The 141,314-nt window shown below is 45.7% G+C and overlaps 8 protein-coding genes across 13 annotated transcripts in view; 5 read left to right on the plus strand and 3 right to left on the minus strand.

Annotated features, from left to right (window-relative positions):
* The first annotated feature begins 1,187 nt into the window (after positions 1-1,187).
* On the plus strand, positions 1,188-12,372 carry TARS2 (threonyl-tRNA synthetase 2, mitochondrial). 3 transcript variants are annotated; one of them, XM_065898190.1, is made up of 18 exons: positions 1,188-1,292; positions 1,620-1,816; positions 2,131-2,254; positions 2,932-3,056; positions 3,838-3,955; positions 4,074-4,138; positions 4,393-4,471; positions 5,653-5,799; positions 5,991-6,089; positions 6,396-6,613; positions 7,092-7,254; positions 7,472-7,609; positions 7,792-7,869; positions 9,777-9,877; positions 10,090-10,191; positions 10,366-10,438; positions 10,920-11,034; positions 12,011-12,372. In XM_065898190.1, exons 1-18 carry the CDS (start codon positions 1,227-1,229, stop codon positions 12,157-12,159), a joined length of 2,157 nt encoding a protein of 718 aa, XP_065754262.1. In that variant the 5' UTR covers positions 1,188-1,226; the 3' UTR covers positions 12,160-12,372. The 3 variants fall into 3 exon arrangements, with proteins under 3 accessions (XP_065754262.1, XP_065754263.1, XP_065754264.1); XM_065898191.1 differs by lacking the exons at positions 5,653-5,799; positions 5,991-6,089 and having other exon boundaries at positions 1,227-1,292; positions 12,011-12,159; XM_065898192.1 differs by lacking the exons at positions 4,074-4,138; positions 4,393-4,471; positions 5,653-5,799; positions 5,991-6,089 and having other exon boundaries at positions 1,227-1,292; positions 12,011-12,159.
* A 469-nt stretch (positions 12,373-12,841) lies between these two features.
* Positions 12,842-18,711, plus strand: ECM1 (extracellular matrix protein 1). Of its 3 annotated transcripts, XM_065877236.1 has the most exons (11): positions 12,842-13,027; positions 13,773-13,780; positions 14,300-14,354; positions 14,434-14,535; positions 14,642-14,719; positions 14,814-14,894; positions 16,013-16,335; positions 16,604-16,978; positions 17,493-17,713; positions 17,883-17,970; positions 18,398-18,711. In XM_065877236.1, the coding sequence occupies exons 1-11, from the start codon at positions 12,958-12,960 to the stop codon at positions 18,626-18,628; spliced, it is 1,632 nt and encodes a 543-aa protein (XP_065733308.1). In that variant the 5' UTR covers positions 12,842-12,957; the 3' UTR covers positions 18,629-18,711. The 3 variants fall into 3 exon arrangements, with proteins under 3 accessions (XP_065733308.1, XP_065733301.1, XP_065733309.1); XM_065877229.1 differs by lacking the exon at positions 13,773-13,780 and having other exon boundaries at positions 12,958-13,027; positions 14,292-14,354; XM_065877237.1 differs by lacking the exons at positions 13,773-13,780; positions 16,604-16,978 and having other exon boundaries at positions 12,958-13,027; positions 14,292-14,354.
* Positions 18,712-21,782: 3,071 nt separating this feature from the next.
* Positions 21,783-48,383, plus strand: LOC136136162 (serine/threonine-protein phosphatase 6 regulatory subunit 2-like). The gene is given in 6 exon segments (XM_065894184.1): positions 21,783-21,815; positions 24,849-25,035; positions 25,038-25,575; positions 25,614-26,113; positions 26,173-26,553; positions 47,707-48,383. Coding segments are annotated over 6 exon segments (2,316 nt in total).
* On the plus strand, positions 48,121-58,979 carry ADAMTSL4 (ADAMTS like 4). The gene is made up of 18 exons (XM_065878406.1): positions 48,121-48,194; positions 50,516-50,750; positions 50,969-51,026; positions 51,351-51,706; positions 51,891-52,572; positions 52,814-52,916; positions 53,688-53,824; positions 54,199-54,403; positions 54,631-54,803; positions 54,957-55,068; positions 55,173-55,358; positions 55,554-55,683; positions 56,021-56,225; positions 56,559-56,735; positions 57,053-57,259; positions 57,352-57,531; positions 57,805-57,949; positions 58,100-58,979. Exons 2-18 carry the CDS (start codon positions 50,731-50,733, stop codon positions 58,234-58,236), a joined length of 3,213 nt encoding a protein of 1,070 aa, XP_065734478.1. The 5' UTR covers positions 48,121-48,194; positions 50,516-50,730; the 3' UTR covers positions 58,237-58,979.
* On the plus strand, positions 49,010-49,776 carry LOC136136398 (uncharacterized). Its single transcript, XM_065894592.1, is given in 4 exon segments — positions 49,010-49,127; positions 49,130-49,545; positions 49,548-49,651; positions 49,653-49,776. Coding segments are annotated over 4 exon segments (762 nt in total).
* Positions 58,980-70,969: 11,990 nt separating the features above from the next.
* MCL1 (MCL1 apoptosis regulator, BCL2 family member) lies at positions 70,970-73,334 on the minus strand. Of its 2 annotated transcripts, XM_065884324.1 has the most exons (4): positions 73,158-73,268; positions 72,578-72,698; positions 71,971-72,218; positions 71,167-71,283 (listed from the first exon to the last, which is right to left on the minus strand). In XM_065884324.1, the coding sequence occupies exons 1-4, from the start codon at positions 73,266-73,268 to the stop codon at positions 71,167-71,169; spliced, it is 597 nt and encodes a 198-aa protein (XP_065740396.1). The 2 variants fall into 2 exon arrangements, with proteins under 2 accessions (XP_065740395.1, XP_065740396.1); XM_065884323.1 differs by having other exon boundaries at positions 70,970-71,283; positions 72,578-73,334.
* A 21,998-nt stretch (positions 73,335-95,332) lies between these two features.
* On the minus strand, positions 95,333-102,284 carry ENSA (endosulfine alpha). Its single transcript, XM_065873676.1, has 4 exons — positions 102,087-102,284; positions 100,295-100,420; positions 98,818-98,984; positions 95,333-96,071 (listed from the first exon to the last, which is right to left on the minus strand). Exons 1-4 carry the CDS (start codon positions 102,141-102,143, stop codon positions 96,056-96,058), a joined length of 366 nt encoding a protein of 121 aa, XP_065729748.1. The 5' UTR covers positions 102,144-102,284; the 3' UTR covers positions 95,333-96,055.
* Positions 102,285-116,710: 14,426 nt separating this feature from the next.
* GOLPH3L (golgi phosphoprotein 3 like) overlaps positions 116,711-141,314 on the minus strand; it is a 33,979-nt gene continuing 9,375 nt past the window's right edge. The window contains exons 2-4 of the mRNA XM_065888332.1: positions 128,735-128,866; positions 127,166-127,280; positions 116,711-117,649 (exon numbers count right to left, since the gene is read on the minus strand). Coding sequence (XP_065744404.1) covers positions 117,222-117,649; positions 127,166-127,280; positions 128,735-128,866 — 675 coding nt within the window. The 3' untranslated portion in view covers positions 116,711-117,221. The remainder of the gene's footprint in view (positions 117,650-127,165; positions 127,281-128,734; positions 128,867-141,314) is intronic.

Raw genomic sequence — 141,314 nt, forward strand, 5'->3', positions numbered from 1 at the left:
CTTTTCCTCCACAATCCTTGATAACATCACCATTGGAAACTTGAGAACCAACTCCATCCAGCCCCACCCCCAGGTGAGGGGACTAATGGGAATTACTGAGAACCTCACAGCTGTCCCCAAATCCATTTCCCCTCATACTTTACTACATATCTGGTTGTGTTTCAATTTTTATTGTGTAAAACAAATCAAATATACCTAGTACTGTGTTCTGGATATAGCAGGGAGAGGGAAGAGAAGGGATAAAGGAAGTTGAGAGCTAGGATGGGAATGAGTGGCAAAGGTCTTGTGTAGGAAGCAGAGAGCTAAGATTCTAGGGTCAGGCACTTCTTTCTGAAGTGAAGAGGGAGTTGCATTGGAGTAAACTCTATTACCAGAGAAAGTCTGGTGTGGTAGAAGAATACAAGATGTGGATTCAGAATCCAGTGTCAGAGCTTACTGTTTGGCCTTAAACCACTTACCTTCTCTGACCTTAAATTCCTCATCTTTAAGATTAAGAGGTTTCTAAGGTCCCTATTTAAGCACGATGAGTATGAAGGGACTCCAAGGAGTGCCCTCTGCAGAGTTTTCGCTCTAGCCCCAAAGCGGTTATATTCATTTGTTCTCATAGCTTGTAGCTATTGTTGCCCATTACTGTGTACCATGCAGTATATTAGGCGAGTTACATAAAATTAACCTCAACAATTCAGAATGATAACTATTATTATTCCCATTTTATAGATAAGAAAATGGAAGCTTATTAGAAATTAATTTATCCAAAATTACACAGCGATCCAGGATTTACACTAGGTCTGCCTTGTCCCAAAGTCTATGCTTTTACCTGTTACCTACCTGCCAGTGGAGACTACGTAAAAGAAAACTTAGTGGTTAAAAGAAAATAACTATCCTTTCTAATCTGTTTTTCTCCCGCTCGCACTCTGGAGAATTTTCCTGCCTCTGCCCTCAAAGCCGCAGGATATCTTATTGCTACTTTGGTCTGAAACTGCAGGTCTCTGGAATTGCCCATATGTGTAACAGTTTAGGTCTTCCGGTCAGCCGGAACCAGCCGCAACTCTGCTCTCGCTGTGTGGGGTGTACCTCTTCGGAGTTCCTGGAGGTGGTCCCAGACTGGAGTGGCAGCTGTAATAACCAATAGGCATGGACATTGTTGGGCCGGAAGCCAATGAGGAATCTGGCGATGGAGAAGCGGCGATCATTTATTTGAGGATGTAGGACGGGTCTGAAGGAAAATGGGGCTGTGTCAGACGTGGCGGCGGCTTCGGATCCCAGGGTTACAAGCCTGCGGGCTGCACATGGTGCGTGAGGTACCCAAAGATTCCGAACCACATTGGACCCAGCCCAGCGGAACCCCAAAGTGTAGGCTCTCAACCCAGCCTGACCCCCTCTACGTCCCGCCCTGCGTCTCCAGACCCGGCTACTCTAGCCCTTAGATGCGCCATCTTTTTCCTAGGGTCAGCAGCCTGCGGGGCCTAGGGCTCCCAGCCTAGGACCCGTTATCACCCAGTCCTTTTAAAGACTAGGGATTAGGACCACGGCCACATAAATGTTCTAATTTCCCACTGTCCCCAATCCCAAGAAGGAATGGTGGGACATGTGTTACCTCCTAACATCTTTCCCTCCAGGCAGCTGTGCCGACCCCTCCACACTGGTTGGTAGAGCGGCTTGGCCTTTTTGAGGAGCTATGGACTGCTCAGGTAAAGAGGTTAGCAAGCCTGGCACAGAAGGAACACCGGACTATCAAGATATCACTTCCTGGAGGCCAGAAAGTGGATGCTGTGGCATGGAACACAACCCCTTACCAACTAGCCCAGCAGATCAGGTATCAGGCCCATTCTGTACCTACCAGGATAATCCTTCTATCTCTGTACTTTCTCGATTTGAGCAGGGAAAGAGCTCTGTATGCTTATTCCATTCCCATCAAGACAGCTTTTCCTGCTGATCCCTTTTTATCTGCATTAGTTTCATAGTCTCTGCCCTTACTCTATCATGCTTGTGGGAAAACAACGATAGGTTCTGTTGCTCTGGTAACACATTTCCCCTTTCAAGTTTGGAGTTGCTAAGAGATTAGTCCCTCTCTACCCCTTTGGATGGTAACCTTGTTTTTCTCTTTTTCCCCATCCCCCACTGCTGAAGTTCTAAACTGGCCGATACTGCAGTGGCTGCTCAAGTGAATGGAGAACCTTATGATCTGGAGCGGCCCTTAGAGACAGATTCTGACCTCAGATTTCTGACATTCGATTCTGCAGAGGGGAAAGCAGTAAGTTTCTTCCTTATCAGGGATACAGTGGCTACTAAACGAAGAGATGTTTAAGTGGGCACTTCTAGCATTTATTTCTTTTGCCTCAGTTTCTCCATTTGCAGTTGGGAGGGAGGCCTACCGCAGATTGCTTGTCTTGAGTATTCCTGACTAAGCTGGAAACTTAGGGTGAAAGTTTTTTCTTAGCCTGGGTCTGTTAAGCAGTGATCATTGTGCTAGTGAAAGGGAGAGATATAAAGTTGAAAATAGAGGATAATATGCCACGTTAGCCCTCCAACTCTTGAGACATGCATTATAAGTCATCTCTAGCATGTATTTAATTTTAATGTGGCTTGCACAACCGAGCACATCACCTGGCCTCCTCTCCACCTTTTCATGTCAGCTTGGATGGCATGAAAACTGACTAGCCTCCTACTGCGCTCTAGAACCGGAAGCACTGAGGAGGGAGGCTTACTCTCTTCTGTGTGTTGCCTCTAGTGGCCTTCTTTCTTTTCTATTCAGTTGTTTTTGTTTTCATTTTACTTTTTACTATTTAGTGGTCACCCCAAAGTCAGGTTCCCCATTTTGTGATAGTTATTCATACTAGTTTCATGCCAGCTTCTCTGAGGAGAGGATCCGAGAGCTAGGGGCTAAAGGAGAAGGTTATGAACTCATGAACTCCTTTCTTGTGAACCCAGGTATTCTGGCACTCCAGTACCCATGTCCTGGGGGCAGCAGCTGAACAACTTCTAGGTGCTGTCCTCTGTCAAGGTCCAAGCACAGGATGTGGCTTTTACCATGATTTCTTCCTTGGAAAGGAACGGTGAGTAGTGCAAGGAAGGAGGAGAGTGATTCTGGGGTGGTTTCTTTTTCAAAGATTTCACCATATTTTACTTTATTTTTCTGTTTTTTTGAGCTATAGTTGATAAATAAAATTGTAATATAAAGTGTACACATGGTGATTTGATGCATGTATACATTGTGAAAGGATTCCCACATCGAGTTAATTATCGCATGCTTTTTTGTGTGTGTGTGAGAATGCTTAAGATGGGCTCTTAGCAAATTTGACTTATGCAATACAGAATTTATCGACTATAGTCACCATGCTATACATTAGTTTTTCAGACCTTATTCATCTTATAACTGAAAGTTTGTACCTCTTTCCTGGGGTGTTTTCTGAGGCCTTTTTCTGGGGCCTCAGGCATGTTCAGTTTGGAGGAGAAAGAAAGCTAGGGGCAGGTCCCTCCATGCCTCAGTTGTGACATAGGTACCACTTTCTCCACTAGTCCATGTCTTTCCTTTTCTAAATCTGCTTGAAACTTACCTTCTCTAGCTTTTATGAATTCTTCAACTTTTACTTCATCCCTCATTACTGTTGCTCTAGTTTTCTTTATCCAGATTGCCTGCACACAACATTTAATTTCGTACAGAGAGCTTTTGCTCCAGCTGTAAACTTTGTACCTGATTTCCTATTTGTTTTCCCCTAGTCTGTTTGTCTTTGCCAATAATTTTAGATGTTTTTGGAAGGCAGGATTTCATCCCATGGCCAACACCCAGGTGATGCTCCTTAGAGGATGGAAGCCAACCAACCCTCATCTTTCCAGGACAATCAAGGGCTCAGAGCTGCCTGCTTTGGAACGGATTTGTCAGGAACTTGCAGCTGCTGCTCAACCCTTCCGGAGACTAGAGGCTTCCCAGGATCAGCTTCGGCAGCTCTTCAAGGTGGAGTGGAGACACACAAGTTTAGGAGGATAATCTAGAGACGTGAGGGAAGGAGTGGCTCTCTCTCAGGACTTATTCGTGGGAATAATGACTTGTCTTCACTCTTCCCTTCTTCCAGGATAACCCCTTTAAGCTTCACCTGATCGAGGAGAAAGTGACAGGTCCAACGGCAACAGTATATGGGTGAGAGCTGTCAAGATTGAGGAAAACAGGGAGAGGTGGGGATGCACTAAAGAAGGCCAGAAATGGGATAAGGGAAAGAAGATAGAAGGTAATCTGTTGCTCCCAAAAAAGAAATGGGAATTGATTTTTATCTCCCATTGCTTTCTCTGTGGAATAGTTCTTTATGTCTCTTTCTGTCAGCTAAACACCCTAGAGGGAGAATCCTAGAAGCTCAAGAATCTGGAAATCACTAACTGGCCCCTTCTTTCTCCCAGGTGTGGTATGTTGGTTGATCTGTGCAGAGGCCCCCACCTTCGTCATACTGGACAGATTGGAGGCCTGAAGCTGCTATCGGTCAGTTGTGAGGGCTGGGTTAGGTTGAGATTACTGTTTTCCCTGGAGTGAGCTGGGGAATGGGAAGGTGATCCTCTCTGTCAGCCCCTTTTCTGCTCTGATAGCTAAGGGGGGCAATCCAGAAATAGAAACTTTGTCCCTGCCTTTTAGAAATCCCCATCTGATGACAGATACTGGACACCCTGTCAGGGCCCAGAAGCCGATTCCGAGTCCATAGTCAGACATTAGCACTAAGGGAGATGGCGAGGGAGGGCATGAACAGGCTGGACACGGTCATGTAGGGAAGGCTCCTGTGGAGAGAGCCAGTGTGGAACACCATTTGACAGGCACAGAGAGAATACTCTTAAGTCAAAGGCCTGCCCTTTCTGAAAATATTGCTCCTGGGCAAGGTGAGCTATTAGTTGGAATAGGAGCAGAGGGAGAGGGGAGAGGCAGTTGTGCAGAGCAAAAAGCCCTGGACTGAAAACCTAGGCATCTGCTCTTAGTCCTGTCTCTGCCACTGATGAAGTATACGGCCTTGGGTAAATCTCCTTACCTGTTTTCCCCATCTATAAAATGAAGCTGTTGATTCCTGTCCTACCAGTAAATCCACATCATAGAGACAAAACCAACTAACGCAAGAGAAAGTGTTTGAGGAAAAGTTAAAAGTGCTATAAAATGCAGGCTGTTTCTTATTAGTACTATACAATTGTTCAAGGAAAGAACAAGCAGAGGCATTTGAATTTCATGGATCCAGGAACAGGACCTAGTGTGGGAGACTGAGTTTTCTAGCAGCTGTATGGGAGATTGATAAGGGGATGGATAGACTAATATTTGACCAGAACTTAGGGTTACTTTCCTGAGCAGTCATTGATTAGAAGGGAAATGAACAAAGTACACGGGTGCTGGTAGGGCAGTGGTAGTGAGAATGGGGACAAAAAGAGGTGGCAGGGTAGGGTTAGAATTCAGCAGGACATATGTAGAAATCAAGGCTCAGGCACCTCCGGGGTGGTATACGTGGCAGGGGGTGTCTGGAGGATGGCGGGGGCCATCCTCCTGGTGGTGATGGTGGGAAAAGTAGACAGAGAGAGATGAGATGGGATCGTTGTCATACCTGTGATGCTTATGCTCAGAGTATCATATGAGGATTGAAAGAGGGGTTGTCCTCATCTTTCCCTTTGACTCCCTTTGTCCTCCCACAGAACTCATCATCCTTATGGAGGTTTTCTGGCACCCCAGAGACACTGCAGAGAGTGTCAGGGATTTCCTTCCCCACTGCAGAGGAGCTGAGGGCCTGGGAAGAGTGGAGGGAGGAAGCAGAGTTACGGGACCACCGGCGCATTGGGAAGGTACAGAGACTGGGAAAATGGGGGCGGGGGTGGTGGTGATGATGAGGGTTGGAGAGAGATGAAGGAACCTGACTGTGAAGTTGAGAGCAGCTTCGGAATCCCGCAGACTGAGCAGCTTGGTCAATTATCTCTTCTGGGTTCCCAAGCCCCCGCTTCCCCGTTGAAGTGACCGTTGGTGTTCCCGACTCCAGGAACAGGAGCTCTTCTTCTTCCATGAACTGAGCCCCGGGAGCTGCTTCTTCCTGCCTCGAGGGACAAGGGTGTATAATGTACTCGTGGCTTTTATCAGGGTAAGGAGGACCCATGTTCAGGGGAAGGAAGACTGGGAAGGGACTGAGGGCCTAGAAGAAGCCATGTGTTAAAAGAGGGGGATTAGATAGAAGTTTAAACATAAATATTGTAAAGTGCTAGTGACTTTTATCAAGGGCCTAGAAATGTGTGGTCTACAGTGAGGAGCATAGTGAGGGAGGATGGTGCTTACTAGGTTGTAGCTGTGTTCAGCATGACCTGAGAGCCCAGAAGAATCACACAGCTGCCATCCTGCTTCCTCTCCCCCTAGTCACTCTGGCCTTCCATGTCTGTACCCTCCTCTCTAGGCCGAGTACACCCGCCGTGGTTTCTCAGAAGTGAAAACCCCCACGTTGTTTTCTACGAAACTCTGGGAACTGTCAGGGCACTGGGAGCATTACCGGGAAGACATGTTTGCCCTGCAGCCCCCAGGCTCTGACAGCCATGCCGGCTCCCAGAGTGACCACTCTACCAGCCATCCCACAGGCACGCTTGCCCTCAAGCCCATGAACTGCCCTGCGCACTGGTGAGCTGGGATCCAGGAGACCTGGGTCCTCCCAGGGCTAGGGCTAGGCACCTGGTTACTAAGTACTAAGTTGTAGAAAACTTGGAATCGTATTGGAACACTTGATTTGAGTCTTGAATCTGCCCTCTAGCTCCCTGTGTGAATTTGGAAAAATCATTGCACCTCCCTAAGCCTCAGTCTCCTCATGTGTAATATCAAGGGTTTGGAGTTGCTGTCTAAGGTTCTTCTTTCAGTTCAGTGCCTGTCACGGAACAGGGGCACAGTAAGTGATGTCTGTTATTGTTGTTACTGAGATTCACTTTTGAACCAGGCAGGGCCCAGATTGTGATGAGTGGGATTGACAGGACTCAGGCATGCTGAGGCTGGAGAGCGCGTTAGCTGATGGTGCAGAGAAGGGAAGCAAGCAGCCTGGGTGGAGGAGAAGGCTTCAGGGGCTAGTTTTCCCTGTGGCCCTGACTCCTCCCCACCCCAACCTCAGCCTGATGTTCGCCCACCGGCCCAGATCCTGGCGAGAGCTGCCCCTGCGACTAGCCGACTTCGGGGCCTTGCACCGGGCCGAGGCCTCTGGCAGTCTGGGGGGACTGACCCGGCTGCGGCGCTTCCAGCAAGATGACGCTCACATCTTCTGTGCACCCGATCAGGTGGCTCTTCCCCAGCTCCACCAAAGCATTTCTAAGCCGCCTTTCATTCTCCTTGTGAACTGCCAACATTCCTGACTCTCAGTTGCCCTCTTTATATACGATAATTTAGCTACATTCTATCGCAACCTTTCCTTTATGTTTTTGCCCTCTTTTCCCCAAACTGCCACCACCCCAGAGCTCTAGCTAACACACAGCTCATCTGCCCTTATTCCCCCAGCTGGAAGCAGAGATCCGAGGCTGTCTTGATTTCCTCCGCTCTGTCTACACTGTCCTTGGGTTCTCCTTTAGCTTGGCACTGTCTACCCGGCCATCTGGCTTCCTGGGAGAGCCTTGCCTTTGGGACCAGGCTGAGCAGGTGAGCAGGTGGTAGGGAAGCAGAGGCAGATAAACCAGTCTCTGATGGAAGGAGAGGGGAGATGGGAATCAGGGTCCCTGGTAGAGACGTATGCTGAGAGGGTCACTGTTGGGGACTAGAGGGATCTGTTGCTCATAAAGTTTAAGATGACATATTCCTCTCTTGTATCCTTTCCTCTAAAGGTCCTTCAACAGGCCCTAGAAGAATTTGGAGAACCCTGGGACCTCAACCCTGGAGATGGTGCCTTCTATGGGCCTAAGGTAAGCTGGGGACCATGGTTAGAGTCTTATTTATTCCTTTTTTTGTTTTGTTTTATTAACTGTTTAATAGATACGAAGGAATGTTTTTAAATTTGTGTAAGATATAAAGAAGGGCAGTACATCTCCTGCTCTCATGGAACTTAGGTCTGGTGAAGGCTCTGAGAGGTAAATAGGGTGTTTCAGCACCGTGGGATCAGTGCTGTGTAGGTACTAAGGGGGCACGTTACTCAGGAGGGTCAGGAAAGGCTTCCCATAGGAATCTCTTTCCAATCTGAAAGGTAATCGTTGGCCAAGTAAAAAGGTGCTTCAGGAGGGAATGTTGGGGGCTTCCCTGGTGGCGCAGTGGTTGAGAGTCCGCCTGCTGATGCAGGGGACACGGGTTCGTGCCCCGGTCCAGGAAGATCCCACATGCCGCGGAGCGGCTGGGCCCGTGAGCCACAGCCACTGGGCCTGCGCGTCCAGAGCCTGTGCTCCGCAACGGGAGAGGCCACAACAGTGAGAGGCCCGCGTACAGAAAAAAAAAAAGGAGGGAACGTTGTAGGCAGAGGCTGGGGCGAAGAGTAAAAATTCACATGGCAAGTTGGAAGAGGTGAAAGAAGTCGGGGAAAAAGGACTGTAAAGTGTCTGCTGGATTTAGTGAAAAGGCTGTTAGGTTTTGAGGGTCCATTTTTCAGTAAAGTGGGGACTAGACGTGGAGTCAGAAGTGAATGAATGAACCTAACACTTCCAAGAACATTGGCTCTTATAAAGGCAAAGGAGAGTAGCTGGCAGATCCAAAGAGATGTTGATGAAGGGAGAGACTTGAGAATTTTTAAATGCCGTGATGAGAGGGAGCCTGTTTGGGTCAGGGAGAAGTTGAAGTTGTAGAAGGGGTTTCAGTAGAGGAAAGTTTCTGGGGAGTCTTGAGGGTTGGGATCCAGAACGCTTCACAGAAAGAAGCACCTGTGCTGTTGTTTAGGGGGTAGAAGGAGAGGCTTGGGGGTAGGTGCCAGGATATTTATAGGTGTGGTGACAGAAGTTGAGACATTTTCCCATCTCATGATACCAACTATCAGAATTCTCCATGAGATGGGAGGCAGGATCATTTGCTGAGATAGGAGTGGAGAATAGGAGAGTTGTCAGTGCGGGGGTTGAAGATGGGAAGAGAGGAGAAAGCTTGAAAATCCTTGAGGAGAGCAGGATGCAGAGCTGATTAGGGCAGCCAGAGGATTGCAGGCAGCAGCACGGGTTCAATTGAGGTTCACAACAGCGACTTGCATCAGTTGCTGTGCTTGCTTCTGTGTTGTGTGTGGCGTGTTGGGCAGCACTGGGCACTTCTGTTCCAGGGCCAAGGAGGTGGGATGCTAGGGTGCCACCAGGGTGGGGTGTTGTCATGTGGATGTGACAGAAGAACAGTGATACCAGGGAACCAGGGAGAGTGGTTACAGCTGCATGGGGAAAGAAACGGGTGGGAGAGGCTGAGAGGCCTGTGAATGGGAAGAAAAATGAAGAGTTAAGGAGCCGAGAGATTGAAGAGCCATTAATAGGAATAATTGTCAGAGCTGGAAGGACAAGAGATAGTAATCAGAGCAGGTGTCTGATGGACTGTTTCAGAGGTGCAGCCATTCTGGGCGATGACAACATGAAGGATGTAGCCATAGTGTGGGCACGGATGAAGGTCTCTGAGATGAGGAACTCAGGGAATTGAGAGGCCAGGGTGAGGATGGGCCGTTCATGTGAATGTTGATGCTCCCTGATAATACACCACTATTAAGTGGAAAGAGCCACCGCCAGAGTCTGCAGCACGATGCAGCTGGGTGACACGTCTCTCCACACAACCTGGGATGTGGCTAGGTAGAAGGGGGGGCACGCATAATGGAGGATACTGGTTCTGGTTTCTTTCATGTCCTCCCTTCTGTCTCCTCCAGATTGACGTGCACCTCCGCGATGCCCTGGGTCGGCCCCATCAGTGTGGGACAGTCCAGCTTGACTTCCAGCTGCCCCTGAGATTTGACCTCCAGTACAAGGGGTACAGAACCTTGTCCTGTCCCCTTTTCCCTTGGCCCGTGGAATAGGTGGAGAACAACTTCCCTTTCTGCCTTTGACCCTAAAAACTAAACCACATCCTCCACACCCTCCCTTGCCAGGGCTGAAGATTCTTGGAAACTGGAAGGTGATCTTGGGTGCACATTGTGTGACACTTTTCCATTCCATCCACCCCCCCTCCCCTTTCCCTCCAAGGCAGGCGGGGGCCCTGGAGCGTCCAGTCCTCATTCATCGAGCAGTGCTAGGTTCTGTGGAAAGGATGTTGGGAGTGCTGGCGGAAAGCTGCGGGGGAAAATGGTGAGACCTCTGACTCCCGATTCCTGTTCTGGCCCTCAAGCCAGGTAGTGCGTGCTCCACATCCTGGCTCCCTTCCGACTCCACTTCTGTTTCCTTCTAGAATCTGCTCCCTGCATCCACACTTGGGGTCTGAGCCAGGATAAATAATTTGCCTTCCTCTGTTCTCTCAATCAGGCCACTATGGCTGTCACCATTCCAGGTGGTGGTCATACCTGTGGGAACTGAGCAAGAGGAATATGCCAGGGAGGTGAGGAGTTGGGGGTGAGGATGGGGACGAGCAGTGGGTAGCAGAGGCCACATGGGGTAATGAAAGGGGCACGGCACTTGGAATCACAAGACTGCACTCAAATTAATAAATGTTGAATGCTGACAACAGAGCACTTGGCACAAAAGGGGGCTTGGAGAAATGTTTGTTTTATTTTTCCTTTCTAGAGAGAAGTAAGGATATGGACAGTACTAGAGTCGAGCAGCTGGTTGGGTAGAGTGGTGTCTAGAAACAGGCAGAGTCCAGGGAGGCCTGGCTCCAGGAGGAGGCCGACAAGGAGGCTGTGGGGCTGGGGAGAGGCCTCAGTGTAGAGAGTGAGGAGAGTTTGTCCCTGAGAACTGGAGAGCCTTGAGGCAAAGGAAGGAGGGGCAGATGGGGGAGCTTGGGGAAAACTGGCATCAGACTGTTCTAGCTCCTCAGCCTTCTGTTAAATCAGGTTCCTGTCAATGATCCTCTACCCCAGGCACAGCGGAGCCTGCAAGCTGCAGGACTGGTTGGCGACCTGGATGCTGACTCCGGACTGACCCTCGGCCGGAGGATCCGCCGGGCTCAGCTTGCCCACTACAATTTTCAGTTCGGTGAGACCGGGTTAGCACAGCCCTCAGAGCCTTGCACTCTTCCACTCGGCCTGTATGTTGTTCTTCCCTGTCTACTACGTTTGGTCATCCGCGTATTTGGGTAAATTGCAGCTCATTACCTGAGCTGGGCAGGAGCCAGGATTCAGAACTCCTGAGCCATTTGGACTCCAGGCTCCTTCACCCCCTGACCAGCACCTCTGACCCTCAGAACAGTTTTCTTCTGACCCCCGCCCTAGCTCTTGGTGTCTGTTAGTAATTAGCCAAGGGAGCATCAGAAAGGAACAGGAAGGGTTAATAAGGCGTTAATTAGTTAGCTTTGCTTATTCTAGACCTAGATAGAGTCAGCCCTAAGGGATGAGGAGAAAGGCCTTAAGAAAAATAGTCTAGGCCTACCTTGCTCCTTTTTTTCATTTTCCAAGGTTCAGAGCTCTGTCTTGAAGGCAAGGAGTAGGTACGTCTCAGCCAGATTACCTGGTTCTCTAGTTTTACACATCCACTCATCCTGCCAGCCTTGGAGCAAGCTGCCCATGATCCCTTGGACTTGCACGTGTGTCATCCACCCTGCCACCCTCCCCTTTCTCTAAAGTACACACACACACACACACACACACACACACACACACACACACACGCCTGCGTGTGTGTGTGCGCGCGCGCTGTCTCTCTCTCTCTCTCTCTCTCTGGATCTGCTTCTTGATCTGTTTGTCTTTCTTTGGCTGACCCTACTATCTCTGACCCCTGGGATCCTGAGTGGAAGTGATAAGGCATGTAAGAGAACGTCTGGAATATTTCTGTATCTCCTCAGGATGACCAGGGAACTGGAGAGCAAGAGATAGCTAAATATATCCTTTCCCGGAACCATGTCTGAGCTCTGCTCTTCCTAAAGATTTCGGTCTCTTAAATTGCTGCATAGCAAAAGGAGATATCCTCTGGATAAATTTGCCCTGAGATTCGCAAACCTCCCCTCTTTCTGCAGTGGTTGGCCAGAAAGAGCAGAGTAAGAGAACAGTGAACGTTCGGACTCGAGATAATCGTCGACTTGGGGAACGAGACTTGGTCGAGGCTATACAGCGGCTACTGGAGCTACAGAACACCAGGGTCCCAAATGCTGAAGAAATTTTCTGAGCTTTTGTGTACAGATGTGGCAAAGACCTGTAGGAGCTATCAGGCCCCCTTAACACAGAGGGGCCCAACCTAACTGACAAGAGTCTGAAGTCCCCCAGACCCCTCAGAACTCGTGTGGAGGCATGAATCTGCTCTCATGAAAAGAGATTTGGTCTGGGGGAAGCTGTAGCTGTTTGGATGTGAGGAGAGTGAAACTAAAAATAATAAACTTGAAGCTACTGGGAATGTGTCTTCATCTCTGACTCCTGGTGGGGACATAAAAGGGAGTTTGACTCTGTCTCCCACTCTTTTGTCCTAGGGGGTTGGGGTAATTGAAAAGGGGCTCTCACTGGTCGGGGAGCTCCCTGGGATAGCTGTCCTGTTCCCCTGTCTAAACTCCTCAGTGCCCTGTTTCCCCAGCCCCAATTCAGCAGGTTGTCAGATCCATTCTCCAAAGAAGGCCAAATGGAGAAATTGAGGCACAAAACAAAGTCTCAGACCTCTCCTGCTCCAGGATTCTCAGAATCAGTTTCTCTTGGGGTTGGGTTCACCATTGTTCTCAATCCTGTCAGGAGCCTTCAGGGTGTGTGGGAGGAGTGTCTGCCAGAGGAGGAGCAGCTGGGACTGAGTCATGGCCGGATGCTGAGGAGGGCGGTAGCTATCCCCAGATAGACTATAAAGAGGAGAAGGAACCAGCCCTGAAGTTCACAACAGCAGTAACAGCAACTGGAGAAGCAGGTTTCCAGAAGCCCGGCTCTTCAAATCAGATCTGCCTGAGAGGACCTACGTGGGTGGCCGCTGACCAGTCCTTGCCCCAGGATGGGGACCACGTCCGGAGCAGCCTTGGTCTTGGCCTGTTTAGCTGTTGCTTCTGTAGCCTCTAAGAGAGGTGAGTTGGGGTCAGAGCCAGCACTTGGAAAGGGGGCCTGGCCAGCATGGGCCTGGGGCCTGGGTCCGGCCATCCCAGATGGCTCATCACCAGCAAAAGGATGCCCCATTTGGCTGCCTTTTTCTGAGCAGGCCTGTGGTGAGCCTAGGCACTGGAGCCTTTAACCAGGGAGGGGAGCAGGGGTACAGAAAGAAAGGAGTTCCTAGAGATTGCTGCCAAGAAACACATATTGGAGTCAAATGGACAACTGCGGGGGTGGATGGATTCACAGAGTGAGGGGCCTGATGTATATGTGGCACCTATTAGCCAGAAGTGAGAAGAAGAGGAGCTCCCAGGCTGCTCAAAACCAGTCTACTGACCCAGAGAGCCTTGACTGGCTCCCTACCTGGTTAGGAGAAGAGAGGGCATCATCCATCTACAGGGGACCAGGCACAGCCACTCTCTAGCTCACACACACGTTATCTGCTTGGATGCCAAACAAAACGTTACTGTGGGAAACTATTGCATGTGTGTCATAGATCTAATCTATCTGGAAGGCCCTGTCTTGTCCTTCCCAGGTCCTGGTCTTTTGTGACTGCAGATCAGCTACAGGTGATTACTTTCCCTGTGGCTTTCTCTTACATGCCTTTCTCTTTTCTAGTTGTGGCACGTAGGCTCCAGGGCACATGGGCTCTGTAGTTGTGGTGTGCAGGTTTCAGAATGCGTGGGCTCTCCATATTGCCTCAGGAGTCCTGAACCATCCCAGTTTCCCAGGTCCTAAATTGAGACCTGAACTAAGGGGGATCTGAGACTAGCTGAAGGGGAGGTACTTCAACTTCTGCGTGGGCTCCTTCCCAGAAGGCCCAAAGATGTTTAAAGGGCCTGTGGTAGGCAGGAGGGTGGAGGAGATGGGCAGGTGAGGCTCCAGCCAGTTCAAGGTCTGGACTGTGGAGAGAGCCCAGAAGCTGTAAGGGAAAGACACTGACACAAGATTAAGGCCTTCCTCCCCAGCCCCATGTGTCACACTCCCTTTAGGCCTGGACTTGGGAGACAGAAGGCTTTGAGCATGGTAGAGGTGAGGCTGTCAGATTATCACACCCAATCGGCCTTGACCAGGTGTGTTTGGGGGGTGGCTTAGGGGACATGGGGCAGGAGCAGTACAGGGAGGCTTCTGGTGTCTTGGTCATCTTTTCTAAGCTCTTAACCTCTACTGCCTCCCCTTCCCATGCTCAGGGCCAGGAAAGGGCCCCTCAAAACCACCCCTGACTTACCCTTCCTCTTCCAGGCATCAAGGCTTCAGGGCAGAGGGAGCTGGGGCCAGTGCACCTCACCCACCCACTTCAAGAAGGTAAGAGTTTGGGGGAGTGGCATGGGATTGGGGTTCCAGGAGGAATGTAGGCTCTGACCATCTCCCTTCTTGCCAGTAGTTGGCTATGCTGCACCCCCTTCCCCACCTCTGACCAGAGCTCTCGCCGTGGATCACCCCGACACCTCTCAGCATAGCCCTCACTTTGAAGGACAGAGTGAAGGTAAGTCTCAGTTGCACCTCTAGGTTTCTAGTCTGACTTACTTCCTGATCTTCAGAATGGGAGGGGAAGAAGGAGTGGGCTACTTAACACACTCCGCTTTCTGTAGTACAGCCATCTCCATCTCAGAAAGCCATCCCTGTCCAAGAGGAGCTGCCCCCTCCCCGACTCCCTGTGGAAAAGAAAGGTGAGTGCCTGCCCTTTCCCTCACTTCCACCCACTACATCTTGCTGACATCAGCCTGAGCCTTGCTCTTTTGTGTCCTCATCCCTATCTTGCAGAGGATCTGCCTCTCCCTCAAGAGGCCGTCACCCTACAAGAAGAGCTGTCCCCTCCCCAGGTCCCTATTGAACAGAAGGAAGGTAAGTGACTCCTTCCCCTCTTTACCCTCCTGCCTACCCGTGGCTGACAGCATGGGCTTTGGGGCTTCTGCCACTTACTAGCTGTGTAATAACCTTGGGTAAGTTACCTCTCTAAGCCTTAGTTCATTTGTAAAATTGGGGAAATAATACCTATTTTATAAAATTATAAGATTACATGACACAAAAGTAGCATTTACTTTCACTTCTCTATTGAGTTACTTTTTTTTTTTAAAGCATATGCTATTTCTTTTTTTTTAAATTTTATTTATTGATTGATTTTGGGCTGTGTTGGGTCTTTGTTGCGGCACGCAGGATCTCTGTTGAGGCATGCGGGATCTTTCGTTGCAGCATGCAGGTTTCTCTCTAGCTGTGGCGTGCGGGTTTTTTTCTCTTTTCTAGCTGTGGCGTATAGGCTCCAGGGCACATGGGCTCTGTAGTTGTGGTGCGCAGGTTCCAGAATGCGTGGGCTCTCTAGTTGAGGCGTGCGAGCTCAGTAGTTGTGGCATGCAGGTTTAGTTGCCGTGTGGCATGTAGGATCTTAGTTCCCTGACCGGGGATCGAACCCGCGTCCCCTGCATTGGAAGGCGGATTCTTTACCACTGGACCACCAGGAAAGTCCCTCTATTGAGTTACTTTTTATGAATGGGAACTGGCCTGTCTTCTAGAGATGCCCGTCCCAACATGAATGTTGTTTTACGCATCTCCTTCTACCCCAGTAGACCCATCTTTCCTTTATCAAGAGGAGATGACCTTCCAATCTAAACACAGAGAGAGTGAGTGACAGCTTTAGTCTGTCCATCCCCCAGCTTTAATGCTCAGACCCTGGTCGGGGTAGTGGGGTGGGGGAGCAGGTATTCTGAGCCTTGGGAAGCAGCAAAGGGAGCAGGCGTGATTCAGGGTCAGGGAGCTATAAGGGTGACACCTTTCATGACTCAGGTCTCTTCCTTTTGGTCAGTCATTCTGAAGTTAAGAGCCACGAATTCATTTGTCCCCTTTTCCTCTATATCCTCCCAACACTTTCTCCTCAACCCCAACTTCTTTCAATCCTCCCAACTCAATCCAGCCTTTCTCTATCCCTCTGCATGTTCCCCCTTCCCACTCTGTTCTCCCCATTCTAGAAAAGCTGGCTCCCTTCATGGACCACAGCCCCCCAGAGCCTGAGTCTTCGAATCCAGCCCAGCACTGCCAACAGGGCGGACACCAAGGTGGCTGGGGCCACCGGCTGGATGGCTTCCCCCCTGGGCGGCCTTCTCCGGACAATCTGGACCAGATCTGCCTTCCTAATCGTCAGCATGTGGTGTACGGCCCTTGGAACCTGCCACAGACTGGCTTTTCCCACCTTGTTCGTCAGGGTGAGACCCTCAATTTGCTGGAGACTGGATATTCCCGCTGCTGCCGCTGTCACAGCTACACAAACCGCTTGGACTGTGCGAAAGTCACGGTAAGGGTTGGGCTCTTGATCCTGGGGATGTCCTTTAACCCCCAGACAGTATGTGTGTGTTTCGAGGACTAGAGGCCTAGGCCTGGGTATGCAGGAACCTCAGGTCCCTTTCATTGGCCCTACCTTGGGCCTCCTCATTGTGCCAGAAGAGCAGAGGACAGCCTCTGCCTCTTTATTATCTGCATACCCAGGGTCCTTTTTGGAGCCTGGGAGGAAAACAGGTATGTGGAGAGTGGGCTACCAGGCTGATCTACTCCTCTTGCTCTAGTGGGAAGACGCAATGACCCGGTTCTGTGAGGCTGAGTTTTCTGTTAAGACCCGACCCCATTGGTGCTGCAAACGTCAGGGGGAGGCTCGATTCTCCTGCTTCCAAGATGAAGCTCCCTGGCCACACTACCAGCTCCAGGCCTGCCCCAGCCACCAGCCTGGTATTTCCTCGGGTCCTGAGCTGCCTTTTCCCCCTGGGCTACCCACACTGGACAATATCAAGAACATCTGCCACCTAAGACGCTTCTGCTCTGTGCCACGCAACCTCCCAGCTACTGACCCCATCCAGAGGCAGCTGCAGGCTCTGACCCAGCTGGAGGGGGAGCTCCAGCACTGCTGCCGGCAGGGGAACAACCACACCTGTACATGGAAGGCCGTAAGTGGGCATCCCAGCATCCTGAGAGCCTGTCTGCCTGCCCTCCTGTCTCTGACCTCTGATCCCACCAGCCTATTTATCATCCATGTACCTACCCCCTGTGAGCATGTCTGCCCATTCATCTGCTTGTGAATGTCCGTGCATCCACTGTGTTCTTTGTCTGAGTTTGTTCATCGTGCACTTTCATCCTGCACTCCTGGCCTCGTCCACCCAATACCCTACACATGTACCTGTCTGCCATCTATCTGTCCAGCTCTGGCCTCACCTGACCCTCTCTGTCTACCGTTCCAGCACATCTCCTGTGGCCAGCTCCGAACCTCATCTGTTCTTCTACCCTTCCACCTTCCCAATCCCATACATCCACAGCTGCTTCCTTGCCCTCTGGTTCTTTGCCCTTTCCTTTTGGCACCTGGGGCTGAAAGTCCCTCATCTCATAGCGTAGGGCAGTGAGGGAAGCAGTGGGTCAGGAGGGCCAAGTGTCCAGGCTTCTGATTTTCCTTTCTCTGGCCCACAGTGGAAGGATACCCTTGATGGCTACTGTGATCAGGAAAAGGCTACAAATACCCACCACTACTCATGTTGCCACTACCCTCCTAGTCCTGCCCGAGATGAGTGCTTTGCCCGGCAGGCTCCCTATCCCAACTATGACCGGGACATCTTGACCCTGGACCTCAGCCGAATCACCCCCAACTTCATGAGTCATCTCTGTGGACATCAAAGAGTTTTCACCAAGCAGTGAGTCTTGCCCAGTTCTTTCCCAACTCTTTTCCCTTCTCCAAAACGTCCCTTTTGGGGCACCCTCTGGGGCACTCTTGGGAAGAGCAAAATCATGGTCTGCAAGCACCATTTTGATGCCTGGAGACACCCAAAGACCCTGACCCCTACCTGTTTCCCACCAACATAGTAAGCAGATTCCTGGGCTGATCCAGAACGTGACTGCCCGCTGCTGTGACCTGCCGTTTCCAGAGCAGGCCTGCTGTGCTGAGGAGGAGGTGAGTGTGAGGGCAGGGGGTCATAGTCTCCAGAGGAACGCAGAGGAGGGGAGAGAGAGGGCTGGAACTGCAGGATACCCCTTCTTTTAGTACCTCAAACCAGCCCATAGAAATAATGAGGACTACTGGGGAGATCTTTTTTCTTGGTTCCAGGAGTCTTCACTTCTGACCTGACCTGCTCGCCATCTCTAAGTGCCTATTATGTCTTCTCTGGGCCTCTAGCTTCTGGCATTTCCAGATGTTCACATCTGTCCATCACAAGGAGTCTAGCTGTGGAAGGCAGCCTGGTACTCTCTCTGAGCCCCAGAAGGGATCTAGGGAGAGAGCAGTAGAAACTGAGGGAAGGGGGACTTTGGACATCCAAGTAACCAGGCCTGACCTCTGACAACCTTCCTCCCCTATCATGTCCGCTTTACTCCTTCATCAGAAATCATCCTTTATTGATAACCTGTGTGGTCCCCGACGTAACTTCTGGCGAGACTCTGCCTTCTGCTGTAAACTGAGTCCTGGGGATGAACAGATCAACTGCTTCAACACTAATTATCTGAGGAATGTGGCTCTAGTGGCTGGAGACATTAGGGATGCCAAGGACCAGAGGGAGCAGGGCCCAACTTGGGGAACAAATATCAGCCCCACCCCTGAGCCCAAGGAAGAGTGAGTCACCCCAGAGCCTTGGAGGATCAGATTGGGGGACCCCATCCCACCCTCCTGGAATACTCATTACAGTAAACACCTCTTGGATTTGGCCTCATTGTGTCTGTTGTCTCACACAAACACACCCTCCTAAGCCTGCCCGATTTTCTTCAGTGTCTGGCCCCTGAGGCCCACTGCCCCACCCCCACTAACTGAGCTGAAGTCTTTCCACAGGCTTTGTTGGGACCAAAACTAAATGGTTTAACTTCAGTGTTTGTCATCTTGAATTTATTCACACATTTAAAAGGAATGTCACTTTGTTAGCTGGCTATCAGGATTCAGAAGTGAAAAAGATATGATTCATGTCTTTGGTGAGCCCCCGAAATGCACAGTCCTGCCTGACATTTTTTAATCTTCCCTTCTGATCCTTGGAGTCCATGTGTTTATTCATTCAGTATACATTGATTGAACTGTCGATGTGCACTGTGCTAGACTGCAGGATACACATTCGGAAAACATACAGTTCCTTCCTTCAGGTTGCTCACATTCCAGGAACCCAGCAGGTGTGATTAGTGTTGTGGTACAGGGCTGCCAGAGTGCCAGTATGCTCAGAGCACTTGATAACCGGGCCAGAGCTGGGAGTAGGGGCTGGGGGCAGTAGGGGTGCACCAGGGAAGGCCTCTGCAGGGGTGAGGTCGGAGCTTCTCCAGGAGAAGTAGAGGGTACGAGAGGCAGGTACGGACCAGGCGAAGGGGCAACTCATGCAGAAGCACAAAGGCTGAAAGGACCTGACGGTGGTTGTTCCTCCCAGATGAGTCTGGAAAGATGAGCAGGAGCTCATCACGAATGACTCATCTGCCCGGCTTAAAGGGCCTCTTGGCACCTCTGCCCGCTAGGGCACCGGTGGTTTCAAGCAGAATATGTGTTCACATTTGCCTTTTAGGATGTCTAGTCGGCAGCCAGCCAGGCAGGTACCTGGGAGGCCAGTTCGGACAGTGTCGTGCCAATGCCTGAGGGGAGGGCGCCGTAGCACCCAGACCGGAGCTAGACCACAGGGTGGCGGGACCCTGCGGCCCTTCGAGGTTGACCACAGGAAACCGGAGCCTCCAGGCTGGAGCTGAAAGAACTGGAATGAAGGCTTAGTACTGTGGGGACTCGTCCTCTGTGATTCTGCTGCCTGGACAACTTTCCAGAAAGCAGGACGTCCCCTGCTTATGGAGGAAGAGGGTGAAACAGGGACTGCCGTCCTTCCCCAGCCGGGGACTAGATAAGCCCCAGCAGCTCTAAAACTGACACCCGCCATTCCCTCCGCTCCTCCACCGCCTTTTATTTATTTACTTACACTTTGCCCGCATAGCAGTTTTTAACCCATCAGCGTCTTAGCAGCTCCTTCGCCTGTCCGTCAGCACGAGGGCCAATGAGCGGGCGAGAGACACTCCGTGCCCCGCCCCTGCGACTGCAACCCGGCCAGCGCGGGCCTGCTCTACCCCGGCCGCGCGCTCGCGCTCGGGTAGCGCTCTCGTAGGGCGTCAGCTTCTGTGTGCAGACGTCTGGGCCCATTTTTTTTTTTTTTTTTTTTCTCGGTAGGCGGGTCTCTCACTGTTGTGGCCTCTCCCGTTGCGGAGCACAGGCTCCGGACGCGCAGGCTCAGCGGCCATGGCTCACGGGCCTAGCGGCTCACGGGCCTAGCCGCTCCGCGGCATGTGGGATACTTCCGGACCGGGTCACGAACCTGTGTCCCCTGCATCGGCAGGCGGACTCTCAACCACTGCGCCATCAGGGAAGCCCTGGGCCCATTCTGATCGACTCTGGGCGTCAGAGACCGGGCTGGCAGAGGCAGGGCGCACTCCTTCCCCGACCCCGTGCGTCCGTCCGCCCTCGGTGTACTGGTCCAAACCAGCTCGCGGGGCAGAGCCCCGGCCGGTGGACGGACGGGCGGGCAGCTCCGCCGGCAGAGGCACCACTAACGGGCTCTGTCCCTCCAGGAGCTTCCCGGAGATGCTTTCGTACGGCATTTGCAAAGCGCCCCGCCAAGTCTGGAGAGGGAGTCCGAGACGAGTTGGACCAGGGTCCCAGCCCCGAGGAGTTGACAGTCTACCGGGGAGGAGAGGAAGGAAACCAGGAAAGCAATAGTAAGCAGCTATCATGAAAGAATATCAAGTGCTAAATAGATATAAGCATCAAGAACTGAGAGTTAAAAGAAGTAATTATCTGTAGGAATCGGGGTACTGTTAAATGGAGGAGGTGGCTTTCCACAGAGCCCCGAAGCATGAATAGGATTGCTGTTAGTTACCATATGGTGAACCTGTTAACACTTATGGCAATTCGTTGTATAGAAAAACTTAAAATATATTAAATTCAATACAGTGTTGGATGTCAATTATATCTCAATAAAACTGGAAGAAAAAAATAAGTAAAATAAAATGTACTAAGTTCAGATAAAGGAGTCAGAGACCCTAACTACTTGGAGGGGCCGGGGAAAGCTTTATGGAGGAATGCAAGCTTGAGTAGGATTTTGCTGGAAGGGAAAGGGAGGATGAACAAAGCACTGGGTGTATGCAAAGTTCAGCTAAAGTAAACAGAGTGTATGTTTGTGTTAAACAGAGTGCTAAGTATTCTGGCTATAAAGAATATTAAAAAATCGTCCTCAAGGGTTTTTAGCTCTATGGAGACCTGAATATCTAATGATAGATATTCTCAGGATTCTTTGGGAGCCACCTAGCCTGGCTTTCAGGTAGGTCTTCTGGAGGAGGAAATAAAGCAGGAAGTGTGGTTGGTATATTTGAAGAGCCGCTAAGTAGTAAAAATACTGTGGGGGAGTAGCTAGGCATGAGGTTGGAAATTTCAGGCTTTCTGGAAGATCTTGAAGCACTATAGAAGTCACGCCAACTTGAGGATAAGCACCTATAAAGGGTTGTAAAAGAAAAGTGATGTGAACAAATTTATTTTTAAAAAAAGATAAATTAGATGGACAGACAAGTGGGTAGGAGTAGATGAGCTGGAGAGAGGGTAGAGACCCGAACCTGTTCAGAGGTTGAAATTGTAATTCTTCAATATCAATAAAACTGAGAAACTCTGATATCCAGAACTTTGTTAATGGTAGAGAGGAGTAAAAGGGAAGGGACATCTTTTAAAGACATTTAGGAGGTGGGATTGACAGAAGCTGTTTGCTACAGGAGATGTCTAGGAAGACTCCCAAGTTTGAGGTTTGGGTAAGGATATGCAGGATGAGGAGCAAGTTTTACAGGACGATGATGAGCGTTCAGTTTTGGAGTCCTCTGTAGTCAGTGTCCTTAGTGAAAAGCACCTTCAGGAGGAAGATGTCAAAAGCCAAATTCTAGGGAATTGATTGTGAATGGGAGGTGAAAAAGAGGAGGCAGCATGTGTAGCCTGCTCTTTGAATGTCCTTCTAAACACGACACTTGGAAGTCCCTTAGGTAGCACAGGTTCAGCTTGTTCAAAAATGAATTCCTCTGGATATATGGGGAGATGTGAAAAAGAAAATGTAGCAATAAGTGACCTGTAGAATCTGGATGGTGGGCATATGGGTGTTCACTATTCAATCTGTCAACCTTTTTCTTCATTTTTGACATGAGCTTATCATCTCTACCCTCCAACTATCCCTACCCCTGTGAACCCCATCTCAATAAACAGAACCACCATCTACTCAGTTATTTAGGCAACAGACCTGGGAGTGTCATTTAATTAGTCCCTCTCCTTCTCCCTTCTATTCCAATCAGTCACCAAATCTCCTAAATATCTCTTACATCCAGCAACAATGGAGTTGCACCTCATACCAAGGTTAGGTTCTAAAGTCAGTACATAAGGCAAAAGTTACATAGTCAACATAACTTTTGGAAATCCCTTAAATCACTCATAAAATACAGCAGTCATGGGACTTCCCTGGCGGTCCAGTGGTTAAGACTTGGCACTTCCACTGCAGGGGGCACAGGTTGAATCCCTGGTTGGGGAACTAAGATCCCTCATGCCACACCGTGGGGCCAAAAGTTAAAAAAAAAAAAAAATACAGCAGCCATGGTTTTGTGTCCACAACTCTGTAAACAAAATGTATGTGCAAGTATGTATGTATAAGCCAGTGTATAGTAATGTACAGTATATAATAGGGTATACAATATAACATTAAAGTATTTTCAACTACATACAAAAATGAGATAGCGCTCTCTCCAGCTGCAGGACACGTGGAAGCTCAGAGCCTGAGGCCAACACTGCCAGGACCTCAGGGGAAGAGGAGGGTCTCTGCTCTTGTATTTCAATAAACCTGTTGATCTTAAAAAAAAAAAAAAAGTTAAATGTACACAGGGCACAAGGATGCTGCATTTCTCACCTCTTCACTGCCTCTACCCTAGTCCAAGCTTCCATCAACCCTCAGGATTATTGAAACAGCTTCCCAACTAGTCTCCTGGCTCCTTCCCCAGAGCCTGTCCAATCCATGCCCTACACTCCAGGCAGATTGACCTAATGACTGATTTGAGCAGGTCACTTTGCTGCTTTAAAACCCCTCAATGACATCCCACTGGTCCCTTAGGACAATGTTTAAAACACCCCCATATGGCTGCCCCAGCCTTCTGCCATCTGGCCTCTGCCCAGTCTCTGGACTTCATGTCACACACACCTCTTTCCTCTTGTTCTCTAAGCCCTGTCAGAATTGGGCTTTCTGTTCCTCAGGTTCACCATACTCTTTTGTGCTTCAGGGACTTTCCCATGCTGCTCTGTCCGCATAGAACTCTCTTACCCCCTCTGCTCAACTGGTTAACAAACACTTCTATCTACTCAACGAACCATCCACCTCAATCCCCCAATACTTTGTACTTGCTAAATTTTATTATTTTAAACTTTTTTATTTTTTGGCCGCGCAGCATGCGGATCCCCGACCAGGGATCAGACTCGTGTCCCCTGCATTGGAAGCATGGAGTCTTAACTGCTGGACTGCCAGGGAAATCCCCTTACCGAATTTTAAATTTAGAAAAGAAACATTGTGAAAAATAATCCACATATTTAAAATGCACTAAACATAAATGTATATTTCAATGGACTATTATAAAATGAAACCCCCCTGCAACAGCAACCCAGTTCAAGAAAAAGGACATTGCCTTCACCCCAGAAATCCCCCATAATACTGCTTGCTGGTCATAGACTCCTTCAACCCTCCCAAAGTAACCACTGTCCTACTGTCCTGATATTTATCGTAACCATTTACTTGCTTTTTCTTTATTGTTTTACCACCTAAATATGAATCCTAAAAACAATCATTTAGGTTTTCAAAAAACCGTTATTGGGATATAATTCACATACCATACAATTCACCCATTTAAAGTGTACAATGCAATGGTTTTCAATATATTCCATTATTAACTTTTTAAGATTGTGGTAAAATATATAAACATGAAATTTGTCATTTTAACCATTTTTGAGTGTACAATTCAGTGCCATTAATTACATTCACAATGTTGTGCAAACATCACTGCCATATAATTTCCAAAACATTTTTATCACCCCAAATAGAAACTCTATGACCATTAAGCAATTATGCCCCATTTCTACTTCTCCGCAGCCCCTGGTAACTTTTTTTTTTAATTAATTAATTAATTTGTGGCTGCGTTGGGTCTTCATTGCTGTGCGCGGGCTTTCTCTAGTTGCGGTGAGTGGGGGCTACTCTTCATTGCACTGCACGGGCTTCTCATTGCGGTGACTTCTCTTGTTGTGGAGCATGGGCTTTAGGTGTGCAGGCTTCAGTAGTTGTGGCATGCAGGCTCAGTAGTTGTGGCACACGGGCTTAGTTGCTCCACGGCATGTGGGATCTTCACGGACCAGGGCTTGAACCCATGTCCCCTACATTGGCAGGCAGATTCTTAACCACTGCCCCACCAGGGAAGTCCCCCATTCATCTGTTGATGGACACTTCAGTTGTTTCCATCTTTTGGCTGTTGTGAATAATGCACAATCATTTAATTTGCCCATTTTTTAATTTTATGAGAATGGAACGGGACAGAATATATTCTTTGTTATGTCTGGCTTTTAAAGCATGCATTCGGGGCTTCCCTGGTGGCGCAGTGGTTGTCGCCTGCCAAAGCAGGGGACACGGGTTCGATCCCTGGTCCGGGAAGATCCCACATGTCGTGGAGCAACTAAGCCTGAGCACCACAACTACTGAGCCTGCTCTCTAGAGCCCGCGTGCCACAACTGCTGAAGCCCCTGCACCTAGAGGCCGTGATCCGCAACAACAGAAGCCACCGCACGGGCTTAGTTGCTCTGCGACCCCCCAGCCTGCCACCAGCCGCCCCGAGAGCACGATGGTGGCGGCCCACCTGTTCCAGAAGTGTTGCCTGGTCCAGAGGATCCTGGAGGCCTGGGAAGCCAGTGACCACACACAGGCAGCGGGTGGCATGAGGCACAGGAACATGGGACACCTCACCCAATCGCCAACACGGTGGTGCAGAACCTGGAGGGGGGCCCCATGCAGACCCAGCTCAGCGAGGTCATCCGAGGGCTCCCCTGGGACTGCCGCGGGCGCTGGGAGAGCTTTGTGGAGGAGACGCTGATGGAGGCCAACCACAGGAACGCGGTGGACCTGGTTAGTACCCGCCATCTTCACCCCTCAAGTGAGGAAGAGGACGTGGAGGGCATTTTCCCTAATGAGCTGGCCCTTCAGCAGGCTTTCTCCGGGTACCAGGTCCAGCAGATGACAGCCACCTTCGTGGACCAGTTTGGCTTCAGCAACGAGGAGTTTGCTGAGCAGGACAACAGCGTCAACGCCCCATTTGACAGGATCTTGGAGATCAACTTCAGCGTCGACAGCCCCGGTGCCGCTCTGTTTGAGGCCTGCTGCAGTGACCACATCCAGCCCTTCGACAAGGAAGACGACCTCTGGGAGGACGTCCGTGTGGCCCAAGTGACCAGAGCCAGGTTTGGGGGCCCTCATGCTTCAGAGAGCTGCCGGAAGGATGGCCCGGAGCGCCGAGGCCAGGGCAGGGAGGAGAGCTCGAGAGCAGACGGGGACACGGCTCGGGCGGGCGGGCGGGCGCCCCTTGGGCTGCCGCCCAGAAGGAGGGTCCTCGTGTTGAGGGTGGCTCAGAAGCAGGTGCCCTGTGGACGGTGTTTGATGAGCCGGAGAATTCCATGGCCTCGGGCCCGGCCCCGGCGGTGGTGATGGGCGTGGGTTCCAGTGTGTGGGTGGCCAGCTCCCCCAGTGCCTTGGCTCCAGAGGAGAAAGGCTGGGGCAAGTTCACTGGCTTCCAGCCTTTCTGCTGCTCTGAGTCAGGGCCCAGGTGCAGCTCCCCAGTGGACAGAGGTCATGGCGATGCCCAGGGTGGCCTGAACCAGGGCCCAGAGAGAACCCTTGGCCCGGCCACTCCGGGTGCCTGGAACGCATGTGTTACCAGGAAGGCGCCCCTGGTGGCCTCCAAGAGCCGTGAGGACAAGCTGATGGCGGCTGTTGCCTCGGAGGCTGTTAGTGTGGGTCCCGGTCAGGAGGCCGCCCCCCGCCGCCCGTGTCAGTCCCCAGATGTGGGCGGAAGTGTTGTGGACAGACGTGGCCTGCAAGGTGTCCAGGGAAGGGCCCTGGGCCCGTGTGGCCCACAGAGTGGGCTGAGTGCGCCACTAGCACGCCTCCAGACCTGGCCTCCCTTGCACCTGTGGAAGTGACCTCTGCCCCGGTCGTGACCGTCCTTCCCAAGGCTGCCATGACGGCCACCACAGTACTGAGCAACGCCGGCCCCTCCCTGGCCACCCTGGCAGTCTCTCCAGTGCTGGCCGTGGCCGTCACCACTGCAGCCCCAGCTGGCCCAGCTGTCTCCATGGCGGCCGCCCTAGGGACGGTGACAAAGGACAGGCAGACAGATGGGCCGCCGCCTGCAGGAGCTGCCTTAAGTGGCCTCACGTGGTGCTGCTGCTGCCACCCAGCTTTGGCGCCCCAGCCAAGAAAACTACCTGGTGACGCATTTCGTGTTTTTAAATTAAATTAAATTTAATTTAAAATAAATGCTGCATTGGTAAAGCTGGCAGTTGGAACCAGTCGGACAGCCCAGCCTGCATTTCTCCTGCCTGACTCCGGGTGGGCCTCGAGGGTCCAGCCCCACACACAGCAATAAGGCCTCAGACGGGGGCTCTGCCTGCGGGGGCTGTGACTCCAGACGCCGCAAGGACCGAGGTCTGGGCTGGGCGCCACAGGCTCTGAGCCTGTTTTTAATCCATTATTTAACAAACGCAGATAGAGCCACATGTTTGCACTTTTTATCCAGCGCAGGAGAGGGTCTCCGAGGCTCTGGGGACAAATGTGGGTCTGGAGCTGGGTTGGCCAGACAGGGTTTTAGCTGCCTGGTGGCCCTGGGAGCTGGCCTTGAGCCAGGCTGCAAACTTGACTGACTTAAAAATAAAACGAGCCCCCCGCAGCCTGGCAGGGTGTCCCAGGCTTCCCGCCGCAGTGGGCAGTGGGGCGCCTGGCAGGAGCTGGCCACGGGCTGCAGGACGGGGTGCGGAGGGCCCAGCAGTGCCCAGGGGTGGGGGGCTAACCCTGCAACTGCTGTGGAGGGTGGGGACGAGCTGTCCTGGGGGTGTGCAGAGTTATCTCATGTTACTGTTCTGATAATCTGACAGGGCACCCAGATCCCACAACTCCCAATAAAAGTTGTTATTCTCACCGAAAAAAATAATAATTAAAAAAAAAAAAGAACAGCATGGTGTATATCCAGAAGAGAATAGCCAAATTCTTACACCTCAGTACTAAGAAAACAAACAATCCAATAAAACTATGGGCAAAAGATTTGAATAGACATTTTGCATAGGAAGATACAAAAATTGTTAATAAGCATATGACAAGATGCTCAATATCATTCTTGATTAGGGACATGCAAATCAGAACCACAGTGAGGTATCATTTCACACCCACTAAAATGGCTGTAATCAAAAATACAGAGACTTCCCTGGTGGTGCAGTGGTTAAGAATCTGCCTGCAGGGGCTTCCCTGGTGGCGCAGTGGTTGAGAGTCCACCTGCCAATGCAGGGGACACGGGTTCGTGCCCTGGTCCGGGAGGATCCCACATGCCGTGGAGCAGCTGGGCCCGTGAGCCATGGCCCCTGAGCCTGCGCGTCCGGAGCCTGTGCTCCACAACGGGAGAGGCCACAACAGTGAGAGGCCCGCGTACTGCAAAAAAAAAAAAAAAAAAAAAGAATCTGCCTGCCATTGCAGGGGACACTGGTTCGATCCCTGGTTCAGGAATATCCCACATAGCAACTAAGCCCATGCGCCACAACTACTGAGCCTGCGCTCTAGAGTCCGTAAGCCACAACAACTGAAGCCCTTGTGCCTAGAGCCCGTGCTCTGCAACAAGAGAAGCCACCGCAATGAGAAGCCCTTGCACCGCAACGAAGAGTAATCCCTGCTTGCTGCACCTAGAGAAAGCCGACACACAGCAACGAAGACCCAACACAGCCATAAATAAATAAATAATAAATAAATAAATTCATTAATTGCCATTGATTTATGCTTTGTATTTCACCAAGATGTATTTATCCACTATAGAAACTACTTCCCTTCCCTGCCTATGGAATGTTAAGTTTGCACTCAAGGTGATATGTCTCCCTTAATTTGATATGCCACTAATTTATGGTTGTGCAGAAATATCAACAGCCTCATTTAAAACACGCACACATGCATTTACATTTACCTAAATTTGTAAAAAATAATGAGATGAGGTAGAATTTCCTCTCTCCTGAAAATTTGTTTTTAGCTACTAAAAAACCTAATGTTTCCAGGGCTACTGAAAATATACATTTACAAAGTCATTTACAAACTATTTTGAGGGTTAGTATTGATACAAGGACCACTGATAAACCTGATGTAAAATGTCCCAGACGTGACTTCCTATCTCCTGTGCACCCAAGGCTGCACCAAAACCCTCCTCGTTTTCTCTAGTAAGTCTTCCTCTCTTCCTCCTCCTTCTCCCTTTTCTTTAAGGTATTCTTTACATACCATTCTTGTTTTTTTTTTGAAATATCATATACAGCTTTATTATTACCATGTCATTTTTTTTACATCTTTATTGGACTATAATTGCTTTACAATGGTGTGTTAGTTTCTGCTTTATAACAAAGTGAATCAGTTATACATATACATATGTTCCCATATTTCTTCCCTCTTGTGTCTCCCTCCCTCCCACCCTCCCTATCCCACCCCTCTAGGTGGTCACAAACCACCGAGCTGATCTCCCTGTGCTATGCGGCCACTTCCCACTAGCTATCTATTTTACGTTTGGTAGTGTATATATGTCCATGCCACTCTCTCACTTTGTCACAGCTTACCCTTCCCCCTCCCTCTGTCCTCAAGTCCATTCTCTAGTAGGTTTGTGGCTTTATTCCTGTCTTACCCCTAGGTTCTTCATGACATTTTTTTTTCTTAAATTCCATATATATGTGTTAGCATACGGTATTTGTCTTTCTCTTTCTGACTTACTTCACTCTGTAGTTTTTTTTTCTTATTTAACTCTCTCTTTTGCTTTTCCTCATTTTTTATATTGTTTAGACTTTTAAAAAAAAGAAATCTGGAGATTTATCCTTTCCTGTCTCTTTTGATTGGCTTCAACTTTTTCAGGTCAACCTTGTATATCTGCTGTGGATTCTAACTCCCCTTCAGTGGAACTGGCAGTGGAACTGGCTTGTGAACTGCAGGATGTGGTCTTAGGCGCTGGCATCCCAGAGGTGACCGTGGGAGGGAAAGATGTGCCTTAACTGTAGAGTCTTTGGGATTTTCTATGCACGCAATCACAACCACTATGAGTATCAATAGTTTTGTTTCTTCCTTCTAATCCTCTTGTCTTTTATTTCTTTTTCTTTTTTACTCCCCTGGATAGACTTCGAAAGAACACTGATGGGAAGCAGAGATTGAGGATATCCTTACCCTGTGTGGTTCTTGATTGTGGCAGGCAGCCTCCAGGATGGTCCCCGCTGACCCTTGCCTACTGGTGTTCGCACCCTTGTGTAGTCCCTCTCTCATGTTGTTTATGTGACCAATCAAACATGGCAGAAGTGATGGTATGTCACTTCTGAGGCTAGGCAGTGAAAGATATAGTGGCATCTGCCTCTCTATTATCTATGGTACCTATTGTTCTATTTTTTTTTTTAGATTTTATTTATTATTTATTTATTTTATTTATTTTTGGCTGTGTCAGGTCTTAGTTGCAGTGCACAGGCTCTTCATTGTGACGCGTGGGCTTCTCTCTAGTTATGGCATGCGGGTTTTTCTCTTCTTTAGTTGTGGCACACAGGTTCCAGGCGTTGTGGCGCGTGGGCTCTGTAGTTTGCGGCACACGGGCTCTAGTTGTGGTGCGTGAGCTCAATAGTTGCGGCACGCAGGCTTAGTTGCCCCGCAGCATGTGGAATCTTAGTTCCCTAGCCAGGGATGGAACCCACGTCCCCTGCATTGTAAGGCAGATTCTTTACCACTGGACAACCAGGGAAGTCCCCCTGTTGTTCTTATTTATGCTGTTTTATACCCTTGGGTTATATCTGTGTGCTGGACACTGTTTTTGATAAATTATTTATAGAAATTCCTTGAGGCTCAAGATAATATCTCCACTAAACAGATCTTATTTTGCCAGCTCCTGAGGGCACTAGCAATCTGGAGCCACATAAGTCTGAAATTTTCACCCTAGCCCCTTGAGGCTGCCAGTATTGCAGCTCAGCCTTTTCCAAAACAAGAACCCCAAGGCATAAGCAGCCTTTAGGGAAGGTTTCATTTCACTTTCTCATGCTCTTCAGTATCTCAGCATCTCAATTCAGCAATTCTTCAAATCTCCTTATTTCTCCGATGCTTTTAAGATGACTTTTTAAAGTTTTTGTTTTGCTTTGGTTTGGTTTTATTGGTATGAGGGTTTGTCTGAACTATCTAGGCTTCCATGTCCAGAACTGTTGGTCCCTTTGACCCTCATTTGAGGGATCCAATAGGCAGCAATATCTTCACTGTGCTGTAGGATGAATCATAATTGGGCTAGGTCAATCATGGTAACCCCCTTCTTCTATGCCTGAGGTGGGCATATGACACACTTCTGAGGGAAAAAAAAGACACAAGAGGAAAATTCCTGAGAACTTGTGGATGAATTTTTGTGCCCTTTTAAAAGAGAGCTGATCGGGAACCAGAGCCTTTTCTCTTTATTGTGCTTTGGGGTGATGTTATGGAAGGAAGTCACACTTGAGTCTGTGGCACCCCTCTTATAACTGAGGGAAAAGCCAAGAAAATTGCAGAAGTGTCAACTCATGGTTTTTTATATTGTGGAGCCACTTAAAAATCCTGGAACCCTTTGCTTCCAAGCTTCTGAAATATTCTTATGGTTTCACTGTTAGTCAGGTTTTCTGTTATGGGCAGTCCAAAGTGTTCCTAATTGACAAATCATCCTTCAAGACTCAGCTTTAAATAACATTTCCTCAGGGAAGCCTTTCTGAAACCTCCAGATCAATACATTGAATAATACACTCTACTTTCCCTTTAGTGCCCCTCATCATATTTCTAATATCTGTTGAATGATAGTCTCTCTCTGGGCTGTAAGCTCTATGAGAACAGAGACCATGGTAGGTATCCTAGAGTCCAGCCCAGTGCCAGCCTCTTATAAATAAATAACTATCCAAATAGACAAATAAAAGCATCAAGAGCAACAAATGGAGGGAGAAACTAGATAAAACTAGATAAAAACCCTGGAGGATGTGGATTTAAATTTGTGCAACTGTTCTTCTTCTAACAGACGAAAACTCTTAAAGCTCAAAGAATCAATACAGGGCTTCCCTGGTGGCGCAGTGGTTAAGAATCCGCCTGCCAATGCACGGGACACGGGTTCAAGCCCTGGCCCGGGAAGATGCCGCAGAGCAACTAAGCCCGTGCGCCACAGCTACTGAGCCTGCGCTCTAGAGCCTGCAAGCCACAACTACTGAGCCCGCATCCTGCAACTACTGAGCCCGCATCCTGCAACTACTGAAGCCCGCATGCCTACAGCCTGTGCTCCGCAACAAGAGAAGCCACCGCTATGAGAAGCCCACACACTGCCATGAAGAGTAGCCCCTGCTCACCGCAACTAGAGAAAGCCCACGACACAGCCAGGAATAAAAAATAAAAAAAAAAATCATTACACAAGGTTTGGAATGACCATCGTGAGAACTGGGTATGAATGTTCATCTGGGAAAAGTAAGAGTTGCCAAGTAGTGTTAAAGACCCAGCTGGGATTAGAAACCATGTATGTGCATTGGCATCAGTCGGCAGAATTATGAGATTTCTTCCAGCAGTGGTCAGCTGTCTGGGTGTGGGAAAGAAGTTGGGTAATTAGATTGATCCAAAGATGGGGGCTCTCAGGACAGGCTGCCTTCTGTTCTGGTCTCTGGTAAAGTAAGTAAAAGTAGATATGGAATTTTATTTAATTTATTTAATCTCTCAATAGATTAAACCTTGTAGAACTCAAAAGGCCTGCCCTTTCATTCCAGACCGGAGAATATCCCTTGGCTGAAGCACTCACTGCCCCCATCTCCCACTTGCCATGGAAAGGCTTATGAGGGGGATGTGTGAATTTCCTAAAGTGTGTGTGTGTGTGTGTGTGTGCGCTTGTGCATTTTTCTGGGGTGAGTGTCTATAGTTTCCACCAGATTCTCAAAAGGGTCTGTGATCCAGAAAGGCAAGAAGCACTGACTTGGGGTTAGCTCCTAGCCGTGAGCCACTGTGTGGATCCACTGTGACAATCAGGGCTTGACTGATGGGTGGTCACAGCCCTGCTTATTAACGAGAGGTGGCATGGCACAGTGGTAGATGTGTAGACTCCAGGGTCAGAGGCCTGGGCTATGCCACTTAGCTCCTCAGTTTCTTATCAAATGGGAATGATAATCACAGTTCCTTATCTCAGAGAGCTGTTCCAAAGATTAAATGAGTTAGTACATGTAAGTGCTTAGGACCATGCCTGGCACTTAGTAAGAGCTGGTTTTTTTTTTTTTTTTTTTTTTTTTGCGGTATGCGGGCCTCTCACTGTTGTGGCCTCTCCCGTTGCGGAGCACAGGCGCTCCGGATGCGCAGGCTCAGCGGCCATGGCTCACGGGCCCAGCCGCTCCGCGGCATGTGGAATCTTCCCGGACCGGGGCACGAACCCGTGTCCCCTGCATCGGCAGGCGGACTCTCAACCACTGCGCCACCAGGGAAGCCCCAAGAGCTGGTTTTTATTATACCTAATGGTTAGTGATGCGTCAGGACCCACATTCAGGACAAAGAGGTTGAATCAGGAGGCATCGTTTGGGGGAGCAGTCTCTTCTCCCTGATACTTATTGTGTGATCTGGGGCAAGTTCCTTAACTGGTCTGTGCCTCAGTTGTCTCATCTGTAATATGGGGTTAGTAATAGTAACTACCTCATAACATTGTTGTAGGTCTTCTATATGAGCTCAGAGCAGTGAGTCCAACTCACTAAATGTTGGTATTATTATTAGTAGTAGTAGTAGTATTACTGCCTTGGTATATTCAGGCTCCTCATTTTGATGAGAGCAGCTCTTTGCAGCTGGCCCCCAAGCCTTCCCTCACACTGAAACCTTCACAACTCACAAAGCACCTCACACGTACTGTGTCTACCTCACAGCAGCTCATTGAGGTGAAGACTTGAGACCCAAAGAGAGTAAGGGACTAAACCTAAGGCCCCTCTACCTGCCCCCTTCCTCATGGCATCCCTTCCTCTCCCTGGTTTCCATCTACAGCAATCCCACTTGTGAAATCCCACACCGACTACAAAGCCTTTCTGGTTCCCCTAATCAGAATCCCTGTTTGGAACCAACTTCATGGCCTGCTCACAGTTCTGCACTGACCTCACGGCTCGCCTCCCCACTAAGCTGCAGACTCCCAGGCCCAGTCCTACTCCTTTTATTGCACCTATCACCGCTCTTTGGACAGAAAATGCCTTCTCTAGAGAGCTGCTGAGTGAAGGAAGTTAAATCTTGATGATTCTACTATTCCAAGGTATTCACATGTCTAAGGGAAGGGAGGAAGAGACACTGAAATGCTGATCTTCCCTGTAGACCAAGAAACTGAGCACATAAACAGTGGCCAGAGCGTATGGAAAAAGAGAACTCACCCACAGCCTTCTGAAAGCTGCCCAGGAAACCAACCCCTTATCTACAGTAAACCACCCAGGAAGTCTATAAATCAGATTTGTAGGAAGTTAGACTATCTCTAGCAACAATCCGGGAAGATAAACAATAACTTCTAGGGACTTCCCTGGTGGCGCAGTGGTAAAGAATCCACCTTACAGTGCAGGGGACGCGGGTTCTATCCCTGGTCAAGGGAACTAAGATCCCACATGCCACGGGGCAACTAAGCCTGCCTGCATACCACAACTATTGAGCTCGCACGCCTCAACGAGAGAGAAGGCCATGCCCTGCAACTAGAGAGAAACCTGAACAGACAGCGTGCCCTAACGAAAAAGATCCTGCATACCTCAACAAAGATCCCATGTGCCTCTACTAAGACCCGATGCGGCCAAAAACAAACAAAAAAACCAATAACTTCTATAACAATTGGATCAAAAAGGCCAGGACTTGATTAATAACTGACAACTTGCCTAATTTTGGTCCCCACTTCCAATGTGGGAGCAACCATAGAAAGCCAAATATGTACGTACCCCTAACCAGTCGTGCCCCAGGATGCCCCATTTCTAGTTAGTCCGCCTACAAGCTTCCCCATGCCAACAGCCTCAATCAGGGCACACCTGAAACCTTCCCTTTTATCCACTATGAAGCTTTCCCATTCCTCTGCCTGCCTTTGATTCTCTCCTAAAACACAAGTGACCTCGGCTGACTCCCTTGCTATCGCAAGGACAGAATACAGAGCCTGCCTTTGCTTTTCTCATTTGGCTGGTTATTTCCATGAGACCCCGGAATGAAAGCGCAGGGAGCAGAGACCCAGACCTCTGTCAGTTCCCTGGTTTCCCCTGGGGTGGAGCTCTGAGCCCTCAAACAGCAGAGATGCTGGCTGATCCACTGGAAATGCTGAGCAGACCTTTGGACTCAACTGAGGGAGAGATGGGGAGGCCAAATTGACTCAGATTAAATCCCCCAGGCATAAAAATCACAAAAGAGTTTTTGTTAGATGCTGATTGGGAGGGAGAGGCTCCAAAGATCTGGGAAAAGGATAGGACAACTGGGAATAGAGAAATGAGGGAAAGGCAGGAATCTTGCCTAGAACCAGAGCAGGGATTGCCTGGAACTGCTTGGGTGGGATGGAGAGTTGAGTCAAAATTCTTTTCTAACCTCCACCAAAATCCTTTATCCAAAACACTGATATTTGCTGAGTGCGTAGCGTGTACCAGGCACGGCCACTGACTTCATGGAGTTCACACCCTAGTGGGGGAAGACAGACAATAAATGACTAATATATATATATATATATAATTTTTTAATATATATATAATTTCAGAAGTGGTAAGTGCCCTGAGGAAAATAAAATAGGATGTTGGACAGAGAGAAGGGGTGCTGGGGTTGGCAGTGCAGCGTACGGAAATGTGGTTGGGGAAGACTTCTCTGAGAAATGACATTTGCACTGACACCAGAAGGAACCAGCAGTAATTCTCCCAGGGGAAGTCGTTTTCCAGGCAGAGGGAGCAGCTTAAGCAAAGGCCCTGAAGTGGGACTGGGTTTGATACGTTCAATATGGAACAGAAAGAAGGTGGAACAGAAGGAAGGTGGGTTTGGCTAGAGCAGCGTGAGGGGAGGGTACTAGTGGTGGGATGAGACCAGGAAAGGAAGCTCAAGTCAGACCAGGCATGAAAGGAGGGCTTTCGAGGCCATGTTAAGAGTTTAGATTTTATTTTATTCTAAATATAATAGGAAGCTATTGCGAGAAGGCACTAAACTCCTTGCCTGCCTCAGCCGTTTTGTCAAAGCCTTAGAAGAGCTCCCTTGTTGAGATTTTGTCAAGATCCTGGTAGTCGGGGGATGTGTGTATGTGGGGGGATGGCACTGAGGAGATAGGAGGTGGCTCAGGCCCAGTTGCTTTACATCACAGCCAGAATCTTGTTCAGGAGGACAAAATGGGCCACAGAGAGTGTGTGAACCCCTGAAGTTGTACACTAATTTTGTGCATGTGTGTACCCTATTTTAGGGAAGAATCCAGGCTTTGTCAGATTCTCAGAGGAGTCTCTGTAACCAAAAGAAGATAGAAAAGGAGGCTACTGACTTGTATGCTTGCGTACGCGTATGCCATCTTAGTAAGGACCCGCGGATGTGGCCAGCGAGGGGCAGGGGTAGGGGGGGAAAGCAGGGAGATGCGTTGTACTGTGCACCATGTGCTTTACCTATTTTTATTTTTTTTAAATGAAGTATAATTGACTTAAAATGTTATATTAGTTTCAGGCGTACAACATAGTGATTCAATATTTTTATAGATTACAAAATGATCACCACTGCTTTACCTATTTTTAAAAATCCGCTTCAGTGTAAAGGACTGAAGCCAGAGGAGAATGGATAGGGTGAGGAGGAAGGTGCAAAAGTCTTGGTTGTGGCCAGGGCAGGGCGGTGACATGCCTGCTGGTCCTAACTTGACCCACCCCACTGCTAACCTGTGCTCACAGCCCTCAACTCTGAAGAGCTTGTCCCAGAGATGTGGGTCTGTGCAGGAGGGCTCGGCTGCCCAGTGAGCACCCACTGCACTGCTTTGGGAGAGTGGTCGTGATCTTGGGTGGCCTCGGCCTGCAGCGGCTTGAAGCAGGGTTTCAGTTCCCGGCCGGTGATTGAGGTCGGGTCGCGGCGGTGAGAGCACCGAATCCTAGGCACTAGATCAGTGGTCAGTGACAAGACCCGGGCCCTACGGCTTTGCAGAAAAAGAATTCCCACAGAGATGGAAAGTGGTGAAACAAGTATTTATTAGGAGAAAAAAGTACAGTACGTGTGGATAGACACACGGGCGGGTGCAGAAAGAGTCGCGCCCTCGTGACAGTTTGAATCACTTATATGGGGCAATTTTTCCAGGTTTCCTTTGGCCAATCATTTTGATTTGCCTGGTTCAAAGTCTGAATTTGGTATAGCTCAGGATTTTCCCACGTGTACACTCACATCTCTTAGCCAAGATGGATTCTACCGAAGAGGCCTATAGGTAAGTGAGCATTAGTTGGCATCACACCCCTTTTGACCTCCAAGGAGCCTTTCTGCGCATGTGTAGTCGGGGAGGTCTCCTGACTTCAAGAATGAGGAATATGTGCTCTCTTATCTTCTATCTGGGCAGGGCCCAGCCTCCTCTCTCAATTGTCCTGTTATTCCCGTCTCCACGGAGTATCGGTCCACAAGGAACGAACTCAAACTGTTTGCCCCGGGGGCCCATCTGTCTCCTGCCTCAGTCAGAATAGATCCCCTGGAGATGTCCTTGCTCAGGACCTGAGGCCAATGTCCTCTGCCTGAGCCCCAGGCTCCTCTGAGCCCTGCAACTTCACCAAGAGAAGCCGGGGCTTCCGGAGCACGGCACACTGCCGACCCCACCAGGAGCCTTGGGCTCAGATCTGAATGCATCTCTCAGCTGCTTTTATGAGGGGTCCATCCCCAACAAATGATCTTTGTTGGTCATTTTGCTTTGAGTAAAAGTTCCCTTGCTCTGCCTGACATCCATGCCAGCCCTAGCCAGGCAGATGGAGGCTGAGACGGGAGTGTTTTCTCTTAATTCTCTCCAGAACCTTGTGCTTTGCCTCCCCACAAATAGGTCTGGCCCGACCTTCATCACCCACCTGTTCTCAGTGATCAGTAAGTGGGCAGGGACTTGCCTCCCTAGGGTGTTCAGATCCACAGCAATCCTGGTCCACGAGCTGGGGAGTGGAATCAGCTGCTGATGACAGGTTCCTGGCAGGGTGCAGAGCAGGCCAGGGCCTCCTTGTCCACACTGGGGGAGGGGATCAGGGTGGCTTTGTGCAGGCCAATTAAACCGCAGAGCTGCTCTCCTGCTGGGGAGAAATTCAGACCTTTCAATAGCTTCCTCCTGGGGCCACCTCTGTGGTGTCAGCACAGGCATTTATAATTGTGTAGCCTAATAGAATTTTACCACTCAGTCTTCTAACTCTAAATTAAATAATAATACCATCCAATATTTACTTACTTACTATGGATCAGGTGCTATTTAGTTAAAGACTACATGTATCATCCCATTTAAACCCCACTGAGGGACTTCCCTGGTGGCGCAGTGGTTAAGAATCCGCCTACCAGTTCAGGGGACACGGGTTTGAGCCCTGCTCCGGGAAGATCCCACATGCCGCGGAGCAACTAAGCCTGTGCGCCACAAGTACTGAGGCTGCGCTCTGGAGCCCGCGAGCCACAACTACTGAAGCCTGCATGCCACAACTACTGAAGCCCAAGTGCCTAGAGCCTAAGCCACCGCAATGAGAAGCTGACACACCGCAACAAAGAGTACCCCAGCTCACCACAACTAGAGAAAGCCCGTGCACAGCAATGAAGGCCCAATGCAGCCAAAAATTTAAAAACACACACACACACAAAAACCCACTGAGCCCCGAGGTAGTGGCGTGGTCACGTCCCGCTGTCACGCAGCTAGTTGGTCAAGGAGGTGGCATGTGAACCCAGGCAGCCTGGGAACACTGTGCCTATAGCTGCATCAATAAAAATAAAGCGGTTCGCAGAAGGGCCCCACAGTCTTGCATCAAATGGGATGCAATCCGGGCCCAGTAATCAGAGAACAAACTTGAGCGTCCTGACTGTTGCACACAAGCACGCAGCTGGCCTGGAGTCAGGGGCCCCAGGCTGCCGTTTCCTCTGTAAAATAAGGGGACAGCCTGTACTGCTCCAGTGCTCCCAGCTCTGAAAGGCTGCAGGTTACTTCCCAGAAAAGTGTGAGCTCCTCCTGCTGGGAAAACCACTACCAGGCCTGCCAACACTTCTCCTTGCCCCAGCGGCTCAGAACGGTGCCGGGAAGCTGCTGGGCCGGGGGTGGGGAGACCTGGGTTCTGGCTCCAGTTCTGCTTCCTAAGTCAAGCGCTTGGCATCCTCTCCTGCCTCATTTTTCTCATCTGATGAATGGAAGTAATGTCCACAGGCCCACCCCCACTTTATAAGGTTTGGGGAGAAGATAAAATGAGATGATGAATCTAAAAAAGCCCTTGGGGGCTTCCCTGGTGGCGCAGTTGGTGAGAGTCTGCCTGCCAATGCAGGGGACATGGGTTCCTGCCCCGGTCCGGGAAGATCCCACATGCCGTGGAGCAGCTAGGCCCGTGAGCCATGGCCGCTGAGCCTGCGCGTCCGGAGCCTGTGCTCCGCAACGGGAGAGGCCACAACAGTGAGAGGCCCACGTACCACAAAAAAAATAAAAAAATAAAAAAGCCCTTGGAGGGAATTCCCTGGTGGTCCAGTGGTTAGGACTCTGTGCTTCCACTGCAGGGGACACGGGTTTGATCCCTGGTCAGGAACTAAGATCCCGAAAACTGCATGGCATGGCCAAAAAAGAAAAAAAAAAAAAAAAAAAGCCCTTGGAGACTGGAGGTTCTGTGCACAGTGAAGAATTGGGGCCAAGGCAGGTCTCTTACCCTCTGCATCCTGGAGTTTCTGAGATGAGGACAGGCCCTGAAGTGAGAGACAGGCAGGCAGTGCTGGGTATAACTGCCCCTCACCCTCCACCAAGGTCGCCCTGCCTGCCAGGCGCCCTCTCCTGGGGCAGCAGCCCCTCCCCATTGTGAGAGGACAGCCAGACAGCAGGGGGCTGAGGTGAGGAGAAGACACAAGGACTCAGAAACAGGGATTTTCTTTCTGATGCTGACCCTGGGCTGACTGTCAGGGCTTCAAAGGGGAGGCTCAGGGAGCTGAACCCCAGAATGATGACTCACTCGTTAAACAATGTAATTGAGCACCTACCGGGTACCAGACACTGGAAAACAGTGAGCTCCCAAGTGCCCCAGGTGGATGCCCTGCGGGTGAGTCTCGGAGTCTCCTGCGCACTGACTGAGCCAGCAGAGCTGAGGGACCACGTGGGGCCTGTCCGGGAGCGTGGACTGAAGAGAATCAAGTGAGAGCTGCGGCTGAAGCCAAACTAGGGAAGCTGGGGAACCAGGCTGCAGTCCCAGACTGAATGTGAGACCACAGAGCAGGGACCCTTACGCTTCTCGGCCCCAGGAAGAGCAGTGGTCACCTTAGAGCCCCAGAAGTCCAGCTGGGGCCAGTGGCTCAGCCAGAGTCCAGGCACATCTGTGCATCTGGGGGCAGGTGACCCTGGACCTGTGGTCTGAGTGGCAAGCTGGTTACCTCCTGCCTCCACCTGCACCTCCCCCGCGTCCCCCCCTGCAGCAAGCCTCCACCCTCCCATTTCTGACGTCAGGTCCTTGGTATGTAGAGCCTTTCCTCTTGTCCTGGAAGAAGACGCCGGCTGGACTGTATCAGTTCTTTCCGTCACCCTCAGCCACTCTTGGAGCTTGCTTACCCCAGAAATTAAACATTTCCTTCTCAGTTTGTGTTCCCAGTTCACTTGGGCCAGCGGCTTAGTGGCCACCTCTAAGCATTTTGCTAAAGTTTCCCCTCTTAGCATACACCACACAAGCAGCAACTGAATTTTTATCATGTAGTCCTCGATGCCAGGCCCTGTAGGGGAAACCAAGAAGTGTAAGGCAAGTCCCTGCTCTTAGGAATTTCTCATCTAATTACGGAAAACTGAATAGCGTACGGGTGCAGCCTGCCTACCGTCTCACCTGCCGGGAGCCATTGGGGCGCGGTGCTAAATGCAGCTGGAGGGGAAGAGGACACGTCGGGCCAACACCTGATTTTGGAAGAGGTGGCATCTGAGCTGACCTTGGAGGATGAGTAGGATGTAAGGGATGGGAAGGAGAGAAGGCATTCCATGGATGCCAGGAGCCAAGTGTCACACATTAGTATTGGTCACTGTCACCGTGATCCACGCAGGAGGTGAGGAGAGCTTTGTCGGGTGGTGGCCACAGAAGGGATGAGGACACATAACTATGTGAAGGACAGGAAGTCTTTGGGCTAAGAGGACTGGACTTCATGTCCATGACAGGATCTGGGATCTAATTCTGGGTTTGCCAGAAATTGCCACAATCTCTTCACCTGGAAAATGGAGAGACTGGGCAAAATAACCTCTAAATTTCCGTACTATTCTGGAATTAAAGGAGAGAAAGGAGTAAAGATGACTCTAGGATTTTGAAAAACAGTCCCCAAAACAGGAGGTCAGGAGAAGTAAGGAGAGGAAGCACGGTTTGGGGAGAGGATGTCAGTTTTACATGAATTTGAGTGTACCCCTCCGTGACCCTTCCTTCCACTGGGTTCTGGTCCCCACTGCCACAGGCAGATCTGTTCTTAGTCTTGCCTGGCATCCGCCGCTTCCCTCCCCTGGGAGAGCGTGACCCTGCTGCATCAAGGCCAGAGTAAGGAAGAGGACCTGGCCTTTGCTCCAGGAGATTTGTCAGCTTCTCCTCTGTGAATAAACACCTTCTCCATCACCAACACAATCTTGCTAGGAAATGTGTGGCTGCCCAGGGCCCACAGGTGAGAGTGGGAAGCCCCTAAACTGACAATTAAGTTTCCATCCCCTCCGGGGGAAGGGGGGCTTGAAACAGAAATGAGGCTGTTATTGAGAAATGAAGTGTGGTTCCTGCATACCTGGGTTGGAGGACCCAAATGGGTACCTGGTTCACAGGCAAACTTCCCAAGGAGTGGCTTAGACCAGTGGACCTCCCCCGTGGGTGTGCACAGGACCCCCGTAGAGCTCAGGAACGAGATCACCCAGATTGGGGACCAGGCAGCTGTATTTTAATATCCTCGCAGGCAACTGTCAGACACATCTAAGTGAGAGACTCCTGGGCCTAGAGAGCTGCCAGGGCCAGGGCTTTGGGCCAAGGAGAGAGAGGGACAGAGGTGGTCCTGGGAGGTGAGGGGCTCACCGATAGAGAGAATGTGCTGGGGCATGGAAGGTTCCAACCTCAGAGGAGACGGATGGGGGTGGGCATTTCAGGCAAGGAGGCACACAGGCCCTGGCTGGGGGCTCTGCCTGTTTGGGGTGGTGAAGCCAGAGGGGCAGGCTGTGGCCAGGAGGGCAAGGCTTTGAATGCCACACTAAGAGCTGGACTAGATCCTGAAGCTGCCAGGAGCAGGGAAGGCTGTGAGCAAGAGAAGGGAGACCTTTCCAGCACCAGGAGCAGATGTGGCCCCCTGCTTGTCTACACAGGGCCCTCAAGGTCTCTGAGATGAGCCTGGGCCTGTGGTCAGGGGGGCAAGCCCACACTACCTCCTGCCTTGACTCATTTCCTTCAGAGCAAGCTCTGAGTCTTCCATTTCTGACTTCAAGTCCTTGGTATGTACAAAATTCTTGCCTCTCCTTTGGCTGCCCTGCCCGCCTCTCTGGCTGCAGTTTTGAGTTTTGTACCCTGATTCCTACCCTTTTATGTCTGCCTTTCTTAGGCCTTCAGCACAATTTGTCAAAATTAATTTGACACCAAGCTGGCTTTCTCTAGAAAGTCAGGGAAACTTCTAGGCACGAGAGCAAGATTCATGTGGGGAGAATTACCATGGCCCTTTCCTTAGGGCAGTCCTGAGGTTAGAATCCTCTGTCTCCAGCGGCAATCCAGTAAAGAAAGAAGCCATTTCTTGAGGCTCAAGTGGTGGAAATAGCTTGCTCAGATTCTGTCCCATGGAGTCCAGCACATCAGCTGATCTCCCCACTCTGCTCCATAACTGAAAGGGGTGCCCTGTTCAAACCACAAACAGGGCCCACATCACCTCCAGAGCCTGCCTCTCTGTACACCTCTGCTCTGCTTGGAGAAATTCTTAATTTACTTCTGGAATTAAGTGAGGGGTTGGACACTGGGCCCAGTTATCACCAGACATTTATTCTCTCTGTAGGAGCCCCTTTGGAGAGGAAAGATGGGTTTCTGCCACCTTCCTTACTTGGGATAAAACGCACTGTTTCCTGCTCTTAATTCACATCTGCAGTTGATCTTGGAATGTGTCACAGTACTATGTGTGGCCAGTACATTAAGTGCAATTCCAGACTCAAGAACAAAACAATAAGTTTCTCTGTTTTCTCAAAATGCTTGGAGGCCTCAACCCTCGCCCTACCTCCACCAAGCAGGGCCTGCCCTTTTTTCTGTGACTCTGGGACAATGTCTTCCCAGTGCATCTTTGCCCTCAGCAGCTGCTGAACCTGTGCCAGCCCAGAGCACCTCACCTTCTGGCCCATGAACCCCAAGGCACAAGGAGCCTGCCAAGCTGGGAAGACATCACAGAACTCAGTCCTGGTGGCCAATCTGCTGCCAGATTTCTTAGTAAGGAAGATAGCTTCTACCCAGACAGCAACATAACTTTTTTCCCCAACCCCTGGCACAGAGGCTGGGCCACCGTTGTCAACCTGCTGTGAGAACACATTTAATATGTGCTCTGTCACTGGCAAATCCTTGTTGAGTCTTGCTGGGCTGTGAGAGAGGATTCTCAGCACAGAACGTGGGCATCGCGATGGGGCAGGTCTAAGTCTTTACACAGTGCAGAGTTTTGATCTACGCGGCACGTCAACTAAGATAAAATTTTAAGTGCATCATTAATCATAACGCTGACTGACTTTTCTCTATGACTCTACAGCTTCACACACCTGCTCTTATTTTTATTTTGGCTTTTGCAATAATCCATGAAGTAGATAAACTGAGAACTGTTGTTACTCCAATTTTAGAGATGAGAAGCCTGAAGCTTAGCATGCCCAAGGTCACACAGCCCCTGAATGGCAAAGTTGGGATGGAATCTGGATCAGTGCTTAATCTCTTTAGGACCCAGGGCTGGATCTTGCAGCAGCAGCAGTAGCAGCAGTGGCAGCATGGGACGGTCGACTGCTTTGGGCTCCCCAGGCCCTAGTAGCCAAGGGGAGTGTGGCTACTTGAGAATGTTCTCCAAGATCCTAAGGACAGGACTCAGTGGAGGCTTGTGTCAGAGGAATGGGTCCTGGCTAATTGTTCCCCATGCCTGGTGATGGGTACCATTTTATTAAATCTGTACATCGGTTATATTGAGACTATAACAGAAGAAGAATATCATCTGAAAATCTTCCCAATTTAGCAAACAATGAACATTCTGGAGGCCTAATCCAGAAGCTCTAGCTTATGGCCATGTTTCCCAAACACATATGTAAGAAGATGTGCACATGAGTTCAAACCACTTAACATAGTTGTCAAAGTACTGACGATTTTGTAAACTTAATGGCTGCCAAGGTTATGTTTGATCAATTCATTCAATTCCATAAACATTTACTGAGCACTTCCTGTTTTTCGAATGCCGATGGACAGACAGACACATGGCTCAGGGCGGTACTGAGGCAAAGTCTGTCACCAAGGACCCCAGGACCTGCCTGAGAGGACCTGGAAGATTGAAATATGGTAATCAATTTAAAAAGAATCCCGGGACTTCCCTGGTGGCGCAGTGGTTAAGAATCCGCCTGCCAATGCAGGGGGCACGGGTTGGAGCCCTGGTCCGGGAAGATCCCACATGCCGCAGAGCAACTAAGCCCGTGTGCCACAACTACTGAGCCTGCGCTCTAGAGCCTGCGAGCCACAACTACTGAAGCCCGTGCGCCTAGAGCCTGTGCTCCGCAACAAGAGAAGCCACTGCAATGAGAAGCCCACGCACCGCTCACTGCAACTAGAGAAAGCCTATGGGCAGCAACAAAGACCCAAGGCAGCCAAAAAAAAAAAAGGTTCTGACCAAATTTAACGTCTCTAGAGCAGTGACTGGGAGACCAGAAAAATCCCATCCTCGTTTTGCACCTCATCTTACCAAACGGGTCACATCCTGTTTCTCCATGATTTCATCATCCTAGAACCAGCTCAGCCAAAATGGGTTGACACAACAACAAGAAAGTGCTGGAATGTGGCCATAGCTGAGGCAAGGATCACCATTTCTCGTTCATGGCTTATCCCACAAGCATTTATTAAATGCCAGGCGAGGTGGAGGACACAAAGGTAAACATGGCCGGGTGGCCCCCACCCTCCAGGTTCCTTGCAGAGAACAGGTCACAGAGGCTGTTCTCATAACTGTTGTGGGGAGTAAGCTAACTAGGCCAATGGTCAGCAGAATGGCATCAGTGACAGAAAGTGCGGAACAACGTGACAGACAGGACACTGAGAATCAATGGCTGGAGACCAGGCTAGTGTGTAGCAACTGGGAATAGAGTGGCTCTTCTGGAACAAAGGAGTTGAGCAAACCACGATTCCCATAGGCAGGAAGGCAAACACTGGGCTTTCTGAAAATGGGTGCTATGGCCACAAACCAAAAGACACACAGTTAGACACTAGTTTCCGGGCCCCACCTGTGCACACTGGTATCGGCATCAGCATTATGTTGGAGTAGGGACAACGTCTCACAGGAAACATGAGTTTAAAATGTTATTCGATTCAACACAAATAAAACTTCCTTATTCTACTACCAGAAAAAAGAATTATTAAGTGAACTTAGCTAAATTTCTCAAACATTTCATTTGCACCCAACATACACAGGTAATAGCTTCTCACTGTGAGGTTTGGGGCAAATTACCGAATTTTTCTTTGTGTCTTTGTTTCTTTCTTTCTTTTTTTTTTTTTTTTGGCCACCCCGTGAGGCTTGCTGGATCTTAGTTTCCTGACCAGGGATCAAACCCAGACCCCTGGAATTCCCTGTGTCTGTTTCCAAATCCGTTACAATGAGGTCTGCACACAGAGTAAGTGCTATATACATGTTAGCTATATTATTATTATTATTATTAAATCACTATGTTAAGCTCAAAGTCAGCCGAACACTTAGCCTGTTCCCTTTTTGTCCTTCATTTGTCCTAGCCCTACAGGTACTTTTGGGTGAACATCTACTTATTGCATAATCTTTTAAGAAATTTCTTTTTATCCTTGAGACAGTGTCCACAAATTTCATCTGGCCTTTTGCACACTGCCAAGGCATAGGAAATTCCTTTCCTTATACAATCTTTTCAGACCACCAAGTCATGGGAGGTGATAGCTGTAATAAATCTCGTGAGCTCTTTGGCTCACAGCCACTTCTTAATGGAAAGGACTATATCTGACCCTCAGTTCACAGCATTACAAATGTCAAAGGCGGACCTTTCCCTCCGGCCAGGCTTCCTTCCCACTCTGCTGTCTTTGGTCACACCTTCTGGTCCTGCAGCTTGCCTCCTGGTAGATTAGTGAATGCTGCTGGGGTGTGACTTGGGGGCACTGAAAGGCCCCTGACCTAAAATATCTTCCTCTATCCCTGTGGACTGGGCATCTCATCGTCAGCATTGTACTCTGAGGTCTGAGCAAAGGGGCTTCCCACTCCAAATCCAGGACTATAAATATGCCTCTGGGTTAGGACTGCATGTCACCAACAGTCCCAAGATAAACCACCCCTACCGGGAGGGGGCCTTAACCCATTATCTTCCCAAGCTCTTTAGGAGTATGAGACCAAGACTGAGGACGTTTTCAGAAGAGGCACAGACTTAAGGCCTGCAGACAAATCTGAGCAACAGTCATGTTTTGGAGGTTGTACTTGATGTCTTAAAGTTGTTTTTTTAGTGACTTGTCAATATTTTAAAACTAGGATGCTTTATAATGTCTCTTAAAAAATAAAAACTTAATAACAAAGCTCTAGCAACATTGTCCTGCACCCGCACAAAGTAACAGGGGTCTTAGGGGTTCCCAGCCAGCTCACCCACCATCCTGTGGGCCTGAGCTTGGGTAAAAAAGTTGGAAAGCAGGCCTGGGCACCTGGGACTCATTTGTCTGTTGTACATCATTCCAATTCAAATATTTCTTTTAACTCTAAAAAAAAAACCAAAAAAAACCCATAAAAAATATAGATGATACAAAGTAGCCTAAAGTTCTTTCCTTGTGTTGAAAAAACTTATGGATTTACTGAGAAAACAAAATATGGATGTTAAACTTCAAATAAGGGTATACCTGTTACACATCAAAGCATTTTAGGGCTTCCCTGGTGGCGCAGTGGTTAAGAATCCGCCTGCTAATGCAGGGGATACAGGTTCAAACCCTGGTCCGGGAAGATCCCACATACCGCGGAGCAACTAAGCCCGCGAGCCTAGAACCCGTGCTCCGCAGTAAGAGAAGCCACCGCAATGAGAAGCCCGCGCACCGCAACAAAGGGCAGCCCCCGCCTGCAGCAACTAGAGAAAGCCTGCGCGCAGCAACGAAGACACAACACAGCCAAATATTAAATAAATTTATATTAAAAAAATATATTGACAAGGGACTTCCCTGGTGGTCCAGTGGTTAAGACTCTGCACTTCCACGGCGCGGGGCGTGGCTTGGATCCCTGGTTGGGGAACTAAGATCCTGCATGCCGGGCGGTGGCGCCAAAAAGTTAAAATAAAATAAAATATTGACAAGTTACTGAAAAAAAGCCAAAACCTTTCAAATACTGAGTAGACCCAGCAATACAGGACCGTGGTTCATGAATAAATGGCAAATAAAACTTTAAAAATAGTAGTGACCATTTATTATCTACTTTGTCATACACTTTCATGTATATTATTTATTTCTTTAACATAACTAAAAACATAGATAACGCTTGTGGTTAAAAATTCAACAACATATAAGCATGTAGAGTAAAAAGTGAAAGCTGTTTTTTTTTTCCTCTCCCAACCCCACAGCCCCTGCCCAGGTGTGGCCCCCAGTTCCGAGTTTGGGGTATATTCTTCCAGATATAAATGAATAGACAGACATATCTCCAAGCTTATTCGTATATATCAGATTAGCCCCATTTTACAGATGAGGAAAGCGCAGCACAGAAAAGTTGTAGTATTCATCCAAGACCACAGAGCTGATAAGTACTCGAGCTGAGATTCAAATCCACCTCGTCTGATTCCTAAATCAGCGCATGCCTTCCGCTATGCCCCGTGTGTAAAATTTTATGGATGAAGAAACCGAGGCCCATAAAGGTAGGTCCCTGTGCAGTCAGAACCACATGGTTCACAGCCCACCTCGGGAGAGGCAGGGGTGACTGGGCTTGCACGGGAGGCTGCGTGGAGGAGAGGGCCTTGACCAACGCGGATCTGGGGTCGGGTGGGACCATCTCGGCCCAGCAACGCCCAGATCTGGGGCCCGGGGCTTGTCCACGCCGCTCGGGTACAGGCACCACCCAGCCCCTTGGCGCCACTCGCGGCCGCCTGGCCTGGGCAGGCGCAGCGCTCGCACCGCCCACTCGGAGCCGGTCTGATGGCCGGGGTCCGGGAGTCCCGAGCCCCAGCCGGGCCTTGGGACAGCCCGGGAGCGATGGCTCCCTCCGAACCGGGCTGGGACCCCCCTCGGCTTCGCCCCCTCGAGCCGTTGGCGGGTGCCGGGCTGGGGTGGCCAAGGCCCAAAGCCCGGGGTGGGTGGCCCTGGCGGGCAAGGGGTTCGGGGTGGGCCGCCGGGACCCGGGGGCCGGCTCGGGACGCGGGCTGGGCGCGTGGCGGGCGGTCGGGCGGAGCGGGGGGCGGGGCGAGGGCGGAGCCGCGGACGGAGGCGGCAGTGTCCGGAGCCGGGCTCAGGGGCAGCCGTGGCCGCCGCGGAGCAAGGCTGCCTGGAGAGAGCGCCCGGGCGCAGAGGGGTTAACGGGCCGCCGGGGCCGAGCAGAGCAGGTACAGATCTTCCCTGGGACCCCTGGCCCCGGCCGCCCTCTCTCCCCGGTCCCGTTAGACCCCCCGCCCTGCGCGCACGCGCCGTCCCTGTTCCCTGCGCCCCGCGGTCGCGCCCCAGCCACGACCCCAGCCCCAGCTCTTATAGCCTCGAAAGTCCCTGGGGTCGAATTCCTGGGGAGGGGGTTCTGATTCCTTGGAACTCTGGCCCCCATCACTTGGGCGGAGAATCAGCCAAAATTCCTACGAAGTCACAGAGTAAAATTGGAAAACGTAGCCAGGACCTCCTGGCACACGCCCGGCGCCTCCTGCCCTCCTCCTCTAGATGGGTGCTCCTGGAGGATGTGTTTCCCCCATCCCCCAACCCCGCCACTCTCTTCTGTCCTGGAGTTGAGGGACAGGGACACTATGAGGGACGCATGTGGGTGCCCTTGATCCAGCTCAGCCTGACGACTAGAAAGGAAAGATGCCTGTTGGGATGGGCCTCCAGGACCCAGGAGCGGAGGGCACAAGGAGGACCAAGTTCTCATCCAAGATAGGGACTCTCTAGCCAGCCCTGGAGCCTGCTGTGGGGCGCCCTGCCCTGCAGCACCACCCATTTCCCAGAGGTGGGTCCCCTGGGGGTGAAGGGGTTAGTTCTGCCCAGGTCTCTCTTCCTTGATCTTCACTGGCCAGTGTGGAGGTGTGGCCAGGAGGAGCCCAGGTTTGTCTAGACCAGAGTCTGCCTGGCCAGAGTGACCACTTCTGACCTCTCCTTTCTTCATCCTGGGCAGTCAGACACACCAGATGAGGAACATGAGAAGGGGTGAAAACCACAAATGTGTATCTGTTTCTGTAGGGGTGGAGGGGGAGTGTCGGCCCCCTGCCCAGCTATGCAGGGGGTGGGGTAGGACTTTTCCAGAGAGGGAGCCAGGCCTGGCCCTGGCCCCAAGAGCTCATGCCACCCCACCCCTTACTTCTCCAGGGAACTGCCAAAGCCAAACCCAGCTCAGGACAGGATTATGTGTACTGGGTAGACCCATGGAGAAAGAGGTAGCAGAGAGAAGCAGAGGCAGAGAGGGAGTAGAGAGGGGACCCGGACCCGGCAGCAAGAAGTGGCAGTGATCATCACCCCATCTCTCCTTTCCTTCAACCTCCAGTAACAGAGTCAGGCAGAGAGCTGAAGTTTTGGGTGGAACGTTGGCCCTTCTCTGGAGCCCCTACCCGCCCCCCCCCCATCAGGGTGGAGTTGCTGACCTCAGTGGTCAGCCCAGCCAAGGGAAGGAGCTGCCATCAGCAACCCCCTTCCCAACCCCAAGCAGCTGAGGAGACCCTGCAGCTCAGGCTCAACCACTGTGATCCCTCCCTTAACTTCCCAAGTCCTGGGGTCTCAGGGAGGGAAGTGGGGCTGAGAGTTGCTACCCCCAAGCACATTCCTGCCCTTCTCTCTGTCATTTTCCTGCCCCTGAGCTGGCCCACCTCGGCATTAGCTCCTTGGATTCCTCTCCCGGGTGCCTTTCAGATCCAACAGAAACATTTTTTTTTTTTCCTGGAAAGCAGAACTCTGAGCAGCATGAGGAGTGGGGGTGGGAAGGGCTCATTGTGAGCAGGAAGGGGCTGGAGGGCAAGGGGAGCGATGGGAGAGTCAGGCTTAGACCAAGGGAGGGTTCCAAGCTCCACTTCCCCAAGGATCAACTTTAGCCTTCAGGAGGACTTCCTAGCTCTTCAGAAGATAGACCGTGCATGATTGGGGAGCAACGGCATCTCTAGCTGCATATCCCCTTCCCAGGTTTCCCTAGCCCATCAGAGTCTTGCCTGAAGTAAGGCCTCATTGATCTAATGCTGGACGCTGGCCCCTAGAGAGAGGTTAAATCTCAGTGGGAAAAATCACCTGCTTCTCTAGAGATTAAACCATCAGCCCATTTAGTTTATCCCTTGACTGGGAAGTGTTTGAGGCAGGCAGAGATGTGCCTGAGTGTTCCAGAAGGAGCTTTATTAGCTAAAAGGGGAAGAAAAAGCTGGGAGTCAGGTAGGAAACGGAAAGCCCAAGGGGGTTCCAGTCAGCAGCTCAGAGGGGGTGTCTGGTAAGTCCTCACTGAGCCTCCCTCCTCAGCTTTCCAGGACCTCTGGGAGGGCAGGAGGGAGAGCCAGATGAAAACCATCTTAAGAAAGATGCGTGTGCCTGAGCTGGCCTAGAGACAGTTCCTAGTTAGGACAGGGAGCTGAGAAGTTCCTGCAGTTGAGGAGGGGGACTGAGCCTGAGTTGGGAGGCTGAAGGCAGACCACCACCCCTCCAGCCTGGGCGGATGGACAAGGGCAGTGTGCCTTCTCCCTCCCTCCCTCAGGATCATAAAGGGGTGGGCCAGTCTTCACCCATCCATTCTCACTCTGAGATGTCCTTCTGAGGAGTCATCCCTCCCGACCCCCAGCTTTCTGGAGACTGGACCAGGCTTCGGTCCCTGCAGAGCGCATCCCCCACCCCACGCACGCCCAGATGCCGGAGTAGAGTTGACTTCCGGTCCCCTCCTCCCTGGCCCCGGGGGCCATCAAGGGAGGAGAGATGGAGAAGTGGGCGGGCAGGTAAGAGGTGGGGCGGCCCTGGAGGAGGGATGGCTGGGTGTCCGGTCTCTGGAAGGGGGAGAAAGGAGCTCTGGGGGAGGCTGGGGGAAGTGATGAGTAACTTCTGATCTCTGAGCAGCTGGCATCAGGATGTGCGGAGCCTCCTCGGGGTGAGGGCTGTGTCGTAACAACTCTTCCGGCTCCTGTCTGACACCTTCACTCCTGCCTTTGGTTTGCAGGCCCCGGATGTGTCTGATGCTGCTTCTGTTCCTCCCTCAGCTCTGCCTGGATCAGGAGGTGAGCCAGGGACTAGAGACTACGATCCTTTCCTCTCCCTGCCTCCCGGCTTCCCACACTCTCCAGGCCGCTTCCCACAATCTCCAGGCTGCGTCTACATTTTCCACAGCCTCTGATAAGCCGCAGCCCCTTTCTCTCACACTTGGCCCTCCCAGCCTCCCTAACTCCCTAACTCCTTGCCAAATCACTTCAAGTCCCACCTCTGCTACTGAATGTGACCTTGGGCCAGTCACTACTGCCCCAAGCCTCCAGTGTTGGACTAGATATTCTGTATAGTTCCGTCGAAAATCATTCTAATTTTGGCTGAACTTTTTGTCTACACAGGTGTTGTCTGGGCACTCTCTTCAGACACCTCCCGAGGAGAACCAGGGCCCTGAGGGTGTCTGGGGTCCTTGGGACCAGTGGGCCTCTTGCTCCCAGCCCTGCGGGGTTGGGGTGCAGCGCAGGAGCCGGGCGTGTCAGCTCCCTACAGCTCAACTCCACCAGGGCCTGCCCCTCCCACCCCGGCCCCCAAGACATCCAGAAGCCCTGCTCCCCCGGGGTCAAGGCACCAGACCTTATACTTCCCGAGAAACTCTTCCGCTGTACAGGCCACCACCTCGGGGAAGAGGTGGCCCCCTTCGAGGTCCTGCTTCTCATTTAGGGAGAGAGGAGGCCCAGGAGATTCAAGGAGCCAGGAGGTGAGGGGTGGGGCTTTGAGGGAAGAGGCGGGGCCTTGGGCAAGGGGCGGAGCTAGGGATGAAGGAAAGGGGAGCAAAGGATCCAGGGTTTATAAAGGCTTATCTTTGGTGCTAGGGAGTCGCCCGGGGAGCCAGGCTCCGAGGTAGCCAGCACTGTGACCCCACGTCTGCAACACTTTCTCAGGTCCCGGGTTCGAGACCCCATCAAGCCAGGAATGTTTGGTTATGGGAGAGTGCCCTTTGCTTTGCCGCTCCATCGGAACCGCAGGCACCCCAGGAGACCACCCAGCTCTGAGCTCTCGCAGACCTCAGATCTTCCATCCCTAACTCCAAGAACAGAGCCATCTTCTGCAAACCACACCCCGCAAACTGAACTCCCTCCTACTGAACCGTCTGCCCACACCCCGTCCCCCCCAGGAGAACCCCCAAGCCCCGAAGCTGCTCAGACAGAGGTGCCCTCTAGAACCAGGCCTGCCCTCACATGGCCCCAACCCAGAGCCCAGGCCTCTGGCACAGAGCCCTCCTTGTTCCCTCCATCCCCAGGAGAAGGTAGCTCCTTTCACATGTCCCCTCAGCCAAGAAGGCCAAGTTCCCAGGGTTGGGCCGGTCCCCGGCTGGCAGACAGACACCCTAATCCTTTCCTTTCTGTCCCTCGGAGCCGAGGCCAGCAGAGCCAGGAGCACTGGAGACCTGGGGGGAATCTTCACAGGTCCCTCACGGAGTCTGCCCCTCACTACCCAGATGGCTGGTTGCCTCTGCTGAGTGCTGGCCCCCATTCCAGCCCCCTCTGGAGTGTCTTTGCTCCCAGTAGCCCTGTCCCAAGATGTTCTGGGGAGAGTGAGCAGCTGAGAGCCTGCAGCCAAGCGGTGAGTTCCTTCTTGGACCCCTCCCCAGACTTCCAATTCTGCTTCCCTGACCCTGAGCCTGGGTCCTCAGCCTGTCAGATCTGGACCTGAGGGAGAAGGGCCTTGGCATCTGACCTCTTCAGGGTAGGGACCTTGGAGCTCTTCCATAGACCTGACCTGCCTCCTTATCCCCCCAATCCAGCCCTGACCCACACCCCCATTTTCCTCCCCAGCTTTGACTCCTCTGTATCCCCCACCTCAGCCCTGCCCCCCTGAGCAGCCAGACCCCCGGGCCCTGCAGTGTGCAGCCTTTGACTCCCAGGAGTTCATGGGTCAGCTGTACCAGTGGGAGCCCTTCACAGAAGGTGAGGTTACTAGCCCACTCCCTGGACAGGGTGGCTGGAGATTGGGCGATGATGGGGAGGGAGACACTCAGCCCCTCTTTTTCTTCTCTGTAGGCTCTTGTATTTCTTCTGTGTCATATTGTCTTCCTTATTTCCCAGGGCTGGGGAGAAGAGACAGAACAGGCCCAGAAAGGGCTGGGGGTTTCGGACAGAGCCCTAGCTGTCAGATGGCGGTGTATGGGTCAGCAGAGGGGTCAGGCTAGGAGAAGGGATGTGTCCAGAGGTGCCCTTTGGCTGGTCTCCTCTGGGAAGAAGCCCAACCCAGGAGGTGGGATGGATGTGACATGAGCAGGGCATGGTCAGAGAGATCCTGCCCAGTGGTGACAGCTCAGTGGAGGTGCCCCATGGATCCTGGACAGTGTTGTATCACTTTCTCCCAAGTTACCATCCGTTTGATTTTCAGCCTGTGTCACCTTGATACCAAGACAAGCCCTCGTGAGCTCTGAACTCACATAATCATAGTTTCAAGTATCTGTCCTCTCTCAGAGCTCACAACCCCTTTTCTGGTCTTAGTGACCTCAATTGATCTGACCCAACTTTTGTGTGACCCTCAAACTGACCTTTCAGAGTACAGAACTGTCATGTTCCCTTCATCCACAGTGACCTCGGCAACCGCAGGATGCCCTGTTGCTAACATAAGGCAAGCCAAGCCGCTCTCAGGGCCCTGGGTTCTTTCTCAGTTAACCGCCTGCCAGGGACCCCAGCTAACCACCCTTCTACGCTGTCTCTTAGTTCAGGGTTCCCAGCGCTGTGAACTGAACTGCCGTCCCCGTGGCTTCCGCTTCTATGTCCGTCACACCGAAAAGGTCCAGGACGGGACCCTGTGTCAGCCTGGAGCCCCAGACATCTGTGTGGCCGGACGCTGTCTGGTGAGGGAGGACGGGGTGTGCACAGGGGGAGAGAGGCAATGTAAATAACTGCCACAGGCACACACACAGAGTCTCCTTGCTCATCATCACAATGGCAAAACACCAGACTCAGGTTGCAGAGAGGAAAGTTCTTACCTGCCAAGCAGGGCTGAGCATCAGAGTCAAGAGTCGAACTGCAAGAAATACCCCCTTAAGCCCATCCAAGCTTCCCGGAGGCTGGCTGGGGATGGTGGGGCTGACAGAGAAACTACAAGTCTCACTTGTAGTGCAATGGTCAAGACACGTTGGGAGCCGAAGGCTCCAAGATGACCAGGCCAGGGTTGGAGGTGGTGTCTGGCTTCTGGCAGCCCCTGCCTCACTCCGCTTTCCCCTAGAGCCCTGGCTGTGATGGGATCCTCGGCTCGGGCAGGCGTCCAGATGGCTGTGGAGTCTGTGGGGGTGATGATTCTACCTGTCGCCTCGTCTCGGGGAACCTCACTGACCGGGGGGGCCCTCTGGGCTATCAGAAAATCCTGTTGATTCCTGCTGGAGCCTCCCGGCTCTGGATCGCCCAGCTCCGGCCCAGCTCCAACTACCTTGGTGAGTCCCTGGGTTCCCCGAGTCTTGGTCCCCCGTTCCATTCCTGGCCTATTGGTTCTGCCCTTCACGCCCCCATTCAGCACGGCAAGTGAGCCACCCGGGAAGTCAGGGCTTCCTTCCCCCCTCCCGCGTGGGCACGGGCTATGTGGGGTTCTGTGCTGTCAGGGAAGTGGTGGGAGAGGGGAACACTATGACTAACCTCACATGTCCTGATCTGCCACGTCCAGCACTTCGTGGCCCTGGGGGCCGGTCCATCATTAATGGAAACTGGGCTGTGGATCCCCCTGGGTCCTACGCTGCTGGCGGGACTGTCTTCCGGTACAGCCGTCCTCCTCGAGAGGAGGGCGTGGGGGAGAGTCTGTCTGCGGAAGGCCCCACCACCCAGCCTGTGGATGTCTACGTGAGTGAGGGGCCTGCACCTGGGCCGGAGGTGGAGGCTGCCCCACTGCCTCTCCTCTGAGGGGAAAGCTGTGGGTCTCAAAATGGGCAGAAGGCTAGTGGATGCCCCCCTGGCCACCCCCAAACATTCATTACCTTCTCTTTTTCTCCCCAGATGATCTTTCAGGAGGAAAACCCAGGTGTTTTCTACCAGTATGTCATCTCTTCACCTCCTCCAAACCTTGAGTACCCCACCCCAGAGCCCCGGCTCCCCCAACTCCAGCCTGGTAAGACTTTGATCTCCAGACCTAAAAGGAGGTGGGGAGAGGCTGAGGGGAGCTCGAGGCAATGGGGATGCATCTAATTTGTCTACCCGACTCTCCCTGCACAGAGGTTTTGAGGGGAGAACCCCCACCTGCTTCAGTACCCCGCCCTGCCCGCACCCCAGGCACCCTCCAGCGTCAGGTGCGGATCCCCCAGATGCCCGCCCCGCCCCATCCCAGGACACCCCTGGGGTCTCTAGCCGGATACTGGAAACGGGTGGGACACTCTGAGTGCTCGGCATCCTGTGGAAAAGGTGAGACTTCACCCACCAGCCTGTATTCCTGGCACTCTCAGCCCAGATGCCCAGCTTGGCACTCCTGACCCCATACCCTGGATTGTGGGTCCACACCTTGACTCTGTGCTGAATCGGACTTCAGTGCCTGGGACCCCACTGACACTGGATGCCGAGCTATCCTGCCTCCCCTGGCTTCCCTTTTATCCCTTTCAGGTGTCTGGCGCCCTGTCTTCCTCTGCATTTCTCGTGAGTCAGGAGAGGAACTGGATGAACGCAGCTGTGCCGTGGGCACCAGGCCCCCAGCCTCCCAGGAACCCTGCCACGGCCCCCCGTGCCCACCGTAGTGAGTGCGCCCCACGGGAGGGTTAGGGTCCTGGGGACACGACGGTTGCCCCGGGGAAACACATCCTCGCCCCCATAGGATCTCACCTAGACTCTGCACTCAACACAAGATCTCCTGGCTTGAGAGAGACGTTATTCAGTGAGAAAGGCTGACATTCCATAGACAACAAGGAAACCCTGAGCCCCACAAGGGATCCCAGACTCCAAATATGCCCACTCTCCTCTGAGAGGTCCCCACCCCCAGTCTGTTGTCCCCTTCCCCAAACATGGCAGTCCCACACATCTCTGTTTTTGCCCTCTGTGTCTCTGCCCCTTCCCCTCCCTGCCCACGCCCATAGCTGGGAGGCCGGCGAGTGGACGTCCTGCAGCCGCTCCTGTGGCCCCGGCACCCAGCACCGTCAGCTGCGCTGCCGGCAGGAGTTTGGGGGCGGCGGCTCGTCGGTGCCCCTGGAACGCTGCGGACATCTGCCCCGGCCCAACATCACCCAGCCGTGCCAGCTGCGCCTCTGTGGCCGCTGGGAGGTCCGCTCCCCCTGGAGCCAGGTGAGTGGTCCCAGGCAAGGAAGCTCTTGGAACGGGAAGATCCTGGAGGCATGGGCACCAGTGAGCTAGAGCAGTGGTTTTTCCAACTCCGTTCTAATCAGCAGAAACTTTTACAAATGAGATCTCACGTAGAAGCTCCATCTGTAAGTCTGCGAAGAGACGGAACCGGGGCTTGGGGGCCCAGAGCCCCATACTCAGCCTGCTCCTCAGCCCACGAAGCCCTGTAACCGCTGAGCCAGGCATCAAAGGCACATCCTGGTTCAGAGGCCCCAGAGCTGGAGGCTGGTGAGGCAGTGGGGGAAGCCCAGGCCTGAATGCCCCTCGTCCCCTCAGTGCTCTGTGCGGTGTGGGCGCGGCCAGAGGAGCCGACAGGTCCGCTGCGTCGGCAGCAACGGTGATGAAGTGAGCGAGCAGGAGTGCGTCTCAGGCCCCCCGCGGCCCCCCAGCAGAGAGGCCTGTGACATGGGGCCCTGCACCACAGCCTGGTTCCACAGCGACTGGAGCTCCAAGGTGGGCCCCACACCCCCTCAGCCGAGCCCCACGCCCCTGGTACCCCCCACCAAGGACACCCTCCCGGGGCCTTTCCAGCACAGTTGCATAACGTTGACTGGGCAAGCACCTGCCGTCTGCTAGACACTGCTGATGCTGGGGACTCAGAGAAAAACTTACGCTGACATCCTGACCCCTGCCTGGCAAAGTTTCCCCATATCTGGCTGGTACCCCTGGGGCATTCCCTAACTCCCGGATCCGGGATGTGTCTGTCCTCAGCCCCCTCCCCTTCCTCTACTTGTCACTCCAGCCTCCCTTCACACTCTGCTTCCCAACAGTGCTCTGCTGAGTGTGGGACGGGAATCCAGCGACGTTCTGTCGTCTGCCTCGGGAGTGGGGAGACCCATGGGGAGGGCCAGGAGGAAGCAGGGGCAGGAGCCACTGAGCAGACCTGTGCTCCAGGAAGCCGCCCCCCTGACATGCGTGCCTGCAGCTTGGGGCCCTGTGAGGTGACGTGGTGCTGGTACACGGGGCCCTGGGCAGAGGTGAGCTGAGAGCCTGGGAGGGGGCCCGTCGGTGGGATTCCCTGGGGGGAGGTCGGAGTAATCCTGCTCTCCCTTCCCGTCTTCTCCATCAGTGCTCCTCAGAATGTGGCTCTGGCACACAGCGTAGAGACATCATCTGTGTGTCCAAACTGGGGACTGAGTTCAATGTGACTTCTCCTAGCAACTGTTCCCACCTGCCCAGGCCCCCTGCCCTGCAGCCCTGTCAGGGGCAGGACTGCCAAGACCGATGGTTTTCTACACCCTGGAGTCCGGTGAGTGCCTGGCACCCTTGCCCGCTCAGCATGGACTTCCAGGGGAGGGGAGGCTTCCCTCCTTGTATCTCCCTCTGTGCCCCAGGCTAAAGCCAGCGGCAGTTTAACTTGTCTCATTTCCTAGACCAGGAGGACAGGTGGGCCCCCTCCACGTGGGGTTTCATAATGCTCCAGGAGAGCCCCCCAACTCTTTTCAGAGGAGGAGGAGGCCTGGGGTTCAGGAGGAGCCTGGGGCACAGCAAAGGTCTGATTTGATAGCTGGGGTCTCCCCAGTGTTCTCGCTCCTGCCAGGGGGGCATGCAGACAAGGGAGGTCCAGTGCCTGACTGCCAACCAGACCCTCAGCGTCCGATGTCCTCCTCACCTGCGGCCCTCCAGGAAACGATCCTGTAACAACCAACCCTGCAGCCAACGCCCTGGTAAAGTGCTCCCTCTCCCCAGTCCCCAGCAGAGCGGAGTTAGCTGAAGTGTGGGTGGAGATTAGGAAGGACGAGTGGGAGTGGGCAACACACCTCCAGCGGGATGGATCTTGGTGACTTCTTGTGCCCAATGGCCTCCTCTGTCCCCAGATGATCAATGCAAGGACAGCTCTCCACATTGCCCCCTGGTGGTGCAGGCCCGGCTCTGCGTCTATCCCTACTACACAGCTACCTGTTGCCGCTCTTGCGCCCATGTCCTGGAGCGGTCTCCCCCGGAGCCCGCCTGAAATGGGTCCAGGAGACCCTCTCCTCGTGGTTTTTTCATGCCAACATCAGTCACCTGTCAATCAGCCCACTCTGTACCCTCTGGCTCTCTAGCCTGTCCTGGTCTCACTAGGGACGTCCCCCAGGGTGGTCGAAGGTGGCAAGATGATGGACAGTAACTGTCAAGACGTGTGGTTGGGTCTGTGCGGTGGTGTGATGGTGTGTGTGCACATATGCCCCAAGATGTGTATATGGGCCTGTGTGGATGTGTGTGCGCCCATAAACCTGTATCACTTCTCAAAAAGAAGTTACACAGACTGAGAAGGAACCGGGAGAGGGGACGATGCCTGTTTCTGTCAGAGTTTTCTAGGCTGAAAGGAAAGCAAGTTTGCAACTCTTTGGGAATCCGAGCTACTTAGAGTCTGGCCTTCCCATTAATCCCAACTTTGTGTCCTTAACCTCATTTCTTCTGTTCAGGCCACACATCATCTAAACCATCCTTTTGTCCTCTGACCCTTTCTCCCCTTACTTGGTCTCTCTATTCCTCCCTCTCATAGTTAGCTAGGGATGGGGTGAGCCATTGCCAATCCTGCTTTTCCCCAGGAAGAGAGACTATCTCCCCAGAGCAGGGACCAGCTGGGCAGAAGATGGCAAAGAGAAAGGTTAGAATAAGACACCCGAGCCCCTGCTCCCGCTCCCCACCTCCTAAAACGGTTCCCACCCCAGAACTAATTTATTTTTTATTAAAGATGATTATGACAAATGAGAAACAGGCTCTTCATTGTCCTCGTGGGAACCCAGCCATACAGGCCACCTAAGCAAGCAGTGTGAGATCAGAATGAAGGGTGGGAAGGGGAATAGTACTTGGAGCCCAGGTGGAGAGAGTTTGGGCCCAGAAAGGCTAATGAATGAGCCCCAGTCACCTGAGACCAGGAGCCTTGGTCAGAGAGAGAGGATCCTGGCCGACCTCAGGCCCTGCAGGTTGGTCATTGACCACTAGAGGTCACCACTTCTCCCAGTTTAGGTATGGAGTTGGGCACTTGGGTCCAGAGCTGAAGAAGAAACTGTTTGGCCTATGGTGGGTTTCTTGGTAGGCTGTCTTTCTGTAAAGTCTCTTGGAGTCTAGTAGCACTTTTTTCCCATCTGGGGCTGAGCTGAATGGCGGCTGCCTTTTCAGGGGTCTTTTTTCCTGTTCCCTTTCTTTGGCCCTGTCTTCCTGCCCCTCTCATCCTTTCTGCTATTACCCATTTCCCTATTAAGCTCTTGGTTTATTGCTTTTTATAGGGTGGGAGGAAAGGAAATGATTCACATCCCACACCCCACACCCCTCTCCCTCAGCAGAAACGGCCGGAGGAGGAGCCTGTCCCGGCTCTAGGGGACTTGGGGGTGGAGTCGAGGGTGGAGTCGAGGGTGGAGTCAAGGCAGTACTGGATGTCCTGCCAAAGACACATTCTTCAGAGATGTCTCACCCTAGTCTCCTCCCTCCTCCCTCCCCCACCCCTGTCCACTCTCAAGGTAAATAGCTTGCTAGAGGTGGTGTGAGAGTGGGCGGCCTTTTCCATAACACAGATCCTCTCCCTGACCCCTACAATTCTGAGGTCTGAGTCCAGATCTCCACTTGTGGAAGCCAGACTTCCCAGGGGGTCCCCATGCCTAGGAAGAGGGGAAGTGCAATAGAATTGAGCTCTCCCCATTAGAAGCATCCCTCTCCCATCCCTGCACCTCTACAAGTCTGGCCGAGTAAGACCGTAAATAAAGGCCTGCAGAAACAGCTGAACTCAGTGACTACTGTTTCCTGAGCATGCACACCCAGACACCCAGACACTGGGGAGGACCCCAGAGTTGCCTGAGGAGACAGGACTTCTCTGCTCTGGCAGCTCCCTCACATCATACTGTTGCCTTGGGAAGCAGGCTTTCCCTGGGTTGGAAGTGGCTGAGAAGGAAGACTCCGGACAACATCTTGGGAGGACAGTGCATGAGGAAGGAGGCAAAAGAAAATGGGGGTAAAGGAAAGAAACTGACTTTAGTCCAGGGCAAGGAGTGAGGAAGGGGGTACAAGGAAAGCCCAGTCTTAGTGTCTCTGCTCAGTGTAAAGAGAAGGCATCAGATGTGTTCCTCTCTTTGGTGAACCCCTAAGGGGATCAAAGACGCGGGGGGGGGGGGGAATCAGGGAAGTGGGACCTGAGCTCGCCCTGTAGATACTGAGGGCTTAAGGCGGAGCCCTGAGACCGAGGGAGGGGTGTGGTGAATAGCTGGGGCCCTCCCAGTGATTCCTGGAAGCTGAAGGCTGGGCGGTGGCCCCAGCTCAGCTGACTTCCCCGAAGTTCCTCCTCCCTCTTTGGGCCTCTGGGCTGTTGCCGGGCAGGTTTGGAGTTTGGCCTGAGCCTGAGAACCAATCACAGGTGGGGAATGCAGCCACAGCCCCTCTAAGGGCTCCCCCAGCTTCAGTAACTCCCTTCTCTTTCTTTTTTTTTTTTTTAAGATACATTTTAACATTTAAAAATTTTTTAAACATCTTTATTGGAGTATAATTGCTTTACAATGGTGTGTTAGTTTCTGCTTCACAACAAACCCTTCCCTTTCTGATAGCCCCCAGCTCCCTCATAGCCTCCAGCCTCTGACTGCTCAGGATGTGTGGGCTTTCATCTGGGGAGTTGCCCCCTTTCACCTCATTTTAAAGCTAGGATTCAGTGCAGCCCCTAAGGATTCTTTTCTCTGGTCACTGAGGGCAGTATTGGGGAGGGGGGTGTCAATGTGAAAGTCTTCAGGAAGGGAAACCTGACCCCAAGCACCCCTTTTCCTGGCCCATTAGAGGCGAGTAGTGTGGCCAGATGCCTCTTTGATGACCTCCGAAACCCTCTGGAGGGCTGGGAGAGAGGAAGCTGCAACCCAAGGTCAGGGAGATGTGCTGGAGGGGCCCTTAGGTTTGGTGCCTTGGGTGGAATTTAGGGAAGAACTCAGAGGAACTGGACCCCTGAGAATTGAGGTGGGGGTGGGGTGGTGATAGGAACAATCTTGATGTGCACAAGAGAGATCAAGCATGCAGAAGGCCAGCAAATTGCTAGGGCTTCTCGTTTCTCGGTGTTTGCTGGGGGAAGGGGATTGTGGTTCTGTGTCAGTGGACTTAGGGGTGAACTTGTGAGGTCTCAGTTCAGCTGGGTCAGAATTCCTCTCCCCTCCCCCCTCCCAGTTTCCCCAGGGTAATTACCCACCCAATTAAGCTTCAGCCTTCAGACTAAATTTAGCTTCTATACTTCCCCAACCAGGGGCCTCCCTGCAAGCAGGTGCTCACAGCTGCAGGGGTGAGTCTGAGGAGACCAGACCCACACTCTTCACTCATCCAGATTCAACCTCTGTGGTTAACTAGGAGTGAAGCAGAGCACAGGGCCCCAGTTGCTGACCTACAGCATGAGTGTCTCAACCTGAAGATACCCTCCCTCAGGAGCCCTTTAGGGGAGGATCTAGATAGACCTGGAGGGCGGCAGGAGGGCAGAGGGATGAGAGTGAGAACAAAATGCAAGGAGAAGGTCCCTTCCAGATTCTCTCCAACCAGATCCTCTTTCATTTCCTGTTTCCCCTTCTCCCCAGTTTTACAGAGACTTCATTTGAACTTAACACCCTTCCCCCACCAGAGCAAACTGAATCAGAGACCTCTCCTCTCCTTGAAGCATGGGGAATCATGCTAAAGAGTACCTCAATAGTTTGGAGGTGGAGTGGGGGCATGGGTTCCTGCATTCCCACCCTCTCTCCGACCAGCATCCCTCAAATCCATCATCTCTGGTTCTGGGAGTCAGGTGGGTGGGGAAGTTAGAGCAGAGGGGGCTTATCTGTCACAGGCAGATGATGAAGATATGTCTGCTTTAAAGGGTGAGAGGCACCTTCTACAGGAAGTAGAAAGCCTCTGGAAAGTACCTAAGACTAAGTCAGTCAACAAGAGAGAGAAACAGTTTGGGTTAACCAAACTAGACAGCGCAAATCTTCAATCTGACTTTGGGCTCCTTGACCCTGGAGATTGGGGGATGCTCTAGAGGGGGGTGTTTCATGGCTGAGGTCAGAAGGTAGAAAGGATTGGAGGGAGGAATGTGCAAAATTAGTCCAAAACAAGGTATCCATGAGCCATAGCAGTCAGATGCTAGGAAACCAATCAGCCACACCAGCTGAAGGGGAGGTGCAGGGATGGCTAGGAACCAGATCAGAGCACTTTCTCAGCGAGCACCAGACAGCTGTCTTTGAATGTCCTGGGAAAGAACTTCAGTATTAGAGGAGAGATGGGTTCAATTTCAGCAATGTCCCAGGTTGGGGTTAGGATGTATGTGTGTGTGTTGTACCCCTCTGAGCCTTGCCTGAATCTTTTTAAGAGACAGCTCTACAGAACTTTGAGTGAGGAGGAAAAGAAACTAGGGGTGAGAGGGTGGGGTTGCTCATAAAAAGAAGACTGTGTGTGTCCCTGGGATCCCTAGGCTAAAAGGCAAGAGGCCCTGCCCTTGATGGGAGGGGCAGAGTTAATCTGCTCTGGAACCAGACCCCCTCTTTCATCTCTTCCTCCCTCCCCTCACCTACTACTGATTCTTGGTTGCCTGCCTCTTTCATGACATCATAAGACGCTTTTTTAGCTCTAGCAGAGGAGTGCGCAACCTTTTTCTCTTAAGGACCAGCCGTAAATATTTTCGGCTTTGCAGGGCATAGAATCTCTGTTGCAACTACTTGACTACTGCTGTAGCACAGAAGCAGCCCTACACAATTTGTAAACAAATGGGCATGGCTGTGTTCCAACCAAACTTTATTTATGACACTGAAATCTTAATTTCACATAACTTTAACGTGTCACCAAATATCTTTTTTCAACCATTTAAAAATGCAAAAACCATTCTTAGCTTTTGAGCCATACAGAAACAGGCAATAGGGCAGATTTGGCTGGCAGGGAGTTTACTTACCCCTGGGATTTCTTCCATCTGGTTAACTCCCACAATGCCCAGCCGTGGAAAGTCCTGTTGTGTCCCCTCTGCCTCAAATACAGCTGTAGACCCTTTTAATTCAACATCCTATCTATTGACATCGGCTTCTTAGTGGTTTCTCCCTGGGAATTCAATGACTTGGACATGGCTGATAGAGTAAATCCTTAAGGGACGTTTCCCGAAATTCCTTAAAGCACTTTGTTTAGTGCTTTAAGGTAAAGCATTTGTATATATTCTCTCTTTGAATCTTCTCAATAATAAGATGGGGGAAGACAATTAAATCCAGTTTACAGGGGAGAAAATTAAGTCTAGTCTTTTAACTTTTTAAATTCTAATTCCTTTGATCTGCTATTCCATTTCATTCCCACAGAGCACCCTTTATCAAAATACTGAGTTCTTTGGGCCACAGTGATCTGGAAGTTGGATGGGATCAAGTGTTTTTGTTGTTTTCAAACGTCTTTCATGACTTCTCTGCATTTTAGGAAAATCCTGTCTAAATTTCATTTTTCAACTCACAGTTTCAAGGAATTAAAAATCCTTTCAAATATATTCAGTGTTTAGGCCCCAGGAAATAATTAGAATAAATATACATGGTCTTTGTGTAAGGTACATACACTGTCATACAAACATAAGCTTATATATTACTAATTGAGTCACAGTTTTTTTCCCTAGAACAAACTTTATCAAAGTTGTGTATTAATATGTTCTGGACTTCAAAGCAATGCAGCTGCATTTCTTTTTAAAATAACCTATTTCTGGGACTGCTTATCAAATCCTTCTTTTGTATTAGAGGTTTTCTTTCACTCAATAGTACCGTGATGGATTGACATATCTATCCATCATGCTTCATGAGGGGGGAAAGGAAGATACAGAACCTCTATCCTGTTTCAGACCTGACCCCAACTATCAAACTTTGAAGGGAGAGAAAGAGGCAAAGAAGCAGGTAACCAACTACTCCCCCACCATTACCAAGCTCCTCTGTACAGCTGTTGTTCCTTAAAGCTGAAAACAAGCCACCTCATTTCAAAACACACACACAGACAACCTCATTTCATTTCGACACGAAGTTGTTTCCCTCTTTCTGTTTCTCTACTTTGCCTCACGGAGGATTTCTGAGAAATGAAAAAATCACCTCCCACAGTCACAGTCTGCAGTTTCGTTTTTTGGGTTTTTTTTTTTTTTTTTTGTATGATGAAGAGGAGAGACAGGAAAGGCGTACACTGGGCATACAGTATTAACCCAAAGCTTTACAAAGTAAGCAAAATGCCCTTCCCATAGCGCTTCGGCCAAAGTGGGCCCCACCTTACCTTAGATCTGGTCGTTCAGGGTCTAGAGATGGGTGGGAACCACTCCAGGCAACCTCAGGAATAGAGGTGTGAACTGAGGATGGAATGCATGAAATATCTGGGCATAGAGATTCAGGAATAAAATGTTTATGAAACCAATGTTTCTTAGGGAAAACCCCTACCTCCCCCCGACCCCAAATCTGAACACCTGAGTCATACCAGCCCTGTAGGGGTGTCTACGAAATGTGTAGTAAAATTTCTGAAACCAGCTCCTCCTATTAGACTAGAAAACGAACTGTTTTTAGGGGCACAGAATTGAAGGCGTTTCTTAATCAAAATAAAGTAGAAAACTCATCTAATTCAGGTAGAAACCCAACAGTTAAATACTCTTTGCTTCCTTGGCTCTTTCCCGCCGCCCCTGTCCCCCCTGTCCCGCACACCTTGTTCCAGAATAAGGTCAATAAACATACACATGTGACCGCAGAGGGTGGGGGGAGGGGAGACCAAGTGGGGGTGGTGAAATTCTGAATGGAATGCAGCCCCAGCTAGCTAGGGGGCTGGGACTGAGACTTCGGGCCCTGTCTGTGGACTTATACAGGCAGAGAAGCCAAAACAATGAGCTCATGGGCAAGAATGCAGCCTGTGGGGAAGTCTGGGCAGTCAGAGCAAACTAGTTTTTTGAACCAGGATGCGAATAGCTGTAACTGAGTCTCCCACGGGAACAGGATTAGGGAGAGTGGAGCCATCATTCAGTATCTTAGGGTCCAGTTAAATAACTTTTGGGGGCTGTTCTTTATTAAATTCTGTTCTGCAGAGAGCATAGCAGTCTCGGGTCCATGTTCAAAAACCTGGTTCCTTTCCCTGACTATGTGAACTTGGGTGGGTGAAGACGGCTGGTGAGATGTGTGAGCGAACTTAGGTGATGCTCTTAAGACATCTTTATTCAAAGCAGGTCTGCCAATGCCAGCTCCTACACCAGGATCCAGTGATGGCTATGATCCTTAAGTTGTGTGTGTTCAGGGCTACCACTTTAACAAGACAGAGGAAACGGCCAATACAGTCTATCTTCTTTACTTCCCAAATAAACACAGTCCACCCAGCTGTATTTATACCAAATTCAGACTTCTACGACCAAAGAGACATCTTTTTTTCCTACCAGTGTTTTCCAATACTTTTATATAAGGCCCTAAATGGAATAAACTGAAGAGATACTACCTTCACTGGCCATGTATGGTGAAGGGGAAGGAAGGCAGGGAGGGAAGATGAAATGAGAAGAAAAAAGATTATCTACACATCTCCCCCTTCTCCTACCCCACCACCAGAGGTTCTTTCTCAGCTCCATGCTTTTGTGCATGTTTCCTACTCATGTTAAGGTCCAACCTCAAATGTTTATTTTGAAGCCTTCTTGACCACCTTCTACTTCCAGAAGTTGTCACCCTGCTTTGTCCCACCCCTTGTCCTATAATATCTTTATTATTTTGTGTACTGTATCCTAATTATTTTTGTCTGTTATCACTCCTACTAGACTGTGAGCTTTAACTTTGTGCTACAATTGCTTTCTTTCCATGGATTTGTTATGCATAAATTCTTCAGATGTATTTCCTAAAAACGAGGACATTTTCTTATATAACCACAATATAATTAACACACTCAAGAAATTTAACATTGATAGAGTACTAACATATTGCCCATATTAAAATTTTCCCAATTGTTCCCAAGTCCTTTATAGCTTTTTTCATCCAGAATCCAATCAAAGATCACCCTGCATTTAGTTGTCATGTTTGAGTGTTCCCTGGTGGTTGTTTTTTTCCATTCTATACATAAAAGCTTACATCTGCTAACCCCAACCTCCCACTCCACCCTAGTCTTTTTTGATTGCATTGAGGGTAAGAATTAGTCTTTTCATAACTCCAGCATCCAAAAGTGCATGGTGCATAGTAAGCAGTCATCTGCCGGGTAATGGACAAATGAAGAAACTCAACCAACATTTGGCTGCCTTGAGCTCATTAAATGTCCCAGTTCATTGAAGTATTGAAACATTCTTAATAAAGTAACCCCTGAACAGGGGAAGAGAAGAGAAGAGAAGGCAAAGTGGGTAAGAATACAGAAACCCAATGGCAGAGACAAGCCATGGAAATGGATACTTGGAAGGGGTAAAATCGAGAGTAGTATTCTTGGCCCAAACCCATTTCCCAACAGTCAAGAACTATTATTCTATGCAGGTAAAGAAAGGAACTGCAAAAGAAAGACCAGGTATAGCGTGGGAACAAAAGCCTGCCCTATTTTTTTTTTTTAACCTCACAAGAATCATTAGTAAAGAACACAGAATTCCCTGAGAGGTCTGTTACATCTGCCTGCAGGCAGATTCCCAACTCCCAACTTTCCACATGCTTCACATAACTAAGATAACACTGTAACAACTTTGAAACTAAAGAGGGACAGAGTTAAGCTTTCAAATCTTGAAACTGAGAAGCCTTTAAAGAGTGTGGGAGGGTTCCAGAAGACAAAGCTCTGTAATCATTGAAAAAGTGGGGCCAAAAAGAACTAGGATAAATTAAGACAGACTTAGCTGATCATCTTGAACTCCAGGAATTAATGGCCTGTGCTCTGGGCATCTGGCTGGAGCGTGCTACACACCAGTTGTACAAATTATTTCACTTTAACTTTTGTAAAACCCTCCAGCTGTCACAACTGCTTTAAGAAAAATGTTCTGAAACAGTCTGAAGCAAGAGCTAGCACTAAAGTAGCAAAACAGGAACTGAAAGAAAAAGTCTGGTTGTGTCAAATGAGGGGAAGTGTTGATTATTTTGACTCCCTCAGTGACTCATGTTACTGGTTACCATTTGACCCAAGTTTTTAAGGTATTAAACTAAGGAATATTGCCTCAGAAATAGCTTCACATCACAACAGAGCAAGGGGAGCAATAGTATTTGCACAGCAGAACTTGACTCTGACCACGATTTGGGCGCTCATGTCCTGTGCTACTCTCCCTGCACACCTGTTCGGGAGTTCATTTGTACAAAACAGCTTTCTTTGTAATGAGAAAAAACTGCCATCTTCTGGTAGTTAGGCTCCAGAAAAAGAGGGGCTGCCAAACAGAAATGCACAAAACCTGAAGGGGGAAAAGCACAGAATCCTGTTTGCATGATCAGCATTTGGTGCTCAGGGCTTAAAACCAATATGCAAACCTCATATTTGCACATTTCCATGGTGATTCCACTCCCTTTCAAGGTAGCTGAAAATAAAGACAGGATAGGGCTTCTGAAATTGACTTGCTTATTCTCACCTCCTTTTTGGGAGGAAAGGGGAAAGGCACTTAAAGATTAGTACCAACAACCTTATGGAAACTTAACTTTGGGTGTTAATACTGCTGTAGTGAACCCTCTTACCCCCAAGTTATACCAACATTTGGTGACTAAAAGAAATGGGGATGGGGATTATGATTTTTGTATTAAAATATACTGCTGTACTTTTGAACTACTCCAAAGTACAACAGTAATACATGTAATTAAAAGCCCGGGACTTCCCTGCTGGTCCAGTGAAGACTGCGCTTCCAATGCAGGGGGTGCGGGTTTGATTCCTGGTCAGGGAACTAAGTTCCCACATGCCGTGCGGCGTGGCCAAAAAAATATTTTTAAAAAAGCCCAATAGCTCTAATTTGAATGAAAGAAGGGGTTATTCTGAATGGAACTGACCTTTGCTCTAAGGCAAATCAGTTTTATGGGGCTTTTGCTGGTTAATTCACCTATACCTGTTTGTTCAGCTGACTTCCCTCAGATGCTTGCCTAAGAGGGGGAAGGAAAACAGGCATTGATTAGAAAACACCCGTACCACACCTTGCATTTGAATAAAAGATTTATTATTTTCGTCTCAGGAAAAACAGGAAGTTAGGGGAACACACTACATTTTACAGCCCACAGTAGTTTGTAGTTGGTCCTAACCCTTCCTGGCACAGATGTCAACAGCATTAGCTGTTTTAACCAGAACCAAGGTGTTCACCCCCAACAGAATGTACATAGACGACACTAGAGGACTGCAGGGTTTTCCCTGAGAGAAGCATCAGACAGACAGAAGTTGCTGAAAGAGCCATCTTTCCAGGCAGCCCCTCCCTTTCCATTTTGGAAGATTTGCCTGAACTATGCAGCTAGTCAGCACTTAAAACATGTGCCTCTTCTCCCTACAGAATCACCCACCCTGCCCCGAAGCACTTGGGCTCCCTAAGCCCTCACAGCCTCTGACCCAAAATAGCAACTGAAAATTCTCATCTACATTTCAGCAGTCACACCTAGTAAATTGGGAAGTGGGGTCCCTAAACTCCATCAATCTACAGCTCTGTGCTTATTTCCACAACTGGCTATGGGGAGACAGGCCTTTTTAGTCACCTTAACTAGATCTTAAGATTAATTAACTATATAAAGTGCTTTTAGGTCCTTAGAGATAGACATGATATAAATAAGTGGTTTATGATCAAGAATGATAAATACACAGATAAAAATAGCTCTAGCTAGATGACCTTAAGGCTTGGAGATGGGCGGGCAGGGCAATTGTTCCCTAATTACATTCTTAGTCATTTTATTCATGCCTATTTTTGTCTGGAGTCCACATACTAAAGGTCACATTCAGAAGCTGAAGGTTTCAAAATGACCCTGGTTCCACTATAAAAGTTTTCTCCAGTTTACTAGTAGCTTTTATATAACTCTGAGCTTTAACAGAGCCCATCAATTTCTGTAATTTTAAGTGAGCATATTCAAATGCAAAAGAACCTAGAGAAAGTCACCTAAGATATCATCCCCTCCTCTGAAAATCCCTAAGGGGATTTTGAAAATTTCTCCCCAAAGACAGGATTAAGCAACAACCAATAAGATACTAGTCCAAGGAAAAGGGACTCTTCTCACCTCATCACTGTTACTGTCAGCACCCATTGTACTGCCACCTCCTAAGGATAAAATTCAAGAAGGATGAAGGTCTGTGGACTCCTTGGGCGGTCACTTAGTTTCCTAGTGCCAAAAACTAAAAGGGCTAGTAAGAGTTCAGGGATGGCAAGGTAAATTTGTAGGAACTATAAATATCTGTAGAGGGAGCCGAACAAGCAGCAAATATTTCAAGGAAGGATACGAAATAAACAGTAAGTCTGATAAAACATCAAGTCTGAAGTCCATAGAGATGCCAATGCAAAAATTTGAAACAAAGTTTGAGAATCATTAATAGAAATGAAATAAGTATTCGTTTTATTAACTCACTAGGCTTAGACCTGTGTTTAACAAGCAAGCCTAGTAATAGCACCATGGTTAGACTATAGCCTGCTTTTCCAAGCCATCATTGTACAATTTATTAACAAGGGATCAAATGTCTCTCATCCACCCAATGTGCTTTTTATACATACTCCTAATAAGTCCCATTTGGAACAGCTGAAAATCTTTCAGCAAAAGCTTTGAAGATGAGCTCATGAACTCAGTTAAAATTTCACCAGTTAAATTAAGACAAATGGAAGGAACTCAAATGAGTAGTTGCCCAATCAGAGCCCATTATTTCTAAGTCATCAGCCTGTGTGCCCCGCCCCCCCAATAAATCCTTAAAACCTTGACTCAATTATTGAAAACCCACATGTAACAAAGTGAAAGGATTAATTTCCATTCCTCAATTTCTCAGCCCCAGGTTAAAAACAAAAAACAAAAAACCCCCAAACAGGTATTTAAAAAATACTTACCAAAATCAGATAGGAAAATTAAAGCCTGCATAGTTATGAATCAGAATTGTTGTACTACAACCAGGTTGCATACAATTACATCAGCTGGTTCTGTATACAATCTAGAACTGACTAGCACAAAATTTAGAATAGAAAAAGCTATAAGAAACAGGTTCCTAACTACAGAAGTTGTAAATCTCAAAAGGGTATGAAAAAACTAATGTAATTTCAGACTTTTCTCCCTTTACATTTCCAACAGATGTTCTGTAAAAATATATACAATTTTTACAGACGATTACAAGTTTTTGTCTTAAAAACAGAATATTCCAGATTTGTAATTGAGCCTTAAGTCAAGTATTCTTGGCCATGACACTAGGCTAATAAACTAGGAATCACTCAAACCAAGCCAAAGTAGAACAGGTATAAACATCCTGAGCATTGGACTTTCTATTCAAGAAGCACATCTAGGAAAGCTAATTATAGAGGATAAAGCTTCCCTTCACACTCTGTTGTACAGTGTTGAGGCTTCTAGTCATAGGTTCTATTACTTGTAGCTTAAAATCCATTTTACACATGACGCTGGCATTGTTAGTGCTTCTATTTTAACACTATAGAAGTTAATGGATTCAGTGGGCATATTTAATGAACTCTATGACTAGCCTGGCTACTGGCCACTTTCCTGTTCTAGGCAAGGTAATTAAAGTCTCTCCACCCTACCGTCTTCACTAAATCTAAAAGTCCTCCTCCGTGGCCTCCCAAAGTTTGCCTATTGCTGAAACTGAATTCTGCTTCTTTCACTTCTTTCAGACAGTGACTCTTCAAGAGGGACTACTTTTCCCATGTATTTATTCCTGTTAGCCATAAGCCTCCTGCCGCTTGCTTTTCTCCGTTGCTAGAGTAGAACTCCTGGAGGTTATGGCCTGCACAGCTTGAAGTCCAACTTCATAAATACATCTGATTTCACAGCAAGCATATGTGGTTTTGGTGGCTGGAGTTGGTTAAGAGTCAATTATTGCACTTAAAAGGCTATCTTATTAGATACGCCAAACCAGCTCCTACTCCGGCAACACCTGCAAAAGCCAGCAGCACATTTCTGATGCCGCCTTCTAGGTCCTCTACATGGAAGAAGTCCACAAACCCATCCTAGAAAACAAACAAAAAGCACAGTTTCAAGTATGGGCTTCTACTGGCTTAAAAACACTATTTACAAAGAAAAGATAAATTAAAATATCTAAGGTTTCCCCCCCAAACGCAATGACGAACCAATTATTATTTACCCCCAGACTGCAAAGGAGACACATTATGCAATTAAAAGGGAGGTGGGGCACGCTCAAAAATGTATTTGCTATCACGCCCAGGTGATTCTTATTTCTTAACCAGTAAAACAGCCTACAGAAAACCAAGATTTTTTTTTTTTTTTTTTTGCAGTACACGGGCCTCTCACTGTTGTGGTTTCTCCCGTTGCGCAGCACAGGCTCTGGACGCGCAGGCTCAGCGGCCATGGCTCACGGTCCCAGCCACTCCGTGGCATGTGGATCTTCCCGGACCGGGGCACGAACCCGCATCCCCTGCATCGCCAGGTGGACTCTCAACCACTGCGCCACCAGGGAAGCCCCAAACCCAGGATTTTTGATACAACAATTCAAGACAGTCATACCATCTCTAAGGACCAACTACTTAAATCAACATCAAGCAACCAGAGGTCCAAAGTTAGAGCCTTGAAAACCGAGTTGTGCATCTTAAAAACCTTTAGCTATCCCCTCTTTCTCTATAAAATCCTCCGTTTCATTTCCACTCCAAGTCCCCTCCTCAACCTTAAAACAAACTTACCCAGCCTCTTTGTTTGACTAGCCAGTCTCGTTTTGTCCTTACGAGAACATCTGTGATGCTTTCTGCTAATGGTTCGATGCAGCTTTCTTGGTTTATACTCTTCAAGTGTTTGGCCACAAAGGCACCAAAAGAAATGAGAGTCACAATCCTGCCCCAGTTTGTTACTCCGTCACTGAAAACATGGACCATCACTCGAGACAAAGATTTGACATCGTCTTCGTTTTTGATGTCCAGTTTCCGAAGCATGCCTGAGAGGAAGAAAAGCATGCAGGTTCTCACGGCCTCTTTGTCTAAACCAGGACACGATTCGCCTGCCCACCCACGGCGGGGGAAATCGCTATTCGGGCTCTATAGAACTCAGGCTGATCCCACTTGAAAATTGACATCCCACCCTTTCCGGGCTTTGAGCAGAGCTGCCATTTCCAAAAGAATCAAGTGGGTGGAAACAATGACTCACGGCCAGAATATCCTGGTTTCAGAAATAGGATGAGAGTCGTTTCAACTCTGACTCGTTTCAACACTGACTCATTTCGGTTTCCACCCACCAAAGGTGGGTGAGTCCAGAGACCTGAAAAAAGAGCGCGGCCTTCGCGAATAACCCCCTTACCTTGGAAGGCCGTCTCGTGGTTCCGTTGCACACCGTCCCCGACCCGTCGCAGGGTCTCTAACGCTTTCCGGCTGGCGGCCCCAGACCCGCCCAGTGGCTTCGCGTCCTTGGTGCCGGTTGCCTGCTCCCGGAGGTATCGAGAGATAATCTCCAGGGACTGCCGGTACAACTCGTCCTCCTCCTCCTCTGCTGGGGGCGGCGTCGAGGGGAGTGAGCCGTCCTTGCCCGGGCTGTTACTGGCCTCGCCGACCAATTCCAGCAAAGGCAGGACGGACGGCCGCTTCCCTAGAGGCTCCGGCTCGCACCCGTCCAGCTCCTCTTCGGGCGACATGATGGCGTCGGAGACCGAGGATTCCATCTCTTCGGGCGGCGAGGCGCGGCGGGTGGGCGCGAAGAACAGCAGCCTGGCGGGGGTCGCGGTGACGTCGGGGCCCTCGGCGCCAATGGGCGAGGGCCGCGCGACCCTCCGGGCGTCGGGCGCGAGAGTGGCTGGGGGGCTCGGGCCGGCGCTTCCGCCAATCACCTCGCCGGCTTCCCCTCCCCCTACCTCTCGCCCGGCCGTGGCCTCCTTTCCTGCAGCCAAAAGTCGCCTTCCCGGAGCGGAGGCGCCGCTGCCGCTATCCGGTCCCAATCCGGCCCCCCCACAGTAGAGGTTGAGTCCGATCACTGCGTTTCTCTTGAGGCCGAACATCTCAAACCGCCGCCGCCGCCTACTGAGAAAAATGGGGAAGACCCCTGCAGCTATCTTGAAGAGCGGAAGTAACGACTGGGAGAGAGCTCCTAGATCACGGTTTTAGGGCCCAGTCCTACGCAATGGCGTCAGCAACTCTTAAAAAAAAATTGTATCCTTAATTGGTGAAAAGGGCGGAATCTTCCGGAGGGTTGCGCACGACACCTAACCAGCGGGTTAGGGCAGGGGCGGGGCCTGGGGCAGGGCGGGGCTTCCGGCTCTCCGGAGCCTCTCGCGGCCGGTTACGTGACGGCGGCTCAGGCGCTTGGGCTGGTGGGTACTCTCTCTTGCCGCGCGCTCACCTGGGCCTGCTAGTAATGGCTCTCTCTGGGCTTCCCTGAACCCTGATTTGCGAGCCCCTGCTGTTGTTTTTGTGCCAGAGGTTTTTTTCCCACACCAAAGTCTTAACCATCTAGTCTCTTAGACTTTGAGGAAAGGGAATGAGTAAATTCTGCCACGGATGGGGAACAACAGTCTTAGATAATACGGATAAATAAGAGGGCACTGTTTGGGACCTGTAGTTATTTTGCATATCTTCAGCTCTTTGGAAATGGGGACGCTCCATGGACTGCCCTATAGAATCATTTTATGTAAGTTGAAAAAACGAAACTGTTCTACTCCACCTAAATTTTATTCCTGTCTCCCTGTTTGCTTTCTCCCATTCCCCATCTCTACCCTCTGGTGCTATTTAATACAAGCCTTGCTCTGTCAGCACCTCTTCTGAGACATTTGACTCTAGCGGTCAACCCCTTGAGGACAAGGATCCTGGTATATACCGTATATATGAATTAACATTAATTGAAGCAACCTCTTTTTGTTAAAAGACCTGTAAAAATAATAATAGCTAAAATTCAAGAGCAAAATATTTGAGGGACATAAGCAGGAAAGGTGAGCAAGGTTTCTATTCCTGAAAATATCAATTTAGTAAGGAAACAGGGCATCCATACCACACAATTATGTATTTGGGCAAGACCTAGAACCATGGAGATTTATATGTGGCAGAGAGGATGGAGAGAAACATCTTGTGGCTGTAGTGAATAAGAAATGGTTTCTCTATTTAAGGAACTTCCAGTCTTGCACAGCAACTAACCATAATGTGAGATGGAATTTATGCTCTATAGGAGGCATCAACAACTTAATATTGGAGTTGAGAGGTTGGAAAATTCACTTTGGGCTAGGAGAGCTAGAGGAAGAAGACTTTATGGAAGAGGTAGCTTTTTCTGCTTTGCTTTCTAGAATGCGATTTTATCAAGGGGAGAGAGGTTGAGCAAATTTGCATGCAAAAGCATTTTCTTCTTCAGAGGCTGAAAAAAGAAATGCGTTGCAGGTTTCACCTTAATTATAGCCAGAAATCTCAAGTGCTCAGTAATCCTAGTGCATTTCCTTAATCAACTCACTCTTCTGTGATCCAAGATGACTAGTGCACATCATCTCTTCCATCCTGAAGCCTCCATAATTCCCTCCTCCCTTCCTCACTCTCAGCTGTTAACTTACTTCACTGAGAAAATGGAAGCAATCAGAAGAGAAAAACTTCATTTCTCACCACCAAATCTAATTTACTCCTTCTGTTTCCATCCTTTCTGCTATTCCTGCAGTTAAAATGATTGAACCTTCTCTGCTATCTCAGATCAACCTCTTGTGCACTGGATCCCATCTTCTTTGCCTACTCAAGTACTTGCAGTTATCCCTTGCATCATCACTTTCTCTCTCCCTATGAAATCATTTCATCAATCAGCATACAAACTTGATATTCTCTTTCACATCTTTAGAAAGCCTTCCCTAGAACCTAAATTCTTTTTTTTCTTTCTGGCCGCACTGCACGGCATGTGGGACCTTAGTTCCCCAACCAGGGATCGAACCTGTGCCCCCTGCAGTGGAAGCGCAGATTCTTAACCCCTGGACCTCCAGGAAAGTCCCTAGAACCTAAATTCTTGATGTTCCCCTTTGTAGCAAAAATCTTCAGCCTCCTTACTTTCTTTTCTCTCTTGAACCCACCCCAATCAAGCTTTCATTCCCCCCACTCCACTGAAACCATTCTTGTCAGTGTCAGCAATGACCTCCACATGACTAAACTCCAGTGGTTAATTTGCAGTCCTCATTTTACTTGACCTCTCAGCAGTATTTAACATGTATTTAATCATTCCCTTCTTGAAACACTTTCTTCATGTGCCTTTTAGGGAGCAATACTCTCCTGGTTTTCCTTCTTCCACGTGGGCTTCTCTTCAGTTTTATTCTTTTCCACTGGCTGTCCACTTGATGAGGACACTTACCGTGTTTCCCTTTGTAATCCTAGCTATGCCTGACCCATGGCAAACACTCCATTGTTGAATGGATAAATCTGAATATTTACTAATATGGGATATACAAAAGCTAGAAAAGCGGGATGGGGTCATATTATTGAGGGCTTTGAAAGCCAGTTGAAGAGCTTAGAACTTTTCTAGGCAGTTGGGAACCTCTAAGAACTAGAGTACCATGATATATGCTCTAATTTAGGTTCATTACTCTAATTGTTTTAGAATGGATCAAGAGAGAAAGGATTGGAAGTAAATAAATTAGGAGGCTACTGCAATGTGATAGGCAAGAATTAGGGACTTCCCTGGTGGCGCAGTGGATAAGACTCCACTCCCAATGCAGGAGGCCTGGGTTCATCCCTGGTCAGGGAACTAGATCCCACACGCATGCCGCAACTAAGAGTTAGCATGTCACAACTAAGGAACCCGCCTGCTGCAACTAAGATCTGGTGCAACCAAATAAATAAATAAATATTTTTTAAAAAAAGAATTAGTGGTGACCTGAACTCAGGTGGTGGTAGTGGAAATGGAAAAAATAACATGACACTGTGGAGGCAGAGTCTACAGGGCTTGATGACTAAGAGGATGAAAGAACAGAGTGTGACATTATCATAAAACAGGCATCCATATTATACACGATCAACAGGTAGACCACCTTCTAGACTACTATGGACTGCCCTAGAAAGCCACTACTCTTACTAGTGGGGGAAAGGATATATGCAGCTTAGAGGCAAGGAGTCAGCATGTTTTCAGGATGTCTGGGAGGTCCTGTCCTCAGCAAATTTTACTTCACTTAGAAGGTCTTCTGATCTGTAACATTATTCAGAGTCACAGGAGCCTCTGGATTTGTACACACTGCATATCAAGAATGGCTCTTGTTCTTAGGATAACTATATTGGCCACAATCCTGAACCGGAAAAGAAAAGAATTGTTGACATCTTGATTATGTCATTCTTTTTTGTAGGCATGAATCCTTTGAAATGTCCCCAAATTGTGAGCACATTTCCTCCTTAAAATGTGCCTTTGTTTCAGAGAATTCATGTACATAATTTCTTTCAAAATAGACAAAGAAAAGATCTTAATATAGGATCTAAGATGTACTCCAATAGTCTTTTTTTTTTTTGCCGCACCATGAGGTATGTGGGATCGATTATTTATTTATTTATTTATGTATTTTTGGCTGCGTTGGGTCTTCGTTGCTGCACATGGGCTCTCTCTAATTGTGGCAAGTGGGGGGCTACTCTTTGTTGCAGTGCGCGGGCTTCTCATTGCAGTGGCTTCTCTTGTTGCGGAGCACGGGCTTAGTTGCTCTGTGGCATGTGGGATCTTCCAGGACCAGGGATCCAACCTATGTCCCCTGCATTGGCAGGCGGATTCTTAACCACTGTGCCACCAGGGAAGTCCCGGCATGTGAGATCTTAGTTCTCCGATCAGGGATCAAACCTGCCCCCTGCAGTGGAAGCACGGAGTCTTAACCACTGGACAGCCAGGGAAGTCCACTCTAATAGTCTTGTTCTCCACTCTTTGGGGCCTGAAATTGGGCATACTTAATATCTCATGTTGCCTTCCCTACTAATTAAAAATCTCTTGCTGTTGGGCTTCCCTGGTGGTGCAGTGGTTAAGAATCTGCCTGCCAATGCAGGGCACACGGGTTCGAGTCCTGGTCCCGGAAGATCCCACATGCCGCGGAGCAACTAAGCCTGCGAGCCACAACTACTGAGCCCATGTGCCACAACTAGTGAAGCCCACGCGCTTAGAGCCTGTGCTCTGCAATAAGAGAAGCCGCTGCAATGAGAAGCCTGTGCACTGCAACGAAGAGTAGCCCCTGCTCACTGCAGCTAAAGAAAGACCATGCCTGGCAACGAAGACCCAATGCAGCCAAAAATAAATGATAATAAATAAAATAAATATTTAAAAATCTTAAAAAAAAATCTCTTGCTCTTATCCTTACCGTCTCTCTTAATTACTCAACCCTTTTATTTCTCAGCCTAATAGAGCAGCGTTTTTGTTTTTCTTTTGTTTTGTTTTGAGGCCGTATATGTAACCCAAGTTTGGGGAGACTCTCTACTCGACTGATAGAAATTTCCAGAACTACTGGAGCACCTTGTTCTCTTTCTCTAAATTGAGGCTTATAAACTATTTTGCTTATAAACTATTTCTAAGGCTTCTTCATACCATACTCAATCACATTATCCTCTAATTTTTGAGGGTTGTAAAACTCCTGGGTGCTAATCAAATAAAATCACATTCACCAAGGTAATCTAGTAACCCTCAGGTGGACTTATTTGAAAATGCTCTAACATGATGTTAAAAGATCATGTAGTCATCTTTTTGCCTTATTTCTAAAATGTACATAATTTTTTCCCAAACGTTCCTCCCTGTGACCATAAATAATTTCTAAAGATTATTCTTGATCACACACTAAAAAGTTGATCTCATGTTTTTATGTCAAAATCATTAATTGAACTTCTTGCTTAGTTGGACATTTCTTACACTTCTTACTGAATACCATACTCTTTCATACTGTGCCTTCAGTATCAGTATCTTCCTACCTTGTCATCACAACGCTGTAATCTATCATCTTTGCCAATAAGATTATAATTTCGGGCCCTAGTCTCCACAGGTAACACTAGCGTAAAACTAGGGTTCAGTAGCCTTTCATAAGGTGTGACAGACATTGCTAGTTGCCTTAACCAATATTCATTCTTATTCCTTTCTGACAAACCCAGAGTTGGCATAGTGGTTCCATAATGATCGGGAACTCATACTTCCTTCTGTTGTGTTGTTCTGCTATCCTCATACATACTTTGCTACCTCATGGTCCAAGACGGCTAGCTTTACCCATCTTATCTGCATTCCAACCAGCAGGAAATACAATAGAAAAGGGAAGGCAAAGGGTATCTAGCTTTCTTTCTTTATTTTTTTATTTTTATTTTTTTTGCGGTACGTGGGCCTCTCACTGTTGTAGCATCTCCTGTTGCGGAGCACAGGCTCCAGACGCGCAGGCTCAGCGGCCATGACTCACAGGCCCAGCCCCTCCGCGGCTTGTGGGATCTACCGGGAGCACGAACCCGTGTCCTCTGCATCGGCAGGCGGACTCTCAACCACTGTGCCACCAGGGAAGCCCTAGCTTTCTTTATTGACACTTCCCTGAAGTTGCATACCTTTTTTTGTTAATATCCTGTGAGCTAGAAATTAGTTACATGGTCTTCTACCTGCAAGGGAGTCTTTATCCTAAGAATACAGTCTTTATTCTGAGTGTCTGTGTGCCCAGCTAAAAACTGAGGATTCTGTTACTATAGAAGAAAGGAAGCATAACCAACAGTCTCTACCACTATGTGTAAAGATATATGGAGAATGTTATAAAATTCTATTGAAATACATTAAGCAAAACCCAATAGAGACACAAACCATATTCACATATAGGAAGACTCAATTGTAAAAATGTCAGTTCTCCTTCAAAATGATGTATAGACGAAATGCAATTCTAGATAAGGAAATTGATAAGTTGATCCTAAAACTTACATGTAAGACCAAAGGGCCAAGACTAGCCAAGAGGCTCTTGAAAGAAAGAAAAAAAAAAAAAAAAAAGAACAACAACGAGGGGACTAGCCGTGAAAGGGGTAGTAAACTTGGTTTACTACTCAATTTTAATTTTTCTCCTCTTGGCCTGGGATATGTAACTCAGACTTCTCCTCTGTGAAGTCTGACAGTGGAGCCTGCAATTGTTCAATTCAATTTTCTGTGAAACATTGTAATAGCAAAAAACTGGAAACAATCTATATGTCCAACAACAGAATGGTTAGATAAACTGTGATACATTCATACTATGGGATCCTTACTATAGCAGCTACAAAGAGTGAGATAGCTTTATATGTGCAGATATGAAAAGGTCTCTGAATCATGTTAAGTGAAAAAAGAAGACGTAGAATAACACAAACCATCTGATATCATTTATGTTTTAAAAATCCTGTACAACTACGTATTTCTACATGTAACTGTACATCCATGTAAATACATAGAAAAAAGTCTGGAAGGGTACATAACTAGAGGACCAGGATTTGGGGTAATGATCAAGGAAGACTTTGCCTTTGTCTGTAGTTTTTTTGAATGAAGATTTTAATCTCTTTTATTTACAAGTTTTATAAAGGAATTGTATTCATATATTATTTATAAAATCAAAATAAATCAAAACAACCCTATCTCATCCCCAAAATTATGTCTCTAGGTTTTAGTTAGTTTTAATGAGTCAATAGTGTGATAGGGTTAGTACTGAACAAAATCTAAGGGGACCTAAGGCTCTCTCACAGTCCAAGTCTACAACCAGGAGGTGATGATTTATTTCTACTTGATTCAGGTCACATCTGGACCAGACTTAGAGAGGTACATTGACACAATTTGAGCTCATCTAGAAAATAGGGAGATGCCAGGAGTCCATACCATGTCAAGGAGCAATAACTGAAGGAAGGGAGAATGTTTAGACTAGTGAAATGAGATGTAGAGAGAAGTGGTCCTCAAATGAAGAGTGTTTTGTTTTTTTTTTTTGCCAGGGTGGGGCTTTCTGTAGTTGCTGCTGCTTTCTAGTGGGGGCTACTCTTTGTTGCAGTGCATGGGCGTCTCATTGCGATGGCTTCTCTTGTGCAGAGCATGGGCTCTAGGCGCACGGGCCTCAGTAGTTGCAGCACACGGGCCCTAGAGCGTGCGGGCTTCAGTAGTTGTGGAGCGCAGGCTCAGTAGTTGTGGCGCACGGGCTTAGATGCTCCACAGCATGTGGGATCTTCCCGGACCAGGGCTCGAACTCGTGTCCCCTGCATTGGCAGGCAGATTCTTAACCACTGCACCACCAGGGAAGTCCCTGTTTTGTTTTTTATAATGAGGGTTGATTGATGTATTCTTTTATTTTTTAAAATTATTTGGCTGTGCTGGGTCTTAGTTGCAGCATGTGGGATCTTCTTTGTGGCATGTGGGATCTAGTTCCCTGACCAAGGATGGAACCTCGGGCCCCTGCATCGGGAGCGCGGAGACTTAGCCACTGGACCACCAGGGAAGTCCCTCGAAGAGTTTTAATGAGGGTGAAGATAGTAGTAAATTCTAAGACACTGGAGTTATTCAAGAAAAAACTAAATGATCACTTGTCAGGGATGCTCTGGAAAAGATTAATTCAGGAGGAATTAGAACTAGATGATCTTCAAGGTTCCAACTAACTCTAAGAGTCTACTTTAAATTCCCTTGTTCTCAGCCAGATTTACCAAACCCCAAATCCCTAAAACTCCCTTGTTTTGAGTTGTTTTTTTTTTTTTTGCGGTACGCGGGCCTCTCACTGTTGTGGCCTCTCCCGTTGCGGAGCACAGGCTCCGGACGCGCAGACTCAGCGGCCATGGCTCACGGGCCCAGCCGCTCCGCGGCATGTGGGATCTTCCCGGACCGGGGCACGAACCCGTGTCCGCTGCATCGGCAGGCGGACTCTCAACCACTGTGCCACCAGGGAAGCCCTGAGTTGTTTTATGGTGGAGAGCATCTTAGCCTTTCAAAGGCTCTTTGGACTACAAACTGGAAATCTTATTCCATGAGTGCCAATTAAATGCCTCAGAGAATATAAAGATGATAGTTGGAATGTTTAACAAGTACCAATTGAAGGGATGTAGTAAAAATTAAAGTTTAATTTTGTCTCCTGCCACTGAAAAATTTATTTCAGTAGGAGATGTTTCCCTCTGATCTGGACGAAAATTCCAGCATCCCCCCCTAACATTTCTTCACCTTTGGGTAACAGTCTTGCGATCACTTTAAGTAGCAGAACAGACTCTTCACCCCACAGCTAGGATCGGTATAGCCTGCAAGCTTGCCTTTGTGGAATAGTGGTAGTTGGCTTCTCCTCTACTTCCTAGATGCTGACACTGACACCTAGAATGGGGCAGAAGGAAGAGGGAGAAATATTCTTGGTGGCTTCATGCTCTCCTCATGCTGATGTTGAAAGCTGTCTGTCTCATGGGCATTTGTGTGGATCCATCAGAGGCTTCCCTGCTGGGCCTTTCAATGGCAATATCAGCTTCCCTTAAGTGACATGATGCATTGTATTTCTATGGCCACCACTACCCCCTCATCTTTCTGTTTTCCAGAGGTCCATTCTACATGGAATCTTTTGTAAAGAGTCCCACTATGTGTCCAGGAAGTTCTCTTGAGCAGGATTTACCCTGGCTTCATACTTGGTTCCCAGGATTCATGTATATTTGACCCTTTGTCAGAAGGAAGTGCAGTTGATTCCAAGATGTAGCTGTCCCATAAGGCCCCTCCTTCTAGGCTTGAGAAGAGGGAAGTACTCCCCACACCCTCTCCTCCAGATTGGATGTGGGTCACAACACAGTAGTAGCTCTCTCCAAAGAAATCTCATTTGTAAACCCTATCCCCACTTTTTATACTCTTGAAATGAAGGATTCAAGACTTGTGGAACTGGTCCTTGTTAATTTCCTTTAAACCTTTGCATTTCTGTCTGGTATCTCCCTTTGGAATTTCATATCTATTATATCTTGGTACCCCAGCTGAAACATCCAGTTAAAATCTTAAGTGTAAAACATAATCTCCTTTATCAACCTGCTTTACATCCTTCCCCATTCCCTACCTTCGAGTCTATGTGATTTAGTCATACTTCACAGGCCAAGTCACAGGGTAGTCATCAAGTTGGTCAGACATGGTTTGGTTACGCCTCCCTTTAGTGATAAAGCTAATGTCTAGGGCCCACTACAATGATCCCACTGCCCATGAGAGGGAAAGCTCAGGACTCCCTCTTGGCTCCAAACCTGGTTCTCCATGAGGGTGTATCTAGGACATTGTTGTTTGGGGGGGCAGCCATGGACCCTGGAGTCTGTCAATTACCAAATGACCTTAGATAAATTACCTTTTCTGAGCTTCATTAAACGTCTGTAAAATAGTCTTACCTTCTAATTCAAAATTTAATTTTAATCACATAATTAATGCATAAATACTCTCCTTATAAAAAAAGCAAACCATTAAGATGAGACTAACTTTCCTTTGGTTATCACCTTCAATCCCATTCTCCTAACTCCCTTCCAGATGTAACCACAATTCTTAGTTTATAAATTGTCTTTCCTTTTTCAGTCAAATCTGTTTTAACCTGTAAAAATAGGATAGTGATATCTATTCTGTGAAATAGGACAGAGGTGAAAATGCAAGGCGCATAATGTTTTCTTCTATTTTCTCAGTGTGTTGGGAGGAACTGAGACCTCCTGCAGGAACATAGCTGTACACTAAATTCAAGCTGAAGAAGAGGAATCTTACCTATTTTCAGGGTTGGAAATACCTGCCCTTTATCTGATATTAGAAAGTTCCAGGTTTTTTTGTTTATTTTTTTTTTTCGAAAAAAATTCAATAGACGTCATGCACAGAATCTACAGTAGGAATAAGCCCCAGCCTGTTACACCAACACAGGCAGCCTGCTCTTGGATAGGGGTCTGCTGGAGAAGGGTAGCCAGGGCCAAAGGCCCAGAGAGCACTCTGCCTCCATTATACTCTTCCATTTCAGCCAGGCAATGATTTTGTGTATTGTGTCTTTTCTTTCATTTCAAACTACAGAAAGGAAGAGATCATATACCCAGATTTTCCTTCCCAAAACAGCTTTCCATCTGAGTACAACAAAGGCAAAACACAAAGCAATCTTCCCACACAATTCTGCTCTTCCATCATTCTACAGGACAAGGGACACTCCCACAATAGCTTTTTTCTACTATCAGAGAGGACACACAAGCCAAGATTTCCAAAGGCACCTGTGGTTTGTTCCCAGGTGCCCCCGAGCAGGCTTTTATTTTAGCATAAGAACAAATTCCATTTATTGAGCACGTACTTTGCCAGCCATGATACAAATTTCTTTACATATATCCAATTTAATTCTAACAAAATCCATATAAGGTTTGTATTATAATTATCCTCATATTACAGATTAAGGGACTGAAGTTCAAAAAGGTTAAGTAATTCTGTTTTTAAACTGTGACTTCCTGAGGCAAGGGAGATGTTTAAGAACAGTACTCGTCCGTGGGAAGTGTCATCTGGGAGCAGGAATGAGAAGCATGAAAATGTGGGGAGAAAGGAAGAGGTAGGACAATAGCAAATTAAGAGAAAGAAAAAATGCATGTCCCAGTAAGAAGTGCCATTCATCTCCACTGCTCAGCCTGGGCCGTACCCTAGGGTGTGTGTTTGTGTGTAAACCTTCATAGCAACCAGCTGGTTTATGTCTCTCTATGACAACATAGGTTTGCAGTGTGTACATATGGGCACTGGTGAGGATGAGTGTGGGCTGGGGAGGGGAAGTAGGACCGCTGAGTCAAGGGGAAATTGTGCAGAAAGGGCAGATTCCTTTATGCTCTCATCTCTCCCTCCCAGCCCACCCTCAAGATAGGAAAGGGGCTTAAAGCCCTGCTCTCTCCTTGATTCACAGCAGTTACAGGTAAGAGCTAAGCCTTGCATACATGTTGTCTTATTTTAACCAATTATGTAAATTCCTATCCAGCGAGGGGGATCCCCTTGGTGCAAGAGGGGAAGGGTAGAAACTTTTGTTTCCCATTTTCACCCCAGGTGCCACTTTCAGGGCCACTGAGGGTAGAGAGAGGTCGGAGGATCCCATCTGATGAAGGCATGGTGGCCCCAGAGGGAAAGGTGAGGGAGAAACCAGGCAAAAGGGTGTAGGAATAAGAATAGGCACTGCTGAGAGGATTACATAGCCCCAGGCTTGAGTTACAAGAACCTCTTCCTTTAGTCAGAACAGTGGTTCCCAACCACGGGATCCCAGGGAACATGTGGCAATGTCTGGGGACTTTTTTGATTGTCCTGACTCAACATCTAGTGGGTAGAGCACAGAGATGCTGTTAACATCCTAAAATACACAGGACACCTCCCATAACAAAATATCTAGTTCAAAATGTCAATAGTCCCAAGGTTGAAAGTTAGAATATTCTGGTCCTACATGAGTCCTCTCCTCGGTCCATTGCAGGAGCACCAGTGATAGGTCAAATTACTTGAAGGGAATACCATGGGATGCCAGCTTGTTACCCTGGGCCCTGAGTTCCTCTCAAACTTCCAACTCAAGTATTTTGTTTGTTTACTCCTAACAAAAACAAATTTAAGCTGGAGTCCCAAATTAGCTGTAAAGTCAGCTTCTAGAGAAGAGGGCCTTGGGTATCGGAAAAGCTGCCTGACAGAGGCTGTGCAACTGGACAAAAGGCATGATCTCTTGGCCAGTGTTTCACTGAACTCAATGATCTCAAATGTTTCTTTAGTTCTAAACTCTGTACTTTTGGATAATTCTTGCATGTAGCTGTACACAATTTGGGTCAATGGACAAGGAAATGACTCAGAAATGCAATGGAGAGAAGTCTGTGGGTGTTTTCAGACTTTCCTAATCATAAAAGTTGCTTCAGACATGGACTTTACCAGTTTTTTTTTTTTTTTTAATCTATTTCGGCTGCGTTGGGTCTTCGTTGCTGCACACGGGCTTTCTCTAGTTGCTGGGAGCGGAGGCTACTCTTCGTTGCAGTGCGCGGGCCTCTCATTGCAGTGGCTTCTCTTGTTGCAGAGCACGGGCTCTAGGCACGCAGGCTTCAGTAGTTGCAGCATGCGGGCTCAGTAGTTGTGGCTTGCGGGCTCTAGAGCGCATGCTTAGTAGTTGTGGTGCACGGGCTTAGTTGCTCTGCGGCATGTGGGGTCTTCCCGGACCAGGGCTCGAACCCATGTCCCCTGCATTGGCAGGCGGATTCTTAACCACTGCACCACTGGGGAAGTCCCAGACCTGGACTTTAGTGTCAAACCAGGACTCATGATCGCTGAATGATTCCAGGTCTTTCCTTTGTATATTTGAGTAGGTGGTATCTACGTGGGGTGATTAATGGTGCTGGTGAAAGACAGTTCAAGGAATCCACCTGATTCAGACTGGGTAAGAAGATAGATTAAGTTGTCTCTACCCGCCCCCCAACCTCCCCCGCACAAAATTTCCCCCATAGGTCTGATTATGTTCAAATTTCTACCATGAGAGTTTTATATGCAGTTAAAAATATAAATATTTTAGCGTAAGTATCAGTTTGACGTTACTAATTGGGTTTGGGACTGTAAGGTAGGTAGGTGGCTGGCACTTGATCAAGAATGATGCTTCTTGGGGCTTCCCTGGTGGCACAGTGGTTGAGAGTCCGCCTGCCAGTGCAGGGGACACGGGTTCGTGCCCCGGTCCGGGAAGATCCCACATGCTGCGAAGCGGCTGAGCCCGTGAGCCATGGCCGCTGAGCCTGTGTGTCCGGAGCCTGTGCTCCGCAACAGGAGAGGCCACAACAGTGAGAGGCCCGCGTACCACAAAAAAAACAAAAAAACAAAAAAAACAAAAACAAAAACAAGAATGATGCTTCTTGATGGGTATGTAGCTCTAGCAGTTAATGAATAACTTGAGAAAAGTTCTTGTACTGTGTAAATTCTATTCAGTTCAATCTTTTCAATCTAAATATAATAATAAAGATTTAATAACTAAGAGTTCATATTTTACATTAATCTCTAATATCCACCCATGATAAATATATGTCAAAAGAAGGTTCAAAAAAAGTCCATCTAAAAACACTAAGTGCCTCTGTCACTAAACTTCCGTTTATACCAGAACTTTTCTTTTACCTGAAGAGGCCACTTTACCACAATGTGGTTATTAGTATTTAGTGCTCTCTTCCTGTCATAAGTTAGTGTTTTACATAAAAGCTATCCTTGGTTGACCTTCTGAGCACTCGGCCTTTGCCTGTTCTTTCTTAGTCATGTGGCTCATCTAGAAGTTTTCCAAAAGAGAGACCCAGCTTTGTGTGGGGAGTACCCTTCCAACATTGTTCTCTCATTTACAAGTCTCATTTCCCTGCTTATCCACTACTGCTGCCATTCAGAGACTGCTGAAAGAGGTCAAACTCTTTTTATTGTTTTCTGAATACTTATAGATTAATCTGAACATGTTAGTGAACAATTTATTCCTTCAACAAATGCTTATTGAACACATATGTGCCAAACACTTGATGCTGGGGATATAGCAATGAACAAGACAAAGCCCTGGTAGGAGTTCAATAAATACTTGATAAAGGTGTGAATGAAGGACCCTCCTCCAGTTTTTCACTTTAGTCTAGCTTCTTGTTCCTCTTTGTAATCATTGTTCAAGCTACTGTTCCATTCTCTTTCTCCTAGAATGTCTTCTCAGAGGTGGAATGCTTGATCTTCCCCTCAGAACCCTGAGAGGGAGGCCTGAGGAGACTGGATTCCATAGCCCTGTGGGGCCTTCAGTCAAGACTGGTACCAAACAACTTTTGAACCAAAATTGGGAACCTCAGGCTAATTCACTGCACAAGTGGTTCCCATCTCTATAATCTTTGGACCCTGCCCCAAATACAGATCTCTCCTACTTATACTTTCATCCCTGGTCCCCTCATTTCTCTGATGCCTCACACAGAAACTCCTCTTTAGAGAATTTCCCTCAACCCACTCATTCAAATTACACTGAGGTTATCCCCAAACACAGCTTTATTTGCAGACCTAGAGGGTTTTTCCCTCCTATATCAGAAAGTGGGGGAACAGAGATACTCCTTGTTCCCTAATGTCATTTTCAGGCCCTTATTTTTCCAAGATTATTTGCATGCTACCCCTCCTGCTTTGGAGTTCATCCCATCAAGCTAAACTCTCCTTCATATTCTCTGCTGTTCCTGGTCTCTCCTACACCAGGACTGGCAGCTGGCTTCATCTTCTCCTCCCCAGGCTTGCATAATTCTGGATTCATTTAAACACCTTGATTTACTGACCCAACACTCTAAGCCCATAATTCTTTTATTGTTGCTGTTGTCATTTACTAAGCTAGACACTTCCATTTTCCTTTTATTAAAAAAAAATACAGTTGGGTCTAATAAGAGATAACAGTACAAAATCTCAAACACATGAGCCACCTACCCTGGCAGTTGGATATGGAAACTCCCTTAGTTCTTTAACTCTCCAATGATCTTTATCTTTACTCCACTTAAAACACCCATTCCTATTGCCCTTGCATTATATGGAAGAGTTCCAACTCTGAAATCTTAAACTCCAACATCATTCTGACACCATGTCCTGCCTGGGCTTCCAGTTTTACCACTTTCACTTCTAAATCACCTGCTCTTTGACCTTATCAAGACTTCTCTTGACCAGAGTTTAACATACCTCGCCAGTCTGAATTGGGTGGCTTCCATCTTTCACCAGCACCTTCAATCCCCTTGTTCCTTTGTCAATCCTCTTCATCTGTCTACAAATCATGATCCAGGATCTATACAAATATGTCTTCTCTGCTCTTGTACCCAGGCAGCTGGGTGTTGCTAGAGAAGACAGCAGAAATATATGGATTGATACCATTCCAATGGATGATGCATTCCAAGGATGACACATTCATGGTTTCTGTTATACCCTCAACATTGTTTCCTAACTCTTTTAGTTTTTTCTTTTTAAAATTATTTTATTTTTGGCTGTGTTGTATCTTCGTTACTGCACGCGGGCTTTTCTCTGGATGCGGTGAGCGGGGTCTACTGTTCGTTGTGGTGCACGGGCTTCTCATAATACTAAATACTTAGTATTTTTTATCATCGCTCTTTTATCCTCCTCCCTTTCATCCTCTCCCCAACACTATGGCCACTCTTCTTAAGCCCCCTAACTCCCACTTCCCTCTCAAGTATCAACCTCACATCCTATTTCACAAAGAACAAGGAAGCTGTCAGACGAGGACTCCCATCAATTACCTACCCCTATTCACAAACAGCTGTGAGTTTACCCTTTGTTACATCTTCACCTTGAGTCTCATGCAGGATAAGGTATATATCCTCCTGCTTTAGACCAATTCCTAACTCAGCTGACTTGCTAACTCAGCACCTCACCTTGTACAGTGGCTGGCACATAGTAAGTGCTCAATAAATGTTTGCTGAACTATTAATTTTTTTTAAAATTAATTAATTAATTAATTTATGGCTGTGTCGGGTCTTTGTTTCTGTGCGAGGGCTTTCTCTAGTTGTGGCAAGCGGGGGCCACTCTTCATCGCGGTGCGCGGACCTCTCACTATCGCAGCCTCTCTTGCTGCGGAGCACAGGCTCCAGACGCGCAGGCTCAGTAATTGTGGCTCACGGGCCCAGTTGCTCCGCGGCATGTGGGATCTTCCCAGACCAGGGCTCGAACCCGCATCCCCTGCATTGGCAGGCAGATTCCCAACCACTGCGCCACCAGGGAAGCCCCGATCTATTGTTTAATTAACCACATCCACCTGAGCTCCTTCTTGCCCCCCAACTCCCCGTTTCTTTTTGGAACCCTGCTTTTTGGTTATCATCATTCTCTATTGAGCTTCTACTTTTACTTGTTCCTTTCACTTGGTAAATATACATGCCTATAATTACCATCCTAAAATAACAACAGCAAGCAACAAAACCTTCGCACACCACTCAGTTTTACAAGCAAGATTCTACCTCTACCAATCCATGGAAACTGGTTTCAAAAAGGTTACTAACTGGCAAATCAAATGGACACCCTTTAGTTGATTTTTTTTTTTTTTTGGCTGTGTTGGGTCTTCGTTGCTGCGCGCAGGCTTCTCATTGCGGTGGATTCTCTTGTTGCAGAGCATGGGCTCTAGGCGTGCGGGCTTCAGTAGTTGCGGCACACGGGCTCAGTAGTTGTGGCGTACAGGCTTAGTTGCTCCGTGGCATGTGGGATCCTGCCGGACCAGGGCTCGAACCCGTGTCCCCTGCATTGGCAGGCGGATTCTTAACCACGGCACCACCAGGGAAGCCCCTTTTAGTCCATTTAAAAGAAACATTTTGTGATTTTATTCTTGTGATTTTATTTTTATTCTAGAATTAAAATAGAATTAAAATTACCTCTAGTGATCAAATACATGCTCACTGCCAAAACCCTGAAAAGTACAGATAGTGGACACGCACACATACACACCTTAGACCATAATCCTGGCAAACAGTTATTCACGATTTTGGCACACTGCTTTCCTGAAATTTGGGGGCACTTTTTATTACATAGGTGAGATAGTCTCGTTTTTAAACTTAACTTCTAATAGCATTTTACACTATTGACTGATTGAGTTTCTCCATTAAACTCTGTCCTTGGGCACAACATCTTCCTGATTCTCCTATTTTGTTGGGCCCTTTTCTCTATTCCTTTCAGATGTCAGCCTTCATCAGGATCAGTTCTTCAGTCTTTCTGCTCTCTATATTTTCACGGCCATGGCTTTACTAGTACATCTTAAAGTCTACAGAATCTGTATCTCCTATTCTGACTTTTTTTCCAACCTCTAGACTCATAAATCCAGTAACTTTCTAGTCATCTACTCTCGGATGTTCTATAGGCACCTCATATCAACTCTTCGGCAAAACTGAACTCATTATCTTCCTTGCTAAACTTGCTCTTCCAGCTGTATTCTCTCTCTGGATTATGGCATCATCATTTACCCAGCAACTCAGGCCGGAAAACTCGGAATTTTTTATTGGAGTCCTGTCTCTTCCCGAGTCCCACCCCCATGAAGTTCTGTTGATTGTACTTCTCATATAGCTCTTGAATCTGTTCACTCTTCTTCATCCTCACTATCATTACCTTCTTTATTTCCCAGTCATATCTAACCTACAGTACTGTAGCAACATACAGTCTGTCTCACTCATAACTCAACTAACCCATGGTAACAGTTTACTAAGTGTAGTACAGAATTCTCCACTTAGATGTTTCATTGTTACTTTAAACTTATTATGTCTCAAATTGAATTCATCATCTTCCTCTTCACAATAGCCTTAACCCTTCCCAACTTTTCCATCCCCTTAATAGCGTCTCTAATACATCCATTATACCCTCTCCGATCTCTTCCTGACACTGCAATCAGAAAGATTATTCTAAGGAGCCAATCTGATCATGTCATTTCCTTGCTCAAAACCTTTATTCAGCAGCTTCACATTGCCTCCAGAATAAAGCCTAAAGGGCCCTTTGGGATCTAACCCTTGCTTCCCTCCACCGACATCTGGCCTCATTCCTTGCATGCTATGCTACAGCTACTCTCAATTATTTTAAGTTTCCAGAATGTAATACCTCTACATCTTTTCACATACTGTTTCTTCCACCTGGAAGACCTTTCCCAATCTAATCCCTTTACCTAAGTCCTACTACTCCATCATATTTCAGCTTAGAAGCTACCTTCTGTGAAGGGATTTTTCCTGACTGTTCTTCTCCCACCTGCCCAAATTAGGTGTGTATTCTGTGCTTCCAGAGCATTTTGTGCTTATCCCTATCTTAGCACCGAATCCTTGTATTCTAATAATTGTCAGTCTACCTGTCTTTATTATATCCCCCAGTAGTCTTTAAGCTCCCTGGGGGCAGGAACCATATCTTAGGCACTGTTGTAGTCCCTGAAGTAAGGGCTTTTCATGCTTTATCTTGTTTAATCATCACAACAGTCATTTGTGGTGGGTACTACATCATTCCTATTTTACAAAATAAGTAAACTGAAGCAAAGAGAGTTTAAGAAACTTGTCCCAAATTATCAAAACCAGGAAACCTGACACTACAACCAGTCCATCACTAAATCTATTACCTTTAAATCCCTTCTCCACACAATTTTGCAGTGACCTGTCTAAAACATAGAACTGACAAGATTTCTTCTTTGTAATCCCCTCAGTGGTTCCTATGCCTGCCTGCAAGTCATATCCTTGTCTACCTTCCTGGCCTGGTCTCCAGTGACTCCTCAGGACTCACTTGATACTGCTACTGCAGAATCACCAGATTCCACAGTTTCATCCTTCTCTAAGTGTTGGTCCCTGTACAAAAATGCCCTTGCTCACCTTACCTTTCTGGAGAAATCCTGTTCCTCCTTCAGAATTTGCTCCATGAAATCTTTCCTGATCACTTTTTCTTTAAAAAGATTTATTAATTCATTTATTTATTTTTGGCTGCATCGGGTCTTCGTTGTGGTGCGCGGGCTCTTCGTTGTGGTATGACGGCTTCTCTCTAGTTGTGGCATGCGAGCTCAGTGGTTGTGGCACACAGGCTTAGTTGCTCCGCAGCATATGGGATCTTAGTTCCCTGACCAGGGATCGAACCCATGTCCCCTGCATCCACTGGACCACCAGGGAAGTCCCCAGATCGCTCTTTTTTTGTTTTTATGGCTGCACTATGCAGCCTGTGAGATCTTAGTTCCCCGACCAGGGATTGATCAGTGCTTCCTGATCACTCTTTTCCCCATCCCATTGCAGGCAGTGGAATCCTGCCTCCACTCTCGGAAGCTATGTGACTTGGCCAAGTTACTGATTTAGTTTTCTCATTTGTATAATGGCAAGACTAAGACTACCTACTTTGTAGAATTGTTGTGAGGACTAAATGAGATGATGTCAATTGAGTACTTAGCAATGGTCTAGGTGCAATTACTATTAAATACTTGTTCCTATTCCTCTATGTAGCTGGGCTTCTACTGCTGCAAGTTTAACACTGCATATAATTTCCTCATGTGTGGTTTCCCCACCAGAGTGGAATCGCCTTGAAAGAAGCACCCACATATCATTTATATTTTAGCACAATGCCTGGCATATTTCAGGCACTTATTAACTGATAATTGAACTAGACAATTTAATACTACCCATCTTTCAAGGCCCAGTTCAATCTCCATTTCTTCCACTAATATTTACCTAATGATTCCAGCCCTCTGAATTACCCCTTCTCAGAATTCTTTTACCACTGACATGTATTATACGTAGAAGTGTTGTCTCAATGAGGATTCAAGTTCTTTCAGGGCAGACACCATTTCTTATACTGTTTATCTGGCCAACAACTGCTAATATTTCCAATCGCAAAGTTAGAGTTCAACAATTATTGGGGTTGGCCAAAAAGTTCGTTTGGGTTTTTCCAAAAGAGCTTATGGGAAACCCGAACGAACTTTTTGGCCAACCCAATACTTGTGAATTAAAATATTGCTGCCCAAGCATGGGCAGCCTCATCTTATCTTTATTAGTAAGTCACGCATCTCTAAGAAGATTCAGCTAACAACTCATCTCCTGACCCTCCTTCTCTTAGCTTGTGGGAATTCTGCTTAGAACTGCATTAATTTGGAGACTTCCCTGGAGGTCCAGTGGTTAAGATTCTGTGCTTCCGCTGCAGGGGACATGGGTTCAATCCTTGGTCAGGGAACTAAGATGCTGCATGCCACGCGGGATCTTATTTATTTAGTTGCACCGGGTCTTAGTTGCCGGAGGCAGGCTCCTTAGTTGCGGCTCGCTGGCTCCTTAGTTGCGGCAATGCAAACTCTTATTGTGGGCATGCGAGTTGCGGCATGCAATGTGGGATCTAGTTTCCTGACCAGGAATCGAACCTGGGCCCCCTGCCTTGGGAGCACGGAGTCTCAACCACTGCGCCACCAGGGAAACTCCCGCCACTCGGGATCTTACATTAATTTGCTTTTATTTGTATGCCACTGTCAGGTCTTAGCTTCCAAGGGAAGAGATCTTCCCTTTCCTTGTTAACCTCCCTCAAGGCCCAGTAGAGGGCACTATACACACAAGGGCTGCTAGTGTGGGTGCCACTGGCTGACTGTAGATATCGTCAATGGCAATTCTCCGGGCTATTTTTCTTTTGCCTGTGTTTTCCATGCTAGGGCCACAACAGCTTAAAATAAATGCTGCTGGACAATAAAAATGGTGACTTCATCCCTGCCACCCTGCATATCAGATGGCTCAACTGAGAGGCTTGTCAGCACAATTATCACTCAACCATGTTGGAGGAGTAGAAGAACCCTTGAATCCACTCTCTGGAATAAAGATTTTAGAAAACACCAAGCTAAAATAATGGGCAGGAACAGCTATTTGAAGCACTGCAGAATCAATCTTCCCTGACTGCCTAGCCCTATAGTATGGGAGTGAAGGAAAAGAAATGGCACGTTTTAAACTGAAACAGAAATAGGAACAAACATTTCTTGGCACCCCAGGATCCCTAATGCTATGCTTAAACCTAAGGGCCAGGGAAGCCAAGAATGGAAAAATCATATAAAAGCCTAGATATTAAAAAAAAAAAAAAAAAAAAAAAGCCTAGATATTAACTCAAGCTCTTCAGTAAACTAGCGCTGCCACCTTGTAAGTAACTTATTTCTGTATGTTAACTTCCATTACCTGTATATTAACTTCTGTTACCTGTATATTAAATGAAACTGCACTAACTAGATGATTCCACATCTTGAGACTTGCTGGCCTCATTCCCCAGCTGTAGCCACCTGGCAAACATAAAACTAGGGACAACATGCTCAAAGAGAAGTCATGGGACTGGTTTAAGGGGAATAAGGATGAAAAGGCTCAGAAACCCCACCACAATAAACATTCATGTATCTCCTAGCTTTAAGATACAAAGTTTAGGGAAGCCCCTGGCAGTCCAGTGGTTAAGACTCCGTGTTTCCAATGCAGGGGGCGTGGGTTTGATCCCTGGTCGGGGAACTAAGATCCCATGTGCCGCATGACCAAAAAAAAAAAAAAAAAGGAAGAAATGAAGAAGTATCTACAAACAACCCCAAAACGTGGAGACCAGAGAAAAATGGCTCTAATCGCTAAGTAAAAATTTTAAATGTTCTCTGTATAAAAAAAAAGATACAAAGTTTATACCTTTTGAAGTATATGAACTCTTTCATATGTTTTCTTCCAGTTAGACAATAAACCCCACAAAGGTAGGGAATGCCTTTAATATATTTCTCCAAACCACCTGGCTCACTTAGTGTCTAGCATGCTGTTCAGAAAGGCTGATGGTTAGGAGCTTCACAATCCGCTGGCTAAATCAGGAGAGAGCAAGTCAGTATAACATCCCGAGTAGCTGAAAACTTATTTGGAAAGTTTCTGATTAAGAAGAATGAGTTAGATACTGAGAACAACATTCCTTCTCTAGTTTAGAAGTACTCCTCCCCCTCAATATGATAGACATTTCTCTGGAATATCTATGTCTCCTGGACCCTGTTTATCTTCCTTGATGCACACTCATTTGAGAAGCCAATCACATTTGGGAAAATACCTTGATAAATTCTCCTAATCAAACTTGGGCAAATGGGCAAGTTTCAATCTTCACACATGGTAGATTGGTGTGAGAGGAGACAAGTGAGTTTGTTTCTCCTTGGGTAACATTTCTTTTGTATATTACACTCACAAGTAGTTTTAAACTTTTTTCAGTGGCAGGATTCCAGTGATGGTTAGGACATCATGAGGAAAGAAGTGACTCTGCCCCCTGCTGGCCACTAGCAGAAAGGCTTGAATTCCTTTTGGCTTATTACTAGAGGTCACATTTCTCCTTCAGACATGAGAGCTTGTGAAGGAATGGAAGACTGGAAGGGAAAAGGAAAAGCAGGCTTCCTTTTTTGCTTAGCCTGTACTGAGCTTTAGGTGTCAATAAACCATTTAGATCAAATACCGCAAACCCCTTATTTTGTGAGTCAAAACCTGAGGTGGCTGCATCTTCTGCATTAGCTACAGAAACAGTAGCTTGGACAGGAGTCAGGAAAAGTCCTGGTCTATACGCCAACGTCCCTGCTCCCTCTCCGTAAATTAGGGAAACGGGGAACCCAGACACATCCCACATGAAGGGCCCCTGTTCCTTAGAAACTTAGGCCCCACACTGGCTTCTCCCCTTGAATGGTGTCTTCAGTATTGTTTTCTTCCCTTTCCCCAAACCCCAATAAAACACACCAACTGCTTCAGAGTATTTCTGGGTTGGGTTTTTTTTGTGGGTCTTCTTTTGTTTTTTATTTCAAACTGAAAAAGTCCCCTGGGCTCTGTGGGGCTCCCCACGCTCATGGCCCCCTTCTCCCATGCTCACTGCCCTTCTTCCCGCAGCAAATCTATTTCAAGGACAGCACTTTTTTTTTTTAATGAATAATTGAGTTCTCAGCTTGCTCTGCAGAACCAGAGGAGCTGTCTGCATCTTTCATATTTAGATGGTCAGTTTCTTTTATCTGACACCAGGTCCCCAGCCACATCCAAGCAAACAAGGCATTCTTCCACAGAGCTGAATTAGAGCCTCTCATCTTTTGTCCATTTTACTTCCTCCTCCTCACACCCACCCACCAGCCACATGGTTAAGGAGGATAGTCAAGAATGTTTTTATCAACTCCAAGTCCTAATTCATATTCCCCCAAATCTCCCACTCCACCCTCCCAACCCCCCACCCCAACCCCAACCCCAGGATTTCACCGAGATGTCTCCCAACAATTATTTGGAGAAAAACGAAAAACAAAAAAGGTTCAAGGTCTTGGTGCTCAGCCCAAGGGGCTCCATGCGCTGGGACACCGACGGGCAGGGGCTTCTGCCTCTCCAGCCCGCACCCGAGCCACCTCCTGACCCCTGGCTGCAAAAGCAGGGAGGGGCAGGAGCCAGCACAGGACCCAGGGGGGCAGCGTCTCAGGATCTGGCGGAGCCCCGGGCAGCATCATTCAACTTGGCCACTGCAGACGAACACAGAAGAAAAAGAAAACACTGTCAAGCAGTAAGGGAAAGAACCCGAAGTTCCACCCCAGTCTACCCCATCACTCTTCCACACTTAACAATCATTAGGGCTACCTGGCACATGTCTCAATCCTATCCAGCGAGTTGTTTAAAAAAAAAAAAAAGAGAATTTCAGTCTTTTCCTGTCTTCAAAACAAAATGTTCTCTGTCTTTTTGGAGATACCCATGAAAACAAAAACAAAAACAAATTCTTTAGACAAGATCAAAATAACTGGAGGGTTTCAGGGGTGTAAGCTGCCTGGCTCAGAGCAGGCTTGGTTTCAGAGGCATGGCCAGAGCCACTTGCAGCAGCGGAGACGGACTGGGGGCACACAGTGATCAGGTGGTAACTGCACGGAGGTCAGGGCCAGACAGCACACATGTTGTTCTGAGTGGACTTAATAATCTAGGTTTAATCAAAGCAATTTGGATTTGGATTTTGAAATGACCCTTCTTTGCCATGGAAGCTATGTACTTCACACTGTGGAAACAGGTGGCATATACAGAACGTAGCTTGCTTCTTTGTTTTCTTAGCCTTGAAGATGACCAGGTGGAGAGAGAGACCAACAGTTTTTCTGATTTCCCTATTTCTTCTATTCCTTCCTAAAAACCAGACTCACTGTCGCCTCAGTCTTGAGAAGTCATACTGACCGACAGAGAAAGCAGCTCAGACAGAAAAGAAAATACAAAATTTGAGAAGATCGGAGGTGAAGAAAACGTACAAAATTATATATATATTTATATATATAATAACATGACATATCTATGTACAACATGTCTGGGACAGTTGAGGAAACTATACAAGGATGTTCAGCATTTTCCCCTTCCCACATGGACTTTAGACTAAGGAAGACAGCATGAGGAAATGGAGCAAGAAACACAAAAATTATATACAATTACAAGTGACAGCCAAGGAGTTTGGGGGCCAGGGAATCACAGGATCCTGCTCTCTCCATTCCCTCCTCACCAACTTTTTCCTATCCAATCTGAATGATGGCCTGAAAAGTGAATGGCTGGTCAGGAAAGAAGTAGAGACACACCCTAACCCCCGCCCCCGACGTGCATTAGCAAGTTCATCAGTCGTCCTCATCAGGCCAGATGTGTGGTACATCAGAACTGGTGAGCTGAGAGGGCAAGAGAGGATTATAGAATCTTCCCCTCCTGAACGGCTAGTTCGCACCCTGCTCTCTCTGTGATGACTAGCAGGCTGCATTCAGTAACATTCAGGCCAAGCCAGTGATAACTAGACTGATGATGCTGGCCACCTGCAGCCCCTTTCCCCCACCTGGTTCACGATCAGCATTGCTACTTCTCAGAGCACAGGAGCTGGGTTACTGGGCTCTAGGAAGGCAGAGATTTCTCAGTGCTCCTGCTCCTTCTCCCTAACCACCTTCCCCAGCTTCCTCCAAGGTGATTCATCTCCTGAGAACCTGCTGCTCCAGCCCTGCAGTAGCACTAAGCCCTGGAGGCTCGCTCAGTTCATCCCTTTTCTTCTTGTCTCCCTAACAATACACCTGGCAGCTGATAACATCTGAAATATGGGACTCCACATGTGCATGACTGAGCATGTTTCTTCAGGCCCACAGCTTGGCTGCCAGAGCAGCTTTTTAGCAGCAAGGGCCCAGATTGTAGGAAAGCAGGTGAGGGCAGAGGCAAGAGCTTTCACGGCTAGCTTCTTAGAATTTTTTTTCTTGACCCTCAAGACTATGATACTTATGAGGCCCTCTTGCCTGAATTTATAACCCCCAAACCTCAACTTCTCTCCCCGTGTAGTCTTCAAATAGTTCCCCTCTGTAGGCTCACCTATGGGCCTTCCTCACTTTTGGCTTTACAATGAACAGCAGTTTTTTTCAGGATTTTAGAATCAGAATCAATCTTATCTATATTCAACTGTTTTACAGAGGCGGAAATAGAAATCCAGAGAGGTTAAATGCCTTGACCAAGGTTACATGTCAATTCTGCCTAGACTGAGTGGGACTAGAACCCAGATACCTTGACTCTTAACCCAGTGTTCTTTCCACTATCCCACGATACTTTCAAAAAGCAACATGCTGGAAGAGAGAGAGAAGGTGCCCATTTTATGTGAATTATATCCTCCAATCTTTACATTATTTAAGAACCAGGGCAAACTGTAAAAGACACTGACTGAGTAAAGGAGGTTAAGTGGGCATTATAGTTTTAGGCAAGCAAATCAGTTTTTCCTTTTGAGGCTTCTCTACAGCTGCCATAATGGAAACATGAAGCAGTAGCAGCCCAAGGGACAAAACATTTAAAGCACAGAAAACAGATCCCATTCTATCTATCTTTCCCAACCATGTCAGGTTAGCCTTGAGATGTTAAACCTGTCATATTATTCCCAAGGCCTAGCCTAACCAATTTTGGGATATTCTCTTCCAAAAGGAGAAGTCACATCTCCCCAGTTTTTTGTACAAAAGAAAAAGAGTTTGCAGCATTATCCAATCCTAGTCTCCTATTTCTGAGCCCCTACCTGGGCTACATGAGGGTGTGGAAATCTCAATTTATCCAAAGAAATGAACTCAGAGCCTCTCTTCAGCCCACATTACTTTCTCAGCAGCCCCCAGGAGAATCACAGTCATTTCTGGCTAGCAAGCTGAGAAGATATAACTAGGTGCCCACTCCATCCCTGCCTATGATATACAAAAGTCCAGTGGGTGAGGAAGGGGAGCAGAAGGGGGCCCCGGTTACCCCGCAAGCTTGCTGGTGACGAGTGAGGACTTTCTCTGGGGCAGATCCTGTGGGGTGGGGATGTGGTCACCAGTCACCAGGTTCTTGTCTGGTCCTGCACTTGGCAGCTGCTTATTCTTCATCTTGGCTTTGGCCATGTTGTAGTCTCCTGAGTCAAAGTACTTTTGCTAAGAGATAAGAGGGAGGTTTAGGTGAGTGAGGAGCTCTGGTCTTCCTCAAAAACAAGGAGACTCACATCCACTATAAACCTTCATCCACGCTCAGACCTTTCAAGTCTCTTTTGGATTAGTCTCATGCATACAGAGCTTAGCATTAATTACATTTACTTACGTCTTCTCCCCAGTGTGTTCTGACTTTTTCAGGTATGGAAGCAGTTTCCCAACTAGGGTGTTATTTTTGGAGTTAAGAGATAGCTCCTACATCCTCTGTACCCACATCTTTTGTAGCCCCATGGGTACAGGATGGTTCAACCAAATTACTGACTTTATTCACTAAGGCTTATAAGGACCTATTAGCCTCCAATGGGCTTGGTGCTGGGGAAACAGAAATGAATAAGATACATAGAAGGGTCGATCTGGGGCTATCAGCAGGAGATCAACCTCAAGCTAACAACCTCAAAATTAAAAAATATTCTCTCAGACTATGAATAGAAACTGGGCTTGTTCATGAGAATGTACTTTCCTCTGACTGCAAGCACTCCCACACACGTTCCATGGCTCTGACAGCCTGCCCACGCCTGCCTTGCTTACAGCAAGGTAAACTGCAAATCAGCATCACATCATCATCTGTGACTAAGACTCAGTCACCGGGATTCTCCACAGGAATCTGCTTCCCTCTCCATTTCATCCACATAGAGAAACACACTCCAGGTTAATGACATACAATCCCTCAGTCGGCTTTCAGTACCTCTGAGGACTGAGAAACCTGATCAGGAGCTAGATGGCTATGAAGGTAAGACTCTGCCTTGGGAGAAGGACCATTCTGGACAGGAAAAATAAGTCTCTTCAGGGCGCATAGGTAGTAGTTGGTGCTAACTTCAAGGGTCTAAAGACATCTACTATTCATTTCAAGTTGAGGAAATCTGTAGGACAGATGGGCTGATCTTTTTCTGAAATGACACACCCCAAAATTTAGCTCTAATCCTAAATGTGCAATCCTAAAACTCCCACCATCCAAACAGGCAAATGTCTGGAGGCTGTCAGCATTCCAGACTCAAACATCCTTCCCTCACTCCCCCAACCCCATATCCAAATGCCCCTACATTAAGCCTTAATATCCTACGTGGGAAATCAGAAGATAACTGATACCATTTCAGGGATTTACAATATTTGCCTTGCTTTTTACAAGTTTCTAATTTTTCTCTACTACTGCCCCACAACAAAACCTTCATATTGGTGTTCTGCAGAACTTCCACAGATCTCATCCCTAAGGCCCCCTCTGGCTCCGAAGTAAGAGGGTAAGAGATTGTGCCCCGTACCCCTTTCTGGAGTCTCTTCATGAGGAAGTCGGAGCCTCCAGGCTTTTGTCCTAGGCTTGGATATTTGGCCTTTAGCTTTGCCTCCTCGGCTCTCTCAGGGAGCATACCTTCTTTCTCCTGTGTGTCCTGGAGGAAACAAACGGGCCAACAAAATTAAACACTAAGAAGCAACTGCTTCTAATACCTGATAACTTTTATACTATTACCTTTTCCTGGAGGTCTACCCATTAGTAAACATGCTATTTCCACTCTGTTCTTAAATAAAGCTAGACCTTTGTTCAGATCCCTAAAGCTCAAGATGACTGTACTGTGAGAAGAAAAGATAACTTGCTTCTCACACAAAACCCAGGGAACCACCCCAGTGACCTGTGAGTGACCTATACCTAAACCTAAACACAATACTTCACTCAAAGAGCAAGCGATATCTCACTCAGAACAGAAGCTAGGACAGACAGAGAAAAGAGCTAACAGGGCTTCTGGTGATACAAAATTAGAAAGAAAGTTTCCTAGCTGTCCCTAAAACACAGTACAGGTCAAATGGGAAATCAAGGGGGATAACTACTGAGATGTTCCCGTCTAAGCTAGTCAGCAGATAAGTCTCTCTACGGAGGAGGCTAGCTATGTAGCCATCTCCAGACATCTCCACCTTAGTAATGGGACAGCATTGCTTCCATAAACACTGTAGTAGGAAGGTGACAGGTAAACAGAGATTAAAATGACACTTTTTAACCTCAAGAAAATTAAGGTACAGTAGGTTCACTAGTATTTACCTACCAGCTTTGCCAAAAAATCAACACCTTCCCTAGTGACGGAAGTTTGGGGAACATGCCAAGAGCTCAATTAGCTTGCGGGGGCTCTTACTGTTGCTGTTACTCCCTGCTTGCTTTTTGTAGGCCCTGCTGCACTTTTCTTTACTGACTTTTTAAAAAAGGACATGAAGCCAATTTGTGGCTCTTTTTAGTGGAATTACATTCCCTTCCCTTGAAAACCTGGCACAGACATAACACCGGGTGTATTTCATGAACCCGAATCCAGTACTAAATGTTATAAGTCAAATACAAACCCCCAAAGAGGGTGGCGTGTTTTCATCACAGAATTGCGGGTTAACTAAGTCCCACTACCTTGGAAGTCTGGGGGGAATATGGTGGCGTCTTTCTTGTCACGACTCTGTCGGCGTCTTTTCTAGGTTTAACCTCCATTATTCTGTTTGGAACTCTAGTCCTCTTCAATTTTGTAAGGTCCTCTTTGAAGGTGGGCAACAGACCATCTCCAGCGGTCAAAACAGGTCTCTTTGAGAAAGTTGCCGCCTTAAACTAGCCATGATAATAATTACTCTTCTCCCTTCCCCCAGTGCTGGTCCTTTTTAAACGTCTTTACCTCTACTTGTATCTTTCTGGAGATTTAGAATGCAAGCCCTAGCCTAGTGGTTCGGTCATTTTACCCCTACTAACCAGTAACACACATCTCATCCCGGGACCACCAACCCCTTTCATTCACCCAGTCTTTCTAAACACCCGCCCCGCGCCCAGGCTCGGCCAATTATAGCACAATTTCAATGAGTTGAGCGGTAGGTCTACTGGCCAATCAAGAAGAGAAACGCATTGATTGACAATCCACCCAGCTAACCAGCGCCAAAGCAGCAGTCCGTACTGAAGCTCACCCTGCATGACGCAAGAAGTGGCCAACCCCTGCAGAGCCCGAGACCATGGCGACCAATCCGCACTGGTGGGAGACCGTCTCCCGCCCCATCACGGTCGCCCCCAGCTCGCCCACCGCACCCCCTCCATTTCACCTGCTTCTCCTCGCCGGTCTCCTCCGCAGGGTTCTCCTCCTCTTGTTTCTGGGACATGGCGGGACCGGGACTGTGGAGTGTAGGGGACCCAGGAAGTCACCCGGAGAAGGGAAGGGGGAGGGGAAACGGGACAACCTGCGCTGCTTCTTCGGCTCCTGTCACTAGGGTTGCTCAGTCAAAATGGCGGCTCTTGCCTGTGACGTTGCGGCCGCCCCTTCCTATGGGAGCCAATGGGAGCGGGGTAGATCGGGCAATGACGTAACGACCTACCAATAGTTGCTGGCTAAATGTGGGTTCTATGGAGGCGACGGGCAAGCTGGAAGGCCAACCTGGAAAGAGAGTGACCCGCAAGGACCAATTGGAAGCCCTTGGGGGATGTGAGGGGGTGGTGCTGGTAGCTCTGGCATTTTTGCTCGTTTGACGGGGTCAGACTTCCTTCGGCTCCACCGCCCCGCGCCTAGGAGGCTTTGCTGAGCTTCAAATTGGAGAGCGAAATGATGGAAACCTTTTATTTCCAGGTGAAGAGGATTAAGCTTTACGCAGTGTTAGCAGAAAATTATCAATCACCAGAAAATAATTAAGAGGTCAGACACACTATTCCAATGTGTCACTTGGGGTCTGGAATGGAGAGACTGAGTCATCTTGCGGAACACAAATGGATTACGTTTCATGATTTAACTCATGTACAGTTTTTTACTTGTTCACAGTCATCCCATGGAGACTTGAGCTCTTTGAAACAGTACAGGTCTAGGTACCTGGTAAACATTTAGTAAATACTTGCTAACGTATCCTGAGTCACAGTTCAACAATATTTTTTGAGCGTCTATTTGAAGACGGTACTGTTTTAGTTTTAAAGGGGACACATATGTAGTAAGGCAGTCACTGCCATAGAAAGTTTAGTGGGTTTGTAAAGTTCAGTGGGCTTGTGGGGAGGGTTTTCACAGTGTGCCAGGTGTACCTTAAATCCTCAAGATTAAATAGACACGTCTTCCTAGAGTGTTAGTCAAAAAGCACTACATTTTTATATTAAAACAGTCTAATACTAATAACACTGAAAAATTCATATTAAATTTAAATTTTCCAGGCAGCCTGTTGTGACAGATAGCCTTGGGGCTGTTCATTTTCCTGTATAATTAGGTATACTTCTAATGGAAAAGTTTGAGAAGCATAGAATACACAATTATCATACAAGGCAAAATCTGGTCAGCATTGAAGTAAAAGTATTAATAAAGTGGTATAGGGGTTCAAATGAAGGTTCATATTCAGTTTAGGGTCCCCCCCACAAAAATAGACTTTGTGATGGAGGTGGGTATTTGAAATCAGCTTTAAAGAATTTAGGAGTTTGCCAGGTAAAGGTGAAGGAAGGGTATTCTAGGTGATGGGGTCAGCATGAAGGCTAGAAAAATAGAACTGAGTCCAGAACATGGAGGACTCTGAATGCCAGGATAAGGAACTAGTGAATAATTTAGTTATCCAGGGGAGACATTTAAGGGTTTTAGGCCAGAGAGTGGCAGATCAGAACTGTTCATTAGGAAGATTAATCTAGTGGTAATGAATAAAAATCATTCAGAATTCCAAGCAGAAAGATAGTGGGGGTGGACAGTCTAGCCAGGAGTCCACTGCAATACTCTGGGTGGGAGATAATTAGGATTTAAACTAGAAACGTGATAGTTTAGAATGGAAAACAGTGAACCTAATTGAGTCTGTGGCAATGTAATCTACTAGATTAGCAGCTGACTGAATATAGGGAATGAGGAGACCATGTGCCTCAAGGTGACTATTTGTAGAAACAAATTCAAGAAGAGGAGTCGATTTGGAAATGGAATTGGAAGCAGACAGAAAATGAGGTGTTCAGTTTTGAAATCATTGACTTTTTAAAAGCCAGTGAGCCATTTGGTGGAGATATCCAGGCAATGAAGATTTAGGTTAAATGACCTCTGAGATCTCCATAGCTGAAATTTTAGCATTCTAGGAAATATAGATCTGGAGTTTGGAATAAAAGTAGTAGCCAAATATGAATGAAATTTGGACTTCTTCACATAATTATAAGTAAAGTTGTGGAATTAGATGGGATCAACAAAGGAAAAAGTAGAAAAAAAAAAAGAAGTCCCAAGACAGAAACCTGGGGAAAAGTTGGCAAGGGACACAGAGACAAATGATCAGAGTGGTAAGAAGAGAGAAGTAACAGAGAAGTTAAAGTTGAAGGGGGCAAAAGCTAATTGCAAGTGGTTAAAGAGTGAAGAGGTGGTAGCAATATTTAACAATAAAGCAAAGAAAGGAATGAGGACAATGAACAGAAGAGGAAGCAGCAGAGGACTTTCTTTTTTTGGAGAGTAGGAAAGATTTAAGCAAGTTTTAGAAAAGGGGAAGGGCTAATTGAGAGAAAAACTAAAAATATAATTAACTACTTTAAAGAGGAGATAAATAATTAAAGTCTCATAGAAAACAAACTTACAGTTACCTAAGAGGAAAGAGGGGGGAGGGGTAAATTAGGAGTTTGGGACTAACATATACACACTACTAGGTACAAAATAGATAACCAACAAGGACCTACAGTATAGCACAGGGAACTATACTCAATAGTTTGTAATAACCTATAAGGGAAAAGAATCTGAAAAAGAATATATATATATATATATATATATACACACACACACACACACACACACACACACACGCATAACTGAATCACTCTGCTGTATACCTGAAACTAACACAACATGGTAAATCAACTATACTTCAATTTAAAAAAAAGTTAAAGTCTCAGAGGAGATCATTAGATCAGGAGAGAGAGAGGCAGACAGGTTGGCTTTGGCCACTGAAAAGGAAGAATGGGAAGGGAAATGTACACAGAGATTCTGAGGTGGCTAAACATTTAGAGAAGTCATATTGAATGGACTTGCTTTTCTGAGGTTAATCTTTTGAGAATAAAAAGGATGATGGGTGGGATAGAGGATCTAGGAAAAACGGGGTAGAAACTGTGCCATAGAAAATGGCAATGATGCAAAACAGCAAGAAAGATCTACCTGAGATTAGATAAGAGTGAATGTGTAGTAGTCCTAATCAGCATGGCTTTGTGACTTTGGTCAGTAATTCCTGGCTGCCTTGGGATGGAGAAAACAGACAGCCTGAGTTAATTAACCAGGACGAAGGACTGGTAAGGAAGGAACAGTGAAGGGAGGACAATGAGGAAGTCTAGAATGGTTTGCCAGTTTGTTAAAATAGCTGACTGTGGCATCTAGGCTCTTTAGGAAAGACAGAATGAGATTGATGAACTGGGAGGAGTAGAAAAGAGTTGAAGAACTGGTTATGAGACAGATGAAGCTCAGATTTGGTGGGAATGACTGCGAGGCAGATGAATAGGAAGTTGCAGTGAGAGGGAAATTTCAGTTTGGATCTGGGAAGGTGGAGACATTGTAGGTTATGGTGAGCTCTAGCCTATAATAATTATAATTGGTGCCAGATATGGCTATAGTAGTCACTGTTGATACAATCAAGCAAATGTGAAGTCACAAAATTTGAAGTTCCAGAGCATGATAGGGAAGGTGGTTAGGACAGGGTGTCTGCGACCCATATGTTGGAATGAGCTATAGGTCACCAACACGTGTATTTAAGTATGTAAGGTACCACATTGTGTGGAAGTAACTATAATATTAGGTAATGTATGACACTTACCAGATGAGTTGTATTTATAAGTGTTTCAAAGATCATTTCTGGCTGAGCTGGTCAAGGAATGTTTTAGATGTTAGAGAACCTAAACTGGGACTATGAGGATGAGTAGGAAAATTGGAGATTAGCAGGAAGGAGGAGGAAAGGAAGACAGTTTAGAGGACCACTCTATCTTATAAAAGTTTAGAGGGTGACTGACCCCTGACTGAGGAGAAAGTATCTATAGCAAGAGTTTCTAGAGGGAGTGAGATCCTGCTAGCCCAGCAAGACTCCTCTTTCATCCAACAAATTTCATTGAGCACTCATTACGTGTTATGTATTGTGCTGGGCATGTTACCGAACAAAACTTGGGTCTGCTGTGCTTGGGATGCACAGCAAAGCCTATATACTGACACTGGGTTGTGATGAAGAAAAGTACAGTGTTTATTGCAGTGCACCACACAGGAGAATGTGTAGTTAGTGTTCAAAGGACCCAAACCTCCCTACCCCCCATGGCTTTCAGAGAAGAGTTTTAATGCCGGTGTGAGGGAGAGGGTCATAGGTTGTGTGATCAGCTCCTACACAATTCTCTAATTGGTGATGGTGAGGTAACATGGTGATGTTTTGTGAATCTCAGTCATCAACCTTCTGGTTCCAACTGGTCTGGGGTCTGTGTGCTGGTGGTCAGCATGCAGTTAACTTTCTCTGCCTGGTGGGGATTTTAATATCTGAAAAAGAACTCAAGGATATGGCTCAGGATATTATCTACAGCCCTTGAGGAGGAACTAAAGGTCCTTGACTTTATGGCTAAACTATTATTTTGTCTTGCTTGACTGATTTCCTTTGTTTCTGCATTTCTCACTTTTCTTGATTAAATTTGCTCTTTGGAACTTGGGGAAGGCCTAGGAGGCTAAAGCTTTTCTATAAACAAGAGGTGAGGGACACAGTGGGATCTGTCCCTGAGAAGGCCCTGCAAGTCCCTGCTCAATTTCAGGCACCATGGATGGATGCAAAGATAAAGGTCAGTCCCTGCCTTCAAGCTGTTCACAGATGACTAAGAAGATAAGAGATGAAGACGGTTTATACCGGCGAAGACTATTAAAAGCAGTTTCTTGGAGGAGATGACATTTAAGGAAGTATAGGAATACTCAAGGTAAAAAAAAAAGGGAGTGTGGAGAAGACCTTTTCAAGCAGAAGGAGCCTCATGTGAAAAGACATAGAGCCATAAGAAACTCCATGTTCTGGATCCTTGGTTCTCAGACTCGGTTGATTAGAAGTTCCCAGAGAACTTTATAAAAATACAGATTTCCTCAGCCCTCTTTCACCCCAGTTGAATCAGCATCTCTGGGCTGGGGCCTGGAAATCTATACTTTTAAAAAGCTCCCTAAGGAGAGACTGCAAATAAGGCTGATTTGGAACCCCTGTGGAGCAGCAAGACATGACACTGTTCAGGTTGCTGGGGTCCTGGGGAGACTTGTAAGTCATGCTAAAGTGTTGGGGTTTCATGAAGCCAAAGGGGGAACCTCTGATTTCAAGCAGGGAAATGGTATTGTTAGACTTGGGATTTGGAAAGATATAACTGGTAGTGTTGCAGCAAGAAGAGAAATGAGACTTTTCTGATAAACAAAGAAAACAAGAGGGGACTTTCCTGGTGGTCCAGTGGTTGAGAATCTGCCTTCCAGTGCAGGGGATGCGGGTTCGATCCCTGGCCTGGGAACTAAGATCCCACATGCCGCGGAGCAACTAAGCCCGTGTGCCGCAACTACTGAGCCTGCTTGCTCTGGAGCCTGCGTGCCACAACAAAGAGCCCGTGTGCCGTAACTAAGACCCAATGCAGCCAGATTAATTAATTAATTAATTAAAAAAAAAAAGAAAACAAGGGAACAGTGAACAGGCTAGAGAAGAAACAAACTGGCCTGAGTCAATCACTCCTAGTTTTATTTTAACTGTTACTAATCTATAGTGTCTGTAACTAGATTTGTACTTCATGAAGCTAACCTATCACTCCTTAACACTATGTGAATTACACCCTGCACTCCCCTGTAGCAAATCACTCCTTGTAGCATTTGCATTTCAGGAAGAAGGTTGCAGGCGGATAACCCAGAGACAAACGGACCCAATTACCGGGCTTGCCTGAGACAGCTGTGACTGTTTTGAACTAACTCAGGAAGAAGAATACAAGAGCTTCATTACTAGAGCCTTATCACCTACCATAGACTATGAGCCCTGGCTATATAACCTCTCTCAGTTCCCCAGGGAGGGGGGCACAGTTCTTGAGGCGCTAGCCTGATCTGTCTTCCCTTTACATGGCAGAGGAATAAAGCCTTCAAAGCCTTATCCTTCAAAATCTCTATCTCCGTATTTCTGTTCAGCGTCGGTGCACAGAGAGCCAAGGTTTTTTGACAACAGTAGCCATGTGGAGATTGGACTGAAATGGAGAGGGAGACTCCAGGATTGCAGTAATCCAGGCAAGACTTGAAAGGCCTGATCAAAGGCAGGGCCGTGTGAATGAAGAGAAGCTGAAGAGACAAATGATATTGGATGTAGGGAATGAAGGTGACGGAGAATTAAGGATGAATCCCAAATTCCTGAGTAAATGGTGGTGCCATTTACCAAAAAGCAAATACAGGGAGAAGAGCAGATTGGAGGGGGGAAAGTGAGGAGAGAAGAGGACCTGAACTTCTTGTTTATTCCTAGTCTGTTGGTCTTTTTTCTTGTTTATGTTTGAATTTTTCAGGGGAAGACCTAAATCTTTTCAGAGTATGAGAGATGAGATATCTTGGAATAACACTGTAAAATTCATCAGTGCTTAAGCAAGGTTCTACAGAAGAATGGAATATAAAAAGAATATAAAAAGTGAAACTGGGGACTTCCCTGGTGGTCCACTGAATAAGACTCCGTGCTTCCAATGCAGGGGCATGGGTTCCATCCCTCGTCGATCCCTGGTTGGGGAACTAAGATCCCACATGCCGCACAGCGTGGCCAGAAAACTGCAGAAATATCTGGGTTTAAGACACATGCCATTAGCAGTCTCTGATGGGCCAGACTTAGAATACCAGGGAATTAACCAAGCTCAATCCTCTCCTTGTCTCTTTTAGAAATGTATACTCTTAGGGCTGGCCTTAAGTGTAGCCTAAGAAAAGTAGCTAAATGATCAGAATAACACAGTGTGAAAGATAATTTTCAAAAAAGTAAAATCATAACTCATACAAATGAGGGAACTAGTAAGATGTTAAACTGGTTCAAAAGAGAATCTGAAGACAGACACATATATAGGCAATTAAGAATGCTGAAATTGCTAATAGATATAAAATTGGCCAATATCTACAGGGCATAAAATATTATGTTTGGAGTTATCTTTTTCACAGGGTGGAAACTGTATCTCACTGGCCAAAATTCATTTGTCTCTCTATGTATAAGAATCATTTGCACTGCCATCAGTTTTCTCAATTTACAAATCGTAAAGTAGTTCAAAGACAATGAAAGCCATAGATCGATTATGCCAAAGACTCCTCTAGACAATACCCAATAATGTTTTTTCCCATTTCAAAGTTTTAAAAATGATTTCCCCCCTGAGAACAGAAAAGCCTCTCTTATCATAAATATCTCACCTCTGCCGTACACTGCATTGAAGTGGAAGCAGCAGCAGGACACCAATTAGGAGAGATGACAGTGGTTTGGACTAGGAGGTAGTAGCTACAGAGAAGGTTGAAAACGGCTGGATGTGGAGTTTTGAAGGTACAACCAACAGAATTTGCTGTTATGAGAATCCAGGATAACTTCAAAGCTTTTGGCCTGAGCAGCTAGGTGAATGATGGCACCATTTACTAATATGGGGAAATATGAAAGTAGGAGGTTTAGGAGAAGAAATATAGATTTTGTTTTGGATACATTATATTCTCTAAAGACATCATTTAAAATGTGGTATTTCTTTTTTTTAAGAGTTTTTTTTTTAAATATCCACATTGCTTTATTTGTTTATTTTTTGACACACTGGTGAGGAGAGCACTTTTGTTTTGGAGGCATCATACGGACTGTGGAACTTCCCTGACCAGGGATTGAACCCATGGCCCCTGCAGTGGAAGCATGGAGTCTCAACCACTGGACCACCAGGGAAGTCCAAAAATGTGGTATTTCTATACAGTGTAATATTATTTGCCAATAAAAATAAATGAAGCACTGATACATACTACAACACGGATGAACCTTGAAAACATTATGCTAAGTGAAAGAAGCAGTCACAAAAGACACATACTGTATGATTCCATTTATATGGAATGTCCAGAATAGGCAAATCTGCAGAGACAGAAAGTACATTAGTGTTTGCCTAGGACTGAGGGAAATGGGGAATGACTGCTAATGGGTATGTGCTTTTTTCTAGGGTGATGACATGTTCTAAAATTGATTGTGGTGATAGCATGATGCTGTGAATATACTAAAAAACCATCAAATTATTCACTTTAAGTAGGTATGTTATATGGTATGTGCATTTTATATCAATAAAGCTGTTATAAAAATAGTTATCAGGGGCTTCCCTGGTGGCACAGTGGTTGAGAGTCCGCCTGCCGACGCAGGGGACACGGGTTCGTGCCCCGGTCCGGGAAGATCCCACATGCCGCGGAGCGGCTGGGCCCGTGAGCCATGGCTGCTGAGCCTGCGCGTCCGGGGCCTGTGATCCGCAATGGGAGAGGCCACAACAGTAAGAGGCCCAAGTACCGAAAAAAAAAAAAAAAAAGTTTTCAAAATACGTAGTTATCAAAACATTATGAAGCTATTTTAATAAAGGATTTTAACCTGCTAAAAATAAAAGGAAAATTAAGTGGTCAAGGGTGCTAATCCTTCTCTGTTAACCACAGGAAACCTGCCTATTCAGACTGTCTATGTCAATGCACCATAACCAACGTAGAACAGTTTGCTAATAGCAAGCAAATAGCTTCTTCTTTTTTTTCTTTTTGCAGGCCTCTCACTGTTGTGGCCTCTCCCGTTGCAGAGCACAGGATCCGGACGCGCAGGCTCAGCGGCCATGGCTCACGGGCCGAGCCGCTCCGCAGCATGTGGGATCTTCCCGGACCGGGTCACGAACCCGTGTCCCCTGCATCGGCAGGCGGACTCTCAACCACTGTGCCACAAGAGAAACTCGCAAATAGCTTCTTGATTGCTGGGCTCCCATAAAGCAATCATTCTTAACGTGTGTGTGTGTGTGTGTGTGTGTATGTGTGAAGGATTGGATTATGATTAGCTTTAGTATACACAGCCACCAGTTTTCCAAAGTATGGAAAATCTGATCTTTGAGAATCTAATACAAGCTGTGTTTCTTCTCTCCTCAAAGTGCATGTATACACACATGCATACATGCAAAAATATTGTACATATTTTCAGGGTGTACAGAGACCCACTGAAGCCCACCAGAGAAGCTGTTTCCATAAATTAAAGCATCGTCACAGGAATTTACAGTGACCTTCATTTATTCAGATTTGTGTTCAGTTATGTGCCCCAAATTTATGATTTGACAATTTAAAAGCTCTGCAGTATGGTTGGTGGGAGTGTAAATTGGTACAACCATACTTGGGAAAACTGGTGGCACTATATACTAAAGCTAAATGTAATTGAAACCCTATAGTCCAACAATTCCACTCCTAGGTACATATATCCAACTGAAATGCATTCTCAAGTTCACCAAAACAAGTATTCACAGCAGCTCTATTTATAATTGCTCCAAACTAGAACCCAAATGTTCAAAATAAAATAATCAACCGTCAGAAAAAAATACATATTGGATGATTTCATTTATATAACGTTCAAAAGCAAAAACAATCTATTGTATTAAAAGTCAGGATTGTAGTTAGCTTGAAGGAGGGATATAGTGACTGGGAGAGGGCATGAAGGGGGCTTTTGGCGAGGTGGTAATGTTTTGTTTCTTGACTGGGGTGCTGGTTACATAGGAATGCTCACTATTCATTACTGAGTCATACATTTTTATTTATTTTGATTTAAGCAATTTTCTCTGGTTATGATTCCATAAAAAGTTTTAAAAGGTATCTAATGTGAAGAGTAAGATGAAGGAGAGAAATGAAAGACTGAATTAGGTCATCTAATTTTTAAAACATGAACATTTTAAAATAAAAAGTGTTTGTTCAGTCTTTTAAATGTTCATAATGTTAAGAATCTAGTCAACTATTCTGTTACCTTCTCTAGTCTTCCCCTCTTTGATCATAAATATCTCTTCCTCCCTGCTCTCAAATGAAAGGAATCCAATTTAGTTTAATATAAATCAGTTTAAACTAAGTTATCTAAGACCCTTCTGGCCTCCACTTGGGAGTTCAAGAAAGGCTGGGGTGACAGAGCTAGGGGAAAAAGTTTTTTAAAAAAATTATTATTAAGGCTAACCCATAAGTATTTTGAGGTGTTGTATTATGGCTTTAAATGTCCAGAAATCTTTGGAGAAGTACTCATCTTTAGATTGGGAGTGGGATCTCAGCATCTCTGAAATATATGAGAAAAACTTTGGCTTTGAATTTTTTCCCATCAAATCAGGAGAATAACATACATCTATTGGGCTTGCATATGGGGCAGAAACATGGCGATTTGGTCAAGCAGTCCTTCTGACGGGGCAGAAGCCTCTAGATTCCTAGCTGAGTTTCTAAAGTAAGTTCAGATAAAATATGCTATTATTCTTGGGGATGTTCACTTAGTTGAGAAAAACAAAGTGGTGGGCAGAGTACTGATATTCAGGGAACAAAAATCTACACAAAACACATCTATTTGAAGGGTTCTTATGGAGTATTTGCTCCCCACCTTCCACCCAAATTGAATCTACTTTTTTACAATCTGGAATGTAAAGAAAAACTAACAGCAGTGAGTGGGGCTGCTAGAAAAAGATTTCTGCCAGGAAGTGACCCTTGCTTTTCTGACTTGCATTCCGTAGAATTTTATTGCTTTCTGGGAGGGATGGCTCCCTTTCTCACTTATCAGTAAGAAGTCATGTCTAGTCTGTCGCTTTCCAAATTATGTACACACCTGGAACTCACTGAGGAGAAAAGGAAGGCAGACCAAGGCCTTGAGAAGAACTGGGGACACAGGAACAAAGATTCATGTACACATGTAATAGGTAATAGGAAAATATAAAAAAATCTATTCTACTTAACTTATTTCAGAATTAAAGCAATTATTTTTATTCTTTAGGGAGTAAAACACATTCTTAGAAATTATATGAATATATAATCTGTGCATTTTAGCTGTATGGAAAAGGTAAAGAACATTTAAAAAATCTTTCAATTAGAATTCTCTTTATAGTTTTGTTAAAAATTTTTTAAATTAATTTATTTTTGGCTGTGTTGGGTCTTCGTTTCTGTGCGAGGGCTTTCTCTAGTTGGGGTAAACGGGGGCCACTCTTCATTGCGGTGTGTGGGCCTCTCACTATCGCAGCCTCTCTTGTTGCAGAGCACAGGCTCCAGACGCGCAGGCTCAGTAGCTGTTGCTCACAGGCCTAGCTGCTCCGCGGCATGTGGGATCTTCCCAGACCAGGGCTCGAACCCGTGTCCCTTGCATTGGCAGGCAGATTCTCAACCACTGCGCCACCAGGGAAGCCCAGTTTTGTTAAAATTTGATATCAGAAAACACTCATGCAAGAAGTGAGTACAGTGAAATATTTAAAGTGTTAGGGACTTCCCTGGTGGTCCAGTGGTTAAGATTCTGCACTCCCAATGCAGGAGGCCTGGGTTCGATCCCTGGTCAGGGAACTAGATTTTGCATGCCGCAACTAAAAATCCCTCATCTGGCATGCTACAATGAACACCCGGCACAGCCAAATAAATAAATACATATTTAAAAAAATAAAAAATAAAATAGTATTGTAAAACAAAAACAAAAAAACACCCAGCAATCTAGAATTCTATATCCAGTAAAATTATCCTTCAAAAGCGAAGGATAAATACTTTCTCAGATAAAAACTAAGGGAATTTATGTCCAGCACACTTGCCCTGTAAGAAGTGTTAAAAGAAGTTAAGGGAGAAGGAAAATGATATGCCAGAAAAGTTTTATATAAGAAAAGCATCAGAGAAGGAATAAATGAAGGTAAACAAAAACAGATAATTTGCTAGTTCCAAAAACCCTTCTTTAGTCTACAACTTGAATATACTCTCTTAGAACAATCTCTTTTGAGAGATAGATATGTGAAAAGCACACACATTCATGAAATTCTAGCACATAACAAATTACTTTGTACATTCTGTATTTTGTTTCCCTAGCCCAGCATAGTCTTGGCTCTTCCTTTTCAACCTGAGAAGATTCTTCAAGATTGAGCTTAAATGAAGGCAGGAGAGAGTAGTGGTTAAAAGCCTGTGTTTGAACTCAAGCTCTGCACAGTGTCCTTAGGCAAGCCTCACTACCTCTCTGAATTTTCTTTAAAATAATCTTCTATGGTTTTTTAGTGTTGAGGACTAAATGAGAAAATATATGAAGTGGTTAGAATAGTACCTCACAAGAAAAGTACTCAATACATGAAAGCCACTATAATAAATAACCTCTTCTAAGTCTTTCCTAGTGTTCCCAGGAAGAATGCTACTTCTTTGTGCTTCTAAAAATTAAGTTTGAGCTTCCCTGGTGGCGCAGTGGTTGAGAGTCCGCCTGCTGATGCAGGGGGCCCCGGTCTGGGAAGATCCCACATGCCGTGGAGTGGCTGGGCCCGTGAGCCATCGCCGCTGAGCCTGCGCGTCCGGAGCATGTGCTCCGCAACGGGAGAGGCCACAACAGTGAGAGGCCTGCGTACCGCAAAAAAAAAAAAAAAAAAAAAAAATAAGTTTCTACTTCCACATGAGCATTTATCACAAAGTATCTTATCTGCCCACTTAAATGTGAGTTCTTGGGGGCCGAAATTGTGTCCTACACAATTTTTTATTGTCACACCTAGCAAGTGCCATTTAATTTGTAAGTACTCAATATTTTTTTGGATGAATGAATTATAGGCAATAAAATATAAAGCAGTGTTCCCAAATTTTAACGTGTAAGCTTTTAAAGACTATGTTTAAAATGCAGCTTCCTAAGCCCCCAACCCCAGAGACTGATTCACTAGGAACCTGTATTTTGGCAAAGTACTCACCCCCACAAAGGTTATTTTGATGCACCACATTTTGAGAAACATTGTTACAAAGGATGACTTATGGGAAAACAATACTTTTTCTGAAATAAAAATAACAAGTATAAACAATCCTAGTAAATACATTTCTTATTGTCCTTTATGCTGTAGACATTATAAAAGAAGTGAAGAACAATAAGCCAATTACAAGCTCAATTATCTTTCTTTTCATACATTGTTAACTCTGTTATAGTTAGGTATGTTACCTACACTTGCAACCTAAGACTTTCAGCTCTTCAGTAAGTTCAGGTGTCACGTGCAAGTAGTTATTAATAGGATAGAATATACTCATTATTTTCATGGTAATAATGGTGTAATTGGGTAACTTAGATCGAGACACTATTCAGACTTTACATTAGCTGGTGTTCGGGTTAGACTTAACATGCCCTGCCCTCCAGTATATATATGTTACAATTGTAATATTTGTGTATGCCTAATTTTCCACACAGGATGAAACAGAGGCTAGTATCCTAGTGTAAACCGGGAGTGTTACTGGCCTTGTGTGAAAAGTTCTCATTTCCAGTTAAAATAACTGAAGTTGTAAAACTGCACAGAGATACCAGAGACAATAATTGATCTTTATTATACAGAAATGTGAAGGCCATATGCATTAAATGAAAAGGTGTTTTGCAATGAACATTATGCAGATTCAAACTGAAGACATCTTCATCTTATTGAGATACAATATAAAAATAAACACTGACCAAGAGTTGCTAGAAAGAACTCAACTTCTACTCTCCCAATCAAGCTGAAACTTTCCACAGGAAAACCTGGTTTCAATTCATGCTGAATTGTTTTCATATGGAAAGAAAAAACTAAGTCAGGTAGAGGCAACCAGGGACTGGTTTTTATACTTTTAGAGAGCCAGACTGAAGCTCTACTCAGTTTCACATTTAAGAATTTGTTTCACTTTAAAATTTATATCTCTAGTCACCTAAGTGATACCTAAAAGTGAAAAAAGAAAGTTAATTGAGTTGGGAATTTTGTGGAGCTAGACAGGTTTAGGGGAGAAGATGAAAGTTACAATCATTCATTTAATTACTTCTGATCAGGAAGATTTGATGTCAGGTCTGGATCGTCTGTATTAGCCCTTTGATAGCCCGTTTCTCTGTAGCTGTCAAGAGGCAAGATCCATTAAAAGTATCAGCATAACAAATGCTTGACATTAGCACAGTTTGGTGCCTGTCCTCTTTATATTCCCAAATACTGGACTTTTATATCAGGATGCTTTTAAGGTCAAATTGCCCTTCTAAACAGGATTTTTCTTCATAAGCTTCTGTTTGCATTCACTACTGAATTAAAAAATGTTTTAGCGATTTGGTTAGACAGATGGTTGTGTTGAGACAAGACTAATGACTAGAAGGGTATCTGTGGATTAAATATAGATAAAACTACCTCCAGAACCCTTAAATATAGACAGAATCTATCAATTTATGTAGGAAGCCAAAATAGGGAACAAGAAGATCTAGAATTTAGATATATTGTCTGGACTCAGGATGCTGCTTTCTGCAATTGAAATTTACAACTCCCTAGATTCAATCAGAGTAGGGACATTTAAAGTAGTCAGGAGGAATCAGGATAGTCATGTGCTAAAGACAGGAAATTCTGATGCCACCTCCCTTTGCAAATTGTATTGCTGACTGCTTGAAGGAGGTGGTTGAGAGATACATTTTTTTCATTTAGACTTCTGTTCTAATGAATGATGGAGTAGGATAATGCTGAGAGAGAGTAGAGAATATATTTCTGGTTCTAGGACTGTGAGAACCAGGTAATCACATTTGGAATATTCTCATTAGGTTAGAAAAGGAAAAATGAGACACGCATTTATATCCCAGAGACCATATGCTCCAAAAATTAGTTTTGTTTCCATTGCCCCTTATTCAAAGAGATGGTTACTTCAACAAGCTATATTACTTAGCAGAGCCTGAGAGACAGACTGAAAACATATATTTAAAATGGAAAATAAAATTTTAAAAATATGATAAATGGTTTGCTCTACATCTCATTCACATTCTGTGGCTACAGAAATCCAAATCTCACTTAGATATTCCTGCTAATGCAAAAGCACACTAGATGGAAGTAAACCAAGAAATGAGAGAAAATGTTTATTTATTGGGTGTGTGCTGGTTCACCCAGTTTATTCACCTCTGGAGTGGCAGTATAGGGAAAAATAAAGTCTGCTTATAATAGTCAAGGTCTATACAGGAGCCTTGAAGTTGCTCTCCCCAAATAACGAGTTTGATTCAAGAGAAGGAAAAAACATGATGGAAAACATCTCATCACACAAAGCTTGTTGATGGTGTCTCTGACAGTCACTGGCCAGTAAGGGAAAAGGAGAAACCCACCTGCTGACTTTAGGATTTATTGAAGGCTGCCAGCACAGCCCAGATCATCTCTGTGGCACTGTGCTTTGTCCCCTCTACCTCAGGGTCCAGTTCCACTAAGTCCTTGGCCCGATTCATTGCCACATCATACTTGTCATCTGTCAGAGAGGAGAAGACATTCTCTAGCACGTCAGAGGAGTGGGCTAGCACCAGTAGTGCTAGTGTTCGCTTGTCCATACGCTGAGGGTCATTTACCCACCGCTCTAGGACACTGTCTTGAAGCTTTTTCACTAGTCGCTGCTTCTCTGTTGTATTGGTCACTGGGTGAGTAGTCATGTCAAATAGAAGGAAATTCTGCTTCTCAGTGGTTAGAATACCCTTCTCTACTAGGTTCTTTGCAATTCTCTCTCTTACATTTCTCAGCTGGTACTGTAATTTGAAAGGGTTCCAGGTCTCACCTATGGGAAAAATAAATAGAAGGCTTGAACAACATTATAAACCAACTAGACCTAAGAAGACATCTATAGAATATTCTACCCTATAACAGTAGAATGTACATTCTTCTTAAGTGCACATGAAACATTCTCCAGGATAGACCATATGCCAGGCCATAAAACAAACCTTAATAAATTTAAAAGGACTGAAAACATACAAAGTATGCTATCCAATCACAATGGAATTAAACTAGAAATTAGTAACAGAAGGAAATTTGGGAAATTAAAAAATATGTGGAAATTACACAACACAATCTGAAAGAACCAATGAGTCAAAGAAGAAATCACAAGGAAAATTTAAAAAATACTTTTGAGTTGAATGAAAGAAACCCCACAACATACCAAAACTTATGGGATGCAGCTTAAAGCAGTACGAAGAGGGAAATTTATGATCCAAATGCTATATTAGAAAAGTAGATGTCAAATCAATAACCTAACATTCTATCTTAAAAAACTAGAAAAAGAAGATCATACTAAACCCAAAGCAAGCAGGAGAAAGGAAATAATAAAGATTAGAGAGGAAACAGAGAAAATCAAATCAAAACTTGGTTCAATGAAAAGATAAAAAAAAGGACAAACCTAGAGTGACCAAGGAGAAAAGAGAGAAGACTCAAAATTACTAAAATTAGGAGTGAAAGAGGAGACATCACTACTGACCTTACAAAAATAAAAAGAATTATAAGGAAATACTATGAAAAACAGGATGCCAACAAATTAGACAACCTAGAAGAATGGACAAATTCTTTGAAATGCAGAAATTACCTAAACCAACTCAACAAGAAAGAGAGAGTTAGAATATATAACAAGTAAATAGATTGAATAGTAACTTTAAAACTTCCCACAAAGAAAAGTGTGGTCAAGATGGCTTTACTGGTAATTCTACCAAACGTTAATGAAGAATTAATGCCAATCCTTCACAAATGCTTAAAAAAAAAGAAGAGGAAGAGGAGGGAACACTTCCTTAGTCTACACAGTATTACTCTGATAGTAAAAGGAGACAGACTTCATAAGAAAACTATAGACCAATATCCCTTATGAATATAGGTACAAAAATGCTCAACAAAATACTAGCAAACAAATCTAGCAACATATAATAAACACTATGTAGGGAATTTCCTGGTGGTCCAGTGGTTAGGACTCTGTGCTTTTACTGCCAAGGGTGTGGGTTCAATCCCTGGTCAGGGAACTAAGATCCTGAAAGCTGTGTGGCGAGGCTGAAGGAAAAAACAAAAAAAATGGGACTTCCCTGGTGGCGCAGTGGTTAAGAATGCGCCTGCCAATGCAGGGGACACAGGTTCATGCCCTGGTCTGGGAAAATCCCACATGCTGTGGAGCAACTAAGCCCATGTGCCGCAACTACTGAGCCTGCACTCTAGAGCCTGCGAGCCACAACTACTGAGCCCGTGTGCCACAACTATTGAAGCCCGTGGGCCTAGAGCCCATGCTCCACAAGAGAAGCCACTGCAATGAGAAGCTCATGTGCCACAACGAAGAGTAGCCCCCACTCCACAACTAAAGAAAGCCTGTGTGCAGCAATGAAGACCAAATGCAGCCAAAAATAAAATAAATAAAAAAATTAGTTTAAAAAATTTTTTAATTAAAAAAAGAAAACAAATAGCAAAATGGCAGAATTGACTGTCTCCTTATCAGTAATTACTTTAAATGTAAATGGATTAAACTATTTAATAATAAGAAAAAATTGGCAGAATGGGTTAAAAAACATAATCCAATTATATGCTGTCTATGAGAGATTCACTTTAGATCAAAGGACACAGATAGGTTGAAAGTGAATGGATGGAAAAAGATATTCCATTCAAATAGTAACCAAAAGACAGCAGGGGTGGCTATACTAATTTTGGACAAAATAGATTTAAAATTATGTAAGGTAAGAGAGACAGAGAAAGACATTATATATTAATAAAACGTTCAGTACAACAAGAAGATATAACAAGTATAAATATTTACACTCCTAAGAACAGGCTCAAAATATATGAAGCAAAATGGGCAGAACAGTCAGAAGTAGACAGTTTTATAACACCCTGTTTTCAATGAGACTTAGATCAAGTAGACTGAAAATAATTAAAAAATAGAAGATTCAACAGCATAATAAACTCACTAAGCCTAACAGACATATACAGAACACTCCACCTAACAGCAGAATACACATTCTTCTCAAGTGTACATGGCACATTCTCCAGGACAGACCACTTGTTAGGCCATAAAATAAATCTCAATAGATTTCAAAAGATACATACAAAGTATCTTCTCTGACAACAATGGGATGAAATTAGAAATAAGTAAAAGAGGGAAAATGAAAATTTGCCTATATGTGTAAATTAAACAAGCTTAAACAACCAATGGGTCAAAGAAGAAATTACAAGGGAAATTAGAAAATACTTAGAAATGGATGAAAACACAATGCACTAAAATGTATGGGATATAGTGAAAGCAGTGCTCAGAGGGAAATTTATAGCTGTAAATGCCTAAATTAAAAAAGTAAGTCTCAAATCAATCACCTAACTTTACACTTTAATGGACTAGAAAAAGAAGAGCAAAGTAAACCCAAAGCTAACAGAAGGAACGAAATAAAGATTAGAGAAGAGATGAACAAAAAGAGAGATCAGAAAAACAACAAAGAAGACCAAAGAAACAAAGAGTTGGTTTTTTGAAAAGATCAACAAAATTCACAAACTTTTAGGTAGACTGCCAAAGAAAAAGAGAAAAGAAACAAACAACTAAAATGAGAAATTAAAGTGGGGACATTACAACTGACCTTGCAAAGATTAAAAAAAGGATTACAAGAGAATACTATGAATAATGGTAAGCCAACAAATTATATAACCTAGAAGAAATGGACAAATTCCCTGAAACACTCAAATTATCTAAACTGACTGATGAAGAAATAGAAAATTTCAACAGATTTATAGCAAGTAAAAAGATGAAATCAGGGCTTCCCTGGTGGCGCAGTGGTTGAGAGTCCGCCTGCTGATGCAGGGGACATGGGTTCGTGCCCCGGTCCGGGAAGATCCCACGTGCCACGGAGCGGCTGGGCCCGTGAGCCATGGCCGCTGATCCTGCGCGTCCAAAGCCTGTGCTCCGTAACGGGAGAGGCCACAACAGTGAGAGGCCCACGTACCACAAAAAAAAAAAAAAAGATGAAATCAGTAATCAAAAACCTCCCCAAAAAGAAAAATCCTGGACCAGATGGCTTCATCAGTGAATTCTACCTAACATTTAAACAAGAATTAACACAAATCCTTCTCAAAGTCTTCCAAAAAACTGAAGAGGGAATGCCTCCTAACTCATTCTGTGAGGCAAGGATTATCCTGATACTAAAGCCAGATAAAGACATCACAAGAGGACTTCACTGGTGGCACAGTGGTTAAGAATCTGCCTGTCAATGCAGGGGGACATGGGTTTGAGCCCTGGTCTGGGAAGATTCCACGTGCGGCGGAGCAACTAAGCCCAGCTCGTGAGCCACAACTACCGAGTCCGTGTGCCACAACTACTGAAGCCTGTGCGCCTAGAGCCTGTGCTCCACAACAAGAGAAGCCACCGCAATGAGAAGCCTGTGAATCGCAATGAGGAGTAGCCCCCACTCGACATAACTAGAGAAAGCCGGCGCACAGCAACAAAGACCCAATGCAGCCAAAAAATAATAATAAATTAATAAATTAAAAAAATACATCACAAGAAAAGAAAGTTACAGACTAATAAGTCCTATGAATATAGATGCAAAATTCTTAATAAAATATTAGCAAATTGAATCCAACAGCATAATAAAATGATTATTCACCTTGATTAAGTAAAATTTATCCCAGGAATGTAACAGAAAATCAAATGGGCTGAGGACCTGAATAGACATTTTTCTAAAGACACACAAATGGCCAAAAGACACATGAAAATGCGCTCAACATCACTAATCATCAAGGAAATGCAAATCAAAACCATAGTGTGATATCATTCCACATTTGTTAAGATGGCTAATATTAAAAAGACCAAGAATAACAACTGTTGGTGAGGATATAGAGAAAAGAGAACCCTTGTGTACTGTTAGTGAAAATGTAAATTGGCCCAGTCACTACAGAAAACAGTATAGGACTTCCCTGGTGGTGCAGTGGTTGAGAATCCACCTGCCAATGCAGGGGACATGGTTTAATCCCTGGTCTGGGAAGATCCCACATGCCGCAGAGCACCTAAGCCCATGCGCCACAACTATTGAGCCTGTGCTCTACAGCCCATGAGCCACAATTACTGAGCCCGCATGCCACAACTACTGAAGCCTGTGCGCCTAGAGCCCATGCTCCACAAGAGAAGCCACTGCAATGAGAAGTCCACGCACTGCAATGAAAAGTAGCTCCCACTCACCACAACTAGAGAAAGCCCACGTGCAGCAATGAAGACCCAATGTAGCCAAAAAAATAATTAAAAAAAATTTTTTTAATTAAAAAAAAAGAAAACAGTATAGAGGTTTCTCAAAAACTTAAAATTACAACTATCATATAATCTAGTAATTCTACTTCTGAGTAGAATTGAAAAGATATATGCACCCCATGTTCACTGCAGCATTATTTATAATAGCCAAGACATGGAAGCGACTTAAGTATCAATTATGGATGAATGGATAAAGAAAATGTGGTATATGTATATACACACACCACACACATACATATATGCACACATATACATACAACAGAATATTATTCAACCATAAAAAACAGGAAATCTTGCCATTCATGACAACCTGGATGGACCTTGAGGGCATTATGCTAAGTGAAGTAAGTCAGACAGAGGGACTTCCCTGGTGGTACAGTGGTGAAGACTCCGTGCTCCCAACGCAGGGGGCCTGGGTTCAATCCCTGGTCAGGGAACTAGATCCCACATGCATGCCACAACTAAGAGTTACATGCTGCAACTAAGGAGCCCTTGAGCTGCAACTAAGGAGCCTGCCTGCCACAACTAATGAGCCTGTGAGCCGCAACTAAGGAGTCCTCCTGCTGCAACTAAGGAGGCTGTGAGCTGCAACTAAGGAGCCTACCTGCTGCAACAAAGACCCGGCACAACCAAATAAATAAATAAATATTTTTTTAAAAATAAAATAAAATAAAATAAATAAGTGAGGCTGAATGCCTGTATAAATCTATAAAAAAAAAAGTCAGACAGAGAAAGACAAATACTATTATGATCTCACTTGTATGTGGAATGTAAAACAAAAACAAAAAATTCCAAAATCATAGCTACAGAGAACAGATTGGTAGTTGCTAGGGGCAGGGAGGGGGAGAATGCCAGAATGGGTGAAGGAGATCAAAAGATACAAAATTCTAGTTATAAAATAAATAAATCCTGGGGATGTAATGTACAGCATGGTGACTATAGTTAATAACACTGTATTATATATTTGAAAGTTCCAAGAAAACAGATCTTAAAAGTTCTCAGGACTTCCCTGGTGGTCCAGTGGTTAAGACTCCATGCTCCCAACACAGGGGGCCCAGGTTCGATCCCTGGTTGGAGAACTAGATCCCACATGCCACAACTAAAGATCCTACTTGCCACAACTAAAAGGTCCCGTATGCCGCAATGAAGATCCTGAATGCAGCAATGAAGATCCCGCGTGCTGCAACTAAGACCCGGTGCAACCAAATAAATAAATATATTTTTAAAAAAGTTCTCACACAAGAAAAAAAAAACTACCTATGTGTGATGATGGATACTAACTAGAATTATTGTGGTGATCATTTCATAATATGTACAAATATTGAGTCAATATGATGTACACCTGAAATTAATATAATGTTTATGCCAATTTTAACTCAATAAAAAGTCAAACAATGTAATACATCATTTAACAGAATGAAAAAAAACCCCACATGATCATCTCACTTGACTCAGAAAAGCAACTTGAGAAAAACAAACACCATTTCATGATAAAAACTTCTAGGAAACTAGGAGTAAAAGAAAAATTCCTCAACATGATAAAGAGTATTTATGAAAACCTCAAAGCTAATTGTAAAAGATCCCCCAAAGGTCAAGGAACAAGAAAGACAAGGACGCCTGCTTTCACCACTGCTATTCAACAATTTACTGGAAGTTCTGGCCAGAGCTAGTAGACAAGAAAGAAAAAATTAAAGGCATCTAAATTGTAAAGGAAAAACTAAAACTATCTCTGTTTGCAGATAGAAAATCCCCCAAAGTACACAAAAAGCTACTAGAGCTAATAAACTCAGCTAAGTTGCAGGGTACAAGATGAACACACAAAAAATCAGTTATTTCTATATATCAGAAATGAATAATCTGAAAATAAAATTAAGAAAGCAATCTCATTTGCTTTCTTAATAGTGTCTAAGAAAATTAAATATTTAGGAATAAGTCTAACCAGGGAGGTGGAAGATTTGTACACTGAAAAACATTGCTGAAAGAAATTAAAGAACACATAAATAATGGAAAGACAGACTGAGCTTCTTTTAATGGACAGGAAGACTTAACACTGTTAAAATGGCAATACCACCTGAAGAGATCTACAGGTTCAATACAATCCCTATCAAATTCTAACAGTCTTTTCCACAGAAGTGGAAAAGCTGATCCTCAAATTCATATGGAATTGCAAGGGACCCAGAACAGCCAAAATAACTTGAAAAAGAAGAATAAAGTTAGTGGACTCATACTTTCCCAACTTCAAAACTTACTACCAAGCTACAGTAAGTAAAACAGTATGGTACTGGCATAAGGACAAACATACAGATTAATGCAATAGAATAGAGAGCCCAGAAATAAACCCTCACAGATATGGTCAACTGACTTTTCAACAAGGCTGCCAACACCATTCAAGGGGGAAAGAACAGTATTTTTAACAAATGGTTCTGAGAAACTGCATATCCACATGCAAAAGAATGAAGCTGAACCTTTACCTTACATCATACACAAAAATTAAGTAAAAATGGATCAAAGAACCAAATTTAAGAACTAAAACTATAAAACTCTTAGAATAAAGCACTGGGGAAAATCTTTATGACATTAGATTTGGCAAAGATTTCATGGATATGACACCAAAAGTACAGGCAACAAGTAGATAAGTTGGACTTCATCAAAATTAAGAAATTTTGTACATCAAGAGTTATTATCAATAAAACGAAGAAATAACAGAATGAGAGAAAATATTTGCAAATCATATATCTGATAAGGGATTACTATCTAGAATATAGAAAGAGCTTCTAAAACTCAAAAACAACAACAGAAGCCAATTCAAAAATGGGCAAAGTACTTGAATAGACATTTCTCCAAAGAAGATATATAAATGGTCCATGAAAAGATGCTCAACATCATTAATCATTAGGGAAATGCAAATCAAAACCACAGTGAGATACCACTTCACACCTACTAGGATGGCTATAATTAAAAACAAAACAAAACAAAACAAAAATTAGAATATAAAAAGTGCTGATGAGGATGTGGAGAAACTGCAACCTTCACACTTGGCTGGTAAGAATGTAAAAGAGTGCAGCCTCTGTAGAAAAAGTTTGGTGGTTTCTCAAAACATTGAACTATCACATACCCAGTAATTCTACTCCAAGATATACATCCAAAAGAATGGAAAGCAGTGACTTGAACAGATAAATGTACAAAAATGTTCCCAGGAGCATTATCCACAATAGCCAAAAGATGGAAACACCCAAGTGTACATCAACAGATGAAATGAACAAAATGTGGTATACGCATACAGTGGAATATTATTCAACCATAAAAAGGAATGAGATTTTGATGTATGCTACAAAATGAATGGATCTTGAAAACATGCTTAGTGAAATAAGCCAGACATAGAAGGAGAATATTATATGATTCCACTTATATGAGTTACTTAGTACAGGCAAATTCAGAGACAGAAAGTAGATGGAATGAGGGGAGGGAGGAAGAGGGGTGTTTGCAATGATATGAAAGCTTTGAGTGTAGAGAGAAGTGATGGTTATATAACACTGTGCCTGTATTTAATGTCACTGAATTGCACACTTATGATTAAGATAATAAATATGTATATTTTACCACAATAAAAAGTTAACTATATACCCCCCCAAAGTTAAAACATGTCCACACAAAAACTTGTCTATGAATGTTCATAGCAGCACTATTCATAATAGCCAAAAAGTGGAAATAACTTAATTCATCAACTGATGAATAAGTAATTAAAGTTGTATAACCATACAATGAAATATTATTTGGCAATAAAAAGGAGTCAAATTAAAACGAGAAATTCTTGGGACTTCCCTGGTGGTCCGGTGGTTAAGACTCTGCACTTCCATTGCAGGGGGCACAAGTTTGATCCTTGGTTGGGGAACTAAGATTCTGCATGCTATGCAGTGTGGCCAAAAATAAAAAAAGGCGGGGGGGGAAATTCTAATAAGATTGGTGGATTGTATCAATTTCAGTATCCTGGTTGTCATATTTTAAAATTTTGAGAAATGTTACCAGTGGGGGATTCTGGACAAAGCATATAAAGGGATCTTTCTGTACTATTTCTTGCAACTGCATGTGAATATACAAATGTCTCAATAAAAACTTCAGTTAAAAAAATTGTTCCAGGTCTTCCCTGGTGGCGCAGTGGTTGAGAGTCCGCCTGCCGATGCAGGGGACACGGGTTCGTGCCCCGGTCCGGGAAGATCCCACATGCCGCGGAGCGGCTGGGCCTGTGAGCCATGGCCGCTGAGCCTGCGCATCCGGAGCCTGTGCTGCGCAACGGGAGAGGCCGTGGCAGTGAGAGGCCCGCGTACCGCCAAAAAAAACAAAACTGTTCCAGAAGGTGACACTGGCTGTGATCTCAAAGTGCCCTGTGGAATATTCTCCTAAAATATTATGCCTTAGGCTTGATTATTCATATTAAATTTTTTGAACTTGCCCTTGAGAAAAAAAGGAATGAAGTGCTAATACATGCCACAACATGGATGAACCTTGAAAATATTATCCTCAGAAGTTAGTCACAAAAAACCATAAGTTGTATGATTTCATTTATATGGAATATCCAGAATAGGCAAATCTACAGAGATAGAATGTAGATTAGTGGTTGCCTGTAGCTGGGCAGGAGGGTTGGGGAAATGTGGGGAAAACTGCTAATGAGTATGGGGTTTATTTTGGGGATGATGAAAATGTTCTAAACTTAGTTTGTGATGATGGTTGCACAATTGTGTGAATACACTAAAATCCATTTAATTGTATACTTTAAATGGGTCATCTGTATGGGATGTGAATTATACATCAACATGGTTGTTAAAAAATTTCTTGTGAGCTTATGAGGTGGACAGAGGTAAGATGAAGCTCTGGAAAACTTTACGTACTGATTAATCATGTCTTTTGTGTCCTTCATTAGTACAGTTAAACAGTGAAGCATATATATCTTACGCAGCACCCTGACCTTCTATACTTCTTCTCCCAACCTTAAGAGTAGGATAAAAATTATAAAATGTGGGATTTTTAAATCATTCTGAGTCATCTTACCAGTGAGTAGCTCTATCCATGTTTGGACAGTTTCTGTGGGTTCAGTTGCTTTGATGTGTTTGAGAGTTTCATCCAGTAAAACATCACCCGTTGGGCTGTCTGACTTTAGTAGTACCTTTCAGAAAAGAAGAAACAAGAGACCCTGGTTGATATACTTCATTCAAATTAAAGTTATTCAATATGCTATACATATATTATTGGTTAAGTCATAGGAAATGCAAAGCAGCATAACATATTTTCTCTGTCCTCAGAAATTTAAAATCTAGTATGGGGTGATAATAGGGAGATAAAAAAACATTTGAAGTGGGCCCCAATGACAAACTGGATATAAATGATAATGGAGAAAAGATTCAATAACTCTTTGAGCCTGGAAAACCAACTTGTGAAACAATTAATAAAGATAGGAAAGTCAGGAAAAGTTGATGAAGTTTGGTTTTAACTGACATGGGATAGCCAAGTTGAAATGTCTGGACAATACTTAACTATGTTCCTGGGGGTGGAAAAAGAAGACAGGCCTAGAAATTTGGGAGTTAATATATCATGGGGGTGATAGATGAAGCTGTAAAAGTAAATGATATCTCCAAAAGTTATACAAAGTGATACAAACTGAGACTTAGATGTTAAGGAATGGAAAAGTAAAGGAAATAGGGTACAGCCAGAGAAGCCAGGGGATGTAATATAACAAAGGTCAAGAACAGATGGGACTTTCCTAGCGGTCCAGTGGTTAAGAATCTACCTTCCAATAAAGGGGATGCAGGTTTGATCCCCGGTCGTGGAACTAAGATCCCACATGCTGTGGGGCAATTAAGCCCGTGCACTGCAACTACTGAGCCCACATGCCACAACTAGAGAGAAGCCCATGCGCCACAACTAGAGAAGCCCGCATGCTGCAATGAGGATCCCGCATGCTGCAACTAAGACCCGACGCAGCCAAATAAAAATAAATAAATATTTTTTTAAAAGAACAGAAAGTTTCACGTAAGAGGTAGTCAAAAGTGTTGAACACCACATATAGGTTAAAAGAGAAAAATAAATTGAAGCCTGAAAATTAGCTGGTGACACCTAAGAATGTAGTTTCAGTAAACTGCTGAGTATGACAGTGAAGTTGTGAGTGGAAAAAATGAGTAGTAAGAAAATGGAGAGAGCGGTATACCTCATAGGCTAGAGAGAACTTGCAAAATACTTGGAAGGAGGGAAACTGAATGGTTATCTGAGGATGACCAGAGTTAAGTAAAGACTGCACCTGACGCACATGTTTGCCTCTTCATATACAATACTCTATTTCATAATATTATAGGTACAGATATATAGAGAAAAATAATCAACACCATTCTAAATGTGATTTTTCTGCATAAAAATGGAAGACAAAATCATGAATTTCTTATAACTCTTTTGACCATGGATACTTGGATTTCTTTCCCTGCTACAGGATAATTAAACCTGCTAGACAATGGGACAACTGAATAAGTAATATTTATATTGTCTCACTACTCAAATCTTCCTATTCATCCAAAATGGACTGTTGATATCTGCCCTTTCATAAGAGGATGTTCGCAGAGGACGCTCTACCTTTCTGTCTAGTAGTCGCTTCTTACGCATGGTGGGGGGTTCTAGATAGATTCGACCTCGCATGGCCAGCTCTATCAGGATGCCCCCTCGCAGGCCAGATGATATGCAGTCATTCCAGAAAGATGTGTAACCCTAGGAAAGGGGAAAAGAGAAGAGAAAGAATGTTCTGAAAGGGATATGGACTTGCGGTAAGCACCCAAAGAATGGTCCACTTTGTTGTGTGATTCATTTCACTTCACATTACATGAACTCAAGGCAACGTATAAAATAAATGAAAAAAATCTCTTTAAGTCCCTTAATCTAACCCCCCTACCCCAAAGTATGACTTTCTGTCTAACTTCAAGGTCTTCGTGAATTCCTGTGGTTTGGCTGTTAGTTAACAATTGGCATGCCAAATTTTAATTTTTGAGAAGACTTTTGGTTTCTTTGAAATCTGTTTCCATGACACTCTAAATTTCAGAGTGGGATACAAATAGGTCAAGTAGAAAAATGTATAAATCATTTGAGCCTTTTACGCCTCCAAGACATGTATTATTTGCAAGCTATTTTGATGGGTGGTGTAGTCAGCTCTGCCACTGACTAGTTAAATGCCGTGGGTATGTTACTTAGCCTTTCTCAAGTGCAATGTCCTCATCTGTAAAATGGGGGCACTGATATCTATCTTCATAAGTTTATTGTGAGGAATAAGTGAGATATATACAAGAAACCATTTAGTATAGTACCTGGCATATCATAGGCACTTAAATGTTAGTTTCTCTTCCCTAGGAACTATAGGGAATACAAAGGTATATAGTTAATAGCCACTGTCTTAAGGAGCTGAAAATGTAAACCATGCAAACTCCAGGAAAATTTTCTGTGATAATATAAAATTTAAATAAAAGCTCAACCAAAAATGGAGTAGAAGAGACAGGCATAAATCACTATAGGAAATTTGGATTGTTTATTTATTTTTAATTAATCAATTTATTTATTTATTTATTGGTGGCATTGGGTCTTTGTTGCTGCACACAGGCTTTCTCTAGTTGCAGCAAGCGGGGGCTGCTCTTCGTTGTGGTGTGTGGGCTTGTCATTGCAGTGGCTTCTCTTGCTGTGAAGCATGGGGTCTAGGCATGTGGGCTTCAGTAGTTGCGGCACGCAGGCTCAGTAGTTGTGGCTTGCGGGCTCTAGAATGCAGACTCAGTAGTTGTGGCTTGCAGGCTCTAGAGTGCAGACTCAGTAGTTGTGGCGCACGGGTTTAGTTGCTCCAAAGCATGTGGAATCTTCCCTGACCAGGGCTCGAACCCGTGTCCCCTGCACTGGCAGGTGGATTCTTAACCGCTGCATCACCAGGGAAGTCCCGGAAGTTTGGTTTAGATGATAGTTTTTCAAATTATAAATCACTTTTGGGCTAGAGTAGTCAGAAACTCTTATGGGACTTGAGCTAGGGTTTGAAGAATAGGTTGAATTTAGCAGAGAAGGTGGATTTTCCAGATGAAGGAAGTCATCCAAATTTTACCTATTCTTCAAAAGGGCGTTCCAAGTAAAAGTGTCAAGGAAGCAGACCTCAAATATGTTTACAGATTTAACTCAAGAATTTAAAGAGAACTCATGAGATCAAGTTGGTTGGGCTAGGCTGTGGAAAGCCTTGATGCTCTGAACTTTTTATTGGAAGGCAATATTAAATTCTGAAGGTTCTGAACAAGGAGCTATGATTAACACAAGGAAGACCCATCAGTGTTATCAGAACTGTTTAACACTCTTTAGCTATCTTTGTGTGTAGCGTTCCCTCTCACTGGAGAGAAGGTGGGTGTGATGTTGGCAGATTCTAGCATGGCTTTAAAGCATCACCAAGACTAAGTCACTAGTAATAACAGTAATGTCTAATATTTATTGAACACTTATTATGTAGTAGATTTGTGCTAAGCTTTTGTGCATGCATTATATGATTACATCTTCACAACAATCTTATAAGGGAGGTATTACTATTATCCACATTTTAAAGATGAGGAAACTAAGGCTTATGGAGGTTATGTAATATGATAGAGGTCACAAAGCTAAGTGGTGGCAAAGAATTAAAAAACATCTTTTAAAAATTCCAGTTTTCCACTTTATTGATTTGGAAGTTGTACATTCACTTTTCTTTAGGAAGTTATTTTTGAAATTTTAACATGCATGATCATTTAAAATTCATACAAGATCGAATTTATTTTTAAAACAAATCAATATATTAATCACTCTCCTAGTTTGCCAATATTTTATCTTTTTTTTAACCTCACAAATTAGACATCATTATTAGCATCATCGTTATTTTATACAGGTAGCCCTTGTTTAGATTTACTCGGTTGCTTACCAAATTCTTTGCTGACCATTCCTTCGTGCATCTCAGACCTCCTTTCTGGTACCATTTTCCTTCCTCCTAAAGTAGAATTTCCTTAAATGAAAGTCTGTTGGAGACAAACTCTGTTTTGTTTATATGAAATGTCTTTATTTTACCATTGTTTTTAAAATACTGCTTCTCTGGACATAAAATTCTAGGTTGATAGTTTTCTCTTTATAATATTGAAGATATTATGCCCTCCTAAATTCCACTGTTACAGTGAGAAATCTATCACTCTTATTGATTGTGGTAGGCGATTTGTCTTTTTTCTTTGGTCCTTTAAGGTCTTCTCTCTTGGTGTTTTGCAGTTTGACTACAACAAGACTGTGTGTGAACTTACGCATCCTATTTGGTAATATGCTTCCTGTGTCTGTACGTTCATTTTTTTTTTTTGCGGTACGCGGGGCTCTCACTGTTGTGGCCTCTCCCGTTGCGGAGCACAGGCTCCGGACGCGCAGGCCTAGCGGCCATGGCTCACAGGCCCAGGCGCTCCGCAGCATGTGGGATCCTCCCGGACCGGGGCACAAACCCGTGTCCCCTGCATCGGCAGGCGGACTCTCAACCACTGCGCCACCAGGGAAGCCCTGTACGTTCATTTTTTACTTCTCAAAAATTCTCAATTCTTATCTCTAAGAATTTTGGCTTTCCTTCATTTCCTTTTTTCTTTCTTTCAATCTTTCTTAGTCTAACCTCCATGTCTTTTAATCTCTCCTTTATATTTTCCATTTCCTTTGTCTCTAAATTGAATTCACAAGAGTTAGTTCATATCTGGCTTCTAATTTACTCTCTCCATTTATATTTAATATGTTAAACTATCCCTAAGATTTTGATTTCAACTATTTTTCATCTCTAAAAGTTTTATTTAGTTATTTTTCACATTTGCCTGGTCATTTGTGATCATTTCTTCTTGTTCATTTTGTGATTCTTATATTTCTTTAAAAATATCATAGATACTTCATATTGGTTGATCATTTTAATATCTAAGGTCCTTTATTATTTGTTATTTCTGCTGATTCTTTCTCACGTGTATTTTTCTTTGTATGTTTGATGATATTTGATTAAGAGGTCCATATTTAATTTTTTTTGAATCTACGAGATTCTGGAGGCCTAAATTGAGGATATTTTCCTCTAGAGAGGAAGATCTGCACTTGCTTCTGCTGAGAGTAAGGCATGGTGGACTGGGAGACTGCCACACAACAGGGACACATTTAAACCTAGCTTCTACATTTTATTTCAACCCAAAAGTTTATTCATGACCACCTAATTGCTGAATCTCTGTACTGATCTGGTAATTTGCCCCAGAGCAATCTGGTTTTCATGTTTGTTTTTTGCTCAAGTCTAGGATTTTAATTTTGGTGTTTGTTTGGGGGCTCTGAAGATTTCCTTTCCATTCCAAAGGCCCAACAATACATTAAAAATTAAGTCTTACCACTACACTGCCAGAAGTAGAGGTCTTCTAATTACATTTTCCCCACAGCCAGGATAATCTTTAAGCTCAAAGCTAATCATATAACTCCCTTCCCTTCTGCTTAAAAATCTTTCAAATGCTCCTCCCAGTCAAATCCAAATTTTTTAGTAATAGCTCTTAAATCAGGAGGCTGCTTACTAGTCTCTCTCTGGCTTCTTTCCCCTAGAACACTATGCCCCAGCTTTCTGGAACCATTTTAAGTACTCTTAATGCATCATTTTTGCCTACTGGCCTTTGCACACACAGTTCTCTCTGTCTAGAAGAACCAATACTCTTCTTTACTCAACTCCTCCTTGTTCTTAAGGATTGAGTACAAGGGTCACATCTTCCATGTCACCTTCTCCAACATTAACTTTCCCTCCACTCCATCCTTTGGGTTAGATTCCTCACCTGGGTGTATGTGTGTGTGTCTACTTCTCCCCTATCATTTATTATATCACACTGCAACCAACTGCTTGTCCTCAGTAGACTATAACTTCCTTAGGGAGAGAGTATATGACTGATATACAGTATTTCTCAATAAATGTTTTTTGAAAGCATAAATTTATGATTGAGAGTAAATATGTTAACCTGGCAAAAGGTCAGCTTGAATCATAAGCATCCCTAGACATATCCAAATTTCCTGAGGGCCTGATCTTAGACTAAAACCTGGGATTAATTCTCTCCACTGCCTGCCTCGTGGCTACTTCAGGAGTAATACTTGTAACTCCTCTTTAAGGAGGGAGTAAGCCTTTTATTTCCCAATTAATACTTGGTTTATACAAGTTAGCTGCCTCATTAAGGTTAAACTATACCTTTACTTTATAATATATAATATACTTAGGCATAACTTTTATATAATCCTGATGACTTTATGAATCTCAACAGGTGTGCAAACATTTCAGCCAGTATTAAAGCAATTAGAGGAAAGTTTTTCTTGTTTTTTCATTTCTGCCTGACCATATAACTTCTGTTTCAGTAACAATGATGTCAGGTTGTCAACAGAACCATAAATGAGAATCCCTGAGCCCGCGTGCCACAACTACTGAAGCCCACACGCCTAGAGCTTGTGCTCTGCAACAAGAGAAGCCACCACAATGAGAAGCCGGCGCACTGCTAGGAAGAGTAGCCCCCACCTGCTGCAACTAGAGAAAGCCCGTGCACAGCAATGAAGACCCAAGGTAGCCAAAAATGAATTAAAAAAAAAAAAAAGAAGCAATGGAGACCAGGATGTATAAACTGTATGCTTTTCAATAACACCCTTTCCCATAATAGTATCTCATATTATATAAAACTCTTCAAATGTTTTTTAACTTTCTTTTTCTTGAATCATATGCCATAATAGAAAAAAGTATAAAAATACACATGAAGAGTTTTAAAAATGATTATAACTGTAAGTCCATTTTGCTCTAAATATATGGAGCTGTCCTGGTAAATTCTCAAACCATCTATAATAAAGATGCTGTGTTAAAGGGCCACTGCTTTAGTATGCAGGATGATCTAGCACATGTATACTGAAATTCACCATTCAGACATTAGATTTAATTACCAAAGGCTATATACATGAGGGAAAAGAGAAAAAGAAAAATTTTAGGATCTACTAAAAATACCAAAATTGCACACTACTTCATGACCAACAGAGACTATTGGAGAATTGGCAGAATGAGATCTTTGGATAGTAGATTTTTTTGTCTTGATTATAAACGTAATAGATGATTGTCAAAAAAAAAAAGAAAAGATCATATTTTAGAAATGTATATTTAGAAAGTAAAAGTCTCCTATAATCTTATCACCTCCACATAACAGTTTAGTGGATATCTTCTAGATTTTACATACATAGTCTATTATATATTTGTTAATATTACATACAGAAATAAGATCATATTGAGTGGCAACTTTTCCACTTAGTCATTATTTTGGATATCTTTCCACAACACTAAACACAGAGCTACGTCAATCATTGTTATGACTGCACAGTATTGCATTTTAATTTTTATTTTTTTTAACTTAAAAAATTTTTTTTGCGGTACGTGGGCCTCTCACTGTTGTGGCCTCTCCCTCTGTGGAGCACAGGCTCCGGACACGCAGGCTCAGCGGCCATGGCTCACGGGCCCAGCCACTCCGCGGCATGTGGTATCTTCGCGGACCAGGGCACGAACCTGTGTCCCCTGCATTGGCAGGCGGACTCTCTACCACTGCACCACCAGGGAAGCCCAGTACTGCATTTTAGATGCACTATAGCTTTTTGTTTTTATTAGTAAATTTATTTATTTATTTTTGGCTGCGTTGGGTCTTTGTTGCTGCCTCTGGGCTTTCTCTAGTTGCGGTGAGCGCGGGCTACTCTTCGTTGCGGTGCGTGGGCTTCTCACTGTGGTGGCTTCTCCTGTTGCGGAGCACGGGCTCAAGGTGCACGGACTTCAGCAGTTGGGGCTCGCAGGCTCTAGAGCGCAGGCTCAGCAGTTGTGGCGCACGGGCTTAGTTGCTCCATGGTATGTGGGATCTTCCTGGACCATGGCTCGAACCTGTGTCCCCTTCATTGGCAGGCAGATTCTCAAAAACTGCTCCACGAGGGAAGCCCCTAAATGCACTATAGTTTATCTACCCAAGTCCTTACTGATGTATGTATCGGTTGTTTACAATTTTTTGCCATTATAAAAAAAATGCTATAAAGAAATTCATTTGTATGTATATTTCTGTTGAATAAATTCCTAGAAGAAAATTTTGAGTCAAGGATTACATATAGAAATTTTTGATAATGCTATTTTATTCTTGTAAAAGGTTGGACAATAAGATTTCAATAAATTCAGACAGTCAACACTTTGCACTGAATTTCTGCCTAGTGAAGTATTCAAACCTCTTTATAGACACACCATAAAACAACAATGAAGGTTAAAGATCTTAAAATTGCCTGCTTGGGGTAAAAAGAGGAAAGAAAGCAAAGAAACTTAAAGCATCATTAAAAGGAGATTTTAAAAATATAGTTCGAAAATCCTTATGATAAATTTGAATGAAAAACAGGCAAATACATAATTGTATATTCAGGATTATCACAATTATGTAAAATAATGTCTACAACCAACCAAAAAAGTGGTTTTCTAATTTTTCCAAATTATCTACACTGAAAAAAAAATCTTTCTCCCCGACCAAATCTGAAGATTCAACATAAAAATTGCTTCACTTTCCATGAGAGAAAGAATTTTACTGTGTCTTCTTGAAGCCTTTTCTATATGCCCAGTTCCAAAGCCCAATGTCTGCATGATGATCTCCAGTGTTATCAAAACTTATACAAGAAAAAAAAAAGTTTTACAAGCAAAACGAATTTTATTTCATTTTTTTCCTCTAAAAAATTCCTTTAAGAAGAGTTAATTTACTATTTTCCTTTGAAGTGCTCTATAAAAAGAGTGGCTTCCAGGATTTGATCTAAATTCCTCTTTCATAAATTAATGTGATTCATTCTAACTCCAATTAATATTTCTATGTCCACAGAGCCAAAAGAGACATTTTATTTATTTATTTTTATTGGAGTATAGTTGCTTCACAATATTGTATTAGCTTATACTGTTCAGCAAAGTGAATCAGCTATACGTATACATATATCCCCTCTTTTTTTTTGGATTTCCTTCTCATTTAGGTCACCACAGAGCACTGAGTAGAGTTCCCTGTGCTACACTATATGTCAATCCCAATCTCCCAATTCATCCCCCCACCTTCCACCTTGGTATCCGTACATTTGTTCTCTAGGTCTGTGTCTCTATTTCTGCTTTGTAAATAAGATCATCTATACCACCTTTTTAAGATTCCAAATACATGCATTAATATATGATATTTGTTTTTCTCTTTCTGACTTACTTCACTGTGTATGACAGTCACTAGGTTCATCCATGTCAAAAGAGACATTTTAGAAAAGAGATTAAGCATTAATAAAAGCTCACTCTGCTTAATCATAATGGAGAATAAGGAACTGTGACCTGGATGTTATTCTGGTTTAACAGATGATTTCAGCATGATTGGGAAGAATGGATTATAAACCTAGACAAATGGATACAATTTCTCACGCCGCAAAAGCCAGGAATCCTAATCACTAGGCCATCAGGGAACTCTCCCTGCACCCTTTTTAAAATAAAAACCACTATCAAAAGTTCAGAAAATAAAAACAACATGGAAATGCCTTGTCAGTGAAAAGGAAATACAAAATAAAGGAAAGCAACTGGTAATCTTTGAATATTCCTACATAAGCTTTAAATCTCATTTTGGCCAGTAAAACTGTCCTCAATTTTTTATTCTAAAAAATGTTTAAATGATTGTTAGCACCAAAAACAGTAACAGTAACTTACATGCCTTTCTTTTCCCACAATCTGTTACTTATGAGAAAATGGAATTTTCATTGCTATACACCATCCAAAGAAAGTTGAAAAGGGGGAGTAAAAAATCTGAAAATGTGTCTAAGGTGCTAAATCTACTTCCCTACAACTCCTCAAATGATTTAAAATAGATTTAGAAACACATAAAGGCATTTATGGTATGTTCAAACCTCAGAAGAGCCAAGCTAGGTAAATGCAGATATATCTTTTGTCTTCAAATAGATCTTTTCTCCCTGATTAAAAAGTAATATACATATATTTTAGAAAATATGGAAAGAAAAAAAGAATCATAAAAAATAAAATAAAAATTGCTCATAATTCTATCATCCTATTATCATTTTGGTATATGTAAAACCAGATTTTTCTTTATATATGCAATACACATATCTTCTCTCATACCCACCAATTTTCCCATCTGCTTCTCCCCCCACCCCAGTTGTGGGGCTTCCCTTCATAGAACAGCTTTGTGTAAATTATGGAACAGAACATATACATTATAAATTTTCACAAAATATTGGGAAGTAGAAGTAAAAGAAACTGTGAAAGAGGTAATTTCTTAATCTTTCATAACAGGGAGTCAATAGGATATTGCCTAAATTGGAATCATGTGGTTTAAGAAAACATGACCCCAACACCATTTTCTAAACACATTTTTGGTTTAACATTTCCAAACATACACAAACTATAGAGATTATTAACCTCTATGTATCCATCATCTAGCTTCAATAGCTACCAGTACAATCTTTCATCTATACCTCTCACCCCAACTCCAGATTATTTCAGTGCAAATCCCAGTTGCTGTAACATATCATCCATAAAATATTACAATACTTTCCCCAAGAGATGAAGGGAAAAAAATGCAATACTTCACACCTAAAAAAAATTAATAGGGGCTTCCCTGGTGGCGCAGTGGTTGAGAGTCCGCCTGCCGATGCAGGGGACACGGGTTTGTGCCCCGGTCTGGGAAGATCCCACATGCTGCGGAGCGGCTGGGCCCGTGAGCCATGGCCGCTGAGCCTGCGCGTCTGGGGCCTGTGCTCCGCAACGGGAGAGGCCACAACAGTGAGAGGCCCATGTACCGCCAAAAAAAAATTAATAATTCCTTAATATTATCAAGTATTCAGTAAGCATTCAAATTCCATCAATTATTTAATGCATTTTTAGAATACCTGGTTTGTTTGAACTAGGAGCCAAACAAGGTCCACACATAGTCTTATTTTTTTCATAAGCTCTTTTTTAACCTTAGTGGGGCCTTTTAGTAAGTGATATCTTGTTTTGAAGAAAAGCAATATTCAGTTTAACCTCAATTTCCCTTTTATGTCAAATTCAAGTAACATTACACTCAACATTTTTAAAAATGGAGTAAATCATACTACATGTGCTACTTTTTTTTTTTTTTTTTTGCGGTACGCAGGCCTCTCACTGTTGTGGCTTCTCCCGTTGCAGAGCACAGGCTCCAGACGCACAGGCTCAGCGGCCATGGCTCACGGGTCCAGCCACTCCGAGGCACGTGGGATCCTCCCGCACCAGGGCACGAACCCGCGTCCCCTGCATCGGCAGGCGGACTCCCAACCACTGCACCACCAGGGAAGCCCTACATGTGCTATTTTTAAAGTAAAATGTAATAAATATAATTATACTTAAATTTAACATAAAAAGAAAATGAACTGAAACTGAAGGAATTACTGAACTGCAAACATTTCCTTATTACATGAGATTTTCCTAAAAGACTCATTTCTAAGGTTAAGAAAATAGATTAAGAGGTTGAGTTTTTTGTTTAAAGTAAATGTTTCAATATTAGACAACATCTAATTGACTTCTCACTATAAAAAATAAAAGTTAATATTTCTCCTATGCCTTCTCCCATCTTTATTCCTTTACTTCTCAATTTTTAAATTATAAATTTATATGGCTATTATTATTTTTTATTGATATAACTGACATATAACTTCATATTAGTTTCAGGTGTACAACATTATTCTATATATGTATATATTGTGAAATGATTCTCACAATAAATCTACTTAACATCCATCATCAAACATAGTTAATTACAAATTTTTTCTTGTGATGAGAACTTTTAATATCTACTCTCTCAGCAACTTTAATATATACAATACAGTATTATTAACTATAGGTATCATGCCAAAGATTACATCTCCAGGACTTATTTATAACTGGAAGTTTGTACCTTTTTGATTACCTTCACTCATTTCACCTACCCACCCCCAATCCCTACCTCTAGCAACCATCAATCTGTGCTATGTGTCTATGTGTTTTTTTTTTTTTAATTCTTCATATAAGTGAGATCATACAGTATCTTTTGACTGACTTATTTCAATTCAGTTTGGTTATTATTTATTGAGTATTTATATGTGTCAGGCTGATTTAAACATTTTATAGAAGTCATTTAATTCTTACAATAGCACTATGAAGTAATATTATTATCTCTATAAAATGAGTATAAGGAAATAATGTGGAAACTGAGGCCAAGTCAAATATTTAGTAAGTGGTAGACTTTGCATTTTAATGTAGCTATGTCTGCTTCCAAAGCCTGTGTTTTGTTTTGTTTTTTTTAAATAAATTTATTTATTTATTTTTGGCCACATTGGGTCTTCGTTGCTGCATGCAGGCTTTCTCTAGTTGCAGCGAGTGGGGGCTACTACTCTTCGTTGTGGTGCATGGGCTTCTCATTGCAGTGGCTTCTCTTGTTGTGGAGCACGGGCTCCAGGCATGCGGGCTCAGTAGTTGTGGTGTGTGGGCTCAGTAGTTGTGGCTCGTGGGCTCTAGAGCACAGGCTCAGTAGTTGTAGCGCACGGGCTTAGTTGCCCCACGGCATGTGGGATCTTCCCGGACCAGGGCTCGAACCCATGTCCCCTGCACTGGCAGGCGGATTCTTAACCACTGCACCACCAGGGAAGCCCCCAAAGCCTGTGTCTTTAAACACTGCCTATAAGAAAATTAGAAAATGCAGTAACTAAGCACATTGAGATGTATGATAAATGCAAGGGAATTTAGAGAATGCAAAGATCACTGTTTGATTTGTGATAGGATTTGAAAGGAAATGTAGAATTTAAATTAAAACAAACTATGGGGACGGTAACATGGTAGGAATATATAAAAAACAAATGTGGGGATTCTGGGAAGTTGCAGAGTAAGAAGCACCAGAAATTTGTCTTCCCACCTAGACAACAACTGTATCAGTAGAATCTGTCTGACATAACTATTTCGGAACTCTGGAGGCTATTGAAGGCTTGCAACTTCCAGGGGAAGACGTGGATCATAAATTACAGTTAATTCCAGTCAATTTCAAATCTTAGTTTAGCAGAGGCTACCCATCTCCCATTCCCTCACCCCATGGCAGGCAGCCATGCATGTGTTCTTAGAGCAGCTTACATGCCCCTTACTAGGAGTTAGGGTGGGCAATAAGGACTCTGTCCTCCAAATATCAGATATCAGGGATCTGCATTCTGATCATGGAGGTGCAGACACAGAGGCCATTATTGTAACCTCCCTGGTTGCTGCAAGCCTTTCCCCTTCTGGTGACTTCCAGGTGATTTAAAGGGCTTATGCCTTTTCCCTCCTCTTCATTTTCTTTTCCCCTCTTTTTGGAGCCAGATACCAAAGACTAGGACATTCAAAAGTAACTACATACACAGGGGAAATTAGAAGGTTATTGTAGATGCCCAAGGAAAGGCAGAAAAGACTTGAGAAGACCTTAATTTTACACTTTAGGCTGATCCTCAGCACAAAAATAGCCTACAACAATTAAAAAAAAAAGCATTACACCATACACAAAAATCAACTCAAAATGGATTAAAGACTTGACTGTAACTTCTGAAACAGTAAAACTACAAGAAGAAAACAGAGGGTAAGCTCTTTGACATTGGTCTTGACAATGTTGTTTTTGGACTTGACACCAAAAGTACAAGCAACAAAAGCAAAAAAATCAACAAGCAGAACTATATCAAACTAAAAAGCTTCTGCACAGCAAAGGAAACCATCAATAAAATGAAAAAGCAACACATGGAATGGGAGAAAATATTTACAAACCACATATCCAATAAGTGATTAATATCTAAAATACACAAGGAACACACATATTAATAACTCAACAGCAAAAAACCAAATACCCAATTTAAAAATGGGCAAAGGACCGGAACAGACATTTTTCCAAAGAAAACATATAAGTGACCAACAGGTATAGGAAAAGGTGCTCAACATCACTAATCATCAGGGAAATACAAATCAAAACCACAATAAGATAATGCTTCATACCTGTTAGGATGGTATTATCAAAAAGATAAGAGATAACAAATGCTAGCAAGAATGTGGATAAAAGGGAAACTTTGTACACTTGGTGGGAATGTAAAGTGGTATAGCCACTATGGAAAACAATATGGAGGTTTCTCAAGA

This window comes from Phocoena phocoena, chromosome 1 (genome assembly GCF_963924675.1).
Source record: "Phocoena phocoena chromosome 1, mPhoPho1.1, whole genome shotgun sequence".
NCBI lineage: Eukaryota > Metazoa > Chordata > Mammalia > Artiodactyla > Phocoenidae > Phocoena > Phocoena phocoena.

Coding starts and splice junctions, on each gene's coding strand:
- TARS2 (XM_065898190.1), top strand. CDS start 1,227: ATGGGGCTGTGTCAGACGTGGCGGCGGCTTCGGATCCCAGGGTTACAA. Junction 6,090..6,395: donor TACTCGTGGCTTTTATCAGG/GTAAGGAGGACC, acceptor CCTCCTCTCTAG/GCCGAGTACACCCGCCGTGG. Junction 10,192..10,365: donor GAAAGCTGCGGGGGAAAATG/GTGAGACCTCTG, acceptor TCTCTCAATCAG/GCCACTATGGCTGTCACCAT.
- ECM1 (XM_065877236.1), top strand. CDS start 12,958: ATGGGGACCACGTCCGGAGCAGCCTTGGTCTTGGCCTGTTTAGCTGTT. Junction 14,355..14,433: donor CACCCACCCACTTCAAGAAG/GTAAGAGTTTGG, acceptor TCTTGCCAGTAG/TTGGCTATGCTGCACCCCCT. Junction 17,971..18,397: donor CCTGCTGTGCTGAGGAGGAG/GTGAGTGTGAGG, acceptor CTCCTTCATCAG/AAATCATCCTTTATTGATAA.
- ADAMTSL4 (XM_065878406.1), top strand. CDS start 50,731: ATGGAGAAGTGGGCGGGCAG. Junction 55,359..55,553: donor CTCGGCATCCTGTGGAAAAG/GTGAGACTTCAC, acceptor TATCCCTTTCAG/GTGTCTGGCGCCCTGTCTTC. Junction 57,532..57,804: donor TTTCTACACCCTGGAGTCCG/GTGAGTGCCTGG, acceptor GGGTCTCCCCAG/TGTTCTCGCTCCTGCCAGGG.
- MCL1 (XM_065884323.1), bottom strand. CDS start 73,268: ATGTTCGGCCTCAAGAGAAACGCAGTGATCGGACTCAACCTCTACTGT. Junction 72,219..72,577: donor CCACGAGACGGCCTTCCAAG/GTAAGGGGGTTA, acceptor TCTTCCTCTCAG/GCATGCTTCGGAAACTGGAC. Junction 71,284..71,970: donor TAGTCAAACAAAGAGGCTGG/GTAAGTTTGTTT, acceptor TTTGTTTTCTAG/GATGGGTTTGTGGACTTCTT.
- ENSA (XM_065873676.1), bottom strand. CDS start 102,143: ATGTCCCAGAAACAAGAGGAGGAGAACCCTGCGGAGGAGACCGGCGAG. Junction 100,421..102,086: donor AGACCGGCGAGGAGAAGCAG/GTGAAATGGAGG, acceptor TGTTTCCTCCAG/GACACACAGGAGAAAGAAGG. Junction 98,985..100,294: donor TGAAGAGACTCCAGAAAGGG/GTACGGGGCACA, acceptor CTTATCTCTTAG/CAAAAGTACTTTGACTCAGG.